The sequence below is a fragment of the Taudactylus pleione genome, unplaced genomic scaffold (genome assembly GCF_031769625.1).
Source record: "Taudactylus pleione unplaced genomic scaffold, aTauple2 ptg000169l, whole genome shotgun sequence".
In the NCBI taxonomy this organism is placed as follows: Eukaryota; Metazoa; Chordata; class Amphibia; order Anura; family Myobatrachidae; genus Taudactylus; species Taudactylus pleione.
In genome coordinates this window covers 4,128,884-4,273,062 of record NW_028284571.1, presented here as the reverse complement: position 1 = coordinate 4,273,062, position 144,179 = coordinate 4,128,884, and the positions used below count along the sequence as shown (strand labels likewise).

The 144,179-nt window shown below is 42.5% G+C and overlaps 1 protein-coding gene across 2 annotated transcripts; it reads right to left on the bottom strand.

Moving 5' to 3' along the window:
• Positions 1 to 41,750: 41,750 nt before the first annotated feature.
• PDGFRA (platelet derived growth factor receptor alpha) lies at positions 41,751 to 135,224 on the bottom strand. 2 transcript variants are annotated; one of them, XM_088475273.1, is made up of 23 exons: positions 135,120 to 135,224; positions 74,340 to 74,403; positions 73,487 to 73,807; positions 72,684 to 72,950; positions 71,988 to 72,118; positions 69,376 to 69,547; positions 67,782 to 67,971; positions 67,401 to 67,516; positions 67,065 to 67,191; positions 66,781 to 66,974; positions 57,230 to 57,324; positions 57,012 to 57,144; positions 51,171 to 51,275; positions 50,971 to 51,081; positions 49,461 to 49,614; positions 48,670 to 48,836; positions 47,660 to 47,769; positions 47,448 to 47,570; positions 47,021 to 47,132; positions 45,126 to 45,225; positions 44,886 to 44,991; positions 44,225 to 44,460; positions 41,751 to 43,267 (listed from the first exon to the last, which is right to left on the bottom strand). In XM_088475273.1, exons 1-23 carry the CDS (start codon positions 135,144 to 135,146, stop codon positions 43,120 to 43,122), a joined length of 3,309 nt encoding a protein of 1,102 aa, XP_088331399.1. In that variant the 5' UTR covers positions 135,147 to 135,224; the 3' UTR covers positions 41,751 to 43,119. The 2 variants fall into 2 exon arrangements, with proteins under 2 accessions (XP_088331399.1, XP_088331400.1); XM_088475274.1 differs by lacking the exon at positions 135,120 to 135,224 and adding an exon at positions 84,162 to 84,308.
• Positions 135,225 to 144,179: the final 8,955 nt, after the last annotated feature.

The following is a 144,179-nucleotide window of genomic DNA, read 5'->3' as shown; positions in this document are numbered from 1 at the left end:
AATTTCTATGATTTGGGGAGTTTTTTTTACAAACATAGGGAGCAAGTGTATGACTCCTCTGACTAGGATTCCATGTAAGCTTAATCCGGCTGTGTATGACTGTGAGCCTCTAATGGCACAGCAGACTCTGGAGTATATTTACTAAAGATCAGTTTTTCAAAGTCATAGATTCTCAGTGGCCTTGAGTGCTAGATTTAAAAGTAATGCATGCAAAACAAGTCTGGTGTGCATTACTATTCTAGTGCCCTTTTAAATTCTGCTTTCAAAGCCACTGGGAATTGGATCATTTGTATAACTGATCTTTATTAACTATATCCTAGAGTCTGACCCCTGGCCAAGAAACAATCAGAAGTCCAGCACATGACTTCAGGACTCATGACTGGCCAATGATCTCAGGCCCATAGTATTGGCAGCGTCATTGCCTGTCACTCATGATTTGCACTAAGGTGATATCTGGGCAAAAGGAATCGGGAGCCTGTAAATAATGTACAATGAGTACACCTATGCACATATTACCTCATATATTTAATAAAGAAAATAAAAATAATGGTTATATGAGATAAAATTATTTTCCTGTGTGCTGCACAGGTGAAAATACAGCTCCACTCTTTGTAAAATTGTATAAAGTGGACTTCATATCTATTAAGTAGTTGTTTGGTCATCCTACCCCATGACCCCCTTACTGTGTGCCGAAGAGACCCCATCACATCATTATGCTGATTCAGCAAGCTAATATAATAACATGTGATGTTCCCAGTGTCAATAGTAACTGTGCTGAGACTGATAATATCAGTACATCAGCCAGTGGAGGTGAAGTGTTGGCACTTTACCAAACATCATAAATCTGCACAGCACACAGGAAGGTCGTCACCCACACATTGGTAAGACCGTTTTATAAATTCTGATAGTAAAGTGTGATTGTTCTATAAGTGCTGAATCCTACAGTAAATAACCTGTCATGGGTGGCTCTGTCTGCTTCTTACATTAACTCACTTTCAAGAAGAAAGAAAGCTACTACACTGACTGTACACTTATACTATCATATTAGCGTGAACATTTAATTCACCCTTTTAATACAAATATTGAAATGTGGAGCTGTCTATCCTCCTTCCATTTCACTAAATTACATGTTGTTTTTCAAGGGGAGCTATAATAAAAATGTAGGTGTTGTTGGAATTTCTAGAAAGATAAGATGAAAAATGTTAAAGGAATAACTATCTCCTCACCCCGCACTCAGCAATCCTCATGCTTCTGCTAACATCTGAGCCAATGAGGGTGACAGTGAGAGGCCTTTATACTGTAGATGTAATGGAGACTGATCCTTGGCACGTTTTAGCTTGTGATGAGATTCTCTGATGTATCAATGACTCGCAAAACAAATGCTAATTCTGAATATTATACGTATTTGGAGCACGAGAAATACATACGTACAGTGAGGCAGAGGGGGATCTTTTACATAAGTCATCTTTTCTGAATGCTTGGTATTTTTAAAGGATAGCAACACTTTTATAGCTATAATTTATAATATAGTTATAACTAACGCAGCTTGGTTTAGTGTTTATCCCTACGATGGGTTCCCTTTTCTCAGTGTTCTGCTGTATACAGAAAATAATTGATAAGGAACTAATAAATATAATAACCTTTTAGTGCTGGAAATATATTATTAGTTGCAGCTGTCTGAGTAAACAATTTATAGCAGAGATAGGGGCCCATTTATTAATGATAGCATATGCAATGTAATCTGGGTGTGATAATAGCTCCCATGATCACATTGCAGGATGCGATCATAGCACCCGAATGTACTAAAGGGAACCCTCAGGGTCAGGGGCTCTGAAAGGAATCAGTCCCTGCGATGTGCTGGGAGCCAGCAGTCTCTTCACTCCTCTGCCGGGGATCCTGTGCATGCGCGGTCTACAGACCACACATGCACGGCGGCCATTGCAATATGGAACCCTCTCCCGGCTAGTTATGCGATATGTAACCCAAAGGCTAAAGTGGCTTACATTATCTTCAGATGGCGGAAGCTGCAGGAACCAAGTTCCAGAATGCTTTGCATTCTGGGACTTAGTAAACTGACAGCATCACATACCCCATAGAAACCTATGGGGGCTGCTGTGCTGGCGGAAATGGAGGGACTGCATCAGATATCTCCGATATCAGCTGTGATCCCTCCATAATACATCTGGGGGATACTTAATATTTGTGGGTATACCCCGAAAACGGGTGTCTAAAATATCAGATGCACTCAGTTATTAAAAAAATTCAGTCCAATTTACTAAAAAGAAGCAGAATAATAGAAACCACACATCAAGCAAGTAAAGGTAAATACATATCATTAACCATGGGTCAGATTCAGCACAGGATGGAATTGTGAAGCTGCACGCAAGCAACTTTGCAATTCCGTCCTTGCAATTATGGTAAGTCAGCAGGAGGCGTCATGCCACCTGTATGCAATAATGTTCCGAGCTGCATCCATGAACGCAGCATTAGAACATCTGTATTTCCCTCGCCCCCCCTGAGTGACCATCGGGACACACAGGTCATGCCGACAGAGATCCTGGCCTCTCCCCCCCGCCAATGGCAGCTTCAATCGCTGACAGTCTACTGCCACTCTGCGTGTACTGCACATACCATATTAATATTTGGTGGGCGCTTGGTTATAGATATATTTACCACACAACTGGATTAACTGGATTAAACTAAATATTTCACAGTCAGTCGGGACCTGTAGATATTGCCAAGTCCAGGAGGATAATTGTGATTTACCAAGATTACATGCCGTGCGTGGATGATTAAAAGTCCGTACTTGGGAGCAATGTTAAATGATTGTAATGTGCCCCAAGAGGTACAGGGTTTATTAAGCACCTTTGAAAAAAAAAAGTTGAACCATCTCATATTTTAAAAGACACCTCCAGCTCAAATAAATATTTAATATTGCTGAAAATATAAACTAGTTCAAATTGCAGTTTTGGCAAGTTTTGTTGTTGTTTTTAGATGTTTTGGATACATCGCTTTAAAATTTTGTAAAAATTTGATAAACAAATGCTCAGATATGCAAAAAAATAAATAAAAGAAAAAGGAATCAAAGCCTGATAGAAAGATTTTTGTTTTTGGTTTTTGTAACAGTTTTCATTTGGTTTTCATTGATCCATAATACATGGAACCAAAAACGAATTACATGTGCCTGCAGCATTTAGTTCCATAAATAACCCAGATTATATGTTTAATAAAAATAAGGTAATTTGCAGCAGAAAAAGAAAACAAGAACTTTTTATTCAAATTTCATCTATATTAAAATGATTTAGTGAAATATCACTATAGCGGTATTGCTTAAAAAAAAAAATCTGAAATGTTGGTTTTATTCCATTTATTACATTTCATTCTATGTGAATTGGATTAAATTTACAAAACAAAACTTGTTTAAAAAGAAAAAAAAAAGTAGTGTAATACTACCACCTGGTGGTTTATTTAAAAACTGCTTCCAGTGTGATATACTAACGGCAATAGGACAGATGCAGAATGGAGAGTATGACTCTTTGCGCAGCTTATCATCAGTGGCGTAACTAGGGTATTTGGAGCCCAGGGCAAATTTGAAAAGGAAGCCCCCCCCCATGTGCGCGCACGTCAAAATAAATGGGCGTGGTCTCTTAAAAATGGGGCGTGTCAACATGACACTCCCCTTTATTTTCACGCTGAAAATTCCTATCCTTATGCACCTTAACCCCAGTAGTGCCCCTTATACAATACCCCCAGTATGCAGTTGTGGTCCCTCTTATGCAGGCCCATAGTAGTGCCCGTTATACAGTATCCCCAGTAGTGGTCCCTCTTATACAGCCCCCAATAGTTCCCCTTACTCAGTACCCTCAGTAGTGGCCCCCCAAATGCAGTGCCCCATGTAGTGTTCCCCCTTATGCAGTGCCCCCAGTAGCAGTCCCCACAATGCAGTGCACCCAGTAGCGGTATCCCCTTATGCAGTGCCCTTTATATAGTGCCCCCAGTAGTAGTCCCCCCCTTCTGCAGTGCCCTTTATACAGTGCCCCAAGCAGTAGTCCTCCCCATGCAGTTTTCCCAGTAGTGGTCCCCCTTATGCAGGCACCCAGTAGTGATCCCCCCTATCCAGTGCCCCCTGTAGTGGCCCTTCCTATTATTGCCCCCAGTAGTGGTCCCCCCAGTGCAGTGCCTCTAGTAGTAGGCCCCTTTTATAATGACCCCAGTGGTTGTCCCCCCCAAGTAGTAGTCCCCAGTAGAGGTTCCCCCTCCCGATTAAGTGCCCCCAGTAGTAGCCCCCCCCAGTAGAGGTCCTCCCAATAATGATGCCCCCAGTAGTAGCCACCCCTCCCCCATTGTGCCCCCACCCCCAGTAGAGGTCCCCCCAGTAGTAGCCACCCCCCTCCCCCGTTGTGCCCCCAGTAGTGCAGACAGGTTTAAAAAAATATATATAAAAATATACTTACCTGAATCCACGCTGCTGCTCCGGACCGCGACACCGCTCCCGCCGCCGCCGCCCGCCAGTCCTTCCGGGCTGGCACGCTCAGCATTATGGGAGAGACGTCATGATGTCATGACGTCTGTCCCATTACCCACTGCAGGAGCCGGACGGAAGCCCGGCTCTTGCAGTGGGTGCTGCAGCAGTCAATGAGAGTCTATCTGACTCTCATTGGCTGCTGTTTAACACATGCATCGCCGCCAGCGCTGGCAGCAATGCGTGTGCTATGCACAGCCAGCTATGTAGCACAGGACCGGCGCTGGAAGCCTAGTGCTGGTCCTGTGTAAATGTGTAGCGCTGACCCCACTCACTGCGGTCGGCGCTACACTGGTGGCTAACTAGGGTGGGCTGGACCGTGGCCGGCGGTGCGCGGCCGGTCCCACGGCGCCCAGGGCATGATAACCCTGCACGACCCCACTGCTTATCATGTGTGTTTTTGTCCTCCAGAATTGAGCATTTTCATGCATGAGGGTTCTAGGTAAAATGGTCTCTACCTTCAAAAAGGTGGAGTTTCCCAAGTTCCATTCCAGAACCTTCCAATCTGAAACTCTGACCAAGTGGAACAGATGTCATCTTCAAATCAAGTCCCAGTTAAGATTATTGTCTGCAGAGACTCGTCACTCACTCCTCTGGTGGCTTCAGACCTCTCCCTTGAACGAGGTACGTCTATTCCTTATTCAGGAGTGGACTCTACTCACTACAAATGCCAGCCTCCAGGGCTAGAGAGCAGTCACTCTGGAGATAACTTTCCAGGACCATTAGATGGACCGGGAATCCCAACTTTCCATCAATAACTTGGAATTGTAGGCAATTTACATTGCCTTGTGTCAAGCAAGACATCTTCTCCAAGGTCGTCCGGTCAAAGTGCTCCATTCAGAAGTGCTCGCACGCTAGATGCGTATGCAATTCGGCAAGGCAGGCGATCGCACGGCAAGGCATTAGCACGCCCACTATGTCTTGGCGTGCGATCGCTCTGTGTATGCCGACGCCCGCGAACCAGTCATCTCCAGGAAGTTTATGCAACCATCGGTAACATCGAGTACCATCAGAAGCGTTCGCAGCACTTGTGGTCGACCATACCCTACCGCAAGCACTGCGAGTTCTTCAGTGTAAAATCCAGCCAAGTGACGTGTACAATGATGCTGCCTGTTAATTATGCACGTCTCTGAAACACCGTTGAGATGCTCAGGCATGCCTGCGTTCACACCACGATTGTCCCATTTTCATCGACCAACCCCTGTCACCACCCACAAACGGCTTCTCCTGTCACTTATTCACCCGAGCTGTCTATGTTCAGCGAGACAATGCTTCCTGATCGCTCGCACTGGTTCACACACGCACACTGCAAAGCGTATGCATGTGCACAATGCAAACATCGGCTGGCTGCGTGTGAACGCATCATAGCGAGCAGATCTGAATCAGGCCCAAAATCCGCTCAAAGCCAGGGCATAAATCATTAAAGAGACACAAGGAGCCTTCAAGTCATGCAAGAAGTGAGCAGAATCCACCAGTGGGCAGAACAATTTCTTCCAACTCTGTCAGCAGTCTACATCCCGACGTTCAAATATTGGGAAGCCAACTGTCTCAGCCATCAAGATGTACAACAGCTCGAGGCCCTGTAGGCCCACCCCTCCATGGACAGATTGGCCATAGAGCTCACCGGGCAGTTTCCCGGTGGGCCAGTGCATCTGTAAATTGTGATTTAATAATTTTTTTACATCTGGCACCAGGGCCGTAACTAGGGTGGTGCGACCTGTGCCGTGGCACAGGGCACTGCAGGGCAGGGGGCGCTGTTTGTGCCTGTCAATTTTCCTGTTTATTATAATTTTCTATTCTAGCTTCATCTTCTTTTACCCCCAGCATCTCCTGGCCTCCCCTATCTCTTGCCTGGCCCTTCCCCATGAGGCCATGACCCTTTTTCAGGCGCACTATCTTATGTCCCTGTTTAAAAAATGTCCTCACTGGCACAGGGCACCAAAAAGTCTAGTTACAGCTCTGTCTGGCACCACCCCCAGTAGTGTTGCACCTGTCATGAAGGTGGCAGGTCCATTATATAATAGGGACAAATGTAAAGCATCATTAATGTAGTGTAGGGTATAGAGGGGTCCATAAAGTAGTGTAGTGTAGGGTATAAAGGGCTCAGTAATTTAGTGTAGGGTATAGATGGGTCAGTAATGTAGTATAGGGTATAGAGGGGACATGTAGTGATGGATATTGAGGGGTCAGTAATGTAGTGTAGGAAATAGAGGGGTCAGTAATGTAGTGTAGCTTAACGAGTGGTCAGTAATGTAGTGTAGGGTATAAAAGGGTCAGTAATGTAGCACAGGGTATAGAGGGGTCAGTAATGTAGTGTAGGGTATAGAGGGCTCAGTAATGTAGTGTAGGGTATAGAGGGGTCAGTAATGTGTAGCTTATAAAGGGGTCAGTATTGTAGTGTAAGGTATAGAGGGGGTCATGTAGTGACGGATATAGAATTGTCAGTAATGTAGTGTAAGGTTTAGAGGGCTCATATAGCGTAGGGTATAGAGGGTTAAGGAATGTAGTGTATGGTATAGAGGGTTCAGGAATGTAGTGTAGGGTATAGAGGGTCAGTAATGTAGTGTAGGGTATAGAAGGGTCAGTAATGTAATGTAGGATATAGAGGGGTCAGTAATGTAGTGTAGGGTATAGAGGGTCAGGAATGTAGTGTAGGGTATAGAGGGTCAGTAATGTAGTGTAGGGTATAGAGGGATCAGTGATGTGATGTAGTGTAGGTTATAGAGGGGTCATGTAGTGGTGGGTATAGAAGGTTCAGTAATGTAGTATAGTTTATAGAGGGTTCAGTAATGTAGTGTAGCTTATAGAATGGTCAGTAATGTAAAGGGGTCAGTAATGTAGTGTAGGGTATAGAGGGTTCAGAAATGTAGTGTAGCATATACAGGGGTCAGTAATGTAATGAAGGGTATAGAGGGGTCAGTAATGTAGTGTAGCTTATACAGGGGTCAGTAATGTAGTGTACGGTATAGAGGGGTCAGTAATGTAGTGTAGGGTATAGAGGGGTCAGTAATGTAGTGTAGCATATACAAGACTCAGTAATGTAATGTAGGATATAGAGGGGTCAGTAATGTAGTGTAGCTTATAAAAGAGTCAGTAATGTAGTGTAGGTTACAGAGGGGTCAATAACACAGTTGTGGGTATAGAGGAGTCCGTAATGTAGTGGCGATTTTAGAGGGGTCAGTAGTGTAGTGTAGGGTATAGAGGGGTCATGTAGTGACGGATATAAAAGAGTCAGTAATGTAGTGTAAGGTTCAGAGGGCTTATGTAGTGGTGGGTATAGAGGGGTCAGGAATGTAGTGTAGGGTAGAGAGGGATCAGTAATGTGTAGCTTACAAAGGGGTCAGTATTGTAGTGTAAGGTTTAGAGGGCTAAGGAATGTAGTGTAGGGTATAGAGGGTCAGTAATGTGATTTAGTGTAGGTTATAGAGGGGTCATGTAGTGGTGGGTATAGAAGGTTCAGTAATGTAGTATAGGTTATAGATGGTTCAGTAATGTAGTGTAGCTTATAGAGTGGTCAGTAATGTAATGTAGGATATAGAGAGGTCAGTAATGTAGTGTAGGATATAGAGAGGTCAGTAATGTAGTGTAGGGTATAGAGGGGTCAGTAATGTAGTGTAGCTTATACAGGGGTCAGTAATGTAGTGCAGCTTATACAGGGGTCAGTAATGTAGTGTAGGATATAGAGGGGTCAGTAATGTAGTGTAGGGTATAGAGGGGTCAGTAATGTAGTGTAGCATATACAAGGGTCAGTAATGTAGTGTGGGGTATAGAGGGGTCAGTAATGTAGTGTAGGGTATAGAGCAGACAGTAATCTAGTGTAGCTTATACAGGGGTCAGTAATGTAGTTTAGGGTATAGAGGGGTCAATAATGTGGTGTAGCATATAGAGGGGTCAGTAATGTAGTGTAGGGTATAGAGGGGTCAGTAATGTAATTTAGGGTATAGAGGGGTCAATAATGTAGTGTAGCATATAGAGGGGTCAGTAATGTAGTGTAGGGTATAGAGGGGTCAGTAATGTCAGTAATGTAGTGTAGGGTATAGAGGGGTCAGTAATGTCAGTAATGTAGTGTAGGGTATAGAGGGGTCAGTAATGTAGTGTACCTTATAGAGTAGTCAGTAATGAAGGGTATAGAAGGGTCAGTAATGTAATGTAGCTTATAAAAGAGTCAGTAATGTAGTGTAATGTAGAGAGGGGTCAATAATACAGTTGTGGGTATAGATGGGTCTGTAATGTAGTAACGGTATAGAGGAGTCCGTAATGTAGTGGCGATTCTAGAGGGGTCAGTAGTGTAGCTTATAGAGGGATATAGAAAAGCTATTGTGAAGAACAAAAACTAAAGAAAAGACAAATATGTCTTTGTAGGTGCACTCTTTAGACAATATGTAAAGATAATAAGTAGAAAGTTATTAAAACTTAGCATTTAATGAATAAGTTTACTAAAAGGAATTCTCTTCAATATGAAATTTCACACTTGAATATTTTAGACAAATATCAGCATGTTGATACTATGATCAAAAAAATAAGACACAAATCAAGGTGATACATACTAATTGTATTTCATGCACAAAGAGCCAAAGGTTAACTATCAAGAAATTTGTCAGATTTGGACCGTATTCAAATCTAACACACACTAATCAGTGTGGGAAGAGGGAAGAAATGGTATACAATGTATAGAGAAATCATCTATTGTTATTAACCAGTGGGTATATGCATGATAAAGAAAATGGAGAGCATAAATACTTGAATTAAATGGATCTCTAAGGTCCTGTATATACTAATAAAGTCCACAATGGACACAGAGACACCACACACAGCAAACAAATACTCTGACTGACATGAGATAAATAAATTTCAAATGAGTAATATGTTGGAAATCAGTCAATTGGATAGATAATAATTCCAACTGCAGTTTAACTCTCCCAGTGCTGTTGAATATGTGACAGTATAAGGACACAGGTAAAATGTAACAAGCTCATTCCAGAACAAAGTCCTGTCTGTAGGGCAAACCAATGCGGAGTGTACCTCAATGGAAAATGTCTGGAAGGTAAATATATTAGTGTTCTGATGAAAAGAGCAAGGTCTGAGGTGAGAGATACGCACTGAGTCACTTCTACTGTTCCCAGTCAATCGAACTGGGAATGAGAGAGTGACAGCTGCGTTGCCTCAGAAGAAACAACAGTAAAGCACTTCTGCTTTCTGAGAAGTAGCTGCGTCTGAGCCCTGGTACCGGCTGGGCATTGCAGGGGGAGTCACAGACTAAGGACTCAGATGAGAGAGCGCATCTGAGCGATAGTGAAAGATACCTGTGTCAAAGTCGACTGTGCTGGGTTGCAGTGTGTGTGAGATCCGGAGCTGAATGCTGTCACAGGACGCGCGTTTCGCCGGGAAGGCTTGATCATCAATGATCAGGTGATTGGAATTGGAATTTATTTATCTCATGTCAGTCAGAGTATTTGTTTGCTGTGTGTGGTGTCTCTGTGTCCATTGTGGACTTTATTAGTATATACAGGACCTTAGAGATCCATTTAATTCAAGTATTTATGCTCTCCATTTTCTTTATCATGCATATACCCACTGGTTAATAACAATAGATGATTTCTCTATACATTGTATACCATTTCTTCCCTCTTCCCACACTGATTAGTGTGTGTTAGACTTTGAATACGGTCCAAATCTGACAAATTTCTTGATAGTTAACCTTTGGCTCTTTATGCATGAAATACAATTAGTATGTATCACCTTGATTTGTGTCTTATTTTTTTGATCATAGTATCAACATGCTGATATTTATCTAAAATATTCAAGTGTGAAATTTCATATTGAAGAGAATTCCTTTTAGTAAACTTATTCATTAACTGCTAAGTTTTAATAACTTTCTACTTATTATCTTTACATATTGTCTTAAGAGTGCGCCTACAAAGACATATTTGTCTTTTCTTTAGTTTTTGTTCTTCACAATAACTTTTCTAAATGTGTATTGCACACATTTTTGTAGGTGCACCACCAACCCGGTGTCATCCAGAATTTATTGTATGTGATATACCATTATGTTGGTATTTACTAATGTATTCTAAACCCTATATGTACTATTCTCAATTTACTTGTGTATTACTTGTGCAGACTTTTTTTGCTACACTTTAGCTTATAGAGGGGTCAGTAATGTAGTGTAGATATGAATGGGCCAGTCATGTAGTGTAGCTTAACGAGTGGTCAGTAAAGTAGTGTAGGGTATAGAGGGGTCATGTAGCGTAGGGTATAGAGGGTTCAGGAATGTAGTGTAGGGTATAGAGGGTCAGTAATGTAGTGTAAGGTTTAGAGGGCTCATGTAGCATAGGGTATAGAGGGTCAGTAATGTAGTGTAGGGTATAGAGGGTCACTAATGTAGTGTAGGGCATGGAGGGTTCAGTGATGTGATGAAGTGTAGGGTAAAAAAGGGGTCATGTAGTGGTGGGTATAGAGGGTTCAGTAATGTAGTATAGAGTAGAGAGGGATCAGTAATGTGTAGCTTATAAAGGGGTCAGTATTGTAGTATAAGGTATAGAGGGGTCATGTAGTGATGGATATAGAAGGGTCAGTAATGTATTGTAAGGTTTAGAGGGCTCATGAAGCATAGAGTAAGGAATTAAGGAATGTAGTGTATGGTATAGAGGGTTCAGGAATGTAGTGTAGGGTACAGAGGGTCAGTAATGTAGTGTAGGGTATAGAGGGATCAGTAATGTAGTGTAGTGTAGGGTACAGAGAGTCAGTAATGTAGTATAGGGTATAGAGGGATCAGTAATGTAGTGTAGGGTATAGAGGGGTCAGTAATGTAGTGTAAGACATAGAGGGGCCAGTAATGAAAAGTAGGATATAGAGGGGTCAGTAATATAATATAAGATATAGAGGGGTCAGTAATGTAGTGTAGGATATAGAGGGGTCAGTAATGTAGTGTGGGATATCGAGAGGTCAGTAATGTAATGTAGGATATAGAGGGGGCAGTAATGTAATGTAGGATATAGAGGGATCAGTAATGTAGTGTAGAATATAGAGGGCTCAGTAATGTAGTGTAAGATACAGCGGGGTCAGTCATGTAGTGTAGGAAAAAGAGGGGTCAGTAATGTAGTATAGGATATAGAGCGGTCAGTAAGCTAGTGTAGCTTCTAAATGCGTCAGTAATGAAGTTGTGGGTATAGAGAGGCCCTTAATCTAGTGACGGGTTTAGAGGGGTCAGCAATGTAGTGTAGTTATAGAGTAGTCAGCAATGTTGGGTATGATATACAGTAGGACAGACAGTAAAGTAGTGTAGCTTATAGAGGGGTCATTAATGTAATGCAGGATATAGAGGGGTCAGTAATGTAGTGTAGTATATAGAGGGGTCAGTAATGTAGTGTAGGCTATAGAGAGGTCAGTAATGTAATGTAGGATATAGACGGGTCAGTAATGTAATGTAGGATATAGAGGGAGCAGTAATGTAGTGTAGTATATAGAGTGGTCAGTAATGTAGTGTAGCTTATAGAGAGGTCAGTAATGTAGTGTAGGATATAGAGTGGTCAGTAATGTAATATAGGATATAGAGGAATCAGTAATGTAATGTAGGATATAGAGGGGTCAGTAATGTAATGTAGGATATAGAGGAATCAGTAATGTAATGTAGGATATAGAGGGGTCAGTAATGTAGTGCATGATGTAGAAGGGGCAGTAATGTAATGTAGGATATAGAGGGGTCAGTAATGAAATGTAGGATATAGATGGGTCAGTAATGTAATGTAAGATATAGAGGGGTCAGAAATGTAATGTAAGATATAGAGGGGTCAGTAATGTAGTGTAGGATATAGAGGGGTCAGTAATGTTGTGTAGGATATAGAGGGGTCAGTAATGTAATGTAGGATATAGATGGGTCAGTAATGTAATGTAAGATATAGAGGGGTCAGAAATGTAATGAAGGATATAGAGTGGTCAGTAATGTAATGTAGATGTAGAAGCGTCAATAATGTAGTGTAAGATATAAAGGGGTCAGTAATGTAATGTTGGATATAGAGGGGTCAGTAATGTAATGTAGGATATAGAGGGGTCAGAAATGTAATGTAAGATATAGAGGGGTCAGTAATGTTGTGTAGGATATAGAGGGGTCAGTAATGTAATATAGGATATAGAGGGGTCAGTAATGTAGTGTAGAATATAGAGGGCTCAGTAATGTAGTGTAAGATACAGCGGGGTCAGTCATGTAGTGTAGGAAAAAGAGGGGTCAGTAATGTAGTATAGGATATAGAGCGGTCAGTAAGCTAGTGTAGCTTCTAAATGCGTCAGTAATGGAGTTGTGGGTATAGAGAGGCCCTTAATCTAGTGACGGGTTTAGAGGGGTCAGCAATGTAGTGTAGTTATAGAGTAGTCAGCAATGTTGGGTATGATATACAGTAGGACGGACAGTAAAGTAGTGTAGCTTATAGAGGGGTCATTAATGTAATGCAGGATATAGAGGGGTCAGTAATGTAGTGTAGGATATAGAGAGGTCAGTAATGTAATGTAGGGTATAGACGGGTCAGTAATGTAATGTAGGATATAGAGTGGTCAGTAATGTAGTGTAGGGTATAGAGGGGTCAGTAATATAGTGTAGGATATAGAGGGGTCAGTAATCTAATATAGGATATAGAGAGGTCAGTAATGTAATGTAGGGTATAGACGGGTCAGTAATGTAATGTAGGATATAGAGGGGTCAGTAATGTAATGTAGGATATAGAGTGGTCAGTAATGTAGTGTAGGGTATAGAGGGGTCAGTAATATAGTGTAGGATATAGAGGGGTCAGTAATCTAATATAGGATATAGAGGGGTCAGTAATGTAATATAGGATATAGAGGGCTCAGTAATGTAGTGTATGATACAGAGGGGTCAGTAATGTAGTGTAGGATATAGAGGGGTCAGAAATGTAATGTAGGATATAGAGGGGTCAGTAATGTAGTGTAGGATACAGAGGGGTCAGTAATGTAGTGTAGGATAAAGAGGGGTCAGTAATGTAGTATAGGATATACAGCGGTCAGTAAGCTAGTGTAGCTTCTAAAAGCGTCAGTAATGGAGTTGTGGGTTTAGAAAGGCTCTTAATCTAGAGGCGGGTTTAGAGGGGTCAGCAATGTAGTGTAGTTATTGAGTAGTCAGCAATGTTGGGTATGACATACAGTAGGACGGACAGTAGTGTAGTGTAGCTTATAGAGGGGTCATTAATGTAATGCAGGATATAGAGAGGTCAGTAATGTAGGATATAGAGGGGTCAGTAATGTAATGTAGGATATAGAGGGGTCAGTAATGTAATATAAAATATAAAGGGGTCAGTAATGTAGTGTAGGATATAGAGGGGTCAGTAATGTAGTGTAGGATATAGTGGGGTCAGTAATGTAGTGTAGGATATAGAGGGGTCAGTCATGTCATGTAGGGTATAGAAGGGTCAGTAATGTCATGTAGGATATAGATTGGTCAGTAATGTAATGTAGGAGATAGAGGGGTCAGTAATGTACTGTAGGATATAGAGGGGTCAGTAATGTTATGTAGGATATAGAAGGGTCAGTAATGTCATGTAGGATATAGATTGGTCAGTAAAGTAATGTAGGATATAGAGGGGTCAGTAATGTAATGTAGGATATAGAAGGTCAGTAATGTAATGTAGGATACAGAGGGGTCAGTAATATAGAGTAGGATATAGAGGGGTCAGTAATGTAATGTAGGATATAGAGAGGTCAGTAATGTAATATAGGATATAGAGGGGTCAGTAATGTAGTTTAGAATATAGAGGGATCAGTGATGTAGTATAGGATATAGAGCGGTCAGTAAGCTAGTGTAGAATATAGAGGGCTCAGTAGTGTAGGATACAGAGAGGTCAGTAATCTAGTGTAGGATAAAGAGGGGTCAGTAATGTAGTATAGGATATAGAGCGGTAAGTAAGCTAGTGTAGCTTCTAAAAGCGTCAGTAATGGAGTTATGGGTATAGAGAGGCCCTTAATCTAGTTGCGGGTTTACAGTGGTCAGCAATGTTGGGTATGATATACAGTAGGACGGACAGTAAAGTAGTGTAGCTTATAGAGGAGTCATTAATGTAATGCAGGATATAGAGAGGTCAGTAATGTAATGTAGGATATAGAGGGGTCAGTATTGTAATGTAGGATATAGAGGGGTCAGTAATGTATTGTAGGATATAGAGGGGCCAGCAATGTAGTGTAGTATATAGAGTGGTCAGTAATGTAGTGTAGCTTATAGAGATGTCAGTAATGTAGCGAAGGATATAGAGGGGTCAGTAGTGTAATGTAGGATATAGAGGGGTCAGTAATTTAATGTAGGATATAGAGGGGTCAGTAATGTAGTGCAGCTTATACAGGTGTCAGTAATGTAAAACAGGATATAGAGGGGTCAATAATGTAATGTAGGATATAGAGGGTCAGATTTGTAATGTAGGATATAGAGCGGTCAGTAATGTAATGTAGGATATAGAGGGGTCAGTAATGTAATGTAGGGTGTAGAGGGGTCAGTAATGTAATGTAGGATGTAGAGGGGTCAGTAATGTAGTGTAGGCTATAGAGGATTCAGTAATGTAATGTAGGCTATAGAGGGGTCATTAATGTAATGTAGGCTATAGAGGGCTCAGTAATGTAATGTAGGATATAGAGTGGTCAGTAATGTAATGTAGGATCTAGAGGGGTCAGTAATATAGTGTAGGGTAGAGAGGGGTCAGTAATGTAATGTAGGATATAGAGGGGTCAGAAATGTAATGAAGGATATAGAGTGGTCAGTAATGTAATGTAGGATCTAGAGGGGTCAGTAATATAGTGTAACACATAGAGGGGTCAGGAATGTAATGTAGGATATAGAGGGGTCAGTAATGTAATATAAGATATAGAAGGGTCAGTAATGTAGTGTAAGATATAGAGGGGTCAGTAATGTAATGTAGGATCTAGAGGGGTCAGTAATGTAGTGTAAGACATAGAGGGGTCAGTAATGTAATGTAGGATATAGAGGGGTCAGTAATGTAATATAAGATATAGAGGGGTCAGTAATGTAGTGTAGGATATAGAGGGGTCAGTAATGTAATGTAGGATATAGAGGGGTCAGTAATGTAGTGTAGGATATAGAGAGGTCAGTAATGTAATGTAGTATATAGAGGGGTCAGTAATGTAATGTAGGATATAGAGGGGTCAGTAATGTAGTGCAGCTTATACAGGTGTCATTAATGTAATATAGGATATAGAGGGGTCAGTAATGTAATATAGGATATAGAGGGGTCAGTAATGTAGTGTAGGATATAGAGGGTCAGTAATGTAATATAGGATATAGAGGGGTCAGTAATGTAATGTAGGATATAAAGGGGTCAGTAATGTAGTGCAGCTTATACAGGGGTCAGTAATGTAATATAGGATATAGAGGGGGTCAGTAATGTAATGTAGGATATAGAGGGGTCAGTAATGTAGTGCAGCTTATACAGGGGTCAGTAATATAATATAGGATATAGAGGGGGTCAGTAATGTAATGTAGGATATAGAGGGATCAGTAATGTAATGTAGGATATAGAGGGGTCAGTAATGTAATATAGGATATAGAAGGGTCAGTAATGTAATGTAGATATAGAAGGGTCAGTAATGTAGTGTAAGATACAGAGGCGTCAGTAATGTAATGTAGGATCTAGAGGGGTCAGTAATGTAGTGTAAGACATAGAGGGGCCAGTAATGAAATGTAGGATATAGAGGGGTCAGTTATATAATATAAGATATAGAGGGGTCAGTAATGTAGTGTAGGATATAGAGGGGTCAGTAATGTAGTGTGGGATATCGAGAGGTCAGTAATGTAATGTAGGATATAGAGGGGTCAGTAATGTAATGTAGGATATAGAGGGTCAGTAATGTAATGTAGGATATAGAGGGGTCAGTAATGTAATATAGGATATATGTGGCGCCCCCAAAAATAGGGGAACCCACCAGTGGAGCATAAGAATGCTGATTAGAAGGGGTGGTCTAGTTAATTTTCAAACCCTGCTTGTATGTAAATGTTGATATGTGTAAGGAAAATAGGTTGGAGGACTGTCCCCTGAAATGAGGGGAGGACTTGGTTCTGTCCAGTGGAAAGCCTATTAAACTGTGGGGGAACACGAGGACGGGACACTACCAAGGGCAAGAATAGGGAGGAGAGTGCCCTGTTGCAGGAAAGGGGAGAGACAGCACGCGAGTAATGGCCCGTTGAGAGGAGCACGAGGGGGAAGAGACTGATATAAAAAGGGACATACACGCGACAAGTGCGCAGTTGTTCCGGAGTGCGGGGGAAAGCTGGCTGTTACGTGACTGAGCGGGTCTTACCTGTTCGACCGAGAGGTGTCCACCGGTTGTCGGAAGTCAGGGAGCAGCAGTAGCGACATCTCGGAAAGGTCCCAAGCCGGAAAAGAAGGTAGCCGGAAGTGAAGGGGTGTCTCACCAGGCGAAGGCGGGTCGGAAGGTGGAGACGTGGAGGCTGATAGTCGCGTCAGGCAGAGGCAGGTCCGGAGGCGGAGATTTGGAGGCCGACACCCCCCCGGAGGCGGAGCAAGACCCTGGGTGCGAAATATAAAAAGAGAGAACTGTGGTTTGACGGAGCGGGGTAAGAGACTGTTGGCCATATGCACACCCCAGCCTTCCCACACGCACTCACAATTAACCCCTAGTCTAAGCCTGTTAATTGCAGCCTTTGGTCCCTCTGATTAGGGTCTTACATTTTTTTCATAAATCCTTGTGCAGGGCAAAGTAAGGATGGAGTATAAAGGCACCCTACGGCCGCTATTGATTAATTGTTAGCAGCCACCTCATCCTTAGGACCCCTCCATAGACTAGCACAGCTAAAGAACTCTGTACCAAAGGAAAGAGACTGTGTTACAGTATTATGTCTCCATATAAGTAAACCTTCGTGGCAAGTTACAGTAGAGGCTCTTTTAAGGATAAAGAGGTCTAGGGAGAACGGAGCTAGCTCGTAGACTATTACAGCCAACGGAGCAGAGTAACAAAGTAACAGTCCCCTTTGTCGTTATAGCAACTCCCCCTCAGTGCAGTTTACCTTCGCAAAACAGACAGAGACTTTGTATCAATGCCTAGCAGTCAGCCAGGATTTAAAATAAAGGAGGAATCATTCGTAGCTAGGAACAATTTAGCTTCACATTGATTGCAAGTGGAACTTATTCTGTCAAGCAGGCTAAGGACAAATATACAACCATTATCCCGGGCAACGCGGGGTACACGCAGGTGGACTTGTCACGTTATTAATTGATTAATGTGTAGCTTCTGGCCAGAAAGCGTTAGGATAGTTAATGCACATTTTAAAGTAATTGAAGTGTTTGCCATTTCTGTTACTGTGTGATTATAGTGAATAAGATTAATTGTGTTTTATTGTGCTGCAAACAATAATTTTTGAACCCACAGGGACGACAGTTGCTGATCGTGGCCAGGAGGCCAAGTTCAAGTACAATAAAATCCAATTGACTGGTTGTTTGGTGAATAGACATAATAAATGTTATTGTTATTGTATATGCTGTTGTGAGTAGATCTGTGATTCGCTCTAAGAAAGAACACTAGTGGAAAATACTACAATACCTGTTGTGGAAATAAAAGATTGTAAACTTCTTTTCTGAAATCGTTGCATACTTACCTCTTCACCTCTCTGTACTAACAAAAAAGAATCTAGAAACCCCCGTCCTACGTATACAAAGAATTGAGGAGAAGGTCACATTTGGCGTCACTAAGTACAGGATCCAGAGTCCAAAGTGAAGAGTGTAGGTGAGAAGTCATTAGAAAAGTGTACAATGTCACAGGAACAAAGAGCAATGGGGGACTCGGCTGGAGCAAGTGGAAGTAGTATTCCGCAAATCAACCCCATAACCCTTCCTTATTACTTCGGTGCTCCCTGGCTGCCTACTTTTAGTGGAGATAGACATGGAGGTGAGGGAAGTAACCTAACGGAATTCCGAAATAAAATAAGATCGATGTTTAGACTATACCCGTTAAATGAACGTCAACAAGTGGAAATCCTTATTGGCCAGTTAAAAGGGGCGGCTCTACGAGAAGTGACATCATGGCCAACAGAGGAAAGACGTGATGTTGACCAAATCTTTCAGCGACTGGCCGCTACATTTGAAACCAGGACAGTATCAGAACTCAAGACGTTGTTCTATGGCCGTAAACAAATTCCAGGGGAGACACTAAGAGATTACGCTCTAAGTCTACAAGAGGCACTTCGGGATATCCGGACTATTGGAAACGAAGAAGTGGGAGATACGGATGAAGTACTCATAGCCCAATTCATCGAGGGCTCAAATGGGGAAGGCATTAAGTCCCAACTGAAATTGTTAAGAATGCAGATGCCGGAACATTCTTTTCTGGATTTTAAAGAAATGGCTATAAAAATAGTAGGTTCCCGAGTTAAGTTTTCCAGAGATGCCAGACTTCCAGGAGGGTAATAGTGGGACCAAGACAAGACATATGGGAGAAGGAAATCCTTTGACTAGAAAGGACCTTGTGAAACAAAGCACTCAGTTACCCTCTAATGATCCTCTTGAAACTGTAGAGAAGTAGCTGAAGGAATTAATGTTGGGAATGGCTGAAATTCGTCACGAAATGCGGACTTTGAAGAAAAACAAATCTACCAATTATCAAACCACACGGTGGAGGAATAATAGAGAACGGAATACGGAGGATTGGTGGGCCCCTCCGAGAAGAACGGGACGACGGGCGACCGACCAATTTGATGCCCAGGGGCGTCCTATTTGTCAACAATGCCAGAGACCAGGTCATATCGAAAGGAACTGTCCTCAAGTGGAGAGTTTAAACTCCCAGGCCCCGGGGAGAGAGAACGAACCTTGGGGGGAACAATAGTCACAGACCCTAGTATGGGGGAATGGTGGCCCCGTTATGTGGGAAAGTGTCCCATGCTCACCATTGATATTAATGGAATCAAAACCCCTGCAATGATTGACACTGGGTCGCAGATTACCACGATTCAATTCACTCTCTTTCAACAACATTGGGCCGCGGACCAAGTCATGCTACCCCCACCATCCTGGTTACAATTAATAGCCAGCAATGGGCTAGGCATCGATTGTCTTGGATACTGGGAAGCAAATATTAATATTGGCAACAGTTCCCTACCTAAACAAGGATGTCTGATTACGCATTCGGAAGATCCCAAGTCGATAGCCGTTATACTTGGCATGAATATTCTCCAAAAATGCCCTGATGAATGGATTACTGCTTTGCGGAAAGAACTATCGCAAGCCATGATGGTGGAACAACGGATTCTGAAGAAGACGATTAAGGTACTTCAGGGGCATCAACATCTGGTAAAGGCAAAAGGGGAAGTAGGATGGGTACGAATCGGGGATGGCAAACCTGTTAAAATCCCACCTAACTCGGAAGTTCTTCTATGGGGAAAAGGACCCTGTGGACCCCATGGGGAAAAATACGAAGCCATAGTAGAACCATGTATGATGCTGAACCGGGGGGAAGTGGCAGTGGCCCATGCTGTTGCTACTGTGGACCGAGGACGAGTACCTATTAGGGTACTGAACCCCCATAATAAGACGGTGAAACTATATCGACATCAACCAGTGGCCAAACTTATTTGGACATCGTTCCAGGATGTTCATAGTTTGGGAATGGAAACCAAAAAAATGGAGGAAAGGACGGAAGAGAACAATTCTGAGGGGCTGCCTTGGTGGGAAGAGTTACACATTGGCGGCGAGGAAACGACACCAGCTCAGAAGGAAGGAGTCCTGAGGGTGGTGAGAGAAAAAGGCGAAGCTTTTAGTAAGCATCCGGCTGATTTTGGGACGGTAACTCATATTCTACACCGTATTGTGACTGGGGTAGTGCCACCAATTAAAGAAAGACATCGTCCCTTAGCGCCAGCCTTATATCAACCCGTGCGCCGAATGTTGGAGGAAATGAAGGCTGCAGGAGTGATCCAAGAGAGCCATAGTCCTTGGGCGGCGCCCATTGTACTAGTGAAAAAGAAAAATGGTCAACTACGACTATGCGTTGATTATAGGAAACTCAACCACGTTACACATCGAGATGCCTATCCACTGCCCCGGATAGAAGAGTCACTGACGGCCTTAAAATCTGCACAGTATTTCTCTACATTGGACCTGACCAGTGAATACTGGCAAATACGAATGGCCCCGGAAGATCAGGAAAAGACCGCTTTTACCACCCCAATGGGCTTACATGAATTCTTGAGGATGTCGTTTGGACTATGCAATGCCCCCGCAACATTTCAAAGAGTTATGGAACATTGTTTGGGACATCTAAACTATGAGTTAGTACTCTTATATTTAGATGATATTATCATATTCTCCCGAACTTATGAAGAGCATCTCAACCATCTTCAGGAAGTGTTCCAACGCTTGATCAAATACGGACTCAAACTTAACCCGGCAAAGTATCATCTGTTAAAACCTGAGGTGAAATATCTGGGACACATAGTAAGTTCAAAAGGGGTGAAGCCCGATACAGATAAAATCCAAGTAATTCAGGAATGGCCCGTACCCCGAACCATTAAAGACGTGAGGCGTTTCTTGGGATTTGTCGGGTATTATAGAAGATTTATTAAGAACTTTGCCAAAGTTGCCTGTCCATTGCATGAACTACTTAGAGGAGTACCCAAATCAGGAAGAGAAGTGTCCAAGGAGTAGAGTGGAATGCTCGTCAGCAAGAGGCGTTTGAGCAACTGAGACAGGAATTAATGCAGGCGCCTATTCTGGCCTACCCCGACTACAGTCGCCCTTTCTCCCTGTACACGGATGCGAGCAAACAGGGGTTGGGGGCCGTGCTGGCACAGAAGCAAGATGGAGATGAGAGGGTTATAGTCTACGCTAGTAGAGGGTTAAGAAAGACAGAACGGAACGATTCCAACTACAGTGCCTTTAAATTAGAGTTCTTGGCTTTAGTGTGGGCTGTCACTGAGAAATTCAAAGACTATTTAACTATGGCAGTTTTCACAGCTTACACTGATTGTAATCCACTAGCCCACTTACAGACAGCGCAATTGGGAGCTCTAGAGCAACGCTGGTACTCCCGTCTAGCAAACTTCAGATTTACCATCGCCTATCGGACTGGTAAAAGTAATAGCAACGCGGATGCGCTATCCCGCTTACCAAGTCAGGAAGAACCAGAACACATAGACCAACGGGAAACTATAGAGATCCCCGCTTTCATCAAAAACTTCATACCAAAAAGGAAAGCGGTCTCCGCATGCAGTTCCATTAATTATGAAGTCATCGACTTGGGGTCTGCGGGGGAGTGGCAAAAGTGGCAACAGGAGTCCTTTATGTTTAAACAACTAAAAACCATGTTACAACAAGGGAAGAGGAAAAAGAAACAACAATTACCGGAGGAGTTAACTAAACTCTGGCGGCAAAGGGACCGATTGACTGTGCAGGAGGGCATCATCTTAAGACAAAGCATAAATCCAAAGACGCACCAGCCCCATAGTCAAATTCTAATTCCTAGGGAAAAGTCAGCTGAATTGTTGCAGGCATACCATGACCGGTCAGGACATTTCGGTTACAAAAAAATGGAAGCTAACCTAAGACAGCGGTTCTATTGGGTCGGTCTACGCTTGGATGTAGAGGAGTGGTGCCAGAAATGTATTAATTGTAGCTTGAGGAAACCATCATTGGGTACCCAAAAGGCCCCCCTACACCCCATCAACAGTACAAGTCCATTAGAATTGGTCACATTAGACCATGTGAAACTGGAAAGAAGCCGTACCGGATTCGAGTATGCACTTACTATTGTCGACAACTATACTAAGTTCGCAGTGGTACTACCGGTAAAAGACTTAACAGCAAAAACCACTGCTGAACTCTTCTGGAGAGCTTTCGTACGCCCTTACGGGTACCCAATGAAAATATTAACGGATCAAGGACCGGTTTACCGCGAAGCTGTTTAAAGAGTTGTGTGCCTTATATGGGTGTCAAAAGCTGCAAACAACTGCCTACCATCCTCAAGGAAATGGGTTGTGTGAACGGACCAACCAAACTCTAATCCATATGCTGAGAGCATTGTCCATGCAAGAAAGACAGGAATGGCCTATGTGGGTGGCTGAACTAATATATATATACAATAATACCACTCATGACTCAACAGGGCACACGCCATATTATTTGTTGTTCGGAAGATTAGGGCAGCTACCTGAGGATATTCGTCTTCAATTACCGTTCGCTCGACGGCAAGAACCTACTCCAACCTCTGACTGGGTGACAGAACATCAACAAAGACTTAAAGCCACTCAAGAGATTGTAAAACGGCACATGGACATTGCTCATGAGAGGCAAAAAGAGAATTATAATCTGTCTGCTTGGGCTGAGCCATTGAAAATAGGAGATAGAGTTTTAAGAAAGAACAATCAAAGGCATAGTAAAATTGACCCATGGTGGGAACCAACACCTTACCTTATATTGGAATCGGCACATCAAGAGAAAGATGTATATAAAATACAAAAAGAAGATGGAGATCGTGCCATAGTGGTCCACCGGAACCAACTGAAACTATGTCCTTATCAAACAGAGAATGTTCCGCAGAGAGAGGATTATACTAATAGCATGCCAAGGGAATCAGATATTCAGAATACTGATGAATGTATGAATATAGTGATGAGTACATACTGGCCAGTACTGTGGTCCTCCAAACTTTCCAAAACTGTGAGATTGGAGAAGAATGCGGCAGCCATTCCAATAGAAACAGAAGAGAAAGAGTGTCAGTTAAGACGCTCCGAGAGAAGCACAAAAGGACTATTACCACTTAGATATCGTGAATAAGAGTTAATTGTTGTAACTATCATTTATTGATCAAATTATACAGTAGGATGTTCTAAAGTAATGATAAGAATTAAATTGTTGCACCTGTCATTGAATGATCAAATTATACGTTGGAATGTTATAAAGTAAGGTTTGCTTAATTTGTGGAAATGGTGAAATGCATGAGAACACACATGATTCAAGTGGGGAGGAATGTGGCGCCCCCAAAAATAGGGGAACCCACCAGTGGAGCATAAGAATGCTGATTAGAAGGGGTGGTCTAGTTAATTTTCAAACCCTGCTTGTATGTAAATGTTGATATGTGTAAGGAAAATAGGTTGGAGGACTGTCCCCTGAAATGAGGGGAGGACTTGGTTCTGTCCAGTGGAAAGCCTATTAAACTGTGGGGGAACACGAGGACGGGACACTACCAAGGGCAAGAATAGGGAGGAGAGTGCCCTGTTGCAGGAAAGGGGAGAGACAGCACGCGAGTAATGGCCCGTTGAGAGGAGCACGAGGGGGAAGAGACTGATATAAAAAGGGACATACACGCGACAAGTGCGCAGTTGTTCCGGAGTGCGGGGGAAAGCTGGCTGTTACGTGACTGAGCGGGTCTTACCTGTTCGACCGAGAGGTGTCCACCGGTTGTCGGAAGTCAGGGAGCAGCAGTAGCGACATCTCGGAAAGGTCCCAAGCCGGAAAAGAAGGTAGCCGGAAGTGAAGGGGTGTCTCACCAGGCGAAGGCGGGTCGGAAGGTGGAGACGTGGAGGCTGATAGTCGCGTCAGGCAGAGGCAGGTCCGGAGGCGGAGATTTGGAGGCCGACACCCCCCCGGAGGCGGAGCAAGACCCTGGGTGCGAAATATAAAAAGAGAGAACTGTGGTTTGACGGAGCGGGGTAAGAGACTGTTGGCCATATGCACACCCCAGCCTTCCCACACGCACTCACAATTAACCCCTAGTCTAAGCCTGTTAATTGCAGCCTTTGGTCCCTCTGATTAGGGTCTTACATTTTTTTCATAAATCCTTGTGCAGGGCAAAGTAAGGATGGAGTATAAAGGCACCCTACGGCCGCTATTGATTAATTGTTAGCAGCCACCTCATCCTTAGGACCCCTCCATAGACTAGCACAGCTAAAGAACTCTGTACCAAAGGAAAGAGACTGTGTTACAGTATTATGTCTCCATATAAGTAAACCTTCGTAGCAAGTTACAGTAGAGGCTCTTTTAAGGATAAAGAGGTCTAGGGAGAATGGAGCTAGCTCGTAGACTATTACAGCCAACGGAGCAGAGTAACAAAGTAACAGTCCCCTTTGTCGTTATAGCAACTCCCCCTCAGTGCAGTTTACCTTCACAAAAAAGACAGAGACTTTGTATCAATGCCTAGCAGTCAGCCAGGATTTAAAATAAAGGAGGAATCATTCGTAGCTAGGAACAATTTAGCTTCACATTGATTGCAAGTGGAACTTATTCTGTCAAGCAGGCTAAGGACAAATATACAACCATTATCCCGGGCAACGCGGGGTACACGCAGGTGGACTTGTCACGTTATTAATTGATTAATGTGTAGCTTCTGGCCAGAAAGCGTTAGGATAGTTAATGCACATTTTAAAGTAATTGAAGTGTTTGCCATTTCTGTTACTGTGTGATTTTAGTGAATAAGATTAATTGTGTTTTATTGTGCTGCAAACAATAATTTTTGAACTCACAGGGACGACAGTTGCTGATCGTGGCCAGGAGGCCAAGTTCAAGTACAATAAAATCCAATTGACTGGTTGTTTGGTGAATAGACATAATAAATGTTATTGTTATTGTATATGCTGTTGTGAGTAGATCTGTGATTCGCTCTAAGAAAGAACACATACTTACCTCTTCACCTCTCTGTACTAACAAAAAAGAATCTAGAAACCCCCGTCCTACGTATACAAAGAATTGAGGAGTAGCTCACATATAGAGGGGTCTGTAATGTAGTGTTGGATATAGAGGGGTCAGTAATGTAATGTAGGATATAGAGGGGTCAGTAATGTAATATAGGATATAGAGGGGTCTGTAATGTATTGTAGGATATAGAGGGGTCTGTAATGTAATGTAGGATATAGAGGGGTCAGTAATGTAGTGCAGCTTATACAGGGGTCAGTAATATAATATAGGATATAGAGGGGGTCAGTAATGTAATGTAGGATATAGAGGGGTCAGTAATGTAATATAGGATATAGAGGGGTCAGTAATGTAATGTAGATATAGAAGGGTCAGTAATGTAGTGTAAGATACAGAGGCGTCAGTAATGTAATGTAGGATCTAGAGGGGTCAGTAATGTAGTGTAAGACATAGAGGGGCCAGTAATAAAATGGAGGATATAGAGGGGTCAGTAAAATAATATAAGATATAGAGGGGTCAGTAAGGTAGTGTAGGATATAGAGGGGTCAGTAATGTAGTGTAGGATATAGAGGGGTCAGTAATGTAGTGTGGGATATAGAGAGGTCAGTAATGTAATGTAGGATATAGAGGGGTCAGTAATGTAATGTAGGATATAGAGGGGTCAGTAATGTAATGTAGGATATAGAGGGGTCAGTAATGTAGTGCAGCTTATACAGGTGTCAGTAATGTAATGTAGGATATAGAGGGGTCAGTAATGTAGTGCAGCTTATACAGGTGTCAGTAATGTAATATAGGATATAGAGGGGTCAGTAATGTAATGTAGGATATAGAGGGTCAGTAATGTAATGTAGGATATAGAGGGGTCAGTAACGTAGTGTAGGATTTAGAGGGGTCAGTAATGTTGTGTAGGATATAGAAGGTCAGTAATGTAGTGTAGTATATAGAGGGGTCAGTAATGTAATATAGGATATAGAGGGGTCAGTAATGTAATGTAGGATATAGAGGGGTCAGTAATGTAGTGCAGCTTATACAGGGGTCAGTATTGTAATATATGATATAGAGGGGTCAGTAATGTAGGATATAGAGGGGTCAGTAATGTAATATAGGATATAGAGGGCTCAGTAATGTAGTGTATGACACAGAGGGGTCAGTAATGTAGTCTAGGATAAAGAGGGTTCAGTAATGTAGAATAGGATATACAGCGGTAAGTAAGCTAGTGTAGCTTCTAAAAGCGTCAGTAATGGAGTTGTGGGTTTGGAGAGGCGCTTAATCTAGTGGCGGGTTTAGAGGGGTCAGCAACGTAGTGTAGTTATAGAGTAGTCAGCAATGTTGGGTATGATTTACAGTAGGACGGACAGTAAAGTAGTGTAGCTTATAGAGGGGTCATTAATGTAATGCAGGATATAGAGAGGTCAGTAATGTAGGATATAGAGGGGTCAGTAATGTAAAGTAGGCTATAGAGGGGTCAGTAATGTAATATAAGATATAGAGGGGTCAGTAATGTAGTGTAGGTTATAGAGGGGTCAGTAGTGTAATGTAGGATATAGAGGGGTCAGTAATTTAATGTAGGATATAGAGGGGTCAGTAATGTAGTGCAGCTTATACAGGTTTCAGTAATGTAATATAGGATATAGAGTGGTCAATAATATAATATAGGATAAAGAGGGGTCAGTAATGTAATGTAGGATATAGAGGGGTCAATAATGTAATGTAGGATATAGAGGGTCAGTAATGTAATGTAGGATATAGAGGGGTCGGTAATGTAGTGTAGGCTATAGTGGGGTCAGTAATGTAGTGTAGGATATAGAGGGGTCAGTAATGTCGTGTAGGATATAGAAGGGTCAGTAATGTCATGTATTATATAGATTGGTCAGTAATGTAATGTAGGATATAGAGAGGTCAGTAATGTAGTGTAGGATATAGAGGGGTCAGTAATGTTAAGTAGGATATAGAAGGGTCAGTAATGTCATGTAGGATATAGATTGGTCAGTAATGTAATGTAGGATATAGAGGGGTCAGTAATGTATTATGGGATATACAGCAGTCAGTAAGCTAGTGTAGCTTCTAAAAGCGTCAGTAATGGAGTTGTGGGTATAGAGAGGCCCTTAATCTAGTGGCGGGTTTAGAGGGGCCAGCAACGTAGAGTAGTTATAGACTGGTCAGCAATGTTAGGTATGATATATAGTAGGACGGACAGTAAAGTAGTGTAGCTTATAGAGGGGTCATTAATGTAATGCAGGATATAGAGAGGTCAGTAATGTAGGATATAGAGGTGTCAGTAATGTAGTATAGGATATAGAGGGGTCAGTAAGCTAGTGTAGCTTCTAAAAGCATCAGTAATGGAGTTGTGGGTATAGAGAGGCCCTCAATCTAGTGGCAGGTTTAGAGGGGCCAGCAACATAGTGTAGTTAAAGAGTGATCAGCAATGTTAGGTATGATATATAGTAGGACGGACAGTAAAGTAGTGTAGCTTATAGAGGGGTCATGAATGTAATGCAGGATATAGAGAGGTCAGTAATGTAATGTAGGATATAGAGGGGTCAGTAATGTAATGCAGGATATAGAGGGGTCAGTAAGGTAATGTAGGATATAGAGGGGTCAGTAATGTAGTGTAGGATATAGAGGGGTCAGTAATGTAGTGTAGGATATAGAGGGGTCAGTAATGTAATGTAGGATATAGAGGGGTCAGTAATGTAATGTAGGATGTAGAGGGGTCAGTAATGTAGTGTAGGATATAGAGAGTTCAGTAATTTAGTGTAGGATATAGAGGGGTCAGTAATGTAGTGTAGGATATAGAGGGGTCAGTAATGTAATGTAGTATATAGAGTGGTTAGTAATGTAGTGTAGCTTATAGAGTGGTCAGTAATGTATTGTAGGTTAAAGAGGGATCAGTAATGTTGGATACAGAGGAATCAGTAATGTAGTGTAGGATATAGAGGGGTCAGTAATGTAATTTAGGATATAGAGAGGTCAGTAATGTAGGATATAGAGGGGTCAGTAATGTAATGTAGGCTATAGAGGGGTCAGTAATGTAATAAAAGATATAGAGGGGTCAGTAATGTAGTGTAGGTTATAGATGGGTCAGTAGTTTAATGTAGGATATAGAGGGGTCAATAATGTAATATAGGATAAAGAGGGGTCAGTAATGTAATGTAGGATATAGAGGGGTCAATAATGTAATGAAGTATATAGAGGGTCAGTAATATGATGTAGGATATAGAGGGGTCAGTAATGTAGTGTAGGATATAGTGGGGTCAGTAATGTAGTGTAGGATATAGAGGTGTCAATAATGTTATATAGGATATAGAAGGGTCAGTAATGTCATGTAGGATATAGATTGGTCAGTAATGTAATGTAGGATATAGTGGGGTCAGTAATGTAGTGAAGGATATAGAGGGGTCAGTAATGTTATGTAGGATATAGAAGGGTCAGTAATGTCATGTAGGATATATATTGGTTAGTAATGTAATGTAGGATATAGAGGGGTCAGTAATGTAGTATAGGATACACAGCAGTCAGTAAGCTAGTGTAGCTTCTAAAAGCTTCAGTAATGGAGTTGTGGGTATAGAGAGGCCCTTAATCTAGTGGCGGGTTTAGAGGGGCCAGCAACGTAGTGTAGTTATAGAGTGGTCAGCAATGTTAGGTATGATATATAGCAGGATATAGAGAGGTCATTAATATAATGTAGGATATAGAGGGGTCAGTAATGTAATGCAGGATATAGAGGGGTCAGTAATGTAATGTAGGATATAGAGGGGTCAGTAATGTAGTGTAGGATATAGAGGGGTCAGTAATGTAGTGTAGGATATAGAGGGGTCAGTAATGTAATGTAGGATATAGAGGGGTCAGTAATGTAATGTAGGATGTAGAGGGGTCAGTAATGTAGTGTAGGAAATAGAGAGTTCAGTAATTTAGTGTAGGATATAGAGGGGTCAGTAATGTAGTGTTGGATATAGAGGGGTCAGAAATGTAGTGTAGGATATAGAGGGGTCAGTAATGTAGTGTATGATATAGAGGGGTCAGTAAAGTAATTGTGGATATAGAGGGGTCAGTAATGTAGTGTATGATATAGAGGGGTTAGTAAAGTAATGTAGGATATAGAGGGGTCAGTAATGTAGTGTAGTTAATAGAAGGGTCAGTAATGTAATGTAGGATATAGAGGTGTCAGTAATGTAATGTAGGCTATAGAGGGGTCAGTAATGTAATGTAAGATATAGAGGGGTCAGTAATGTAATGTAGGATATAGAGGGGTCAGTAATACGGTGTCGGATATGGAGGGGTCAGTAATATGGTGTCGGATATAGAGGGGTCAGTAATGTAATGTAGGATATAGTGGGGTCAGTAATGTAGTGTAGGATATAGAGGGGTCAGTAATGTAATGTAAAATATAGAGGGGTCAGTGATGTTGTGTATGATATAGTGGGGTCAGTAATGTAGTATAAGATATAGAGGGGTCAGTAATGTTGTGTATGATATAGAGGGGTCAGTAATGTAATGTAGGATATAGAGGGGTCAGTAATATGGTGTCGGATATGGAGGGGTCAGTAATATGGTGTCGGATATAGAGGGGTCAGTAATGTAATGTAGGATATAGTGAGGTCAGTAATGTAGTGTAGGATATAGAGGGGTCAGTAATGTAATGTAAAATATAGAGGGGTCAGTGATGTTGTGTATGATATAGTGGGGTCAGTAATGTAGTATAAGATATAGAGGGATCAGTAATGTTGTGTATGATATAGAGGGGTCAACAATGTATTTTATCTTTTAGAGGGGTCACTGATGTTGTGTATGATATAGAGGGGTCAGTAATGTAGTATAAGATATAGAGGGGTCAGTAATTTTGTGTATTATATAGAGGGGTCAGCAATGTAGTTTAGCTTTTAGAGGGGTCAGTAATGTTGTGTATGATATAGAGCAGTGATTTTCAACCTTTTTAACTGGCGGCACACTACACAAGATTTTAAAATTGCCAAGGCACACTATCCGGCGATGCGGTGTGCGCGGACTATGAAAGAATACACTACATTAGTTCCCACAGGAACAAAACACACTACATTGGCCCCCACAAGAATAAAAAACACACTACATTGGCCCCCACAAGAATAAAACAATCCCATTGGCCCCCACAAGAATAAAACAATCCCATTGGCTGGCCTAACAGAAAAAAAAAACCACATTGCTCCCCACAAAAAAAACAACCATACCACATTGCGCCCCACATAATTGCTCCCCACAGAAAAAGAAACCTATGGCTGGCCCCACAGAAACAAAACACAAAACAAAACACATTGTTCCCCACTAAATAGGCAAATATATGGCTGGATAACATATGGCTGGTTCTCACTAAAAAAAATGACATGACTGGTTCCCACGAAAAAATAAACTATGGCTGGTACCCACGAAGAAGAAAAAAATGTCCGGTCCCCACAAAACCCACATTTCTTCCCCCCTTGTCACTCACACTGCAGCAGGATCGCGTGCGGGCGGGCGGGCTTCCAGGCAGGCTGCAGAGCCTGCCTGGACAAGCGCGGGCTGGCTGATTGGTGCAGGGCGTTGGCTGGCAGAGCGGGTTGGAGGGCAGTGGACAACGCGGCGTGCGCGACCTGTGATGTCACGCTGCCGCATCTTTGCAGGTCACTACCCGGTCGCGCCTGAGTCTCCCAGACGAGCTCAGCGGCCCAGGATGCTGAAGTACAGTAAAATGTGCCCGGTGGCTCTGACAGCCCCGCGGCATACTTCATAACCGGCCACGGCACACTAGTGTGCCGCGGCACACCGGTTGAATACCGCTGCTATAGAGGGTTCAGTAATGTAGTGTAGGATATAAAGGGGTCAGTAATGTAATGTGGGATATAGAGGGGTCAATAATGTAATGTAGGATATAGAGGGGTCAATAATGTAGTGTAGGATATAGAGGGATCAGTAATGTAGTCTAGGATATAGAGGGGTCAGTAATGTAGTGTAGGAAATAGAGGGGTCAGTAATGTAATATAGGATATAGAGGGGTTAATAATGTAGTGTAGGATATAGAGGGGTCAGTAATGTAATGTATGACATAGAGGGGTCAGTAAAGTAATGCAAGATATAGAGGGGTCAGTAATGTAATGTAGGATATAGAAGGGTCAGTAATGTAATGTAGGATATAGAGGGGTCAGTAATGTTATGTAGGATATAGAGGGGTCAGTAATGTAATGTAGGATATAGAGGGGTCAGTAAAGTAATGTAGGATATAGAGGGGTCAATAATGTAGTGTAGGATATAGAGGGGTCAGTAATGTAATGTAGGATATAGAGGTTTCAGTAATGTAATGTAGGATATAGAGGGGTCAGTAATGTAGTGTAGGATATAGAGGGGTCAGTAATGTAATATAGGATATAGAGGGGTCAGTAATGTAATGTAGGATATAGAGGGGTCAGTAATGTAATGTAAGATATAGAGGGGTCAGTAATGTAATGTAGGATATGGAGGGGTCAGTAATATGGTGTCGGATATAGAGGGGTCAGTAATGTAATGTAGGATATAGACGGGTCAGTAATGTAATGTAGGATATAGAGGGGTCAGTAATGTAGTGTAGGATATAGAGGGGTCAGTAATGTAGTGTAGGATATAGAGGGGTCAGTAATGTAGTGTAGGATATAGAGGGGTCAGTGATTTTGTGTATGATATAGAGGGGTCAGTAATGTAGTGTAGGATATAGAGGGGTCAGTAATGTTGTGTATGATATAGAGGGGTCAGTAATGTAGTGTAGCTTTTAGAGAGGTCAGTAATGTAATTTAGGTTATAGAGGGGTCAGTAATGTAATGTAAGATATAGAGGGGTCAGTAATGTTGTGTATGATATAGAGGGTTCTGTAATGTAGTGTAGGATATACTGGTGTCAGTGATGTAATATAAGATATAGGGGGGGTCAGTAATGTAATGTAGGATATAGAAGGGTCAGTAATGTAATGTAGGATATAGAGGGGTCAGTAATGTAATGTAGGATATAGAGGGGTCAGTAATGTAATGTAAGATACAGAGGGGTCAGTAATGTTGTGTATGATATAGAGGGTTCTGTAATGTAGTGTAGGATATACAGGTGTCAGTGATGTAAAATAAGATATAGGCGGGTCAGTAATGTAATGTAGGATATAAAGGGGTCAGTAATGTAGTGTAGGATATAGTGTGGACAGTAATGTAATGTAGGATATAGAGGGGTCAATAATGTAGTGTAGGATATAGAGGGATCAGTAATGTAGTGTATGATATAGAGGGGTCAGTAAAGTAATGTAGGACATAGAGGGGTCAGTAATGTAGTCTAGGATATAGAGGGGTCAGTAATGTAGTGTAGGATATAGAAGGATCAGTAATGTAATGTAGGATATAGAGGGGTCAGTAATGTAATGTAGGATATAGAGCAGTCACAAATGTAATGTAGGATATAGAGGGGACAGTAATGTAATGTATGACATAGAGGGGTCAGTAAAGTAATGCAGGATATAGAGGGGTCAGTAATGTAATGTAGGATATAGAAGGGTCAGTAATGTAATGTAGGATATAGAGGGGTCAGTAAAGTAATGTAAGATATAGAGGGGTCAGTAATGTAATGTAGGATATAGAGAGGTCACTAATGTAATGTAGGATATAGAAGGGTCAGGAATGTAATGTAGGATATAGAGCGGTCAGAAATGTAATGTAGGATATAGAGGGGTCAGTAATGTAGTATAGGATATAGAGGGGTCAGTAATGTAATGTAGGATATAGAGGGGTCAGTAATGTAGTGTAGGATATAGAGGAGTCACTAATGTAATGTAGGCAGAGGTGTAGCTAGGAGCCATGCCATGATCAACAGAGATTTGTCTGGCACTCACTTGCCCTCCTTTGGTGCAGTAAGAACTTGGCTTAGTGTAGGAAATGCAAACAGAATTCAGTCGGCACTCAGGGATAAATTGAAAATCGCAATGAATGACAATATGGATACCGATGTTCCAATACCCTTATTGTACCCTGTTGAAATATAATAAAGGTATTGAAACATTATTATCCATATTGGCATTCTCCACAACTTTCATTTTATCCCTGAATGCCGTCTTAATTTTTTCTATACATATATATATATATATATACAATTCCACAGCATATATAAAAAGAATACTAGCACACAACGTTTCGATCAGCATTGATTTTTGTCAGGAAGTATAAACAACCAACAAGAAAACAACCTTACCTTATACCCCCAGACCCAGCGTGTGTAACAGCGTCCTGTCGGAGCCCCGAACCGGCACGTCGAATTGACGTCATGGCGTATCAGCGCGATGCATGTCAGTGTATAAAATCACCTTAACAGCAGGTAAGGGGAAACACAATAACACATAAAAACATGGCAGTATTAAGCCAAATATGCCTAAAAAACAACGTATATACAAAACAGTCATGGCTTCAATATATACACCAATATACAGAAATAACAGGCAAGTAATCAATTGGAAGTAGATAATGATATACAAGGATACAGACTCATCTTATGACAAACAATCCCTAGTAATATTGTAATACACTACATTACATAATATCTTTATATACTAAGATACAAAATCCATATAAATAATCCTTAATTAAAGAAACATGTCAGTGGTTGAACTTCATTTAACCCTCTAGGGGAAATTACATTTAAGAAGTGTATCCAGAACGCTTCGCGTTGGAGCAAAAGCTTATTACGGTCACCCCCTCTCCTAAGTGGGGGGATATAAACGATCATCCGATAGCGGAGACTCGCTAGATTGTGACCAGCCTCAACAAAATGGCGAGCCACCCACTGATCACTGCTCCCATTCAACAAAGCAGCTCGTATGGAGGAACGATGTGCCCCCATCCTCTCTTTACATTTCCTGGATGTCTTACCAATGTATGTATAACCACATGGGCACAAAATCTGATACACTACGAAAGAGGATTCACAAGTCAGATGGTACCTGATATGTAATTTTTTTGCCCGAGTGTGAATGGAAAAAAACGTCTCCTGTAAGGACTGGAGATACCTACAGGTGACACATGTACACTTATAAACAACCAGGTTTCTTAGCAAGGAAGTTATGTGCAACAGGTACTTTACCGCAGCCTGAAACATCAGTATTAACCAATATATCATGCAGGTTGCTAGATCTAGAATAACATGACATCAGGGCACAATCAGATAACCCAAGATCCTTATCCATCTGTACTAAGGGCTCGATTCAGACCCGCTCGCTAGATGCGTTTGCACGCAGCCAGCGTATGCAGATCCCGTGATCGAAAGGCTTAGTACGCCCACTATGTCTTAGGTTGAGATCGTGATGTGTAACTAGACGTCCATTAGCCTGTCATAAGATGCCCACTAATGCACGTCATCCCCAGGAAGTGTATGCAACTATCGGTAACATCGAGTACCATCGGATGCATAGCCAGCACTTGTGGCTGACCATACCCTACCGCAAGCACTGAGAGCGCTTCAGTGTGTAAAACAACCAAGTGACATGTACTATGACACTGCATCTTAATTATGCATGCCTCTGAAACGGAGTCGAGACGCTCAGGCGTGCTTGCGTTCGCACACCACTCCCTCATTTTCAGCGACCAACCCTTGTCACCACCCACAAATGGCTCGTCCTGTCACTTATTCTAGCGAGGTGGCTTTGCGAAGCGAGCAAGCCCTTCGCGATTACATGGACTGGTTCACGCACGCACAATGCGATGCGTACGCATGCACAGATTGGAAATATCGACAGGCTGCATGCGAACGCATCCTAGCGAGCGGGTCTGAATCAGGCCCTAATTTCCAAAGCTTTTCAGAAACCTTATATCTAGGGGGCGAAGCCACATTATACTGAGTCACCCATGGAAACTTACTGGTAACCTCCGTTTGCTGTATTTTTACAGAATAGTTCTTTTTGGTCAGACTGCAGCACTTTTTGTTTTAACCCATTTAACCCGTAGCAACAAATCGGTCAATCAGAATATCAATCTGTGCCTTAGATGGATCATAATTGATACGCCTGACTCTTATCATCTGTGAGTAGGGGATACCGAGTTTCATACTCTTAGGGTGACAACTGGACGCATGTAAACAGGTATTTTGATCAGTTTGCTTATTGTACACAGTAGTATTAATCCAAGAATTTTTCAAATTAATCTGCACATCCAAAAACTCAATTTCACTTTGATGCATTTTATACGTAAACTTAACTGGACAATCAGTAGAATTATGATTTTTTAAAAAAAAATCTAATTACTCCTTAATACCACACCAAATAATAAACAAATCATATACAAATCTCTTATAGAACATGATCTTACTGGATATATAAGAATCCTCAAAAAATATCATGTCCTCAATATCAAGCATATAAATATTGGCTTAAGTCGGTGCCACAGAAGAGCCCATGGCACAGCCTTTAGTTGTGTAAAAAGTATTCACTATCAAAGAGAAAAAAAATTTTGGTCAAAATTAATTCTAATAATATCAGTAATATGTCAACATGTGCAGCATCAAAAAAGCAACAATTTCTTAACTGATACCAGACCCTCCGAATGAGGGATATGACTATAGAGACTTGTGACGTCCGCCGTCACAAGCCAAACATCCTCTGGAAGATTGTCCAAATTCTTGAGCTCATTGAGTAACATGGTAGTGTCCAGAAGAAAATGTGGATGTTCACAAATCAGAGGTTGCAGAATAGAGCCCAAATAAATCTCTGTTGATTGGAACAAAGATCCACAGGCCGAGATTATAGACCTCCCAGGGGCAGGGGAAATCCCCTTGTGGATCTTTGGAAGAGTGTATAACAATGGTGTGATGGGAAAATCCTGGAGTAAGATAGTAAATACTTTATTAATAAGCAAAGCATTTTAGCAAGACAAAGTATCTCCTTAAGTTCTCTGTTAAAAGTAGCAGTTGGATCACCCCTAAGTTTAGAGTAAACTCCTAGTTCCATTAATTGGCGGTTCATTTCTGCACAGAAATCAGAGGGATCTTGGAGCACGATGGCTCTCCCTGATGAGTTGGTCATTATATTTCAAATGACGAAGAGCCCTCATTTCATCTACAGATAGATTAGGATGTGTAGATTTTTGACTTCCTGAGAAACATCTTGATCCAAAACCCTTAGAAAAGCCTTAATTGAGGAGTTATAGGATAAAGCAAAAATGGGGAACCTCAGGCCCTGGAGCTGTATAAAGGCCCCCGGAATCAATGGTCTGGCCCTCTGAGCTTTCTTCTGCTAGCCTCAACTAGCTAGCAGGTTGCCTAGAATGGCACCCTGCAGCCAGAATCTATGCAGCAGTGCTGCCTGGAGCATCCTTAGGATACTTCAGATGGTCACACCGCTGCCCTTACAGCTCCCCGAAGCATCCTCAGGATGCTCTGGGCATTGTTGTAACCACTGGCAATTGTGGCCACGCCCCTTGTGACATCACACAGAGGGGGCAGGGCCTGCACCAGGCCCGCAATAATGATATATATATATCAAAATGGCCCTCAAAATAAAAAAGGTTCCCCACCCCTGGGATAAAGGATCGAATGTAGATGGTTTTTTTAAAAATTTTAATTTAGCTGGAATACCATCAGTAGACTGATTTACCCCAGTTTCATTCTTGGCAAAGAATTCTTTTAATTTGAGTTTACGATGGAGCTGATGTTTTTCACTTTGCCATCTTAAATCATTAAAGCTGTTAGACGGGCCAAAAGACAGGCCTTTAGAAAGAACCCTTTGCTCATATTCAGACAGCGTATATGAAGAGAGATTGAAGATTACCTCTTCTTGGGCTATGCGGGTGACTTCCTTCAACAACCATTGTCGCCTATTTTGCCCACCCCTCCTGTTGTTAGGTCACTTTTTAGGGCTCCTTTGGTATGTGTAGTCACCCCTAAAGGGATAGTCGGGCCCCTACGTCGTCTATTAAATCACTCCGTATCGCTGGTATTACTATTGCTGTCAACAGATGTATCTGTATCCAGGGCTGTCCTGGGATAATTGCGTTTACGAAAAAAGGACGTTTGATGTCAGCAATAAACCTGGTGTTGTTCATAGTCTGCATCAACTTTAGCAAGTTTGTCCCTCCTGAATTTAATAAGATCTCTTTTATAATTTGTTAACTGGGAATTCAATTTACCTATCCAATCCTCCTCAGTATTATGGTGGACTTCCTATAGGTATCAATTAATAGCAAAAGTATTGGACAGATTTTCTACTCTGTATTCATTTTTCATTTCTTATTGGCAGTATTAGACAGAGTTTCTCTTCCCTGTAAAGCAACCTTATTGATACAATGTTGCGTTTTAAATTGTTACAACATATAGTTGCTTGTTAAGCTAACACACAAAGCTCATATTCAGAGATAACAGGGCTTATCCTCCTCTGGCTGCTTATATGAGCGACATTTAAATTCAAACTATTAAATGATATGAAATAAATATAATTCATATATAGGGTCCATTAAATGTAGCTATTTTGGCTGTGTTACTGTATTCTTCAATAGGACAGATGGTAAGTGTCACTAGGTAGTCGTAATAATCATAAATAAATCAGCTGTAGTGTGCAGTGTTTCCACATTACATTGGTTTAAGGGCTGAATCCCTCTTAATTTCAAGAGGTAATTATCCACAGTAACTGCCCATTCACACCACTCAAATATGCGGCTCTCTTTATTTACATCAAACCTCACTGTTAGTCAGAATATTATGACCACTGTGGATCAATGACACAATTTCACATGTCACACAGGCATCCGCATCTGACCTCCAGCGCTTACTCAATCACTGCCCGGCTGATAGCTTTACAGCAGCCGTTACAATCATAAGCAGCGGTAAGGGTCGTTGAAGCCCTTAATACACAGTTCCTCCAATGTGCATTTCGCCTATCGCTTTCTCATGGAGTCAACCCGATGGGCGGGTCTATTGGGTTTAAATACCCTTACCTATCTTATTCCTATTGACGGTATCCAATCACTTTCACATTGACGGAAACTCTGATTTCCAGGAATACTAGATGATTGCCAATTAGGTTCCCCAACTGACGTAATAGATTACAGCTAGGTCGATCTCGTATTTCTAGTCATACACTGTCATTAATAGTTATATGGATTTTTTTTTACCTTGATGTATGTATATATTTATAGGTATATTTTTTATTTTTATTAGACTATAAATAATGATACCACTTTCTAAGAAAAAAACACTAGTTTCCTGTAAATATATTCTAGATTATGAATAAATGATATCACTATCCAAGGAAGAACATTATAATCTTTATGTATGGAGAGATCTTAATCCATATATCCATATAAAATGGGAAAAAATTGTTTAACAATAGGGAAATAGGTTCAGGGCTATTCTGCAAGTATGCGGCAGATGTTTTCTAGAATAGATTTATAGCGGCAGGTGCACAAATGCAGAATTTTTAAAAACTTACTTTAGGGACATCAAAATATGCTAGTACCCATTTTCATGTACCCCAAATTTGATGGGACCACTTAAAAAAATGAAAAAAGTGCTCTTCTGCAACACTTCTTCAATGTCGGGAAAAAACACCTGCTGCGGCTATTTAAATCCCCGACTTTCATTTACAGGCTAAAACGGGGGTACCCATAGTGATCCCCCATGTTTTTACAACTTTAGGGGGATCCTACAATTTTTTTAGGGAAAATTTTGTAACTTTACACAAATCCCACTTCGCCAGGTCCCGTTTTCGTTAGTTTCATATTGAATACGGGGATAAGCGGGCACGCGCCCGATACTTTATCCCAGGTAAAAGCTCCGATATGAAACGTGAACTTCGACAGCGATGGACCCTATATATAAATTATATTTACATTTAATGGACCCTATATATAAATTATATTTATTTCATATCATTTAATAGTTTGGCATTAAATGTCCCTCATACAGGGGCGTATCTAGAGAGGAGGCGGCCCGTGTGCAGTCTCTGACATGGGCCCCCTCCTCTCCACCCAGCGGCCAGCAGCGCACTGAGCTGTGCGCGGCCAGCGTCGGAGTTATAGACTCTGGGCACTAGAGTGTGCCCATAGTCTATAGTGTATGCACAAGTCACCGGGAAAATGGCCGCGGCGGCCTTTTTCCCTGTACTGCGCATGCGCAAACGACGGGAAATTGGCCGCCGTGGCCATTTTCCAGTTGTTTTACAGCGCCAGACACCTGCGCCGACGTGGGGCTCCGGAGAGGTAAGATTATGGGTGCAGGGGATGGGGTGCAGGGACCCCCCGGACCCAGGGGCCCGTGTTCCCCGCACACCCTGCACCCATTATAGATACGCCCCTGCCCTCATATAAGCAGCCAGAGGAGGATAATCCCTGTTATCTCTGAATATGAGATTTGTGTGTTTCCTTAACAAGCAACTATATGTTGTAACAACTTAAAATGCAACATTGTATCAATAAGGTTGCTTTATAGGGAAGAGAAACTTTGTCTAATACTGCCAATAAGAAATGAAAAATGAATACAGAGTAGAAAATCTGTCCAATACTTTTGCTATTAGTTGATACCTATAGGAAGTCCACCATAATATGGGTGAGACCCTTAGTGCATTCTTTTAATACAATTTAATTTTCTTATTATTATTTAACACTATATTAATATTTCACCAATTTATGTATTTTGTTCAAGGGGATATATTTTAATGAATACCTAATAAAGATTAATTTTTAATATTAACTTTATCTTGATCTGTGCACTGCAATACTGCCTCTCTTTCTTTTTCCTTTTTAGTCTGCTCAATTGGCAGCAGGTTGCACACTCCCTATAAAATGTGAGAATTATATTCCAAATACAGGGGGTTCATCGAGATCAACCAGTGCGGTAGTCTTTTGTTGTTTAGGATACAATCCTCCTCAGTGTCAGAAACTAAATTAGGTAAATGCATGCTCTCAAATTTAGATATTTTATCCTTGAGAATTTCAATTTCTTTATTGGATTGCTCAATGACCAGTAGCATGAGATCAAGTGAGCATTTATGAAGTATCGCTATCCACTTGCGACAAAATTGCAGATCAAATCTACCAATTGTGGGGCAGTTGCGAACTCTGAACCCCCTTGGGATTTTTTTAGAGCGATAGTAATCGCTAATAAGATGGCATGATACTTGTAATCGATTTCTTTCTTCTTAAGTCGAACTAAATCCCTATATAATGATTCAGTAGAGAGAGCTTCAACTTGTTTAAACAACTCATCCTAAATAACTGAATGATTCATCAACATCCAGTGCAAACTGCTGGACCTAGAAACATGAAATTCCGGGATCTTTTCAAAATTCGACTGCTAAGGGGGTGAAAAGAGTTTCTTCTCGATCAAAGTGATTAGTTGACAAAGCAACATGTCTCAAGTGCTGCGGGATTGCCAAGCTCATTGTCTGGGATGAGTGGCAGCTCATGAGAGCACTGCAACCCCAGAGCGGTGAGGTTGCAGCGCAGTCCAAAATTCAAATAGGGGAGCCACACCAACTGCCAGTGAGTCCTGGTCCGCAATGTTTGGCTGCATTTGGTGTTTACATTTGGGGTGGCAGTTGGTGTGGCTTTCCTACTTGAATTTGTGCTGCGCTGCAACCCCACCTCTGGAGCCACCACTGGTAATAACCACTCTCAATAACACCAAGACAATATATAAAACTCATATAAAGAACACATTAACTATAATTAATATGTATTGACATTTACACAGAGAACTTTACATACAGTCAACCATTCAATCATAGAAACACATAGGTTTTTATTATTCTAAAATATAATTTTTGACATTTAAAAGTGCAACAGTTAACGCATCTGTGGAGTACATCATAGTCAAAAAACATATATAAACAAAGGCAGTGATACAGCTTGACATAATTGTTTTGGCAGTATTTAAGGACTATATTGTAATAAAATATACAAATTGATGTATAACATCATCTTAGTTTACGTCCTTCAATAGAAAGCAGGACTATTTAACACGAAATCCATTTAATTAAGTATCTATCCATGTTCTAGAACAGACCAGTCTTGTCTGGAGATATGAGATTGCATTTTAAAGATGACCGAAGAATATATCAGAACTTTTTCTATTAAGAAAGAATCTATAATTGTGGTCTGGAGGGAGAAACCACAATGCCAAACCTTGAAAAATATAATAAACAAAAAAAAATTACATTTGGTCCATTTGATTGGTTCTTTGAACCATTTTCCAGTTTATATTGTATATAATTTGGATTATGTTACAATTACCAGTTTTTGTATGAGGTTAATTATTAGAAATAACAAATGATTAACTTTTATCTAGGTAACGATCTGCAACAAAACGATCCGCCATACAAATTTCAAGGCAATCAAATGTGCATCATATTATCCAACACATATGCATAAGTGGGTGCCCCATTGCTCCCAATATGGCCATTTTAAATGTGACTTTAAAATATTGGGCCTCATTTACTAACAAGTTTTATCACCAAAATGAGTGATGAATTTCACTGTGTATGATAAATGGTGCTCCAGCCAATCAGCTCCCAACTGTTAACTGTTAGAAAAATGACAGTTGGGAGCTGATTGGCTGGAGCCGCATTTATCATACACAGTGAAATGTATCACTTATTTTGGTGATAAAACTCGTTAGTAAATGGGGGCCTTTGTCTCTTATGGCCTATATCAGGAACTACGAGTATAAATGCACTAATACTGATAGCAGTATAATTCATTGGATTTGTGAATTATAACGTGTATTCATTAAGAACCAAAATAGAATTTCTAGCAATCTCCTCACATACTGTATGTACCTGTCAAACCATATCATACAATTCAGAATGTTGGCCTTCCACCAATAGGACCTATTGAGACAGGGACTCTCAACCATGCGAAGGATGCTATTTTATGGACACCACAAGGATTGTTGATGGATATAACTCCGGGAATGGTAGAAGTGATCATAAGTATTAGTGTAATGAAATACAGTTAAAATGCTAATTATTAGTTGCATTTATATAGTAAGGTTTTTTGTTTTTTTTTAAAAGAAAGAAAAAACATTCTACTATAGTAGATTACTATCTGTTTTAGTAACATTCTGCTTTTTCAATGCAAACTGTAGTGGTCACTAGTTTTCTCCTAAATCACACGTCAGTTGTATTGTATATTAGCCTCTTTGTGCTTTAAGCATTATTTTATCTGTATTAATAATACACAGCACAAAAATACCCTAATGCTTCATGTTAGGTTATTTAGTCCTTCGAGTCCGTTGGCTTGTTAAAAACATAATACTTTCAATTAATTACCATGATTTATCAAAAATATGTCTAGTATTAATGCTAATACATTAATTATTAATGCTAATACATTATTATTTGCACAAAACAACATTTATGATAGCAACAATGGCTGTAGGGCCCTAGACCCAAAATTCTGTTTGCCAAATGCTTAAAAATTGCATTTTTGAAGAAATGTTTTTTTTTTGCGTTTTCTTCAGTCCCTTAAAGTGGTTTGAAATATTTTTGACCCTGGTGTAACAGCAGCCCCTGATAAGAAATATAGCGCACATAATTCTTGAGTGGTGTCTTTTTGTTAGTTCAAATAATATGTTCATTTATTCCTTATTTACATAATTACATTGATGAAATTCAGCTGTAGTTTGCTGTCAGGAATGCCCTTGAAGCTACCATTTTCATGTCCTTCCACAAATATAAAAAAATATAAGAAGTATATACTGAGATGCTACGATGTACCGTTTGATAAAATGCACTGGGAAGAGCTTAGTAAGTTGGCCTCCGTAACAGTCATTAATTCCAGTTGGTACCTGTTGGTGCACTTAAAAAAGTTAGGAGTACCGTGTGGTCAGCAAGGCAAATTGTTCATTGTCATGTTGTCCATTGCAATAAAGTGGTTTTCTGCGTAAAAAAATAGAAATCCCTGGACTTCACAGCCTTTCTCTTATAATTTCATGGTATGGTGAGCAAAATCTGAGACACGTATTTTAAAGGAAACTGTCCTCGACGAGATCCGATGAATCTATTCCAATGTCATCCATCATTTCAATGTCTTCAATGGTCTCATCCTCTCTCTTGACAAATGTGGAACTGCTGGAACCTGTTTCGATTGCACTTTCATCAGATGTTTGAGAACTGAAATGAAAAGATTATATTAATGTTTCACCGGTCTAGATTATATTGACCATTGTTAATACTCTTTGGAAAGACTGATGTGTATGACATGTATGTAATGGGATGAAAGTGTAAGATTCAGCATCTTTTATGTTTATTGCTCTGTCCTTAATGTAGTTGTTTAAATAAAAATGACAGTGAAAGTGTTGGCTCCATGTGACATCACACAAGTCTCTTTGCTTCTCTGAGTTATGGAGCAGACACACGCTTCAGATCTGAACGATAACGATTTAAAAAATCATTCAATCTTTCAATCGTTCATATCTGAAGGAAAATCTGACATATCTGATATATCTGTCAGATCTGTCAGATGAACGATTTGAACGATGCGCGTTCCCGATGGTCAGATAACGATATCTGACATCTGATGTGTTTGCAGTCAGACTTGGACGATTCCATTCATTTTAATGCAGTCAAAAATCGTTCAAATCGTTCAAATCTTTGGTAAAATCGTTCAAATCGTTTATCTGACAGATCTGAAAAATCTGTGTGTATGCTCCATTACAAAATCAGTTGCACACCTCCCGACTTTTGCTGTTTTGGAATCTAGTCAAGCACATGCATGGTGCTGGAGGTATGATGCCGCGCTGGATTTCCCCATCTGATTGCTGCTCAAAGCCCACTAAAGAACCAATCGGAACAGAGCTGCCCCATTCGGGACAGAGCCCCTGAATCAAGACTCTCCCACCTATATCATAATTGTAAGGTATAAAATTGCAAGTTTGCAAAGATGCTTGGAAATATCTGTATGTAATTTTATATGGACTAGATAAAAAAGTAAATGATAACAGTAAATGACATCTATTACCATGGGTATGACTGCATGTTTACAATACAACAAGTACTGTACGTCTATATTCACTTGAAATCAATCAACAGGTATAATTGTTTTAAAAAAAAACATGATGCTGTGATTACCTGTGTCTGTTTCTCTTGCCCGATTCATCCTCTGAAACTGGGTCAATGTCGGGGAGAGGAATGATGTAGCCACTGTCAGCACTTAGTCTCTGTTCATCGAATCCGCTCTCTCTGTCCTTCATTTTGTTCTCATTCTTGTAGGTCACACCGATATAGGAATTGTCACTATCACTTCTCATGCGAGTGACAGCGGGATGGTCACTTTTTAAGAAGTCATGAAGAATTTTCTCATAACACTGCAAAGAGTAAAACATACACAGGTTACATCATACCTACTCCAATATCTAACAACGTTCTCATTCAATGCATCTGAAAACATCTGGCCACACCCCCGACTTGTTGATGTTCATGACCTACCCAACCGATTCATCTATAAGCCATGACCTTGTGCCCACTGAGAAAACTGGACTGTCCATAAATAAAGTGGAATGTGGAGGTTTTCCTACTTCTAGTTTGTGTCTCTATAACAATAACAAAGGCATGCTATCATGTCAAAGTACTGCACAAGCCATACGGACATTCAGGCCCAGCGGGAGAAGACACTACTTAAGCAAGAAGGAGTAACTATTTTAAAAGCACAAACATGTAATTGTTTTTGTCTGTTTATTGGCTGGGTAAAGTACGGCACACAAAACAATGTCACCATAGAATATCTATATACCTTTTTGTATTCACCAGGTAGGAGGCTCTCAACTATTTCACTTAATTGATAGAAAGAGGGTCTCTTCTCAGGCTCACTGTTCCAGCACTTCACCATGAGGTCATACCTGTAGACAGGCAACAACAGAGTTGTAGTCTTCACAAAATGAGGCTGATGTGAATGAGTACTATTTCTCTGTAAAGGGCTTCATCATATATAGGTGCTATAAAAATAACTTAATGTGCAACAAAATGAACTTACACTTCATGGGTGGCATGATCTGGTTTTGCCATCCGGTAGCCACTTTTTATCTTGTTATAGAATGTAGAATCCACAACCATCCCCGGGTACGGCGTTCCACCTTGAAACACAATGAGCAAAATTGATAAGGGTCACGTTAATTTACTGCAGAAGACTATACTAAAAAACGTATTGGTGAATTCTGAACAGAAGTACTCAATATGCATATGCCAGGAGCAATGTCAGATTTTACCTAGGGGCAGAAAGACTGCAGCCACTCCCCCTCCCCTAAATTCTGCCACTTGCAATGAGCCAGTCACAGCTTTACTTCCAGTGGCTTCCCATTGGAAGTGCTATCTGCTAATCATATGATGGACATGAGCAAAAAAAACGGTTTCTAGGGATTGCATCGGCAGCAGCACCTAGAAGCCAGGTAGGGCTTCAGAAAGGAAGAGTTTCCCATTGGTATTGCTGTTTGCTATTATATAAAAGAAGGCTTTTTGATAATAAACACACAGCATAAACATTAGTATTGTAATAGAGATTAGCGTGGACTCCCGTGTTTTAGTTTGGCAAAACCACCTTAAAATGTTTTTGTTTTGGCAAAACCACGCTCAAGCATTTTGGTTCGGTTTCGGTATTGAATATCTTTAAAGATTGATAAAAACAGCTAATATCATGTCACTTGGACCTGAATTTCATCCTATAGTATTATTAACATCAATAACATTCATTTCCAGAGTTCTGATACATGCAGCCGCACAGTCAGTGCTTCTGCACAGTGCGTCTCCCGAGTCCCCACATCATGTCCGTGATGCTAATGAGGGGACTAGGGAGCAGCCTTGGCAGGACTCAGGTCAGGTGAGTAATCAGCTGCGGGGATGGAGCAGTAGGTTCTGTGTGGCTTAGGGGAAGGGGGGAAAGGATGGGGGTAGGCTCCGTGTTGCTTGTGAGGGCCCCCCCAACTTAGTTGCCCTGGGGCCCCCACAAGCCTTAATCCGGCCCTGAACACCTGTGGATTTTTTAAAATGTATCAGTCAGTAATAAATACACCTGTGCACCAATTAGAAGATCAGTAAAACATGCACTATTAGAGGTCCCTTAAGGACTGTAGTTGGGAAGCACTGATCTATACACTGAAGGCCAGGCCTGTAACAGGGTGCCGCAGCACCCTGTGCTGTACCCGCCGCTTGAGAGGCGCACAAGGCGTCATATCTGAGTACCCTAATTTGCCCCATCTCCAGAGCACTAGCCTGCTGCTCCGAGCATCCTACAGACATTCCTAGCAGTAGTACACATAATGCCACTCCCCACACAGAGCAGGAGCCATGAGCCAAAGCAGGGTGCGGGTTGCAGAGGAGGGCGTGCCCGGCTGGTACCACCCCCAGGGCATCCCGCCCTGCCGACGGCACCAGCCGCACCACTTTCCTTACAGCCCTGCTGAAGGCATTTCAAATGACGTTGTTCAGGATAAAAAAATAGCAGCAATATATAGCTTGTTTGCATGTATGCTGTAATTTCTGCATTCTTTGCATACTTTGTTAATTGACAGTGTCCTTGTAGCACATGGTATTATATAGAGGGAGGCCAATGTTATTTTATGGATACAAATATGGTACTGTATCTAACGCACCTGACCTTATTTGTTCATCTGCACTGATTACAGCGATTACTGTATATCAGCACGTAGGATACCTTTATTAAGGCTTGTATATCCCTATATGTGTACATATTTCTGCAATTGAAGGAGAGTCTTTTAGCCCTTAAACATCTGCTTCTTTTAAGATGTTACCCTGTTTGTCTGCTCTGAATAAAAATATTTTTAAAAGAACAAAGACTTTAAATATATACTAATTGTATACGTTTCATTGTAAATATATTTTTAAATCTGTTATCTCATAATAATCTATACATACCAAGAGAAAATATTTCCCAAAGCAGGATGCCAAATGACCACACATCACTCAGAGTTGTGTAGAGATTATCAAAGATACTTTCTGGTGCCATCCATTTTACTGGGAGGAATGTCTGTAACACAAGAACCATCAATAATGGTCAACCTAAGTATACAACACAGATGTCTAGTAAACTATATGCTGCACCAATATGTACATTTTAAGACTAAATCTGCTGTACTTGTTCATCATACAGCATAGCTGGACTTTGGGAGTGGCTCTGCTTAGGGCTCTGAACGCAGTTAGTGATTTAAGGGTTTGGAATGGAACATAAATGACATGTAATTTACTTTGAACTGCATGTTCACCAAGTACCATTGCTCTAAAATCAAGTGTGGTTTTGGTAATTATAATCTTCCATCTATGTTAATTTAGATTTAATACGTACGCTGCCCTTTGAAACATAATTGGAGTCATGCATTATGTCTCTGGCCAGACCAAAGTCACATATCTTCACGATTTTCCCTTGTGCCAGTAGGACATTGCGAGCTGCCAAGTCTCGGTGCACACACTGCCAGGGGAGAAACAAAACACAGTGACATTAGGGTGCTTGCAAGGCATGTGGAATGCAGCAGAAGTCACTCAGTGTACTGGACGTACATTCTTAGATGCTAAGAACTCCATGCCACGGGCAACCTGGTATGTAAAGCTGAGTAAGTCTAGCAGGGTCAGTCCTTCAAAGCCATCATCCGAAAGCAGGTTTTTCACTTCTGTTAAAAAAAAAAAGAACATTTATTATTGTTTTCTATTTTTGTCATAGAAACAACCTAGAATCTAATCTAATCTATCTATCTAATATAGGCTAAGCCTTGGAGAGAGATATATAGCGGACAGAGGTAAAGGACCTCATTCAGAGTCGCCACCGATGTTCGCTAGACTGCGCATGCGTAAAATTCGCAATCCGCGTGCGCAAACTAGCTATTATGAGCAGAAATTGCTCTCTCCTTGAACCAGGTCGTTAGTTTGAGTGACAGGATGAGGCGTTTGTGGGTGGTAACAGGTGAAGGTGCTTGTGTACGGGGGAGTGGAGATCCGAACGCAGGCGTGCCTGACTATGCAAAGAGCGTTTTATGGGAGTGCATAATTAACTAAGTAGTGTCATGGCACATGTGACATGGGAGGTTTTTACACTGACTTGATCGTAGTGCTTAAGAGAGGGTATGGTCAACCTTAAGCTCTACGACCAGCTCCGATGGTTCCCGATGGTCTCGATTAATCCTTATAAGCACGGAGATGACGTGTAATGCAAACGAGAAGGGGGCGTATTATTAGTCTTACGGCCGCATCCCCCCCTCGCTCGTCCAGCTAACGATCCCATCTTAACGACGCAACTTGCGAGCGCTTCATTTGCATATCCGGCCCCTTTTACCTTACGACCGAGCGGCCGCAACGACCGACTCTGAATGAGGTCCAAAGTACCAACCAATCAGCTCCTTTCTGTCACTTTACAGTGTTTGAAAAATGACAGTTAGGAGCCGATTGGCTGATACTTTATCTCCGTCAAATTTATCTCAATCCAAGACTTAGTAAATAGACCCCTTCATCTCCGTCCACTGTATCGCTCTTCAAGGCTTAGTACATAGACCCCTTAGTACCTTAATCCTATTTACCTGCGATAGGCTTCTTCTTGTAAGATGCGGGACGGTCATACAAAGACCTCTGAATATCAGAATACTTGGATGCCTCATTCATCTCTAGCATTGGCACATACTGCGTGGTGTCCGCCTGTTTCATGTCCATATAGTCACCATTATTTTCAAAGGATAAAATGACATAGCTGAAATATAAGTAGAAACATTCTATTGCATGGAGGGAGGATACATTTACTGCAGCACAGACATGCATTGCATAAAAGATATATAGTAATAGAGCGCAGCCAAAGTACTACTGACAGTTGAGGGAAACATTAACTAATAGAAAACACGTACAAAAGTGACCACATGTGGATATATCCCATTTTTAACTTAAGCATAGATAAGATATACTATGTCCAACTCCAATCAAAACCTAATAAATCAGATTTTAGCCATGTGTGACTAAAAATATGATTCATCAACCGGCCACTTTATACTGATTGGACATCAAAATAGTTGCAATTTAATCCACCATGTGCATTGTCAGATTGGAGAAACGCAGATGGGAGGGTTTGGAGATGCTGATGATTTTGTCTGGCTAATTTAAGACTTCTTGGAAGTATATAAAACACAATTTAGATCTCTAGTAATCTACTAATGAAAAGATTTTCTTGAAAGAGGGCAAATATATTATACATTAATCAACTCATATGAGTTCCAGCTGAACTTACATTTGTATTCACCAAAGAGTTGAATGACATTAGGTAACTAACAAAAACGTACTTTGATGAATGGGAAAGATCAAGATCACGCGGATAACCTCATACCTTCTAGTGCTCTCATCAACTGGGTTAAGACTAAAAATATCAAGATCTTTCTTTGGCTTCTCTGGATGTCGACTCTGAAAGTTATCCCGGTTCTTGTGCAGATAATTCACCAGGTCCCCATAAAAGCAGTATTCTGTAATAATGTAAATGGGTCCTGGAAGACAACAAACAATGTACATGCTGAGATAGTATAAGAAGTCTGGAATGGATATATGGATTTAAAAAGTACACTACAGATTGAGTTTCCTATATCCAAATATTCCAAAATTCAGAATTTTTGTTACAATGACTGAGATGGTGAAACCTTTGTTTTATGATGGTACAATGGGCTCAATTCAGACCCGCTCGCAAGATGCGTTTGAACGCAGCGAAAGTATGTAAATCCGTGATCGCACGACAAGGCAATAGCACGCCCACCATGTCTTAGCGTGCGATCGTGGTGTGTATGCAGGCGCCCACCAGCCTGTCTTAAGACGCCCACTTATGCACGTCATCTCCAGGATGTGTATGCAGCCATCGGTAACATCGAGTACCATCGGAAGCGAACGCAGCACTTGTGGTTGACCATACCCTACCTGCGAGTGCTGCAGTGTGTAATTCAACCATGTGAAGTGTACTATGACGCTGCGTCTTAATTATGCACGCCTCTGAAATGGTGTTAAGACAAATGAATTGCTCTGGCAGCTGCGGCGAGTTAGGATGTTAATTATCGGGGTCCGTTCGGATCCTGATAATTAACATGATAAATAGACCCCTATGTCTTACGTTTTGCACATACCACTTTGTTATAAAGACTTTGGGAGAGATGTATCAAGCCTTCTAAGAGAACCAATCTAATCATGTTAAGCAGTGAGATCTACAGATTAAGGGCCTGATTCAGACCCGGTTGCGAGCGCTGAGCGCTCACAACTGGGTCGATGGTGGCCCACAGCGCATGCGCACGATGGAGCCGGCTCCGTCATGTGTATGTGCGAGACCCGGCTAGTGACGGGCACTCCGTCACTCCGGGTCTCGCACCAAAGGGGGCGAGCTGTCGATGTTGAGTGACAGCTCGCCCCCTTTGGTGGGTGGGCCAGGGGGGTGGCTGCCCAAACGGAGACATTCCCATGAGAACGCCTGCCATTTGGGGGCGGCCCCACTGACATCACAAATGATGTCAGTGGAGAACTTCCGGCTCTGTTAGAGCCGAAAGCTCTCTGGGGCTTGCGATGAATGAGACCCTACCACAATGGTCTCGTCGCAAGCCCGATGGTCGCTATGGTCTTGACCATCGCGACCATCATCATGGCCGCTTGCTATAGCTGTGGGTGGTCACCCACAGCTATGCGAGTGCCCGAGAGGCCGCTCCAAAAAAAAAAAAGCCCGGCCCTGATTCAGAGCGAGCGCTCTGTCACAGCGAGCGGCTCTGAATCAGGCGCTAAATCTTTCTTGTGTCTTCAGGAAGTCGGTAAGTGTGGGAGGTCGGGTATACGTTGCAGTAGCTTGTCTAAGCAAACCACTGAGTACATACCTGATTTGGTGCATGCTCCCAATAAGTTGACTATGTTTAGATGAGCTCCGAGATGTGTCATTATCTTTAGCTCAGACATCAGAGCCTGCTTCTCACTAGTTCTGGCTGTGGCTATGACAGGGATATGAATAAATATTTTCAGACGGGCTCCGCTAAGATCACATATATAGCATGTAAGTATACTTCTTATAGATACTTACGTTTAAGCATTTTGACAGCTACTTTCATCACAGATTGGGAGCGACTTAGCCCATATGCGGTGCCTTCCACTACTTTCCCAAAGGCACCAGATCCAAGGATTCGACCTGAGCGTTACAGTATAAAATTATTACTTTCTTTTCTGCTAAAGCTTATCAAATAAAGTTACATATTCCAACATTCCCATAGCATAAGAAAAGAATTACATAGCACAGCAAGTACTCATTTTACAGGTACAAAACATTACAAAAAACATTATCTTACATCACAATTTTATAGATTTTTGATAGATTGGGGATAGTGGACCTCATTCAGAGGCGGTCGCAAGAATCGATAGCTCTCTCTGAATGAGGGCGGGCGCTGCTTATTTTTTGGTGCGGCCTCCTGGTCGCAGGCTAAGCTGTGGGTTACCACCCACGGCTTAGCTAGCGACCAGGGTGATGGTCGCGATGGTGATCACCATCGCGACCATCGGGGCTTGCGACAAGACCCTAAGTGGGTCTGGGCACTCGCAAGCCCCAGGGAGCTTTCTGCTCTGGAGCAGGAAGCTCCCCACTGACATCACGCCCACAAAACAGTAGGAGTTCCTTAAGGAACGCCTCCATTTTGGAAACCAACCCCCCCCGGCCCGCCTACAAAAAGGGGCGAGCTGTCGATCAACATCGACAGCCGCCCCTTTTGTAGTGAGCTCCGGAGCAAGAGTTTCTCTCTCCCTCCGGGGCTTACACACGCGCGTGTGCGCAGGTCTACCCATCGACCCGGTTGCGAGCACATCGGAGCTTGCGACCGGGTGTGAATGACCCCCAGTGTCTTTTTTGAGGCAACTTTTGGTTTTGTCAGCGCAGTGACATTTATTATAATTATTTATACAAACATAAAAAACTTAATAAACATGAACATTCATTTGAATAGTAGATAGCGCCTATATCCTATTCAACTCACTTTGATGCTGATAATCCAAAAATGTATTTAAGTTAATTGGCCTGTAAGCAATTACATTTCATGAGAATTACTACTTAGAACAAAATAAAGGAGTTTCATGTTTATTATGTGCTTAATGCAGTATGCTTATTGAGAACATGGGGGGAGACGTATCAAGCAGTCTAAAGAGTGTATAAGTGTGCCAGTAAAGTAGTTGCTCATAGTAACCAAATGCTTCTACCTGTCATTATATAGAATGTACCTGATAAATGAAACCTGATTGGTTGCTATGGGCAAATGCTCCAATGATCCACTTCTTCACTCTTTACATTGCTTGATATATCTCCCCCATAGTACACAACGCTTATTAAGTACACAGTACTCGATGCTTATTAAGAACATCGGGCCTGATTCAGCAAGGAACGCACGCACTCGCCCGATGTTTTTGCACTGCGCATGCGTATGCATCACACTGCGCGTGTGCAAACTAGGCAGTGTTATTGTGTTAGGGTGCGCAGATTACATGCAGTGTGTACGCAGACCCCTCCGGTATTGTTTGACAGGTAGCTGCCATTTGTGGGTGGTGACGGGGGGTGGTCAGGCGAACGCAGGCATAATAACACCGTTATAAGGGCATGCATTATTTAGGCAGTGTGGCGCCATACACAGCCATACCGTAAGCTGTATACAGGAAGCGCCCAAAATCAGGTCAGGTCATCCACTATTATGCTAATGAGTCTGATGGTTCTCGATGTTACCGATATTTAAGCTAGCTTGCGTGCTGATCAGGCTGTGAGTAAATGGAGATGGGCAGCATAGTATGGGGCTGGGGGTCTGCATCTTGTGCTGCGGTCTACGTGCTTATGCATTGATTAGCCTATTCTCGGAGCAAACAGGTGCGTGCATCTGCATCCCTGTGTTCTTTGCTAAATCAGGCCCATAGTATATGACGCTAATTAAGTACACAGTACTCTATGCTTATTAAGAATCTAGGGCTTGATTCAGAGCCACTCGCTGCTGGCGAGCGCTCGCACTGAATCAGGGCGGGGATTTTTTTTTTTCTTCAGGCCGCTTGCTAAGCTGTGGGTGACCACCCACAGCTTTTGCGAGCGGCCTGGAGATGGTCGCGATTCTTGCGAGGAGACCCTGTTGTAGGGTCTTGGCTCCCGCAAGCCCGGGTTGACTAGTGATGTCAGTAGGGCTGCCCACAAATGCCAGGCGTTCCTTTGGGAACTCCTGCGTTTGCTCAACCACCCCCCCTACCCGCCTACAAAACGGGGCGAGCTGTCAATCAACATCGACAGCCGCCCCATCTTGTAGCAAGCCCCGGAGCGACTGAACTTCAGTCGCTCACTGGGGCTCACACATGCGCATGCCAGACGCGGCGCATGCACAGGGGGCAAACATCGACCCGCTTGCGAGTGGGTCTGAATCAGGCCCCTAGTACACAATGGGGCATATTCAATTAGAAGCGAAAAGTCCCGTACTTTTCACATGCCGGACTTTTCGCCGACATCGCTGATTTTGAATGCGAAAAAGTATCGCGCGCGTCCCCGCTTAATCTCGTCTTCAATTCCAAAGGACGCAAAAACGCGTCCCGGCGAAACTCAAATAGGCGAAAAGTGCTGGCAGATATGGGGAAATCAGTCTGACACCCCCCAAAAGATGCACTGACATGGGGGATCGCTATGGATACCCCCGAAAAGCCCTGCTGGAGGTATTTGGGGTGTTTAAATGCTCTCAATTGGTGCTATTTTGCCTCTTTGCACAAGTGGTGAAGAATAGCATTTTGCTTTTTTTGGCAAAAATAAGTAGTCCCAGCAAATTTGGGGGACATGAAAATGGGTGCAAGCATGGTTAAAAATTTCTAAAGTGAGGTCTTAAAAAGCATTATAAATGCACCTTCAGCAAGTACCTGCACTCAAAAAAGCACCTCCCCCATACTTGCAGACCCCCCCAAAGTTTATTTAGCTAGTTTTTAAGTTTTTACCCCAACGTTGAACTTTTTTGCCCCCTTTTTCAAAGTCATTTTTTGAGGTGTTCTTTAAATCATTTTTTGACTTTTTTGACGCAGTTTACCTTTGGGGACCTGTCCTAAGAGTGCAGGGTGGTTTCCCCACCTGTGCACCCCAAAACTGCAATTCTGCACTTTTTTCCGCCAGCTATTCATAGGCAAAACTTTTCCGCCGGGTACATTGCATTGCGTTTTTGCACCGGCGAAAAGTCGCAACAATACGGGGATAAGTTTCCGCTGGTGAAATGACATCACCGGCGAAACTTTTTTGCAAAAAACGGGTTTTCGCCGCTAATTGAATACAATGTGTATTAAGTACACAGTACTCTATTCGTATTAAATACACAGTACACAATGCTAATTAAGTACATAATACACTATGCTTGTTAAGAACATTGGCCCTCATTCAGAGCCGTACGCTCTGAGCAGAGCGCACGCTCTCAATGAGGGCCGGGCTCCATTTTCATGGAGCGTCCTCCTGGACGCTCGTATAGCTGTGGGTCACCACCCACAGGCTATACGAGCGTGCATTTTGATGGCCGCGATGGTCGTGACCATCGCAACCATCGAAATTGCGAGCCGGAGCCTGCGGTTGAGGTTTTCAACCGCAAGCTCCGGAGTGATTTTGGCTCTATCAGAGCCAAAATCACTCCCACTGACATCACTAGTGATGTCAGTGGGCCGGCTTCTGACGGGAGGCGTTCCCGTGGGAACGCCCCCATCAGGGAGGCACGCCCCCGGCACGCCCACCAAAGGGGGCGTGCTGTCAATCAACATTGACAGCACGCCCCCTTTGATCGGACACAACGAGCGAAGGAAAGTCCTTCGCTCGTCGTGTCTGGCGCATGCGCACGACGGAGCTCCCTCCATCGTGCGCATGCTCAGTGCAGACCATCGACCCACTTGCGAGCGGACAGCCGCTCGCGAGTGGGTCTGAATCAGGCCCATAGGGCCTAATCCACTTCGGATCGCAATGCTGCATACGCACGCAGTTCAACTGCGATAGCAATGCACTCCACTGTGATCGCAATGCAAACTCAGCACTACACGAGGACGCCCACATTACCATACACACATCCGTAATATTTAACAGAATACCAAAACCATCGGTACAATCAAGTACCATCGGACCCATACGCACATTTGCACAAGCCCTGACCTTACTCAGAAATTGCTAACGGCCACGCACGCTATGAGACCTCAAACTGCGTATGGCTTCGCAGTGGTTAATTTATGCACGCCCCTGAAACGGTGTGCGAACGCACTGGCACGACTGTGTTTCTCAGACTACCCCGTATCACCACCCACAAATGGCACTTCCTGTCAATCACTCTGCGATGGGTCTGCGTAGCCTCTGCGATCGCTGTCACGATCGCAGTGACCGGTTCGTGCATGCGCACTGCGGACTCATGTGCAGAACCCAACAATCATCCAACTGCATGCGTATTAGCAACTGTGATCCAAGCTGAATCAGGCCCATAGCACACTATGCTTATTAAGTACATGGTATTCTCTTCTTATTAAGAAAATTGGGCGTGATTCAGACTCGCTCGCAGGCTCATAGCACTCGCAAGCGGGTCGATGGTGGCCCAGTGCGGGCGCGTGAGCCCCGGAGCGAGCGCACAAAGCACTCGCTCTGGCGCTCGCATCCAAAAGGGGTGGCTGTCGATGTTGATCGACAGCTCGCCCCGTTTGGAAGGCGGGGGGGTGGCTGGGCAAACGGAGGCGTTCCTGCAGGAACGCCTGCTGTTTGTGGGCGGCCCTACTGACATCACTCGTGATGTCAGTAGGTGGACTTCCTGCTCTATTAGAGCAGGAAGTCCACTGGGGCTTGCGGCCACGAGACCCTACTGCAAGGGTCTCGTCGCAAGCCCGATGGTCGCGATGGTCTTGACCATCGCGACCATCACCTGGCCACTCGCATAAGCTGTGGGTGGTAACCCATAGCTATGTGAGCGGCCAAAAGGCCGCAACTAAAAAAACCTGCGCCCGCCCTGATTCAGAGCGAGCGCTCGCTTTTTGCAGTACACTATACTAATTCAAAAAACTAAACACTATGCTTATTAAGAACACAGGGCCTGATTCAGAGTTGGGAATAGAGAGAGATATCTCGCTCAACTGATCATCTTGGTGACACCATGCTGCACTGCAGGTGGGGCAGATTTAAAATGTGCAGAGAGATTTAAGCTGCATACACACGTAAAGATTTTCTGTCCAACCATCCAACTAGTTGTTTGGTTGGAATGAAAATCTGGTAACGTATGGGAGTAACTGATGATCAGAAATTTGCTCCTAAATGCCAGAAAAGAGATGAAAATGGTCGTTCAGACAAGTTTGTTAAATGTTTGATCTAAACAATTTGTTCAAACAACAGTTTTTGTCCATTTTCCAGCATCTGGGAGCAACTTGCTGATTGTCATTTGCTTTCATCCCTTACCAGATTTTCATTCCAACCAATCAATTAGTTGGAGGTTGGACAGAAAATCTTTACGTGTGTACCCAGATTTAGATTTGGGAGGGAGGTGTCCAAACTGACATCTAAATTGTAGAGTAATAATAAAGCTGTGCAGTACTTGTGTGCTACATGCAAAAGCAGCCAGTATTTACCCCACATGCAAACAAATGTATGTATTTACACCCCTTGCATTGCAATATGGTTTGTTCAGGTACACAGTTAAGTGCTATGTCTCTCTCTATTCCCAGTCTGAATCAGGCCCACAGTACACTATGCTACGGCAAAGCGTTAAGAAACATATGTTCTGTTAAATGTGACTACAAAGCCTAATGTCTTCTCTGTGCTGGTAATTGGTGCTATTTTAAACCTCCATGAATATGAGTTCAAAGGACCCTAATAATAAGCAAAATATGTCCGGTCTTTGATTTCTAGTAGTGTAACTGTTTCCCTTACCAAGGACAAGCCCGTCTCTTTGAAATTCCCATCGTGAATCATAGGGCAGTTGCATTGGGTCTACATAGATATACTCGTGTCCATCAGGACTTATGGACTCTATGACCCGCCATCTTATTTCATATCTTGGTTTCTGGAAAGGAAACAGAGCTACTGTAATGACCCTGTGTAAATGGGACATTGTCAGCATCAGGCTGGTTGTGAGGATTATTTCCTACCTGTTTCCATATGATGACGAGAACAATAAGGGATATGATGACTATCACCAGCAGAACCAGCACTGCAGCCGCCACTGTTAGTTCCGAGCGTAGAGCTGTGGAGAATAAATAAATGATTAAACTACAATTTCATCCATTTTTTGGGGGTTAGATGGGAACATACTGGACCTCATTCTGCGTTGGACACATCTGCTTTCAGCAGTGGCAGCCTACCTACTACCGTATGCTAATGCATGTAACCACCTATCTATGCCAAGTAGTCCTCACTCGGAAGGCAGGGTCGCCCAGTGTTTTTTTCTGCCTGTACTGCAGCCGTCATCATTAGTTTTGGGACTCACACACCCCGTGCTCGGTGCAATAGATCGGTCAGAAACAGATCTCTTCTTTCTCCACACATTACAAACAAGCACAGACACTGGCCTACATGCCCAGGGCACTCACATAACACTCCCACCAGACAGATCTGTCACCCAGTATTAGAAATTTAAAGTGACACTAGCGCTAGAGGTGATCTGATAATAAATAGTTTAATGATAACATAGATATCCAACAAAATCTGGGAATACAGTAGAAGCAAAGTAGAATAAAATAGAAAAAAATCCAATACAATGATAAAATCCAAATAGAAATAAAGTGCGTATAGTGTAGCAGCAAAATTATCACTGATTAAAGTGCATAGGAGTAGGGGGCAGCAATCTGCATAAGTTGATAGATACAGTGACTAAAACATTCGATAACTGAAGTGCATCTATTTAGGCAGCAATACAAGCACTGATACATCCATAGAATAAAAACAATACATCATGGGACTCCAGTGCCATGAAAAAGAATATAAAATGTCCTGATTGTTAGGATGTATAAAACATACCATGAGTAGTGGGTGAGTGTCTGAGGGATCCTGCCTGCTTTTCCCGGACACTAGCCTCTAACTTAAGCTAGCCTGAAGTTAGAGACTAGTGTCCGGGAAAAGCACGCAGGATCCCTCACACAGGGATCACAGGGTACCAGGCTCAGCTGCAGGTTCCTACAGCTCAAAATGCGTTGGTGCTGGTGTGCAGGACATCATCAATTTAAGCCTGTGAGTGTCTGGACCAGGGTGCTGTCTGGAACCCCTGCCTCCTTACCCAAAGAGACACTCACCCACTACTCATGGTATGTTGTATACATCCTAACAATCAGGACATTTTATACACTTTTTCATGGCATTGGAGTCGCATGATTTATTGTTTTTATTTTATAGATGTATCAGTGCTTGTATTGCTGCCTAAATAGATGCACCTTAGTTATCGAATGGTTTAATCACTGTATCTATCAACTTATGCAGATTGCAGCCCCCTACTCCTATGCACTTTAATCAGTGATAATTTTGCTGCTACACTATACGCACTTTATTTCTATTTGGATTTTATCATTGTACTGGAATTTTTTCTATTTTATTCTACTTAGCTTCTACTGTATTCCCAGATTTTGTGGGATATCTATGTTATCATTAAACTATTTATTATCAGATCACCTCTAGCGCTAGTGTCACTTTAAATTTCTAATACTGTATCTTCTACCACTGGGGAAAGAGATTACCCCTTTTTATAGTGACAAAGCTGCTTGAGGCAGGGGCAGAACTATGGGAGATAATGGAGGCGCCTGCCGCCGGGCACCAACTCTGAAGGGGCACCTCCTCCATTGTCCACAACATATTCACCCCACTTAGGGCTGTAACTATGTACCCGGAGTGTACCGTCACAGCCGCCCAAAACATGGCAAACCTTCCCGGCACCTGAGAAGCCGCCATACACTAGTGGAGAACTCCATGTCAGACCATCAGCTGCTGCCTTCGTCTATCTATAGCCTGTCTGCATGTGAATTGCTGCATTACAGTGTCAGCGGCTGTGACGGGGGGGGGGTTACCAAATTATAACTTGCCTCCGGGCATCTGGGATAAACTTACGCCACTGGCTTGAGGCTGTGCGCTAAGAGACCCACCACCTTACTTCACTATTAGATCTGTCACCCAGTTGCCATCCAGAAATGCACATTTGACAGAAAGAGTGATCAGTAAATGGATGGATCAGACCTTCTGCACTTTTAGTCTCCCCCCGTGTGCATATGCATGGTCTGGCGCATCCGCAGTCTGTGACTGCTTTATTTAGTGCATGCACAGTTTGCAGATAACTGTGTGATCCATCTGCATTTAGACTTGCGTCCAACTCAGAATCAGCCGCCACTGTACCCAAAAAGATCCATTTAATCTGGTTCTCTTAGTGCATCAGAATTATACATTCTCTAAAAATAAAGATTCAGCATTACATATGTCTAATAGGGACAAAGGTTCTACTTGTGAAAATGAGATGCCTGAGAACACTAGTCACTAGTCGTGAAAATAAGATCACTGAGAACACTAGTTACTAGTCATGAAAATTAGATGACTGAGGACACAATTCACTAGTTGTGAAAATGAGATGCCTGAGAACAAAATTCACTAGTCGTGAAAATGAGATGCCTGAGAACACTAGTCACTAGTCGTGAAAATTAGATGACTGAGGACACAATTCACTAGCTGTGAAAATTAGATGCCTGAGAACACTAGCCACTAGTCGTGAAAATTAGATGCCTGAAAATAATAGTCACTATTTGGGATAATTAGATGTCTAAGATCTCTAGTCGCTAGTTGTGAAAATTAGATGCCTGAGAATACTAGTCACTAGTTGGGAAAATAATATGACTGAGAACACTGGTCAATAGTTGGGAAAACAAGATGACTGAAAATACTAGTCACTAGTAGGGAAAATTAAATGACTGGGAATACTAGTCACTAGTCATGAAAATGAGATGCCTGAGAACACTAGTCACTAGTCATGAAAATGAGATGCCTGAGAACACTAGTCACTAGACGGGAATATGAGATGCCTGAAACACCAGTCACTTGTTGGGAAAATGAGATGCCTGAGAACACTAGTCACTAGTTGGGAAAATGAGATCCCTGAGAACACTAGTCACTAGTTGGGAAAATGAGATGCCTTAGAACACTAGTCACAAGTTGGGAAAATGAGATGACTGAGAATACTAGCCACAAGTTGCGAAAATTAAATGACTGAGAATACTAGTCACTAGTCATGAAAATGAGATGCCTGAGAACACTAGTCACTAGTCACAAAAATGAGATGCCTGAGAACACTAGTCACTAGTCATGAAAATGAGATGCCTGAGAACACTATTCACTAGTCATGAAAATGAGATTCCTAAGAACACTAGTCAATATACAGGAAAATGAGATGCCTGAGAACACTAGTCACTAGCTGGGAAAATTAGATGACTGAGAATACTAGTCACTAGTTGGGAAAATTAAATGACTGAGAATACAAGTCACTAGTCATGAAAATGAGATGCCTGAGAACACTAGTCACTAGTCATGAAAATGAGATGCCTGAGAACACTAGTCACTAGACGGGAATATGAGATGCCTGAGAACACTAGTCACTAGACGGGAATATGAGATGCCTGAGAACACTAGTCACTAGTTGGGAAAATGAGATGCCTGAGAACACTAGCCACTAGTTGGGAAAATGAGATGCCTGAGAACACTAGTCGCAAGTTAGAAAAATGAGATGACTGAGAATACTAGCCACTAGTTGACAAAATTAAATGACTGAGAACACTAGTCACTAGACATGAAAATGAGATGCCTGAGAACACTAGTCACTAGTCGTGAAAATAAGATGACTGAGAACACTAGTCACTAGTCATGAAAATTAGATGACTGTGGACACAATTCACTAGTTGTGAAAATGAGATGTCTGAGAACAAAATTCACTAGTCGTGAAAATGAGATGCCTGAGAACACTAGTCACTAGTCGTGAAAATTAGATGACTGAGGACACAATTCACTAGCTGTGAAAATTAGATGCCTGAGATCACTAGCCACTAGTCGAGAAAATTAGATGCCTGAAAATAATAGTCACTATTTGGGATAATTAGATGTCTAAGATCTCTAGTCGCAAGTTGTGAAAATTAGATCCCTGAGAATACTAGTCACTAGTTGGGAAAATAATATGACTGAGAACACTAGTCACTAGTTGGGAAAATGGGATGACTGAGAACACTAGTCAATAGTTGGGAAAACAAGATGACTGAAAATACTAGTCACTAGTAGGGAAAATTAAATGACTGGGAATACTAGTCACTAGTCATGAAAAAGAGATGCCTGAGAACACTAGTCACTAGTCATGAAAATGAGATGCCTGAGAACACTAGTCACTAGACGGGAATATGAGATGCCTGAAACACTAGTCACTTGTTGGGAAAATGAGATGCCTGAGAACACTAGTCACTTGTTGGGAAAATGAGATGCCTGAGAACACTAGTCAATAGTTGGGAAAACAAGATGACTGAAAATACTAGTCACTAGTAGGGAAAATAAAATGACTGGGAATACTAGTCACTAGTCATGAAAATGAGATGCCTGAGAACACTAGTCACTAGTCATGAAAATGAGATGCCTGAGAACACTAGTCACTAGACGGGAATATGAGATGCCTGAAACACTAGTCACTTGTTGGGAAAATGAGATGCCTGAGAACACTAGTCACTTGTTGGGAAAATGAGATGCCTGAGAACACTAGACACTAGTTGGGAAAATGAGATGCCTTAGAACACTAGTCCCAAGTTGGGAAAATGAGATGACTGAGAATACTAGCCACTAGTTGCGAAAATTAAATGACTGAGAATACTAGTCACTAGTCATGAAAATGAGATGCCTGAGAACACTAGTCACTAGTCACGAAAATGAGATGCCTGAGAACACTAGTCACTAGTCATGAAAATGAGATTCCTAAGAACACTAGTCACTATACAGGAAAATTAGATGCCTGAGAACACTAGTCACTAGTTGGGAAAATTAGATGCCTGAGAACACTAGTCACAAGTTGGGAAAATGAGATGACTGAGAATACTAGTCACTAGTTGGGAAAATTAAATGGCTGAGAATACTAGTCACTAGTCATGAAAATGAGATGCCTGAGAACACTAGTCACTAGTCATGAAAATGAGATGCCTGAGAACACTAGTCACTAGACGGGAATATGAGATGCCTGAGAATACTAGTCACTAGATGGGAATATGAGATGCCTGAGAACACTAGTCACTAGTTGGGAAAATGAGATGGCTGAGAACACTAGTCACTAGTTGGGAAAATGAGTTGCCTGAGAACACTAGTCACTAGTTGGGAAAATGAGATGCCTGAGAACACTAGTCACAAGTTAGAAAAATGAGATGACTGAGAATACTAGCCACTAGTTGAGAAAATTAAATGACTGAGAACACAAGTCAATAGTCATGAAAATGAGATGCCTGAGAACACTAGTCACTAGTCGTGAAAATAAGATGACTGAGAACACTAGTCACTAGTCATGAAAATTAGATGACTGTGGACACAATTCACTAGTTGTGAAAATGAGATGCCTGAGAACAAAATTCACTAGTCGTGAAAATGAGATGCCTGAAAACACTAGTCACTAGTCGTGAAAATTAGATGACTGAGGACACAATTCACTAGCTGTGAAAATTAGATGCCTGAGATCACTAGCCACTAGTCGTGAAAATTAGATGCCTGAAAATAATAGTCACTATTTGGGATAATTAGATGTCTAAGATCTCTAGTCGCTAGTTGTGAAAATTAGATGCCTGAGAATACTAGTCACTAGTTGGGAAAATAATATGACTGAGAACACTAGTCACTAGTTGGGAAAATGAGATGTCTGAGAACACTAGTCAATAGTTGGGAAAACAAGATGACTGAAAATACTAGTCACAAGTAGGGAAAATTAAATGACTGGGAATACTAGTCACTAGTCATGAAAATGAGATGCCTGAGAACACTAGTCACTAGTCATGAAAATGAGATGCCTGAGAACACTAGTCACTAGACGGGAATATGAGATGCCTGAAACACTAGTCACTAGTTGGGAAAATGAGATGCCTGAGAACACACTAGTCACTAGTTGGGAAAATGAGATGCCTGAGAACACTAGTCAATAGTTGGGAAAACAAGATGACTGAAAATACTAGTCACTAGTAGGGAAAATTAAATGACTGGGAATACTAGTCACTAGTAATGAAAATGAGATGCCTGAGAACACTAGTCACTAGTCATGAAAATGAGATGCCTGAGAACACTAGTCGCTAGACGGGAATATTAGATGCCTGAAACACTAGTCACTTGTTGGGAAAATGAGATGCCTGAGAACACTAGTCACTTGTTGGGAAAATGAGATGCCTGAGAACACTAGTCACTAGTTGGGAAAATGAGATGCCTGAGAACACTGGTCACTTGTTGGGAAAATGAGATCCCTGAGAACACTAGTCACTAGTTGGGAAAATGAGATGCCTTAGAACACTAGTCACAAGTTGGGAAAATGAGATGACTGAGAATACTAGCCACTAGTTGCGAAAATTAAATGACTGAGAATACTAGTCACTAGTCATGAAAATGAGATGCCTGAGAACACTAGTCACTAGTCACGAAAATGAGATGCCTGAGAACACTAGTCACTAGTCATGAAAATGAGATGCCTGAGAACACTAGTCACTAGTCATGAAAATGAGATTCCTAAGAACACTAGTCACTATACAAGAAAATGAGATGCTTGAGAACACTAGTCACTAGCTGCGAAAATTAGATGCCTGAGAACACTAGTCACAAGTTGGGAAAATGAGATGACTGAGAATACTAGTCACTAGTTGGGAAAATTAAATGACTGAGAATACTAGTCACTAGTCATGAAAATGAGATGCCTGAGAACACTAGTCACTAGTCATGAAAATGAGATGCCTGAGAACACTAGTCACTAGACGGGAATATGAGATGCCTGAGAACACTAGTCACTAGACGGGAATATGAGATGCCTCAGAACACTAGTCACTAGTTGGGAAAATGAGATGCCTGAGAACACTAGTCACTAGTTGGGGAAAATGAGTTGCCTGAGAACACTAGTCACTAGTTGGGAAAATGAGATGCCTGAGAACACTAGTCACACGTTAGAAAAATTAGATGACTGAGAATACTAGCCACTAGTTGAGAAAATTAAATGACTGAGAACACTAGTCACTAGTCATGAAAATGAGATGCCTGAGAACACTAGTCACTAGTTCTGAAAATAAGATGACTGAGAACACTAGTCACTAGTCATGAAAATTAGATGACTGTGGACACAATTCACTAGTTGTGAAAATGAGATGCCAGAGAACAAAATTCACTAGTCGTGAAAATGACATGTCTGAGAACACTAGTCACTAGTCGTGAAAATTAGATGACTGAGGAAACAATTCACTAGCTGTGAAAATTAGATGCCTGAGATCACTAGCCACTAGTCATGAGAATTAGATGCCTGAAAATAATAGTCACTATTTGGGATAATTAGATGTCTAAGATCTCTAGTCGCTAGTTGTGAAAATTAGATGCCTGAGAATACTAGTCACTAGTTGGGAAAATGAGATGACTGAGAACACTAGTCAATAGTTGGGAAAACAAGATGACTGAAAATACTAGTCACTAGTAGGGAAAATTAAATGACTGGGAATACTAGTCACTAGTCATGAAAATGAGATGCCTGAGAACACTAGTCACTAGTCATGAAAATGAGATGCCTGAGAACACTAGTCACTAGACGGGAATAGGAGATGCCTGAAACAATAGTCACTTGTTGGGAAAATGAGATGCCTGAGAACACTAGTCACTTGTTGGGAAAATGAGATGCCTCAGAACACTAGTCAATAGTTGGGAAAACAAGATGACTGAAAATACTAGTCACTAGTAGGGAAAATTAAATGACTGGGAATACTAGTCACTAGTCATGAAAATGAGATGCCTGAGAACACTAGTCACTAGTCATGAAAATGAGATGCCTGAGAACACTAGTCAATAGACGGGAATATGAGATGCCTGAAACACTAGTCACTTGTTGGGAAAATGAGATGCCTGAGAACACTAGTCACTAGTTGGGAAAATGAGATGCCTGAGAACACTAGTCACTAGTTGGGAAAATGAGATGCCTTAGAACACTGGTCACTAGTTGGGAAAATGAGATGACTGAGAATACTAGCCACTAGTTGCGAAAATTAAATGACTGAGAATACTAGTCACTAGTCATGAAAATGAGATGCCTGAGAACACTAGTCACTAGTCATGAAAATGAGATGCCTGAGAACACTAGTCACTAGTCATGAAAATGAGATTCCTAAGAACACTAGTCACTATTCAGGAAAATGAGATGCCTGAGAACACTAGTCACTAGTTGGGAAAATGAGATGCCTGAGAACACTAGTCACAAGTTGGGAAAATGAGATGACTGAGAATACTAGTCACTAGTTGGGAAAATTAAATGACTGAGAATACTAGTCAGTCACTAGTCATGAAAATGAGATGCCTGAGAACACTAGTCACTAGTCATGAAAATGAGATGCCTGAGAACACTAGTGACTAGACGGGAATAGGAGATGCCTGAGAACACTAGTCACTAGACCGGAATATGAGATGCCTGAGAACACTGGTCACTAGTTGGGAAAATGAGATGCCTGAGAACACTAGTCACTAGTTGGGAAAATGAGTTGCCTGAGAACACTAGTCACTAGTTGGGAAAATGAGATGCCTGAGAACACTAGTCACAAGTTAGAAAAATGAGATGACTGAGAATACTAGCCACTAGTTGAGAAAATTAAATGACTGAGAACACTAGTCACTAGTCATGAAAATGAGATGCCTGAGAACACAAGTCACTAATCATGAAAAATGAGATGCCTGAGAACACTAGTCACTAGTTGGGAAAATAATATGGCTGAGAACACTAGTCCCTAGTTGGGAAAATGAGATGACTGAGAACACTAGTCAATAGTTGGGAAATCAAGATGACTGAAAATAATAGTCACAAGTTGGGAAAATTAAATGACTGGGAATACTAGTCAGTAGTCATGAAAATGAGATGCCTGAGAACACTAGTCACTAGTCATGAAAATGAGACGCCTGAGAACACTAGTCACTAGATGGGAATATGAGATGCCTGAAACACTAGTCACTAGTTGGGAAAATGAGATGCATGAGAACACTAGTCACTAGTTGGGAAAATGAGATGCCTGAGAACACTAGTCACTAGTCATGGAAAATGAGATGCCTGAGAATACTAGTCACTAGACGGGAATATGAGATTTCTGAGAACACTAGTCACTAGTTGGGAAAATGAGATGACTGAAAATACTAGTCACTAGTTGACAAAATTAGATGACTGAGATTACTAGTCACTAGTCATGAAAATGAGATGCCTGAGAACACTAGTCACTATTTGAGAAAATGAGATGCCTGAGAATACTAGTCACTAGTTGGGAAAATGAGATGCCTGAGAACACTAGTCACTATTTGGGAAAATGAGATGACTGAGAATACTCGTTACTAGATGGGAAAATGCGATGCTTGAGAACACTAGTCACTAGTTGGGAAAAGTTAAATGCATTGGTACACTGGTACATTAGCAAAGACTTTAGGAATTAAGTATTACTAAATTACATACTAGGTGCGACCAATTTCAGCTCCCTTGCAACAACCCCGAGGTCATTCTTCGCTATGCAGCGGATTGCCACTGTCTCCTCCACTTTCTTGAAGGTCACCTGACTCTCCACTCTGTTGTCATTGTCCTGATGAGTCTCCATGCTGATTTCAGAACCATTGGTTATCAAAATGGACCATGAGGTATCATTATTACACCTGATAAGAAAACACATTAATTATCAAGAACTAACTCAACTATCTGACATTCCACACAAATGGCATAAAGCATAAAAGTTGAATGTTTACCTTTTTATATCTTTGCAAACCAACCATTCCACTTCGGGAACAGGCATCCCTTTAGCTAGGCATTCTACTGTTTGCTGACCAGACGAGCCATGGTGATCATCCACCAATTGTAATATCAAAGCAGGAACTACAGACAATTTTGAAAAAGTAATTTACTTGTTTATATGACATAATTAAAACATTATTAAGACAAAAAAAAAATTTAAGTGATAGGTGTTTTGGAAGCGAACATGACATTATAACCTAACATCACAATAAGCGGAAAATATAAAGTAAAGAACATGTGTGTATCTAAGCTTAAACTTCTAAACAAATGTGATACAGTTTTACATTTACCTTTAATTTGCAACTCAAATGAGTATGTTTTAATTTCAGCATCGTTTTGAACTACAAATGTGTAAATCCCGCCATCCTCCTCCTTGACACGAATGAGCTTCAATGTGCTTACGTACCTGTTAGAAACACAATACAAATAGTAATATTGGATTCAAATGAAAGCTGATTTCATATGTGTACATACTGTAATATAAGCATCATACTGTATATTGGCATTCCAAACACTACATTCTAGTAATACTCTAAATTCATGAACCTGTTATTTGTCAGTGGTTTTATATTTGATATATAAATTCTGATCATCTTCAATGCAGTACTTTATATAGGTAGCTAACTAGTGTTTGAGACACCTTGTCCTAATACTATCTAAGTAGAACTCACTTAGCTTCCCGAGTCCTGACTGTGCTGGTGGTGATTTCGGTCATACTGTCATTCAGTGTTACGTTGTCTTTCAACCAGTAAACTTTTGGCTGCGGATAACCATGCACATCCACGGAAAAACTTTTCACTTCATGGAGTTTTGCAAATTCTAACAATCCAAAGTTGGGGTTGAGATTTATAAACCCTTTATCTGGAGATTTGAAATTAAAATAAAACATTAAAACTGTTAAATGATTCTTTTCATTAAAATTACATAATAAACTAATTTCCATAACTAATTTTTCATTTTTTTTCAACAAAATAAAATATGAACATATTCCAGGCTCTTTTTCAAAGCCTTCTTCTCTCAATATCTGCCCATGTCCTACAAATGCCTGCACCTGCCCATACTACACGCACTGCTTTTCTCATGCTTATAGAAGCATCATAGTTAGACATCAGGTAGTTTTGGCAGTCTCTTGACGTACAGTATATCAGAGGCTGACATCCATGACAGGCTGCCTGTGCATCTTTACTGAGATTGATGTCCAGACCTGCAATAAAAGCTTCAGTAACTCTGGTAGCTACCAACGCCAACAATCAGTGTTGAACTGGATCATGAAGGGCCCACGGGGGAAGGCAGTGGTAGGGGCACATGCTAAATGAGTGTGGCCAGCCACCACAGAGGCTTGCCCAACTATTATAGACCCTATAGCCTGCAGACAACATGGATGCCACAGTGCATTGTCTGTTCATCCATGTGTCCGCTCTAAAAGGCAACTCACTCTGTAATAGAGTAACATGTAAAATTTGAGTGCACAGTCTGAAACCTGACATTAGAAGATTAGGTGGGGCCCTCAGGTAGTGGGGTCCACCGGGGATTTACCCTATACCCCTGTTGGCCAGTCCAATCCTGCCAACGATAGCCCAAAACATTACTACATGCACATATTTGTTTGTGTACAGAGTTGTACACCTTTCTGCGCCCGGAGCACCTCTACCCATATGCTTGGTTTGATACCCGTCATCATCAAAAGACATCTAAAAGATAACTAATTTAACAATGCCTGCAGCATAAGTTAGTTTCAGGTTCCTTGACAGCTACGCAATAATGATCTAATATATATATATATATATATATATATATATATATATATATATATATACATATATATAGCATTCCCGCTAGGAGGGCAAAAAGCACCCTACCCTCACAGCCTGCGGTTGCCGTCTTCACCTGCGGGTCGCAGTGTCCCACGGGTGGAGAATTGTGTGGTGACCCGGTCACAGCCGGAGAATAGACGCATGCGCCCGGCATCTATTCGCACTGTCTGCAGCGCTTGGGGGCTGCCCGATGTGTCCATAAGTGCCAGACGCGCCCCCAAGAATGACGAAAAGGGGACGCGTCTTATAGACACGCCCCCTTTTCATGGCCATGCCCCTTTTTCGGCCGCGCGCACAAAGTTGCCCTCTTCAGCTCCGGCGCCCTGCCTGCCGCTGGAGCTAGAGTGAACACTATATATATATATATATATATATATATGCACAGTCTCCTTTCCTAAGAGATCAGACCAAACCCTTTATCTGTCTATGGATGTCATTACCTCATACTTACCATGGACAGTTATGTTTATCTTCTTTACTTCTTCGCCATCCCCTATAGCGTGTATGACTGCGCACTCGTATTCCCCGGAATCCATCACGGTGACATTTGGTAGGGTCAGTTTATATTCTAACCTCTGTTGAGGCTTCTTGGTTTCTTCGACTTTTAGGATGGCGCTTCTTCTCTGCAAGTACCATAAATATCAGGATACAAAATATGTTGTGTTTATTTCAAGTGAATAAACCTTCAATGAATATGTTTTTTTAAAATAACTATTCATACAGGTACATTCAATCTAAATACTTCTGAACACTAAACCTTTGTCCAGCAGATTCTGCCCAACTAGAACGGACTATTAAAAGTGATAATGCTGCTTCCTGCACACTGATGTCACTGGGATATCCAGCAATGTGTACAGTAAGTGTTCTCCTTCAGTTCAAGTGGTTACATTTATTAAATGACGGTCTTACCATAGGTTTGTTATTGCTGCACATTGTTGGAGGGTTTGATCTCCAAACAACTGGATTTATTATTAAGCGGTTTGGACAGTCATTCTCAAACCACTGGTGATGCCTGACGGTTTTGCCAGCAATTTGGTCAAAACTCCTGGGAACAACTGCCACAAAACCACCAGATCTATCTGGCCAATCAGAAGGTGAGGAATCACAATATACTTATAATAAGGGCGATCCTTATGTATTGAGTGGTGGCAAAACACAGAAAATTATGTGGGCAATATTATTTTATTGATAAATTAATAGTTACATTTGTTGTCCACATTTGGACAACCCCCCACCATTATAACCTACTGCTCGCATGTACAAGAGAGAGTAGTCCCTCCCAAAGGACACCCCATGTGTTATACGGGGTTGGGGAGAGGGGAAATGGGGCAGGCAGGGTCGTAACTAGGGTGGTGCCTCCTGTGTCATAGCACAGGGCACCGCAGGGCAGGGGGCGCCATTTGGGCCTGTTAATTTTCCTGTTTATTATCATTCTCACTTGTAGCTTCCACTTCTTTTATCCCCAACATCTCCTGGCCTCCCCTATCTCTTCCCTGGCCCTTCCCCATGAGGCCATTGCCCTTTTTCAGGTGCACTATCTTCTGTCCCTATTTAAAGAATGGGGGGGACAATGCTCTTTCTGGCACAGGGCACCAAAAAGTCTAGTTATGGCTCTGGGGGGCAGGTAACAGTAGATGTGAAAAATGACATTAATTAAAGATCGGAGATTATATTATTATATGTTACTTAGCCTTGAAGAGAGATAAAGTGGATGGAGATAAAGGCCCTGATTCAGACCCACTCGCAAGTGGCTGTCCGCTCGCAAGTGGGTCCATGTTGTGCACTGCGCATGCGCACGACGGAGGGAGCTCCGTCGTGCGCATGCGCCAGACACGACGAGCGAAGGAAAGTCCTTCGCTCGTTGTGTCTGATCAAAGGGGGCATGCTGTCGATGTTGATTGACAGCACGCCCCCTTTGGTGGGCGTGCCGGGGGCGTGCCTCCCTGACGGGGGCGTTCCCAAGGGGACGCCTCCCGTCAGAAGCCGGCCCACTGACATCACTAGTGAAAACCTCAACCGCAGGCTCCGGCTCGCAGTTTCGATGGTCGCGATGGTCACGACCATCGCGGCCATCAAACTGCACGCTCGTGTAGGCTGTGGGTGGTGACCCACAGCTATACGAGCGTCCAGGGGGACGCTCCATAGTTATGGAGGACGGCTCTCATTCAGAGCGTGCACTCTGATGTCAGTTGGGAGCTGATTGGTTGGTACTTTATCTCTCTCCAAGGCTTAGTACATAAGTATTTGCCAAATCCACAAACAAATCTTGGAATCACTTAAAATAATAAAGCATTTATTTTATGTTCATATTAATTTGTGCTAATGTGCTTTGCACAATGATTTACAAAGTAGAGTATAGCATTGCATCATTTGGCTAATAAAAGGCCTGACTATTAAAATAAATACATAAGATGCACCAAAACCACATAGCAAACCCATAAGATATCTTTGTGGACAGCAACATTCTAATAATGATCAAAGTCAAATTATTCTCCAGTGACAAAAATTACTTCATGGCCAAAAGTTACCGAAAAATTAACAAATGTATTACACCACCCCAATGAAAGAAAAATAAAACAAGCAAGTAAAGTAAATCCAATGGTTCTAAAAGATTAAACAAGTAGTGAAAGCTTATGTTAATGTAAATAAATGTTATCATAGCTTCAATTCACAGTGAACAATAAAACAGAAAAGTAAAATCATAATAAGATATATAGCTGGCTGCTTACACTACATTTGCAAAACTAGATAGATAGATAGATAGATAGATAGATAGATAGATAGATAGATAGATAGATAGATAGATAGATAGATAGATAGATAGATAGTTAAGTAGCTGCTGGGTGACCCTTGGTAATATTTGGTGCTGTAGAATAATTGAGTAAAATCATGATAATGAATCAATATGAGACAGGTACACAAGAGTGATCTCTAGGTGTGTCAAGCAAGGTTGATGACCAAGCTTCAATCTATGAAAATACCCAAACGATCCATTCAAAGTCTAGTTTTATGATTAGTTATGTATCCTCCTTTCTGCTAAGCTATACTTTGGCAATGATTTACCTGCTCTCCAGGATAAGTCCACCGCAAATCAACCACCTCGTTCTCTAGGACAACACAGGAAATAGTGATGGTTTCTCCTGATCTGAAAACTGTTTTTGGAGCCTCCATCTCCAGGTTGATGTTACTACTCACTACAAGGAAAACAAGAAGAACTCTTCAACACAGAAATTGGAGAATCAAATGAAAAGAACATCTTTAGGATTTAGATCAACCACATTGAGATTAGCAAAGAGCCAGGTGGTGAACATTTTTCGATATCTCTTACACTTTTTTATTAAGTCAAAATGGCATGCAACATAAAAATAATTTAATTTATTTTTTATTTTAAAAATGAGGCCTCTATAATTCATTCATGATATTAACATAATCAATGTTACTATAGCTGTTTAGGAATTTCATAATCCCTTGTTATAAGAAAGAATTTTAAATTGAACAAAACTTAGTTAAAAGTTAAAACTTAGTTAAAGGTTATGTTTAAAAATGTTGAGTGATATTTAGGAAAAAGTTTGTTGTCCCACATTTCCCCCAACACTCCAATGCATTATCTGGGCATAAATGTCATGACTGTCATGTCGGACAATCTGGGTAAATCTGACAACACTAATAATATTCCTCAATTCAGCCATCAACCTTATATGAGTGTGTTTCTTGTGATGTTGTAGCACTAGTGAATTCATCTGGAGACGTTAAATGTACCTTTCCATGTTTGTAGGATGAAATCAGCTGTCTTGAAGAGCACGCTGTTGACCATTGTTTCACAAATGTAGACACCTGATTGAAAGTTTGCAACAAAGCCTTGCTTGCTGTCATAGAAAGCATTTACTGTCTTGTTCTGCTCTCTGGTCCTCAAAGTCACTTGGCTGGTGGGATCCGTGGTGCGGCATGGAATGATGGAAGATTCATCTTCTACCGCCACAATGAAATGGTCAAGCATAAAAGAAGGGACAAAGGGCACCGTAGGATCTAAAGGAAGTAGGAAATTAAAATTAAACACATATACAGTACATTGTAATTTCTTCTCTGGGCTCATATTAAGAACTTGGTGAACAGTACATTATCTATATAATAGAATCAAATGCTGAAAAAAATGATGTCATCATGTTGTAGTGGAATGTCAGTTGGACTAACCCCTGACTCCTCCCACCAGTGTCAGTGATGCACAGGAGATAGATAGTTAGAAGATAGATAGATAGATAGATAGATAGATAGATAGATAGATAGATAGATAGATAGATGATAGAGAGACACTATAGGGAAGGGAGAAGGAAATGTGGGGAGAAAGTGTTGGGGTGGGGATGAAAAACAAAGATGAGGGAGAAGTGTCAAGGGAAGAGAGAGGGAGGGAGGGGAGAAATGCAGAGATAGGGAGAGAGTGGGGTTATGGAAACAACTAACAAATTAAAAAAAGATGGGCAACCCTGGGCATTACAAGTAGTAGATTACATAATGATAAGTGAGTTAGAACCATTCTTGTTCTTCATCATTGGAAAGAGACAAACCTGGAACATAAATATAGATGTCTGTGCCTTCGATCTCCTCAGCCTGGGTGTGATTGTAATAGCAGGTGTAGATACCGGTATGATAGGCAGAAGAGTTTGTTACTTCTAATACCGACACAAAGAAGCCGCTATTATTTTCTTCACTGTGAATGCCAACATTGTAATCGCCATCCTCTTCATTTTCGAAAGTGGGGTAGTGCCAGTTCAGCTCACTTTCGCCTGTGCACCTTATCGAAAAGTCGTCATTCAACCGTACCACCATTTCCTCCATTTCTGGGGAAATTACTGGTAAAGGAAGCTCACCATAAATTAGCCATGGCCCTGCAAAATAACACATGAAATGACAAACTAATCTATCAGTTTTGTTCATCTCATAGTTCTGATTAAATTCAAAGTATTTTACTAACTGCAACATGACATGACTATGATATTTGTCAGATGGGCAATGCAGCCCCCTTAATAGCCCCCTTTGTGTAATGCTATTGTCAGGTCTAATAGTCACATTTGTTTTATGAGGTGTGATAATCCAATGTTCCATGTATCTTCAGTAAATATATATATTTTTTTATTTTAAATGTTATGTTATAGTTTTACCTTTATTTTTTATTTTATTTTTACTGAAGTATGACAATGTGTCAATAATGCACCGGTGGCAATCACAGTAGTGGCAGACCAAAAGATTACCAATAGTAATGTTTGACTCAAGCATGTAGACATGTAGATTATAGAGACACAATAGCACACACGCACACACACTTTTTTTTATACATTCCTTTATTATATGTCACTGCTGTATATCTCATTTGTGTATATAAATTATATATAATACAACATACAAGTCCTGTACACTTACCAATTATTAGGACACATCCCAAAATGAGGGATGTCCTTGAGACATACGCCATTATTCCTGGAAACTGCAAAAAAAGGAGAGAAAATGATGATAAATGCAAGTATTGAGATGAAAGCTAAATTCAGGGCACATCGCTTCATGTACAAATCAGCAACTGATTAGATCCTAAGATGATATATATATACACACACACACATATACATGTATAAATACAAGGTTTTAGTAAACTGTGACTCACCGGCACCTCCCACCATCCTGCGCTATTCTGGGATTTGCAATATCCTTGCAAATTCCAAAAATGCCAAAATGAGATAGACCTATGTAATGTAATGTCAGCTCTGTGTAAGCCAGCAAATAATATGTTTTCTACCATAAATTGTATGAGTAAATTCTAAACCTGTAACGTATTATGGCTTGTCATTATTATTATTTCTTCTTGTTCAACAAAGATATGACTAGGTGAGGATCACAGTAAATCTTTCAGGGTATTGGCGTTATTGGGAATACCTTACCATGTCAAAACACTTTATCTATTTAACCTGGACATAAAATGACATACTCTGGCATAAACAACAGAAAAAATAGCCGCACAGACCCTACATAATACAATAATCCTTCACCATCTATAATTCACAACCAAATTCACAAGAAAATTTGTCATTTAAAGAGAGGTGCTCCCAGGAACAAAATAGAATATACAAAAAACAAAAGAGCAAAGTGTTCCAATTATGGGGCACTCACGGACTGATATCAATTGTTAACAAAACATTTAGTGACCCATAGTAAATTTAAATTAAAATATAACCTTTATTGCATCGTTCAAAATGGGATTAGCAAAATATTGTTATTACCTTTATTCCTAATATATATATTTGTATTTTTTTTTTAACCTTTTTTATTTTTCAAAAACTGTGTATATGTGAGCATTGTTTCACAGATGTAGGAACAAGTGTTCTCCACCATTTAATTCCTCATCAAAGTCATATCAGCCGATCAAAAGGCCATTCTGAAAGATTATCTGTCAGTGTATCCGAGATGGATTAACAACAGGACAGCTGGGGTGGTCGCCAGGGGCCCCCACACATAGCTACATCACCAGTGTAGGGTTAAGTGGTATAATATGAACTGGGGTTTCCGTGCGGCATAATGTGATCAACTGGTGGCATTACAGTGTGTTGAGCACATTTGCAGTGCTGAAAGTATTTACACATTATGCTTTTTAATAATGTTGCCATTATATCATTTTGACAATTTTATTGGTAGAGGCCTGACTGGCTATCTGATACTTTTGGCAAATGCTAGAAGGGCAGATGGCCTAATGGCACAGGTCTGGCCCAAAAGCCATGCTGAGCAACTCTGTCTCGAATATTAGGACCTTAGATTCTTCTGCACAAAAAAAATTCTAAATGTTCAAAAGAGGAATTACATGTAGCTAAATTTAGTATCAGTATGAAAGGTGAAAACCTCGGTAAAACTGTATTCTTGTGCCCACTTATAAAACAAAACCACCATTTGCACACAGAATTACAATGCATGGGACAAAAACCTCAATGATATGAGCCCTGGGGGAATTAATTGTAACCCCATGTTTGAGTTTGTCTGTGTTTTATCCCGTTTTGCCCTTTTAGGGGTTATGTGAGTCACAAATGAACTGATCTTTATCAAAGATAACTAAGTCAACTATATAAGGAAGGACTATGCGCCATGGCCTTGATAAAAATAATAATAATAAAAATAATAATAATAACAATAATTTATGATATGTAATAGTAGTACTTCTTTGAAACTGGAAAATAGACCACTTCAAAATTTTGTATTTACAATTTAAAAAAGGTTCACAATATGACACAATTGTTCAAAAGTAAACATGAGTGTATGCTATATAAATAAATGTTTATGTATATATATATATATATATATATATATAAAATTTTATTTCCACTCCAATAGAGAATATAGCCATGTTGCACTTTATAATTAATCAAAACCATATCACACAATAAGTCACTGATGACTTATTAATCATCTGAAACATTGGAAGCACAGATTCCCTCAGATTGTCATTGTTCTGAAGTCCAGTGAGTGCCTTTTGGTGGGGCTTATTCTTACTCACTTGATTTTACCTTCTGAAGGTTATTAAACACTTTCACGGATGCAAAGGAAAGTGGGTACCACATATTACATTTTATTAACAACCTAATCTTGACCAATTGGGCCATTTACAAAGAAATTGCCAAATGTTATATTGTGCGTGCTGTGCTAACTTGTGATTTGCTTTCCATGCATTTCAACCATGTACTAATATCATCAGACAGTTTCTTAGTTCTGGATGCCCTGGCTGGGACACAACAAGGAGCAGCAAAAATAAACAACTTTGTCTGATGATACAAATAAGTGTTGAAATGAATGCACAGAAGAAAGCTGCTAATATAGAGCAATATAATTAGTAAAAGTTGAAGAAAGCTTTGCACAAGCCAATGTATTAAAGTAATCTGAAGGCATAATAGTCATTTATTACTGTTTATTAAATGTTGCCCAGGTGTATTTTAATAGATAAAAGGGCATCCATATCATAATCACCTCAATTTATCCTTTGCATAATGTATATAGTGGAATCTTTAGAGATATCTGCTGTAGTTCCCCTGTTTCTGATCGCAATAGCAGCTCCATTATGTTTCTATGGGTCTACTATATTATTCCATTTACCAAGCTTGGCCATGTTAGCCAGGGCCGTAGCTAGGGTAGTGCGGCCGGTGCCATCGCATAGGGCACCACAGGTCAGGGGGCACTGTTTGGGCCTGTCAAATTTCTGTTTATTATCATTCTTGCTTGTAGCTTCCTCTTATTCCATCCCCAGCATCTCCTGGCCTCTCCTATCTCTTCCCTGGCCCTTCCCCATGAAGCCATGGCCCTTTTTTGGGTGCATTATGTCCCTTTGAAAAATGAGGGGGGCGCCAATGCTCTTTCTGGCACAGGGCACCAAAAAGTCTACTTAGGGCTCAGATGTTAGCCAATGGCATCTTAAGCCATTGAAGCCTAGAGGCTACATATTGCATAATTTACCAGGAGTTGGATCTTCCAGATCCCTCCCCAGTAATAGCCATTCCCTCAAGCACTGTCTGATGACTGTACATGCGCATTAGGTCCTGAAGCAAAAAGTTAAGTGATTACGGATGCAATCACTTTACTTTACACATCGCAGGGACAGAAACCTATTAAAACCCCTGCCCCTGGATGTGATACAGAATATCGTATGGCCGCAGATAGCGGCATAATACATTCTAATTATCAAGTATTAAACCCGATAATTGATAAATTGGCCCCATAGTAAGAAAAGCAAGAATGTTGAGATCACTCTATATAATATATGTTCAAAGGCTTTAAAATTCTATACAGGGTACCTAATAGGCAGTATGCAATATCTCGAATGATCCACTAGAGGTCACTGTCGCACTATAAATATTGATTTCCTGTTCTAAACCAACAGCCAGCCCCTGGTTTTCCAATCGTGTGGAACCACACATCCCAGCATGTCTTGCATGGCTGAGACACTTGTTGCTAACTTCTGTAATTTATCTAGAACAGTTAATGTTTTATTTTAAATGCATACAATTAATCAATTTGCTTTACACACTATCCGGATCATTAAACAAGCGGTCATGGAATGATTTATAGGTATAAATAAGACACAGTGTTGCTTGTATATAAGATAATTTAATGTGCTAATGCAGAGAAGGTAATACATAATTTATCACTGCATTATAAATTAAAAGGTATTATTAAAATGTAAATGAATGCATTATTCTGGGGGTAACTAGCGTTTTATTGATCTAGATCTGTGTATTGATTCTTAAAATGAAGTAAAATAAATAGACAAAAATTATTTAATTTGATGGATGGTGCATTCCAAACAGTGTGCAGAAGGCAGGTGTCCCGTGTTTAGTAAATGTTACATGGCTGTACAGCGGGATCCTGCTATGACAGGAGCACACACCTATATTGACAGGAGCACACACCTATATTTTATATAAACAAGTAGTCTTTGTATAGCTTATTATCATTTGTCCGTTTATGTTAAGTTCCCAGAGAGGATACAACAAATATTTGCTTGTTTGTATTATTATTTAGCAAAAAAGTCACTTTCCCGTATTGATTTATTTAAACTGATTAGTATTACCTGGTGTTACTGATTAGTATTACTTCTCTGGTGTTACTGATTAGTATAATTCCTCTTTTCCACCAAAAACCCAGGTCCGACCTGGGTTTTTGGACATGGTTCCAACCCTGGTCAGACCCAGGTCAGACCCATTTACACTGCACCTTTGATCTGGGTTACTCCCAGGTCAGCCCTGTTCACACTGAACTCAGGTCTGCCCTGCTAAACCTGTGAGGTCATAAAAAGTGGGAGGTGAATGCTCCACAACCACCAATCCACTCATTTTAGGCATGATCCAGGTCAGATTACCCGGGTTGCCCCGTTTACACTGCACCATTACCTGGGTCCAACCCTGGTAGCTACCTGGGTTGGATTGCAGGGTCACTTGACCCAGGTTATTTTTCAGGGACCCTTTTACACTGAGCTGCGACCCGGGTAGACCCAGCAAAAACACAGGTTTTTGCTCTGGTGTAAAAGGGGTATTACTTAAGTGGTGTTAGAGCAATAACATCGACACTGGCCAGAACATTACATTTCCTTAAGCATATTCTGCATATATTTGTTTATTATTCACATTTAGCAACATTTAAAAAGAAACAGATTACACGGAAGTTTCTATTATTCTAAAGACAATGCAAACTGGGAGAAAGAAAAGAAAAGAAAAGAAAGAAAGAAAGAAAGAAAGAAAGAAAGAAAGAAAGAAAGAAAGAAAGAAAGAAAGAAAGAAAGAAAGAAAGAAAGAAAGAAAGAAAGAAAGAGGGTGTTGAGAGAGAGAGAGAGAGAGAGTTGGAGGGAGGGATGGAGAGAGAGAGAGATCGAGGGGAGAAAGAGTGATAGAGAGAGTGAGAGAGGGGTAAAGAGAGAGAGAGAGAAAGGGGGGGAGAGAATGAAGGGACACTAATTAAACTTAAAATATGGGAACATTAAATATTGCAGTGACAATGGAGTAAGAGGCAACTTTATATGGAGGCTATGGAAGGTCTGTCTGATCCCAAATCAGAAGCCTAAATAGTCACCAGGGAGCTGACAGGTTTGGAGACATTGCAGAATAAATGGATTAAGCAGAATGTCAGAGAAACTGGACCATTTTCTAGGTGATGTCTCTCTTTCATCTGCAGAAACTCGTCCGGTTACAATTTATTTTCCAGCTGCTTTACCAGTAGCCCAGAATGGCCTCAGGCTAATGGCTACAGATCTATGGGCAAGAAGAAAATACTATCTGGTGTCATTACTATTCCCAACATATATATGGCAACACTGTTATTCCCTATGAAATAAGGCACTTTCCAGACAAAAAAGATGAATTTTAGCTAATTCAATTTACTCCGAAAGATAATGGAGAGAGAGAGAGAGAGAGAGAGAGAGAGAGAGAGAGAGAGAGAGAGAGAGAGAGAGAGACACAGAGAGAGAGAGAGAGAGAGAGAGAGAGAGAGAGAGAGAGAGAGAGAGAGCTTTCGATTAAATTAATAGCAAATTGCGCATCAAATACCTAAATAGTGTTGTTTTAAATAATTTTGGTCATTTATATTTAATAATGTTTATATCTAAAGTTTTGATGTGAACTAACATAAGCCAGCCAGTGGCATCCAATGATGTCCTGTCATCGCCATTACCGCACTATGATCTCATGTTCAGACATTCAGTATAAGAAATATAGAATTTTATTTATGGGGAAAAAAAAGTGTCACGTCTAAATACAAGATAAAATACAGGTAATAATACGTGTAATCTATTTAAATAAAATGTTGATTAAGTAAAACTTTCTTTCAGGTTAAATAAAAGTTTTATTTATCTTACTTCCTAAGATAAACATATCAGATGATAGATGCATTTTTTATCCTTTCAAATTGCATTGCATTACTAGAAAGTGCTGCAATATATACCGCTATCACCTTTACATAATGAACATTTATAGAGTCGTAATTCTTAAAAGACATCATACAATTTGCAACTTCTCTCATACTTATGTGAAATTGATATCATTGTCCTGGAAAAGTAAACGAATTATAAACAAAACAAAAAACACTCATTTTCCCACTATTTGGCAGCAAATCCTCTCCGGCCAACCCATGGGGATTACAAATTTGCGCAAAATTCTCTCTAGGGAACTTTCTATGCTCTGGCTCCAGCGTTATCCAGCACATCCGCCAGGCACCACCCAAACTACTCTGCCCCTCTTTATCATTCTGTGGTGCTGCCCACACAACTGCTGGGTCATTTGTTTTCTTTATATATTTATACATTTTATTTTTTTTATCAAGAACTATTGTATATCTCAACCGGTGCCAAACCGTCTATACCAATTCCATTCATACTCTATTGTTCTTTAATGTGCGTAAGAAAAAAAAACTATAACAACGTTTAAAAAAAAAAAAGGTTACAAAAGTATAACAGATAGGTGGAAAAACGTCAACATTTATATAACATCCAAAATCATACTGGTTGGTGCCAAGGATCAAGATAAAAATTGGTGCATGGACTGATGTGAATTACCAATATTTTCTGTAAAACGAAGCATAATATATATGTGCTATATAAATAACTATTAATGAAATAAATATAACAGAGTGCATAGTAAAATCTACAAATGTATAACAAAAAGGTATATATACTTTTTTTCCCCACAAGAGTTAGCGTCGATAACTGCAAACTTTGCAAATAAAATCATTTGAAGACACTTTATTACCACCTAGTCATTGACTTGCTGAGAACAAAATAGCATCCAACACCTAGTAATATAAATAGAATGAACCCACAACCCCTCTTCAGTCCCCACAACTAACAAGACCAGAGAGGTGAGCAAAGCCCAAGCCCCCTCTCTCCCTGGGCACATCTGGAAGAGGGAGGGAGTTGTACCCTCACCATATAATGTCTTCCATCCCAGGGATCTGGCGGCTCATGCTATATCAGTCTGTTGCAATCTCCAGAGCCAACCTTCATACCATCAATTTGTTCCATCTGCGCCTACACAGCCCCCTGAGTCTTCTCTGTATGGTGAGCCTATATAGATGGCTAGCTCCTGGGTAACAGTACACAACCACTCCGCTGCCATAGGGGAAGTAAGGGGCCATGTAATCTGTACAGAGTGGCTACAGAGGTGGCTATTGTACTCACTGTGCAAAACCCCAGAGGCTTCATTCAAACCAAAGTTTTGCATATATACACTTATTACATACAACACAATAAACAATGATATCAGCTGCATTGTATCCACTGCAGGATTAGATTAATAAGAAGAAACATTGTGCGTACTATTTATCAACATCATATACACACACACACATTATATATATATATGTATATATATATATATATATATATATATATATATACAGTTACATAGGGAAATAAGTACACGGTCTTTATAATTACATTGCCCTTGCAGATAAGGGTCATTCTGCATCTGATAAAACATACCCGCACTACCTAATACATTTAATTTTTCTTCCGACTTATGTTGGATATTTATCAATCCATTTTCTGCACCTAGGTCCTATCCTATCAAATAACTTCTGCTTATCCTATTTTTTCCCATTTTCTTTTGGTTGTCCCATCTCATCCGCATATTATGCTAATCCCATGTTATCATGCCTTGTCTTTGCAAGCAAATGGTGCCTATCTCCAGGTCTGTGTTACCTAAATAACTGATGCTTATCCAATCTCCCCCATTGCCTGCACACAAACACACACACAGCCATGTAAATAGAGTCTCCCCATGACTGTGAATGCACATAATAAAGTCAGGGGCACAGGCTGGAGTGAGAGGTGTGACTGGCTACACTATCCAGCAATGTGCCATGTACACGCCTCAGATAGGACTAATTCCAGTAACAGATGTTCTGTGTCCTGCTAAAGCCTCAGACAGACCTAGAAACGCTCTTAGCTTACTCCTTATCTTATCTACTCCTCTTCTCCCTGTGTAATGTATAGGCAGGATGGCACTATGTTAGCCTGGGAATAGATGCAGGTGATAGGAGCCACCAAAGTGATGCAAACATGCCATCTGGAGCCAGGTTATCTCCCAGAGAAAGTGTGGTGCATTATTTACTATTATCACTTGCAGTAAGTTACGATAACTGAGCATAAAACACCATTTATCTGTACATTTACATTTCAATTTTCTTGTTCCCACTTTCCCGGAGATTACTGCAATTGGGATCGTCACAAAATAAAAAAAAAACATTGCAAGCAAAAAACTTTCTATCTATCCAAAAATGTTCAACACAGCTCAGGAGAGCCAAACAGTCTGGCCCGTTCCTGCGGGTTCCCTGCCAAGCGGAGCATAAACCTGGAAGTTTGGGCTATTGGTAAAACTTCCAACAGAAGAATTCTGTGATCCCTCATTCTTATAATCTCAGCTCAATGATGAGCTCCAGAGCCACAGACAAATCCCGACCCATGTCTCTTTACCAGAGCAAAGTTCTAAAGGGGGCACTAGGGAGGTGGAGTGGGGTCTGTAGCCATTTTACTGCTCTGTGTCTCAGTTGGGGTCCTGGAAAAGCCAGATGTAGCCCTTTTAGCTCTTCTGACTTCCATTAATTGTTAGAAAACAATTGACATGGCGATAGGATGCTAACATATGGCAAAGGAGGACGTTGAATGACACAACAGAACATCATAAAGAACATGTACAAGGACAGCTCTCAAAGAAGGTCCATGTATGCAGGTTATAGAAGCCCAGGAGGGAAAGTCACAAAGCCACCAGCAGCGAAAAAGGTAAAGAGTTAATCAAATCCAAACAACCACAAACTGTACTAACAATACACAAATTAATGTTATTCCGCAACATAATCCAGAGACTGCACTTACCTTTCCTTCCTGGTAATACTCAATGTACACCCAAGAACCCCAAATATGATGAATTGCTGACTTATCCCGTGATAACTGGTTCCTTTCCCGATGTATGATTCATGTGAGATCATACAATTTGGAAAAGGATTGTGTTGCAGTTGGAGAACAATCCCAACATCCTGAGGGAGACCCCGAATCCAGCTCTGAATTCCAGAAATCCACGTTCCAAAAACTGTAGAGGGAGCAGAGGGAGCCTTCCCCTCCGCAATGTGGTTGTCATTAGTACAAATCGCTGGTGCCCCAAAGAAGAAAGGGCATGCAAGCCTTACAGACAAACCATCCAGAGAAGCCTCAGGCAGCTTCAGTCCTTCCTGAGACCTTCACCAGCATGAAATCATCTGCTCAGCTCCAGCAATGGCAATCCCTCTTTGTACATCCACAGCGTACAGGACCAGGGTGATGGAGTTTGCACAGTAGACTCCAAGGAGACCTCACCAACAGCATCATCATCACCATCTCCACCAGCATCACCTAACATCCATCTCATGCAAGGAGATCCAAGGTCGAGCTTCCAGAATAGTCCTAAGTGTAGCTGTCTTCATCATTTAACCTGAGTGGGATGTGTGGTCTACAAACTACCTTACGTGAAGCCACCAAAGAATCTTATTATTGCCATTCATTGCCCTTCTCAGCCAAATAAATAACACAACCCAAAATGCAAAATAACAGCAACCCATAGGCGTATTAAGAGGGAGAATGCAAAGTCCCCACAATATTTGGCAACCAAATTTTTGTATAAATGGCATAAAACAACTTTACTACACACAGTATAGTTATAGTATATGTATGCACGCATATAGTAGGCTGTACCTTACCTTTTCAGTATATATTAAGTGTCAGTATGAAACCTATTGTGCAAATAATAACAGTGTATTCCAGAGTGTCCTGCTGGTCACCCTTCTTCTAGGTCCAACTGCAATAGTCTGATGCCCAGAGCCTTGTAATTGATTCAGTGCTATAGACCATCCTTCCAAAATAACCTAATCATCCCCAGGGATGTCAGGAAAGCAAGTCCCCCCCCCCCACCACCTTCTTCTCCCCACACAATGAGAGACTGATTTTGGGTGAAAGCCCTCCCCCTCCAGTCTAGCTGACTTTTACATACACAAACACGTCCAGCCCTGGTATAAAGTATAAACAAGCTGCTCTTCTCAGTGTTGTGTGTATTGAGGGGATTTACTATAAACATTGGCGGTGGCATTCACGGTGATCAACAGTTCAAGAACTAAAAGGAATAATCTTGTTACTTTTGTAAACTGGAACAATTTACTTTCTCAGCAGTATAAAATAAGAAGGTTAAATAAATTAAATCACTTATTCTAGTTTATATTACATGCAATAAATTAGTTTAATTACTATGTAATAAATAAGGAACATGTTTTTTATGACGAATTTCTTATTGGTACCAAACCAGTTTTCTAAACGCCCAAATCTATACGTTTCCAAAAGTTGGAGAAAAAAAAAAACAACAGTTATTGGTCCTATGACTGGCAGGGGGCGCTGTTGCATCAAAAGTATGAAACGAACCACTGGAGAATTTGTATAATTATAACCATATGTGTCAAAAAAATACACCTAAACTTGGACAAAAGTCTCTTTTTTTTAATTCATACTTTTGACTATAACCTGTACCACATAATAGAGTTTTGAATATACCTTGTGAACTTTATGTAGCTTTAGCATGGAAATTTATTGCAGAACTGATGTGTCTAGATTTTATTAATAGAAAATAGTTTGGTTATGAAATTTCATCAGTTTGAGTGTGAATTAGGAATCTAACATATTAATGTCTACTTACATTGTAGCGATAGTGCAGAGTGCAATATATAAATAAATAAATATATATATATATATATATATATATATATATATATATACACATATATATGCCTCATAGCAGTATACATGTTGCCAATTGATAGTTGGCATATAGCATTGTAGCCCGCAGCTTTTTTGCTTATTCTCCACTAATATGTCTTCAGCTTGGGTGACTGCAGAGCCACACTATTGCTTCCATATGCTTTTTCAGGAAATCATTGGAGGCTAATGTATGTGCAGATCTGACTTAGGAATGCTAACAGGATACCGTACTGCTCCTAAAGAATGTGCAGGAACATGACAACTTGCAGTCTTTACAAGTTTTCAAAAGTTGGCAAATTGTGTTTTCCAGACTCTGGACAAATCCTTTCAACGGTTGCAAAGTACAAAACTCTTTCTCTTCCTCCCTCTCAAAATATATATACCACAGAGACTCTGCACTCACCATATTGAAGCATGGAGATTTAAGCTTGCAGACCCACCTCATGAGGTCACCGTGACGTAGTAGGTGGGCAAACATCTTTGGCCAAACATGTACTAAGAACCTCAATAGAAAACCATGTTAATTGATAGTTTAATATATATATATTTGATATCTAGTATTCTTATTGCTTAGAGTGGGCATCTGAATCCCCCCCCCCCCTTTTCCTGTCAAGGGCCCCCAAATATATATATATATATATATATATATATATATATACACATACAGTATGTGTGTGTGTGTGTGTATATATATATTGCAAATAGGTTTGGCACTCCCCGTATTTCAAATAAATGTCCTGTGTGCCCTTGTAAAGATTGGTAGACGATCATGGAAATGCCAAGTCCCGGCAAAACACACACAGCACTGCAGTTTATAGAATGAGTAGTTTACGTCAACGTTTTGAGGCTTAAGGCCCCCATACATCAGCAATCTGAAAACCACAATTGAACAATTTGAAGATTTATTGCCCGATCTTCGGATTTCCCAATCTAGCAATCTGCGCCCATACACTACAGATCTTTTTCAGTGATTTGCAGATCGATTGCAGCAAACGCAGATCTGGCAATCATGAAAGGCCCATCATTTTGCTGGAAACGGTCTGCAAATCTGCTGATCATGTCCATACACTAGCAATCTGCAGCCCCAATCGATCTGTGAAATCCAACATGTTGGACAATCTGATTAAACAATTCCAATCACTTTTTTTTGCAATCTACGATCTGTGAAGCCCATACATTGCAGATTTTTATACACAATCGATTGCAAATTGCACGATTGCTGCAATCCATCTCTGATGTATGGGGGCCTTTACACGCCTCGTCCTCAGGAAGATTCAATTAAGGGAAATGTTGGTAGAGCACACTTTACTGGTGATTATGGGAGGGAAAATCTCACTCGAATTTGCTTCCACCTCTAAGGGGTGCAGGCAAGAGTAGGTAAAGTGTCCTTCTTGTAATTACCTGGATTGTGTGCAGCCATTTATATGGTGAGGTTCTGACAGAACCTCGCACTTAATTGAATCTTCTCCCCTTAAGAATGACTTTTGTAAAATAGTCACCCCCTTAAACTTCATTGTTTAAATACAATTTTAATTGTATGATTACAAAATAAAACAGTTAACAGTGAAGCTCTACATTGCTAGTTAGTATATTGAATTCACTGATGGGCTCAAATGTAGTAATAATAATAATATTTATATAGCACTTTTCAAGCAAGACGGCTCAAAGTACTTTACATTTGCATTTAAAAAACAGCACAACATAGAAATAAATAGCCTGAGGTTTGCGGGCACCGGTGCAGAACTGGCAAGATAGCCGCTCAATTTAAAGTGGCAATTTGTTTTAAGGCAAAACCAACCTGGTTTTGTCTTAAAGTAAATGCCACATTAAATCAATCTTTAGTACACAAAGACGCTACAACGCAATGGTATTCTCTTGGATAGTAATAAATTGCTGCATTATTAGTAATGTATAGTAAGTATTGTAGTCATCAGCAATTTGTTGAAGAAATATTTACAAGCATGAACTGAAGACTTCTTGCTAATCACAACAATGTTACACAACAGAGACACACTGACACATGCCTCCAGTCTCAAATATACTATACAAGTGGCAAATATACTATACTAGTCATAAATATACTATACTAGTAGTAAATATATTATATAAGTGGTACATATACAATACTAGTAGCAAATATACTATACAAGTGGCTTTATGAGAGCAACTAATAACCTTTACAATTATGTGCAAACATTTGTAGGTGATCTGCAGACTACAGTTATGTGTGAAAAATATTGTTTTTCACTGCGCACCTTTGTAATCTAAAGCAGGGTATTGTAGTTAGCCTGTCCGAGCCTAACATGGCTAACAACCGTGAATAATACCTTTAATTTCACACCAAAGACAGTTTTCAAACAATATAAAATGTCTTAATATCAGTTTGTATAGTGGCAGTTTTGGATTCATATTTGTGTATATCGCAGATCCTTTTGCATATAGTACCAGTCTGTGTGTTATGTTCAAAGCCCCTTTAACCCTGATAGTAATAGGACCTCCAGTCTGGTCCACACTCTCATCTCTACAGAACGTAATCTCTGCCTCTCACATACACACCCGTTATTACAATTCCTCTATGTGACTGGATAAACTCTATCTTCTTGCTCCCTCCTTGTGGGCTCTGTATATAAATAAAGCCCCATCAATGCTCCCTTTTGCTATATGGTGAGAGAGATAGTATTTAAGCATCTTCTCCAAGACAATGCTTGGAGGGATTCAATTAAACCCTGCATCTAATTACCTGTGCTGTGTAGGGGGTAAAGTCCACTAATTGAATCTACAGGTGTGGGAAAGTAGCCACATGGTAAATCCTGCAGCTAATTGGATTCCCTGTTACAATCCTGTCATCTGCCATTTTTTAAACACAATGGGGGAGATGTATCAAGCCTTGGAAAGAGGTAACGTAGAGAAGGCTGACGCATATGTCACCAAAAATGTGCAAAATAGAGATGATGTTATCCTATCGGGGCCAAGCTCTAAATCTGGCAGCACTGCAGCTCCCATAGAGCGCTATGGGGCTGCGTTTGCGGGCGAAAAGGGAGGGACCACGGCAGATAAGGGAGATATCTGCTGTGATCCCTCTATAATACATCTGGGTGATCCTTAATATTTGCACAACCCCCCCTTCTCTCCCTGAATACGGCTGTTTTTGAAAGAACAAGGGGTAAATTTACTAAAGTGAGAGTTTTTAGAAGTGAGTTTTAAAAGTGATGTTGCCTATAGCAACCAATCAGATTCTAGCTATTATTTTCTAGAAGGTGCTAGTTAAATGTTAAGTAGAATCTAATTGGTTGCTATGGGCAATATCACTTTTAAAACTCTCTTCTAAAAACTCTCACTTTAGTAAATTTACCCCCAAAAGTCCATCACTTTCACAGTGATGGGAATCAGGGCCAGAGTAAGGTTTGTGGGGGCCCCAGGGCAACTAACTTGTGGGGGCCACTACCAATAAAACGGTTAAAATGATATACTCGCAGTGTTACTAAAAAGTATAAAGTGTACCTACTCTCAGTGCTACAAATGTGTTATACACACTCTAGTGCTCCTAGTCCACATTATGCCACACAGCCCCCACGCTGGTGATATAACTATGTGTGGGAGTCCCTACATTTGTGGGGGCTAATGGGCAACTACCCCAGCTGCCCTTCTGAAACTCCGGCACTGCTGGGAATTACAAAAATTGTTGTTGAATTACATAATAATAATAATAATAATAATAATAATAATAATAATAATAAAAAAAACGGTCTCATTGAACATCAGTTACTTAATTTAAATGAATCAAACCATTGAAATTGATATGAAACAAACTCAAGTACCAGCCCTTTATCGAGTGGCTCCAGCTGCTCTTTACTTCTAACATCGACCATGATCTCAGCTGTGGTCAAGAAACATTTTCTTGCAAAGTTTTAAGGCATTGGTGATGCTCGCATACTAATACATCAGATATACTGCTACCTACCACTCATATCAAAATGGGTGCTCTTGTATATCAGCATTGGGAACTTGGCACTCTTACGCTGTGTTTTCCTGAACATAGCAGGCAGCATAGATGCTATATTCCTGGTGTCAGGTCACTAGGTTTTGTTGCCATGGGTCAGGAACCTTAGGGCTGGCCTCTGTATTAGGATAATAAATGAAGCAAGGCGACAGGTTGAAGCTCCTCCTCATGCAGATAGATAGTAGAGATGAGCAGTTTGGTTTTGCTGAAAACCAAACACACCTGAACTTTGTGGTTTCAGAGTTGAACCAAGTCCCAACTTGGATCAATTTTGGGTTTCCGAGTAGAACTATGTCTCGGCCTGGGTTCTCCCGCAATTTCGATCTCAGATCTAAAACCATCTTGCATGTTTTTGATTGCATGTAAGTCTCTCTCTCGTGATTTCAGGTGCCAAAACTGGTCAAAATTGACTGGAATTTACTGATTTTATCTGTTTTTATAAATTTTTTAAAGGAAATCCAAAACCCAAAACCGAATTAAAACACTTGAAGATGGTTTTGCCAAAACCAAAAGCATACAATTTTTAAGATTGGTTTTGACAATACCAAAAAATGGGGTCTGCGCACATCTCTAGTAGATAGTAGTGCAGATGAGAGGCAGAATGTGGAGCAGGCTGGTGGAATGCTGAGACCAAACGGAACAGTACTATAGATATATGAAGCAGATAGCACAGACTGGATCAGGCTGATAATGCAGCAGGCATTAGGACACCAGTAGGCAGGCGGATGAGACTTAGCAAATATAATACACAGCTGTGATTGGTGAGAGATGGTTGGATCTTGCGCACAGCCTGAAGTAGATGAATGTGGACTGAAGCAAATGCAGAAAGCACTGATAAATGCAGGTAGCTGAAGGCTGGGTCAGGTGCAGCAGAACATTGTGATTACTGTATACTGGGAATGGATCAGCTGCTGGTTGCACTAGTTAATGCAGATTATAGTCAATAGGAGAGTGCACTAGTGAATGCAAATAAAAGGAGAGAAGTTTTTCTGGCAATGTTAATAGTGCAAGTCCAGATTTAAATAGGGTGCTCTGAAAGGATGAATAGAGCAGGTGTTTTATTAAATGCACATTATACCAGTAGTTGTATTTTCAAAAATGATCCCCTAATTTTTGTGCATGAGTCTCAAAATCTGCATTCCTCATACAATTACATCTAATTCAATCCATTTGACTTTTGGGTATGTTATTAATCCATGGACGATGATGTCCACTATTATAATGCAAATACGAGCAGCAGTCTACAGGTTTAGTGTATGCAGTCGATATAATCTTATTGTCCTCCACAGAGAGGACGATATCCAGAAAATCAATCGATTTGTGACTAAAGTGTGAAGTGAAGTGTAAGTTCATGTCATTGTGATTCAAATACTTAGTGAATTCAGCTGCAAATAAGTGGTCCCCATTGCAAATAAAAAACAAATCATCTATTTAACGGCCACAGTACACCAGGCTCACCCCAGCAGGCCCACTCCAAATGTGGTCATCTTTAAATGACCCGTATATAGAGGTTGGCATAGCTGGGAGCAAGCCTGGTGCCCATGGCCGTTCCATGCACCTGCAAATAGTGGGTGGAGTCAAATAAAAAATAATCATGTGTTAAAATAAAATAGCTTCAAGAAGAAAACTATGTTGTCCATCAGAGAGATCCACATCTGATGTCAATGTCTTTTTAATAGCTCGTAGACCCATCTCATGCGGGATATTAGTATAGAGAACCTGTACATCCACGATGAAAGAGCCATAACCTGGATGCCAGGAAATCTCTGCCACTTCTTGTAAGTGCATGGTGTCATGTATATGTGATCTCTGATGGACAACATAGCTTTGCAAAAAGTGATCAACATAAAAAGATAAATTTGAGGTGTGACCCAATCCCTGAAATAATAGTTCTCCCCGGTAGTGTGCTCAGTGATTTGTGAATTTTCTGTAAATAAAAAAAAACTGGTGTAATACGGTGACTAGGAAATAAAAAGGGAAGTTCATCTATATTAATCATCCCCTCTGTGAAGGCCAAGTCTAAGAGTGCTCTCACCTCCCCCTGAAATATTACCGTCAGATCTTTTGATAAAGTACAGTAATAATGTGAATCACATACTGTAGCTGTCTTGATGCTTCTTTTACATAGTCCATTTTATCCAGGATGACTACTCCACCCCCCTTGTCTGCAGGTTTTATAATGATGGAGTCGTCATCCTGGAGACTTTTCTTGTTAAACAAGGACACTAAATACTTACAGAGATTCGCAAACATGTGTGCTCCCAGCATCTAAGTATTGGGTCATATTAAAACACTATACTGGAGTCACCTTCCACTACTTATTTATTACCTCAAGCCACAAAATAACTTCATATAAGACTTTCACTTATTTTTACAACTTAAATATTTTTTCATCCTTATGAAATTACAACTACTGGTATAGAAGGTTGGACTTTAAGCATTTAATACAGGTTGAGTCTCCCATATCCAAATATTCCGAAATACGGAATATTCCGAAATACAGAATTTTTTTGGCATGACTGAGATAATGAAACCTTTGATTTTTGATGGTTCATTGTACACAAACTTTGTCTAAGGCTCAAATTATTAAAAATATTGTATAAAATTACCTTCAGGCTGTGTGTATAAGGTGTATATGAAACATAAATTAATTTTATTTCTGTAAACAAACTTTGTTTGAACCACAAAATTATTGAATATATTGTATAAAATTACCTGCAGGTTGTGTGTATAAGGTGTATATAACACATAAATGCATTCTATGTGTATATTTGGGTCCTGTTCCCTACATATTTCATTATGATATGCAATTATTCCAAAATACGGAATATTCCATTATCCAAAATACCCCTGGTCCCAAGCATTTTGGATATGGGAGACTCAACCTGTAATACATCCAAGCTATTTTGCTATTCACAACCACGAAAAATGGCTTCTGTCTCAAATGGTTCTTATTATTATTTCATAATCATTCAAGCTCAATGGCTTCTTTATTAGTGTGAAATTATCAGTATGACCATCCCTTTTTTTAAGGTAAATAAACTTTCACTTACAGTGAGACACTTCACAGTTTAAAGTATCTAATGCTAGTGGGTTCTATTGGAGACACAGTAAGGTTACATAAGTATCAAGTATACTAATTTGTTCAATACAATGATTCAGTGTTTGAGGTACTAAAAGAGGACAAATAAAGAACGTAACATTCTGAAACATTGTATTGAATGAATTAGTATACTTGATACTTATGTAACCTTACTGTGTCTCCATTAGAAACCACTAGCATTTTCTTGTATTTATTTTAATATACACTGTTTTCTTGTCTATACCACACACATTATGATTTTATTATTTCACCGCATATATGATATCAAGAAGATATAATTTTAATGAATAATTTAATTAATTTATTCTTTTAAGCAATCATTGGTCTTTGTGCACCCTGGAAACTGCTCTTCTTTTTTCTTTTTTTTGTGTTGATTCTTGGTAGGGGATGTAGTCATGTGACTGGTGGCCGCAAGGCCTCCAGTCACAATCCTGACATCAGAATGCCGGCTAGCGATTTATGATAGGTATCGAAATACCAACGCCTATCATAATCCTGGCACCAGTGCGCCCAGGATGCCAACCCAAATGAAGGTAAGTCCGGGGCGCCCTTAGCGTTAGCCATGGGGGGGTAGGGTCAGGATTAGGGGGTCTAGTGGGGTTAGGGTTATGTTATTGGGGAGATGAGGGTTAAGCACCCCTAGGGGGGATGGCTAGGTTTAGGCACCCCCCCAAGGAGGGTTAGGTTTAGGGAGCAGTTAGGGTTTGGGGGGGAGATTAGGGTTCGTCACCCCTAGGGGGGAGGTTTAGGCACCCCTGGGTGTAGGTTAGGGTTAGGCACTAGGGGGAAGTTAGGATTAGACACCACTAAGGAAGGGTTAGGATTAAGGAGGACAGGGGAGGGTTAGGGTACTTACCCCAGTCGGGATCTTGATCCTGTCTGGCATCCGCATTTTATGCCATTTTTTAGATCTTAACATAACCGAGTAAAACCGAACCACTGATCTCTTCTTCTGACTGTTAGATCTTGCTTGACTTTGGCTTCTGAATATCCTGAGGTTCACCGAATGCAATTTTTGTAAATTCTTCATTATATTTCTTAGGTGGTCTGCTGATATTTGATGTTGCAGAAGATCTTTTCTGTGGTTGAACTTCCACGCTGGTAGTTTCTGGTTCAGATACATCTCCAGCTGTTGGCATGTCCAATAACACATACTCATTTTGCATATCAACTTCCAGCTCTTCTACAACTTGTGTTGCCTCTTTGAATATAACATCTCTTGATTTGATAAGCTTTTTGGTACTTGGATTTCATAATCTGTAGCATTTGCTTTCATAATAATAGCCAAGCATGATGCACGTTACTTATTTTGAATCCAGCTTGCATCTGCTTTCCTTTGGTACGTGTACACAAGCAGTACTTCCAAAAGCTTTGAGATGTCTTACACTTGGTTTTCTCTTTGACCAGGCTTCGATATGTGTTATGTACTTTAGGGTAACTGTGGGAGAACAACTTTTGAGATAAACAACTGTGGACATGGCTTCCACCCAAAACTGTTTGCCTAGGCCTGCATCCTTCACCATACTTGTTCTCTCTGCTAGTGTAGTTTGTTTGTTCACTTATACCAATTTGCTCAGGAGTATAGACAATGGTCACCAGATTTTCATAGAAAAGATTCCTCCTCTTTGTTTAGGTATTCTCCACCATTATCAGATCTCAGTGTCTTGAGTCTGTGACTGGTTTGATTTTCTAGAAGTCTTTTGTAGCCTGAAATTTTCTTTGTCACTTCAGATTTCTCTCTAATGTAGTATACATGTGTCATCCACTAACTGTCTTTACTTTCATTGGACCACATACATCTGAATGTACTATCTCATGTAGTTTTGTAGCACTACTTTCTGATTAGAGAAATGGCTGACAACTTTGTTCCCATTTCTGGTACAAAAATCACCAATCTCAGATTTCTGTGACTTTAATTCTTGTCCCAACTTTCAAGTGGGCTTTAATTGTTCCAACTTTTGTAGTTGTAACCACTTGATTGCAAATCCATTTGATTGTAATATGGCCACATTTAGTTAACATGGTGAACAATTCCTCATTGCAGCTGAAATGCCCTGTTGCACCTGAATCATTATAAAAACAATCTTTTCTGCAGTTATCTGTAACACTAAGGACTGATTCATCCTTATTATTGCATTTCTTGCTTTGATTAATATTCACATTCTTTTGCTTGCATTCATATGCCTTGAGACCTATCTTATGACAAATATAAAATTTGAACTTTAATTTTCTAAATGTTTCACTTTTTTTGTGCAATGCAGTGGTCTCAGCATTGGAATCACAGGACACACAATCTTGGAACTGTTATAACTTTGCTCTGACTGTGTCTGTGGTTAACTTTGTTGTGTTTGTCCCAACGCCACAACCAGGAAGTCAAACTCATGCATTAAATTATGTAACAGTGCTGTAGCTATCTCTTCATTGTCTACTTGCACTCCAACAGATGTTAACTGCTAAGAACGTGACAACATTTTGTCAATAAAGTCACCCATACTGCTCCATTCACATAACATTGTTTTGTACAATACACATCTTAAATTTATTCTTCTCATGAGAAATCTTGGTACACTGTCTACAAAGCTGTCTACATGTCTTTTGTTGAAGTCTTCCCAAGTATAAAATAATACATGTATAGCTGTATACTTAAGCCTATGGTACCCATGACTATCTCTATGTTGTCTGGGCTTGGATATGCACCTAGTTCTACTGTGACCTTCCACAACCTTTATTGCTTCAATTCTATTTCCATAGCAAACTTCCAGGTTGTATAATTCTCATTTGTATAATGCACCTTTCAACTTTATAAACCCCATCATGGGTGTAGCTCCTGCTTGTATATTTCTTGCACCCATATTTATGCAGCTTCTGTGCATTGATCAGTCTTTTTACTGACACACTGTGCTGGAAACACTCTGTGCTGTCCTTACTCTTTGTTCTGTAGCAGTGTGTGTCTTGCATGTGACTAAAATGGCACCTGTGTGGTGTTGTGGGCCCCTGTACACATCAGCGAATGTACACACCAGCGGATGCCTTATCACTACAGACAGCCCAGTTGCGTAAACAGTAGGATGATTTATTGAAAGATATGTTATGTACAGCAGTACTCACTGTGATACACTGGTTATAATGGAGTGGAACTTATTTTATTTAAAAAATATATATATTTTTTTTTTAATAAAGCGTGTTTTAAAAACTCATTTATTTTTTATATTTTTCAGATTTTTTTTACTTTTCTAATATTTTATACTTTATGTGTGTGTGTTGAGGTCTGAGGGGCATGTGGAGTGCATCAGAATTGTTTAGGGGCATCATAGTACTTCTTTCTTTGGAAGTCTCAGCATCAGGCTACATCTCTCTTTCCACTGGGTCAGTGGAGGGTTGGGGGCTGAGGCGGGGGAGCCCAGCCTGTTTGGTTTCTTCTGGGCCTCACAATTTCTACCAGTAGCCCTGCAAATCAGTGTTCATGTGTCAGAAACTTAGAGCTTCAGCTGCCTCCTATTTGCCAAAAAAACAATATAGTTCAACATTGTCCAGGCTAGTAAACATGACTTCTACAGAGCATTATGGTGTGGAGGTGTATGCATGATAAGTCGCCTTTAAAACATTGAATTGAAGCCACTTTATCCTAGTAATTCCATAATCTGTGATATCAAATATGGTGAACTTTAGCTTTCTAATCGGCTTTAGCTGTGTGTTATAAATATTTAAAAATTCCAGAAAATGAATACTATTATTATAAAAATGATGATGATAATAATAATAATAAATTTATATAATGCCTTGACTCAAAGACCTATATATTATTGCAAAATGGAGGCAGTATGACCATCTACACTTTATTGAAATAAGGGGAGGAAAATAGGCTATATTTTGGGACCATCATTTAGATTGTGACATATTACACTATTGGTGTACCTCTTTTTCTTCTCGTCCCCTTTTTTTGAGGCGTACTGGATAAAAACTACACCTTTCCAAGAAAGAAATAAAGATTTCTATATGGACAGATTTTAAACTCCCTATCAGCATATGATAGAACTTGGATCTGATAAGACTAGAGACTTTACATACATTGGTTCGGACAATCCATCACGTGGTATCATTACATTGTTTTGTATTAAATTGTTGTATAACATAAGTATTATTTATGAATGATCGTAGAAATATGACCATATCTTTATAGGCAGTGCGCAGTAGTGGGTTGTGCTGACACATCTTTATTCATTACCAATGTAAATGCTTGTTATGGTAAATATTTACCATGTATTACAGTACAGGTTTTAAGGATGTCTATGCTTGAGTCCAGATGGTTAATTAAATTGACTGAGATATTATGTCACCTATGCTCAAGCATGAATATACTTAAAACTGGACTGTTGGGGCGAAGTTTGGGAAACTGCCGTAGTGTGTTAATTTATACTAAATATCCAAATATCTAAATATACTGTGTCCATTAATATGTATAAAATGTATTCAAACTACCCCAAAACCTTGTAATCTTGTCAAATATGTATGTGGTAACCATTGGGATACTTGTACCGTAACACAGACTGAGCAGAGCCAGATTAACAATGGGGTGGATGGAGCTCCAGATTCACAAAAATAGGCCCATCATCATGGCAACATGATCATGACCATCTGCCTAGCTGGCCACATAGACATAAATCCTAATCACTACAATTTTAATTCTAGTTTTCTCACATCATGACGCACTTTTCTATTTTTATGTATTTAAGGAGACAGTGCGACATGGATAGTGTAGTGGGTATACACAAGCACGTGGCTCTGGTCACTTCCACAGCACTGGCCACAGCTCCTCCCCTTTTCAGAATAGACCCTCAGTGGCAAACACAGGGGGGTTCTGAGTACCTAGGACCGAGGGACATGCGGTGAGGTCAATGGATGGGGAGGCACTAGCTAGTGTCAGAGCCAGATTTGCACACACATACACGAAACTGCCCCACTTGTGCAGATCTCCCCCCTCACACAGGTCAGAGTAATGGACAGGCACCCCCCGCCCCATATTTTCGGAATAATTATACTCAGTACTTATTTAATATAAAAAAATGATAGATATAATAACCACCCCCAGCCCCGTTTATGTTTCATCAGTCAGCTCCCTTTCTGTCTCCCCAGCTCCAGCCCCTCACGTGTAGCCCCTGGCCCCCCGCATCCAGCCCCCACACCCCAGAGACTTACATCTCTTCAATCTTCTGACTGCAGCTGTGGCCGGCTGCTCAGTGCAGCGATGAGGCATGCGTGACGTCATGATGTAATGCGTACCTTGTCTCATAAAATAAAGCTTTATTCATTGCACCAGGCAGCCGCCGGCAAGCGCAAGCAGCTGCCTGGCTCTAAACATTTGCATTGAATAGTAGAGAGGGGTGGGCCCGGGAATCCAGTCCTGGCAGTCTCGTCCTTATTCAGTGCAAATGTTTAGGGCCAGGCAGCTGCCAAACAGTGCTCCCCCTCGACCAGCGCCAATGGTGAATGCCATCCTGGCAAGGGGGAGATACACTCTTGCCCCTTAAACAAAAGATTTCCCCCACACAAACACAGATCTCCCCCTAGCAGTGGACCCTCTTCACCTTTTTTCCTTTGTCTGCTTATTCCAATTTCCTTCAACCTCAGTGCTGCTGCTGAGCTCCGATGCCTGAGCACTTCCTTGATTGGTCACCTGATCATAAGAGGTGTCCATCAGAGCTCAAGGCATGCAATGCCTCCATTATCTCTTTTTCTCTGTGTTTTATTGGCTGCTTTGTGGCTCAGCCCCCAGCTCCAGGCAGTGTCTGAGCTATCAGAGGTAAGGCTGAGCTCTTACTACCTCATTCTCTCGTCTCTCCCTGTATTTCCAGGGAGTTCTGCAAGTTTGGTGAGTTTTGCCTATAAAACAATTAGAATCATACAAAGTAGATATTTATAAGTTATAATTATCTTCATTTTTATAGTCAAAAGTCTGCAGTCTGACAGGGAGCCCCACCGCCTTGCGGAGTAATGCTGTGAATCGCAGGTGTCATTTTTTGCTGTACCCCCTCCCATGCACCCATGACCGCAGCATTATGCCATGATGGACGGGCCATAATGACACAATTACCTGACCACTGCCCCAACAAGAACTGCTGCATTGCAACTTTCCACTAAAGACAAGTGTAAAGGTGCATACACATGTAACGATTTTGTAACCAACGATTTTCTGTCAGATTTTCTGACAGATTTTCTGACAGATTTTCCCTTGAAAAAGTGAACGATTTTCTGAAGTGTAATGAATGATTTTTTGAACGATGAATGAATAATGTTCCTTCCCTTAATGAAAATCGTCATGTTGGACAGTCTGAAATAGACGATGAACAATAACTACAAACTACAAACGGGACTGCGCTTTTGTGATTATCGTACATCGTTATAACTCATAAACTAAACGTTTTTTTTAACGATTTAACGATAACAACGTCGTTATCAACAAATCGTTCAAAATAGTTACGTTTATGCACCTTTAGTGTGATACACACACACGCACACACATATATATATATATATATATATAGAAACTCCCTTTGCAAATCCTGTGTTTGCCCCTGACCCTTGAACATTTTCAGCCCCAGGCTCATGTGGCCCTTAATCCATATCCGTGACTGAGAACTTAGGTGGTAGATTATGGTAGATTATGTACAATTAAATTGCAAATTAAATTAAAAAATAAAATAAAAACTTTTTTTTTTAGCAGTGAGCTGGTCAACATCACAAATATTAGTTCTATCTGAGACACAATTACAACTGGAGCCCAAACCAAAGGTAAGTAAGATCCCTGTAGCAGGAAATGCCTGAGCGGTTTAATAGAACGCCCTATCACTGCCGGCTAATTATGTGTAATAGATGTTACCTGGAAGGAGTAGTTTAAATTAGCATATCTTGCACTGAAATCCGTCTTTAATGTGACATTTGCACCCCTGCCTGTGCATCACACCAGGAGAGAGGAGCCTTATGGGCAGATGTACAGACATTTACCAAATAAAACACTCTTATCTTGGAGGAAAACATGGCAGCAGCCTCTTCTGTTAGTAATTACCTGATTACTATAAAGTCATTTTTCAGCTGCCCTAGCAAGTTTTTACTCGAAAATAAAGCTGAAAAAATACTAGGTCTTTTTGTGGACATTTCTTGGTCAATAATAACAGCAAGACTGGGTACAGATGAAAAAAACATTGCCTGTACAGTCTCACATTTCAGATTGATACTCCATGTATACAGAATTGTAAATGGAGTGTGACTCAATATACTTAAACAAACAAGTTGGGGGCTGGTGGAGAGGGGCAGGCAGTGCTATGGCAGCTCTGTTTGTTTGTATAAGGTAGACAAGGGCTAAGGTGACAGAACGCACATTATATATAATGTGTAATGCTGCCAGATGGGAATTGTAATGTAGGACACTTGCAAAAAAATGAAGCTTTACACTGATTTAAATGGCAAAATTGTGTTTTGCTCAACTACCATTGCGCAGGTTTATCTGTCTGGGTAGTAACAAATAAACATACTTTATATTTATATTCCAATATTTAATTTGTCAACAAGTGGCATGTGAAGGGCCTCAGCAGTGGTTTTGCCTCCGGTGACACATATTTTTATAATCATCTAATGATGTAAAACAGGCTTTCTGTGTCTTGCCAGCTGGTTCCTACCAGGAAAGGGGGAGCAATGAACTGTAGCTCAGATTGCTGCCACTGGTGGCAGTGCTGAGCACAAAAAAAGTGACTTTAAATTTGTTATAGCTTATACTTAAGTCACTAAAGAATGTATTCACTCTCCACAGGTCTTTCTCTCCTTCATTTCAGTCTTACTAGATAAGAGATGTTTATGGTCCTATAGCCCACTGCATGGCTGCCCGGTTAAATTAAACATGAAAAAAAAATGTAATTTAAAAATAAACAAAATCCGGATGAAGAATTTAGCATAACAAGATGCCAGCAGCCTAATTATGAGATTAGGCAAGGGATTGAATTATAAATACCAGAAAGCCTCTTTTTGCCATGGAGATGTCAACAAATAATGTCAAATATTCTAATATGCTGTACACAGAAAGCAAGTCCCTGGCACATACATGACTCTGGAATGTCACATCTAATCCTTACATCTGAGTACATTCATTTGCAGCACTCATAGGAGGATTTGGCAATGATGAAGGTTGTAGTACAGAGACAGTAGAAGAAATAGGATGCAGTGACAGTGAGGTATGGCACTTCATAGGGCTGACCCTTTGCAATGGGTGGAAAGGTTAAATGAGAGAAAACTCTTGTTCATGTTGGTGTTGATTGAACCACTACTGTCAAGCAGAACCTTAAAACTGTGTGGTCGCCTCCCTGCCTCTTGCGTACAAGGCGGCACATTTATATCAGTTGTCATATGTAGCTCTTATCTGTCCATCTGCCTGACATGGCCCAGTGGATATGTGCACCACATGTGCCCTCGAGTGCATGGGTACACTCTTCTCTGAGTAACACACCTCCCCAGGCCATTTGCTGTAATAAGCATCCCACTGAGTGTGATCTCCCTGCCCCCTTCGTCAGGTCAGGAGTACCACATGAATGGCTTCATTCTATTGCATTGACATAGGACTCTGCTAGGTACAGAGAATTAATTAACTGATCAGTGACTGACTGCCTAAGTGTTATAATGACATGTAATAAGTATGCTCAGTTATGTGGTCAATAACACATTGAACACTGTAATGTAGACAACCTGTATCTCTCCAGCAACTGATGAACTAAAAGTCTCAGCATGCTCCGTTGTTCCCCAGAATCTGTAACTTAAAATATTTCTGATATAATGATATACTGATAACTTTGGAAGTGAAATGGTTATTATGTTTTTATTATTATTATTATTATTATTATTAATTTATTATTATTAATAATAATAATAATAATAATAACAATGTTATTTATATAGCGCTTTTCTCCCAATAGGACTTAAAGTGGGGAATTCAATAGTTGTTTGGGTGCCCAACTGAGCTATTCAATTGTTGCTCCGATTGGGCATGAGTGCCACAAACGCCCAGCTTTCTGCTCTCAACCTCCTGAAGTTGCAAGCAGAAATCTGCAAAAAGTCAGTTTTGGGCACGCAAACCAGGACTTTGCATGGGCTTAGCCGCTTTACGTGGCTAAACATGTTGCATTTGGGTGCGGCAAGTGCGGTAAGTAATGCACTCATGCCAGATCGGCTAAACTATTGAATTGCTCCGTCGGGAGCCCATTACTTATTGCCACCCAAAAACTATTGAATCTCCTCATGTGCTTTACATCTGCATTTAAAAAAAACACAAGATAGAAAATAAGCTTAACAGAAAAGAGAAGTAAGCATTTGGGTTGTATTGTTTTAGGAACTTAAGGCCAGCCATGTCACCAAATAGGTCCTACTCATGGGCATAACTACTATAGGGGTAAGGGGTGCAGCTGCTATGGGGACCAGAGCTGAGGGGGGGGCATCTTCCTCATCAAAGTTACATGTGTTATATACATTTTTTTACCATTGGGCGGTATATAGGAGACTTTACAAACTTTTGCTATGGGGCCTTCAAATACATAGTTACTCCCCTGGTCCTACTCATTACCCAATGAAGGAAATTGTTCATACACTACCAGTTGAAAGCTTTACAACACCCCAATTTTTCCGGTTTTTATTGAAATTTAAGCAATTCAAGTACAGTTAATAACCTGAAATGGTGTAAAGGTAAGCAGTAAACTCAGAGAAGGTAAAAAACAAACAAACAAAGTCTAGGTTAGCAAAAACTGACCAATAACATCAATTTCAAAGTTATAAAAGAATCCTTTTTTAGAGAACAAGTAATAGGTAAAAACTTACGGCTGTTCTGCAGCAATGAGAAAGAGGCTTGTCTGGGCCATGAAGCACCACAGGTGGTCTACTGAAGACTGGATGAAGGTCTTATATACAGATTAATCAAAATGTGAAATCTTTAGTTAATCATACAGGCTTTTGGTACGTCATTGAGTAGGCAAAATATCCTTTTGCCTACTCAATGACGTACAAAAGTGTCAGGGGTTTATTTGCTAAGTAGCATGTTTAAGCCCAAAATTTAAATGGAAAATCCTTTAATAGCAAAGCAGCCCTTGTTTTGCTATTGAAAGCATTTTACTTTTAAAAACACCTGGAAGTACTGTAACTAATCACCTGTGACACCAACTATCAAACATGGATTAGGAAGGGTGATGGTCTGGGTCTTTTTTGCTGGATCCCGAGATGGCGACTTGCACAGTGACTGGCGCCCTGAACCAAAAGGGCTACAATACCCTCTGGTCTACACCTAGTTATCCTACTGCAAGATAATGGCCCAAAACATACCTCCAGGTTAAGTCAGAACTACCTTTGAGGAAAATAACTAGGCGGTAGGCTTTATACCATGGAATGGGCAACACAGTTTCCAGACCTAAACCCAACCAAGCTAATTTGGGATAAACTGGACAGGGTGAAAGCAAAGTAACCTACAAAAACAAGACATTTGTGGGAATGTCTGCAACAGTGTTGGGAGAACTTCCAGAAGAATATTTCATTTCCATTGTAGAAAGACTTCCAGAAGAGTGCTCAGTGGCTATATCTGCAAAAGGTGGCTTCTTTATAGAGTGAACAATTTAGCTAAAATGTTGTGAAACAAAATGATTCTATGATTTCTTTTTAATCTCTGTTATTTCAGACTGCACTGAGACATTAAACCAGTTAATTTTCACATTTCTGAGGCTATAGACTAAATTCATCTTAATGGAGCCAGGCCCACTTGTCATTTATATATACAAAGCCAATACAGGAGCCGATGGAGTCACTGAACCTTCTCCTCTAACATCAGGGGCTAAAAAAAAATCAGAGCCATCAGTTGTTTTCTATTACAGAATGCGCCCCAGGCCTTCAGTCTCTCCAACAGTAGATAGAGAATTCTAATCAATAAAACATTTCAGACAAAATGTTGCGTTATTAATATTAACCTTTACTTATAAACTACAAGCATATTCCGCAGCATCGTCCACTAGGAATGAATTAGATAATGAAATGTAACATTTCTCAGCTGCAGTTACTGTGCGTTTTCAAACCAGTCTAGACACATAATAACTAACGAGAGTAAATTAGAACTCAATTATTCTGTGCAGCACCCTTTTCCTGCCACGGCCATCAGACTGATGTCAGTTGTGATACAGAAATAGTTCTCTGTAGTAATAGATTGTTTTGCAGGCGTGTGGGTCACATTATCCTCAGTTGTATTCAGCGTACAGTCCAGCGTCACCTGGACAAAGGGTTGATGTTTTATATTGGCCGTAATAAAGCTAAGGACAATGGAAAGGAAACCGTCTGCTGGAGAATTTGGGAAGTCACACTCCATTCTGCTGATTATGTGTCCATGACTTACAACACACGTGGCATTATAAAGTGCTGCTTGTTTATATACTGTATTTATTTTATTATTCAAAGTCACAGTTACATTTTGAAATGTCTGCACCCTTTACCGTTACTTTACTTGCTGTCGCTCATTTGTTAAACGTGACAAATATTATTGTCTTTTTGTCATACACTGAAGTGCCAAAAGTCATGGGATAGGTGCCTAGTTTTGTGTAGGACCCCCTTTAACCTGGGGAAGTTCAGCAACTCGAGGTGGCATCGATTCCACAAGTGGGCAAAAACCTCTAGAGAGATGTTGACCCATGCCGCCTGGATAGTTCTCCACAGCTTCCTGATATTTGTAGGTGCAGGATCTTGAGTGCGAATGGACTAAATGCTCGCTTGGATTCATTTGGCGCAAACGTGGTGGCCACACCATACGTTGGAGCTCTCCAGAATGCTCCTCGAACCAATTCTGGATAACTTGAGACTGATAACAAGGTGATTTATCTTTCTTGTAATATTTAATCATTGTGGGGGTTGACAACAGGGGTCCATGGCCTCATTGGGTCTGCACCACACCAGAACCCTATCATCAGGACAAAATAACTGGAACCATGACTCATGGGACCACGACACATGTGGCCAGTCCTCCAGGGTCCAATTAGTGACATCACAAGCCCAGTTGAGAAAACACCTCCCCTAAAACTGCCTATCTGGCTGTGAACAGCAGGGAGTGCTTCGAATAGGAAGTCCTTGCCACTGCTAGGCAGTCCCTGAAGGTGGCAGATTTTACTGAGGGGGCTGCAATCCCGCAGCCCAGGCTCAGACTGGGTGTCATGCTGGGAGGCGGTTTTCTGGAAGCTGAGGCCTGAGGCTGCGGGAGGAAACGGAGGTGAGGGGCCTGAATGTACGACCTCCACATCCACCGGTCTTGGTCATTGGCAAGACCTAGTAAAAGGTGCGGAATCTAACCCACGAGATAGTGTTCGCCAGTGACCCCACCAATCGGGATATGGGCTTGAGCTGCACCTCGTAAGCAGGTCGCGGTCCTTTGACTAGGTGACCAAAGCCTGCGGGAAAAAGGAGAGATGAACACTCGTGGCCCAAAGGGTCGGTGCCAGTAAGGGGCACGTAGGGACACTGTACTTGAGGTACAAGGAAGTGTGCACTGCGGACACACTCTACCGGGTTGCCGGTCAGAAAGAGTGCACCACGGTGCAATACTGTAACACGTAGGTAGGGACCAAAGAGTCCAGTAACGAGGTGGGTAGTAGTACTGGAGCCAGCCAGAGATTATAACGCTGGAGATTTTGGTACGTATAACTACACTCAGGCTGTGATGGTAAAGCACTGGTGAAATGGATAGTATACTGCACACAGGCGGCGGTGGTAACGCACTGGTGGAATGGAGGTATCCTGCACACAGGCAAGGTGGTAACGCACTGATGAGATGAATGATATAGCTGCACACAGGCTGGGGTGGTAAAGCACTGGTGAGATGAATGATATAGCTGCACACAGGCTGAGGTGGTAAAGCACTGATGATATAGCTGCACACAGGCTGAGGTGGTTAAGCACTGGTGAGATAAACGATATAGCTGCACACAGGAATAGATCACTGGAAGCAAGGGAACCTGGAACGAGAGACCACTAGTAACACTAGCAGCGACAATGGTTGTTCAGGCAACTACCTGATACACAGGAGCTGGATATATACCCCTGGAAGCCCACTGATTGGTCCACAGCGTCAGCTGACTGGCCAGACTGTCAGGGAAGGAAGGATAGTCAGAAAGGAAGTGTCATGGTGGTGCCCATGAGAGGGACTCCGATCCCCGTGCACCAGGCCGCCCGAGACACCAGCATCAGGGAGAATGCTCAGCACCTCCCACGTCGCCGCACCAGCTGCCCGACTGCCCGGGAGGTCAGAGGAAGCCGGCAGGACGGTAAGGGATGGCCGATCCCTGGCTGAACTCTTTCAGGGTGGACACCGGACACCCACCAGGTTTACCAGGAAATCTAATATGGAAGGCTCGAACCATTTGAGGCGCGTGAACGTCTGTGGCTCTGATCCATGCCCTTTCTTCCGGACCGTACCCTTTCCAGTCAATGAGATATTGGAGGTTGTTAGATTTGGTAAATCGAGAGTCCAAAATCCTCCCTACCTCGAACTCTGTACCTTGAGAAGTTTGCACTTGAGGTAACTTGGGAGCAGAAGTTTGAAAACGATTCAGCACTAGAGGACGCAGCAAAGAAATATGAAAGGTATTGGATATTCTTAGTTGAGGAGGGAGTTCCAACTTATACGCGACTGGGTTGATGACCTTGCGAACACGGTAAGGACCAATGAAGCGTGGGGCTAGCTTCATACTGGGTACTTTCAATCGGATGTTCCTGGAGGATACCCAGACTTTATCTCCAACTCTCAGCAGTGGAACAGCAACACGTCGTCTATCCGCAAATTTTTTTTAGTTCTTAGACGACTGCTTCAGAGAAGAATGAACCCTCTTCCAAATGGTTGCGAAAGACTCCACCAATTTAGAAACTGCAGGGACCTCTACTGTAGGTAAATTTTGAAAATCTGGGACTCGAGGATGTCTCCCAAACACCGTAAAAAAAGGAGTGGCTTTGGAGGAAGTGTGATATTTGAAGTTGTGTGAAAATTCTGCCCAAGGTAATAGATCCAGCCAGTTATCTTGTGAGGAGGAAACGAAGAGTCTTATGAAAGTCTCCAGCTCTTGGTTAACTCTTTCGGTTTGCCCATTAGTTTGTGGATGGTAGGCTGAAGAAAATTTTAATTTGGTTCCACAAGTGCTACATAAGGCTCTCCAAAATTTAGCTATGAATTGAACTCCGCGGTCGGAAATGATCTCTTTAGGAAATCCATGCAACCTGAATATTTCCTTAACAAAGACTCTTGCCAACTGAGGAGCAGAAGGGAGACCCATCAATGGAATAAAGTGTGCCATCTTAGAAAAGCGATCCACCACTACCCATATGGTATTGTATCCTTGGGAGCATGGTAGTTCAGAGATGAAATCCATGGATATATGGGTCCAAGGAGTATTAGGAATGGACCGGAGTCGCAGGAGACCTGCTGCCTTCTTGCGGGGAGTCTTATGCTGAGCGCATTTTACACATGAAAGAATAAATTCTCGAATATCCCCTTTCATTGTGGGCCACCAATAGGAACACTGAAGGAACTTGTAAGTCTTGAGGATACCAGAATGGCCAGCAAACAAAGAGCTATGAGCCCAAGTTAGTAATTTTCCCCGTAGTTCTGGGGTAACAAAAATGTTCCCTGGGGGAGGAGTCAAAATTTGAGTACAGGCGAAGACTACAGGATCTAAAATTGGTCGGGAACGTTGATGATCCTCTTCCTGAATGCTGGACAATAAAGACGGTGATAGGGCATCAGCTTTTCTGTTTAGACTGCCAGGACGAAATTGAAGTTTTAAATTAAATCTTGAAAAGAACAAGGACCAACGGGCCTGTCTAGCATTTAGACGGTGAGCCGTTTGGAGGTAGATTAAGTTTTTATGATCCGTGATCACGGTAACTGGAAAGTTGGCTCCTTCCAACAAATGCCGCCATTCCATTAAAGCTAACCGCATTGCTAGTAGTTCCTGGTCACCAATTCCGTAGTTCTTTTCGGCAATGGGAAACTTATGAGAAAAATACCCACAGGGATGGCACTTTCCATCACTTGAGATTTGAGACAGTACTGCCCCCACCCCTACTGAAGAAGCATCTACCTCAACTGTGAACGGTTTGTCCAATTGGGGTTGGCACAGGATAGGTGCACTGGAGAAGGCTTCTTTTAATTTTTGGAAGGCTTGGATGGCAGTATCTGGCTAGCGAATGGGATTGGCACCCTTCTTTGTGAGATTTGTGATAGGTGACACCAATGTGGAAAAATTTGGTATAAACCTCCGGTAATAATTTGAAAAACCCAAGAAGCGTTGAGTAGCCTTCAAGGATTTTGGTAACGGCCAGTCAGAAATGGCTTTTAACTTCTCCGGATCCATCCGGACGGTCTTTCCAGAAATTATGTGCCCTAGGAAGGGTACCGAGGTTTGTTCGAAAAGGCACTTGGATATTTTTCCATAAAGATGATGCTTCCGGAGGCGTGACAAGACTTCGCGGACATGCTGGCGATGATCTTGCAAATTTTTGGAAAAAATTAGAATATCATCCAGATAGACTATAACAAAACTGTAGAGGACATCCCGGAAAATCTTGTTCACATAACCCTGAAATATCGCTGGGGCGTTGCAGAGTCCGAAGGGCATTACGAGATATTCGAAGTGGCCGTCTCTGGTGTTAAAAGCGGTCTTCCACTCATCTCCAGCTTTAATACGCATTAAATTATACGCACCCCGCAGATCAAGTTTGGTGAACAAAGAGGCCCCGCGAACTTTATCAAAAAGAGGCAGAGGATATCGATTCTTTACAGTAATCTGGTTGAGACCACAGTAGTCAATACAAGGCCGAAGCCCGCCGTCCTTCTTGCTAACAAAAAAACCCCTGCCCCTGCTGGAGAAGTGGAGGGCCGGATAAACCCCTTAGCTAGATTTTCTTTTATATATGCCACCATAGCGGCTGTTTCAGGAACTGATAATGGGTAGGTTCGACCCAGAGGAGGGTTCTTCCCTGGCAGGAGCTCAATACCACAGTCCCAGGAACGATGAGGTGGAAGTTTATCCGCAGCCTGTTCGCAAACTACATCAGCAAAATCTTGATAAGCTGCTGGTAGACCGGGAACAGAGGAACACTTGGGTTTGTCAGACGGGGGGAAGCTTATATTTCCACTGGAGGACACCGCGTTAGTGCGGACAGGGAGTACTTGGATGAGACATCCATGGAAACAACTTGGACCCCACGATAAAATGTGCATACTGGACCACTCAAACGTAGGATTGTGCTTTTGTAGCCAGGGGAGGCCTAGAACTAGTTCATAGGCTGAGTCGGGAAGAACAAAAAATTCAATTGTCTCCTGGTGCAGACATCCAATCTGGAGGAACACTGGCAGGGTTTTTGAGGAAATAGATCTCCCTAGCAAGGTCTTGCCATCTACACCAGAGAGCAGTAATCTGTTTGGCAATGGAACCACCGGAATGCCTAGGGTCTGAACGAGTGACTTAGAAATAAAACTGCCAGCAGCCCCAGAATCCACAAGGGCTTTAACCATCCTTGTCCTGGACCGGTAGGAGAGTGACACAGGCAATAAACTGTCATTTATTTGGGAGGAGTCAGAAATAACCCCCAATTGCATGCTCCCAACATCAATTAGGGTTTCGCGTTTCCCGCCAATACAGGACAATTCCTTAAGATGTGCTCCGGAGCAGCACAATACAAGCACAATTTATTTTGAAAACGCTGGTTCCGTTCGGCGGTACTTAACCGGGATCTGTTCATTTGCATCGGCTCCTCACTGCTAGAGAAGGAAGGAGAGGAATGACCTCCCAAGGATGGGTGATCCCGAGGACGATCTCCACGCCCCCTATTTCCCCACCGCTCTCTATGGCGAAGGTCAATTTTAATACAGAGGGATATAACATCCGAGAAGGTGGGAGGTAAATCCCTAGATGCCAATTCATCCTTCATCCTCTCAGATAAGCCATGTAGGAAGGCTGCCTTAAGTGCTTCCTCGTTCCATTTTAGTTCGGACGCCAGGGTTTGAAATTGTACTACATATTGCCCGACGGACCGGGTACCCTGACGGACACGAAGCAAATCTGAAGAAGCAGAGACAGATCTCCTGGGTTCATCGAAGATCCTTTTGAAAGCTGCCACGAACTCTTCATATCTAGATACGAGTGGATCTGCTCGTTCCCACAAGGGGGAGACCCAATCCAGAGCTACCCCGGTTAGTAATGAAATTACATAGGCCACCTTAGACCGGGAGATAGGGAAATTCTGGGGTAGGCATTCGAACTGGATCTCACACTGGTTTATGAAACCACAACATCGTTGAGGAGTACCATCGAACCTCTCGGGAGTAGCCAAATGCAAACGGGATTTTTGAGGAACGATCCCCGAAGGTAATACAGAAGAAACCGTAGGAGCGACAGAAGGTGGAGCATGAGACATAGCTGCCAGAGTGTTCTGAATAGACAGGAGCTGACCAGATAATTCCTGTAGGTACTGGGCCACATGTTGCTGTGCCGCCTCTTGGTTATCCATGCGAGCCGTTAGCTCCTGGAGATTCCCAGTACCTGGGGAGCCTGTAGCTTCCATTGGGCGTGAACAAACTGTCACGCTGGGAGGCGGTTTTCTGGAAGCTGAGGCCTGAGACTGCGGGAGGAAATGGAGGCGAGGGGCCTGAATGTACAACCTCCACATCCACGGGTCTTGGTCGTTCGCGAGACCTAGTAAAAGGTGCGGAATCTAACCCACGAGATGGTGTTCGTCAGTGACCCCACCAATCGGGATATGGGCTTGAGCTGCACCTCGTAAGCGGTCCTTTGACTAGGTGACCAAAGCCTGCGGGAAAAAGGAGAGACGAACACTCGTGGCCCAAAGGGTTGGTGCCAGTAAGGGGCACGTAGGGACACTGTACTTGAGGTACAAGGAAGTGTGCACTGCGGACACACTCTACCGGGTTGCCGGTCAGAAAGAGTGCACCACGGGGCAATACTGTAACAAGTAGGTAGGGACCACAGAGTCCAGTAACGAGGTGGAGCCAGCCAGAGATTATAATGCTGGAGATTTTGGTACGTATAACTACACTCAGGCTGTGATGGTAAAGCACTGGTGAAATGGATAGTATACTGCACACAGGCAGCGGTGGTAACGCACTGGTGGAATGGAGGTATCCTGCACACAGGCAAGGTGATAACGCACTGATGAGATGAATGATATAGCTGCACACAGGCTGGGGTGTTAAAGCACTGGTGAGATGAATGATATAGCTGCACACAGGCTGAGGTGGTAAAGCACTGATGATATAGCTGCACACAGGCTGAGGTGGTTAAGCACTGATGATATAGCTGCACACAGGCTGAGGTGGTTAAGCACTGGTGAAATGGACAATATAGCTGCACACAGGCTGAGGTGGTAAAGCACTAGGGAGATGGACGATATAGCTGCACACAGGCTGAGGTGGTAAAGCACTGGTGAGATAAACTATATAACTGCACACAGGCTGAGGTGGTAAAGCACTGGTGAGATAAACGATATAGCTGCACACAGGCTGAGGTGGTAAAGCACTGGTGAGATGAATGATATAGCTGCACACAGGCTGAGGTGGTAAAGCACTGGTGAGATAAACGATATAACTGCACACAGGCTGAGGTGGTAAAGCACTGGTGAGATAAACGATATAGCTGCACACAGGCTGAGGTGGTAAAGCACTGGTGAGATAAACGATATAGCTGCACACAGGAATAGATCACTGGAAGCAAGGGAACCTGGAACGAGAGACCACTAGTAACACTAGCAGCGACAATGGTTGTTCAGGCAACTACCTGATACACAGGAGCTGGATATATACCCCCTGGAAGCCCACTGATTGGTCCACAGCGTCAGCTGACCGGCCAGACTGTCAGGGAAGGAAGGATAGTCATAAAAGGAAGTGTCATGGTGGCGCCCATGACAGGGACTCCGATCCCCGCGCACCAGGCCGCCCGAGACACCAGCATCAGGGAGAATGCTCAGCACCTCCCACGTCGCCGCACCAGCCGCCCGGGAAGTCAGAGGAAGCCAGCGGGACAGTAAGGGACGGCCGATCCCCGGCTGAACTCTGACACTGCGCTGCCGGAGATTAGGGGGATTCCCCGGTGGGACCTCTGCTTCATTGCCACGCCCTCTATTGATGTAGGGCGTGGCCTAGCTCTGGCTGCTATAGTGACACACTGTGAAGTTGTGGACAGCAGGAGGCGCATGAGTGCGTGCAGTGGACGGCAGTCTCTCTGGTACTATGTGCACCACTGATTCCATTCTTTGGAATCAGCGGTGCTGGTGATGTCAAAAGCCGTGGGGGGTGGAGTCTGGAGCAGCAGAGCCTGGGAAGCAGGCTGCGCTGATTAAGTTAAAGCTGCTGCAGGGATGGGGGAAGTGGTGAATCGCCCAGGCTGCTTCAGGGAGGAGGTATGAACACGAAATGCACAGATACACAGAGACCATGTGACATTGAGGCCAGACTACTCCCCCTCCTCTCCATGGACTGCAGTCCTTTCCTTCCCATGCACATGTGCCTGCTATGTGTGAGTGAGAGCATGGCGGAAGGCTGCTGTGTATCATGCAGCATGCCTTATTTCTCTTTCCAGGAAATGGCTCCAGTCACCTGCCCTGATCATGGCTGCAGGTAACAAAAGAGAATAAAAAACAATGTGTGACCCAAACCTCCCCCCACATGTTCCTGTATGTGTATATGTAAATGTATGTATACTATGTGTGTAGTACTATGTACATGTGTATGTGTACACTATGTATATGTATGTATGCTCTGTATATGTAGTGTATACTATGTATATGTAAACTATATATGTATGTATAGGTATGTATACTAATATGTACACTTGTATATGTATGCCAGCGGCATATTTTAGTGGGTGCAGGGCGTGCCGTGCACACAGGCCCCTGGGGCCATGGGAGTCCACACCACACACCCTGCACCCATAGTTATTTATACTTACATATCCTCAAACTCCGATGTGCTGCTCCACAGCATCGGACCGGCGCTGCAAAGCAGCAAAAAAATCACAGGGAAAATGTCAGCAGCCATTTTCCCAGTGACTTGCACGTGTGCAGAGAAGATGTCACTGGGAATAAAGCATGGGCTTTTTCCCGGAGACCCGTGCATGCGCAGTCTATTCTGGCACTGACAGAGAGGAGGGGGCCCACGGCTCCCTCCTCTCTTAAAACCAGGGCTGGCGCTATGTGTCTCTGCACCAAGCACCATCCCGTGCTTCCCTTCTGCCTGCTCTTTCCCTGCATCCTCCCCCTGACCATAAAATAATACGTGCAGCAGGTGTGTGGAGGGCGGGGATTTTCTTCAGCCAGACCCGGCACCCCTGTGCGGCCGCACTGATGTATGTCGCTGCCATTGGGGGGAGTGAAAAGGCCAGGATCTCCGTCGGCTGCTGGAGGTTTTCTGGCTTCTTTGTTGTTACTGCGGTGGCCGGCTTGCGTGACCCCATGGATCACTTAGCCGGCCGATGTTATCACAGATTATCCGATGCAGCTCGGATAAGTATTGCATGCAGGAGACATGACACCTCCTGCTGCATTACCGTAATTGCAAGGACGGAGTTGCAAAGCTGCTTGCGTGCGTCCTGTGCTGAATTAGTCCCTATGTGTATTATTGCTAACCTAAAGAGGTCACCGATTATTGATATTAAAGAGGGTATGGATTATTGCTAATTTAATAAAAGGTAACAGATTTTTAAAATTATAATAATGGGGATGACCACACCCCTCCCAATTAATGGCCACACCTACCAAAGGCTGGTCACCCCCCTTCACTGGGCCCCTGTCATTGCATTCCCCTGTGGGCCCCAGTCCAACACTGCTGCAGCCCCTAGGTAAAATCTGCCGCCACCCTCCAGACGGGTGGATTTACGTCTAGGCATCACAGACGGCTGCTTAGGGCCTAGCAGGTCCCAGGGGGCCCGCTGACAGGGCTATCTAATGGAGGCTTGTATTATAAATTACCAGCCCTGTCAGACTGTCAGCACATTGGACAGCAGCCGGATGTCGCCCTGGTGACTCACTCTTCTCTCCGAGTCCCCTGCACTGTGTGCTGCATGTGATGTTTTACGCACAGAGATAGAGGAGAGGAGCCGAAAAGAAGAAGCTAGAAGAAGGCAAGGTGCATGTCCAGAGAGGGTACATTGCGAAAATAGAAGGTAAGTCCTGTGCAAGACAGAGTCCTGTGTCATCGCCACCGCCCCTCGCGGCCAACATCACCCCGCGGGTGGTGGGGGCTTGCCCGCGAGGGTGGACAGCTCTTTCTTTCCTTTAATTACTTTCCCTGACTGTAACCTCAAATGCTCTGTCCCTCACATCCTAGCCTACACTAACTGGAACTATCCTCTGGCATATATATCCCTCTTTGATGCGCTTTCTAACCCAGCTCCGTTACCAGGTTGTTGGTGTAACCTCATTTGAAGACCTCACACACTTCCTATGTTACTTCTTCCACATCAAACACCACGTACTGTACTTTTTAATGATTAAACAGGGGGGTCAGTCGCGAGGGGGGGCAGGTATTAAAATAAGATAGCAAGTGTAGGGGAAGTGTGTGAGCGGGGAGTGGGAACATGATTAGGGATAGTGTAGTGTGTGGAGGAAGGGGGAGTAGGGTTATGGGTAGTGTGTGAGCGGGAAGCGGAAGCATGGTTAGGGGTAGTGTAGTGTGTGGATGGAGTGAGAGTAGGGTTAGGGGTAGTGTAGTGTGTGCCTGGAGCTGGACAAGGGTAAGGGTAGTGTATGTGCAGGGAGCAGGGTTAGGGGTAGTGTAGTGTGTGGAGGGAGTGAGAGTAGGGTTAGGGGTAGTGTAGTGTGTGCATGGAGCTGGACGAGGGTAAGGGTAGTGTAGTGTGTGCAGGGAGTGGAAGCAGGGTTAGTGGTAGCGTAAAGTGTGCCTGGAGCTGGAAGAGGGTAAGGGTAGTGTAGTGTGTGCAGGGAGCAGGAGCAGGGTTAGGGGTAGTGTAGTGTGCGTGGGAAGCGGGAGCAGGGTTAGGGGTAGCGTAGTATGTGGAGGGAGTGGGAGTAGGGTTAAGGGTAGTGTAGTGTGTGGAGGGAGTGAGAGTAGGGTTAGGGGCAGTGTAGTGTGTGTCTGGAGCTGGAGGAGGGTAAGGGTAGTGTAGTGTGTGCAGGGAGCAGGGTTAAGGGTAGTGTAGTGTGAGTGGGAAGCGGGAGCAGGGTTAGGGGTAGTGTAGTGTGTGGAGGGAGTGAGAGTAGGGTTAGGGGTAGTGTAGTGTGTGGAGGGAGTGAGAGTAGGGTTAGGAGTAGTTTAGTGTGTGCCTGGAGCTGGACGAGGGTAAGGGTAGAGTAGTGTGTGGAGGGAGAGGGAGTAGGGTTAGGGGCAGGGCCGGCTTAGGCATGTTCGACCATTGCGGTCGAACAAGGGCGCCACCACATAGAGGGTGCACCCCTCCCAACCATCCTGATTTCAGCGGGACAGTCCCAATGGCAATCGCAATAAACTTTGTTTGGCTCTGTGCCATCGATGGTGGTGAACCATTGGATTACCGCCATCAATGGCAAAAACCATCGACCATCGGTAGTTAACCATCAGTGGGCCTGATTCAGCTTTGGGAATAGAGTAAGATATAGCACGTAACTGATCATCTTGGAAAAACCATGCTGCACTGCAGGTGAGGCAGATTTAAAATGTGCAGAGAGATTTAGATTTGGGAGGAAGGTGTACAAACTGACATCTAAATTGCAGTGTAAAAATAAAGCTGTGCAGCATTTGTTGGCTACATGCAAGAGCAGCCAGTATTTACCCTACATGCAAAATAAAATGTATGTATTTGCACCCATTGCATTGCAACATGGTTTGTTCTGGTTCACAGTTACTTGCTATATCTTACTCTATTCCCAAAGCTGAATCAGGCCCAGTGTTTGTTAATCATCGATGGTCGATGGGCGTCCTTACACTTAGCATGGCGGAGTGGGACAGAGCGGAGGTCGGAGGAGCTAGTAGAGTGGGGACATGTGGTACAGAGCTGGTGGCCACGGGGGAGCTGAGCAGCGGACAAAGGGGGGCACGGTGGAATGAAGCAGCGGACAGACTAAGGGGTCCCTTTGCTAATTATCTTAATAATCACAATTAGCAAAAGTGATGTAGCAGCAAGGTATCTGCTGGTGCTAAAGGGTGGAGGGGGAGCTGGCCCACAGGGAAGGAAATGAAAAGGAGGGAAGAGAGAGTGAGAATCAAGTGTGGAGAAAGGGAAGGAGTAAAATACATTTTCATTCTTCCAGGCCCCCTACCAGGGTTTCAGATGGCATGCTACCTGGGTTAGTTCCTGGTAACTCACAGGACCAGATTAGAAAATATGCCACTCTGACCAAGGCCAAGCCGGCCTCTGTTTGCTATGCCGTCTTTTAAGGGGCCTATCCATTACACGCCTTTTAGAACGATTTGACCAAAACCAGGAGGTTTTGGTCGCATTGTCCGCAAAGTCGTGTAATTGGATAGCCGGCAAGGATGCGCGTGCATGCTGGGTCCTTGCCGACCCCGACTATCTATGGAACATGCCTGTCAACCTGACGACACTCGTCAGGTTCGGTATGTTCAGAGATAGGAGGTCGGACTCCTGCACTGAATGACGTTCAGTGTATGCCGTTCAGTGCGGGCACCGCACCTCGGCGACCTGAAGGTCTGAACGCTAGTCGCTCAGTCTTTCAGGTCGCCTAGTGGATAGGCTCCTTTAGTCATCTTGTTACTCAGTGTTTACGTTTTAATCCATAGACTTAACTTCCTTTATTTTTGTTTTCAAATTAACTCTATTATACAGTGCTTAAAAAAATACCATGAATGGAAAGTTAGGAAATTCCATAAAATACTGATATTAAAACATGATTAGTAATATGTTATACAGTATGTTTGCCAAGTAGGGGCTCATCCTAAATGACATGGCAATCAAAGTATTTGATCAAGATCCACAGCTTAAAAAATCCCTGTCCTGTAGTATTCTGTGGTATGCGAGTACTAAAATACAGGATAGCTCTATGAGCATTAACCTTCATCTAAGTATGTAACACACACTTTGTAGCGCTGTGATTTCTAGCCTCTGCCACAAACCTGCATTCCTGCATATTAATTACAGCTTCATTTATACTATTTATGTTTTTTTTTGTATGAGTGCACATTTGCTGGAAATGGTTCCCTGTTACTGAAAAAATACAAATATTCAATCATCATTGCCCAGTTCCTCCTATGAAACTATACACCGACGTCAGCAGCACTGTTTCAATTACACTCAGCCTGGTGCACACATTCCAACTTACAGGCTTTGAAAAATCTGTTCTGTTTGATTTCAGCCTGGACAAACTATTTCATGCTGGCCTGTGCGTTCTGATATATACTCTTCATGTCTATGTGTTTTCTGCAGTACTGGAGCTTGAAGCATTTTCCATCTTTCATTGTGACATCAACAAGGTTTTTCTCAATATTTTTCCAATAAAGAAGCAGCAGTTAAACTCCACGTTTGGAATTAAACAATTATTTCCACAGTGGTAGCCTTCTGTTGTGTGTCCCCAACTCAAAGAATTCTCTGCTACGCAACATATATTCAGCAAATGTCTGGGCATGCACCAAACCTGAACACAAATCTACCAATGTATGTTGTCTCTAGTCTGTTACTATCCTCCTGTAGGAATTTTCTAGAACTGTATAGAATATCATTCATGTTGCATTATTCCCACAAAAATTTTCCTAACACTGAATTGATGACATCAGAACTCAATGTTCAAAGCAATGACCCCAGAACTCTATATGGCTATTTATCAAAGCTTGGGGAGAGACTAAATTGTGAGAGATAAAGTATTAACCAATCAGCTTCTAACTTACATTTTGCAGGTGTTTGAAAAATGACAGCTAAGAGCTAATTGGTTGGTGTTATATGTCTTACAATTTTATCCAGGGTTGCCAACATTGAGACTGCCCTCTCCAACTTGGCAGCAAGGCTGGCATAGCCAGAGGACTGTGGCACGGACAGATGGGTGCATGGCCGTGGTAATTACCTGGCATTAGGGGGGCAAAGCAGAGGCGTGATGACATGATTCGCACTATGCTGTGGGGTGTGGGTGCGTGGGGTCCGAGGGTAGATGGCCGGCCAGGGACTTGCCTGCTTTTCCGGGCGGCCAGTAGTGTAACCCGATTTACAGGAGCCTCCCTGCCATTCCAGGAGAGTAGGCAAGTATGATTTTATCTTAAAGCTTTGATAAATACCCCATAGGCTCCACTCCAAAAGATCCTGATGGAAAAGTTGTACTAGGCATGCACAATTTCCGTCTCGCACAAGAGCAGTATGAATGAAAGTTAAAGTATTCACTGGTTCTGGTCAACCTTATTAGCCCATGCATGTCCAATGAGGAGTCATCTGTGACAGTTATTTGCCCATGTGCGAGATCTCTTTAGTACTTAGACCCCACAGTCCCGTATTAGAGGAGAGCTCTACCAAGGGTTTCTTAGAAGTTTGCCAGGGGATCAGGATACGGCAGAACATCAGGAAACACCACAATTAAGTAATATTTTTGACCGACTCCTCAATTTAGAGCAACATATGGTAATTACCACTAATCACTGAAAAATCTGGATAGAGCCTATATTATTGACATGAGTTATGAAAATATTAGCATCTGATCACCTGTGTATTATATTTATATACAAAATGTATAACAATACATTGCATTCTCTGGTTGGATACACAATTCTCATGTACCCAGTGCAGACTAGTTTCCCATAAACTGTCAACCTACTTGTAAAGCAGAGGGAGAGAGCCAGCCATCAGCTCTATTAAAGTTGACAAGATTAGGCAGTTCCTTTGAGGATGTACAAGCCAATGCTACTCACTGCTTCAGCTAGGACTAATCTGTTTGTTCAAGTGAATTTGGTTTTGAATAGTGCTGATCCCATAACACAGATATGACAGAGATTAGGAAAAATAAGGTAACGGTTATTGTCTGCTAAGTACACACAATTCATTGTTCCACAATCCGGGCTCACTGTGTAAGTTGTCAACCCTCATTGGCCTGATGTTTTCTGCAATGACCATCAGGGAACCATGTATTGTGTCATTTAGTACAACGGAAAGCTTTCTTATCCCATCTCAGCTACGTTAAATACATGCAGAGATAATTCTCTAAATTAAATATACTTTTGACCTCATTTATTTTAAGGAGAGTTCAGCAACCTCCAAATCAGTTAAAGAAGTTCATGACACCTGGTATTAAGCAAATGGTGTAAATAACCCTATCCTACCTTCTATATAATTCTATAATTCTTTGTAGTAATTGGATTTGTAGGTCTACACACATTATCATGTCATTTCCATGCACTTTGCATGTTTAAAGGGATATTACACTGAAAATAATTATTAGTGCTCTAGCAAAGCTCTGGACAAAAAACTATTGCTTAGTAAGGCCAAGCATAGACCACTTTTGTGCAATATTTTATTTTATCTATGATAATAAATGAACGTACAAACAGAAAGTGGTTTCTATGTGACAAATGGTTCATTTCTATGTGTTTTATGTATTAAAGAAAAAGCAAAACAAACAGTAGTTAGAAATTGGGTCACTCTTTAAAATTAAATTGCCATCTGCAATTAGGGACAGCAGCCATTTTGTGAGCTGAACCAAACATGTGAATATTGCTTATCAATTTACTGGGAATCACTTGTGTGACAGACAGACCTATTGCACATAATGCCATGTGAAGTGTTCATTGAATGATGCATAGATAAGTGGAGCATGGGGGTTTCATCATTTTTTAAAGGCAGAAAGATAATTTTAGTAGCCCTTCTCTGAATTGTCTTATTAGTGTCCTATAATGTACTATAGTAAAACCTCTTCCAATATAACCAAGTATTCCACTGTCAGACTACACAGATTGTTTACCTTCATATGACATGAAATTTCAACTCTAAGGTCCCATTCCCCTGTTGTGGACAAGCGCATGGGGTTTATTGTTATGTGGGGACTGGAATTGGGGGGGGTTCAAATTATATGAGGACTAGTGTGGGAAGATTAAGCTTATATGGACACTGCTGAAGGGGTTCATATTATATTGGGCGGGTTGCAGCAACGTGAGAACTGTGGTTAAAAACCCTGAAAATGCAGGTTTGACCGTATTTCTCATATGTACCATGCATTCCAGGGCTTGGATGCGGTGGGTAACCCCATCTTCAGGTGGCGTTACCCTATAAAAGCCTATGGACTTCTATTTTAGGAGTGCCCTGAGAGGAATCCACTCAGATCCCTCCCAGCAGCCCCAGCGGCGCGTGTGTCATTCTGCACATGCAGAACCGCATGCAGACCTGAAAGTGTCTAATTCACAAAGGGCAGGGGGCACCGAGAGGGGGGGGAGAGCGGGTACTAATTACCTGGGCCCGGGCTATCTATAGGGGCTTGGCGGAGGCCCGGGTCCGGCGCAGCTTCCCCTCCATTTTATCTCACAGCAGTCCAGCACACACTGGTGTGTGCTGGGCTACAGTGGGAGACTGCTTCTGGCTGCTGAGCAGCAGCCACAGCAGTCTCCTATGCCTGTGGAGGGGATCTATCATACTGATTGCGCCCCCCCTGGTTTTGTGCCGGGCTGAGGGGCTTACAGCGCCCACCTCCCCAAAGCAAATTTTTCCCATTTTTTTTAAGCCTAAGGGGGCGTTTCCATGCCTCCGCGATTAGGACACGCCCCCTTCCCCTGGGCCCGGCTCTTGACGCCCCTGCAAAGGACAGCTTTTACAGAGAGAGCTGTCCTTTGCAGGGGTGTATCTAGGGATCCGAGCGCCCCTGGCAAGGTAATGGACTTGCTCCCCCCTCCCCCCATAATTTCAGGAAGTGCACCCCAGTAGTAGTCCCCTCTATGCAGTGCCCCCAGTAGTAGTCCCCTCTATGCAGTGCCCCCAGTAGTAGTCCCCTCTATGCAGTGCCCCCAGTAATAGTCCCCCTTATGCAGTGCCCCCAGTAGTAGTCCCCCTATGCAGTGCCCCCAGTAGCAGTCCACCCTACGCAGTGCCCCCAGTAGTAGTCCCCCTATACAGTGCCCCCAGTAGTAGTCCCCCCCTATACAGTGTCCCAAGTAACGGCCATCTCCCCCCCATAACATGCCCCCAGTAGCATCTATCCCCCTCACCCATAATGTGCCCCCAGTAGCGGCCCCACAATACAGTGCCCCCAGTAGCAGCCACCCCCTATACAGAGCCCCCTAGTAGCCACACTCTCCCACTGTGCTGTGTCAGAAAAAAAAAAAAACTTACCAGATCCCCGCTCCTGCCGAGCCGATGACCGACACTGATGCTGTCCACTCCTCCGGGCCCACTCTTGCTCTGCATTATGGGATGGGAGAGACGTCATGACGTCTCTCCCATCACCCGCTGCGGGGGGGAGCCGGAAGGCTTAGCTCATGAGTGAGCTCCAACCGGCTCCCTCCGTGGACGCAGCAGCCAATGAGAGTCTGTCTGACTCTCATTGGTTGGCTGTTATAACAAGCAGACAGCCACCGCTGGCGGCTCTGTGTTTGTAAGCTGTGTAGGGCAGACCGCTCTCACTGCAGTCTGCCCTAGGGCCCGGGGGACTAGCGGGGTAGTTCACCCATTGGCTGCTGGTGGCACTGCCAGATGGCGCCCCCCCTTTGGCCGGCACCCCTGGCGAGTGCCATCCTGGCCAATGGGTAGATACGCCCCTGGTCCTTTGTGATTTTGTTTATGCATACCGGAGTAACTAATGCAAGAGTGGCTGGATGCATTGCATACCAAATGTGGTGCGTTATGCATCCTGGCCATTGGGAGAACCTGTTTAATTACAATAGGTGTCAGCGGAATTTGAAATGGATGTTATTCACACCAAGGTCCTTAACCAGTCTGGAGGGTTTATTTAATAACAGCGGTGTACACAGACTTAACAATGGTGACAGTGGTAGTAGTAGTAGGCACAGCAGGGGCAAAACTATGGGAGATAATGGAGGCGCCTGCCGCCGGGCTCCAGCACTAAAGGGGCACCTCCTCCATTGCCCACAATATATTCACCACACTTAGGGCTGTAACTATGTACATGGAGTGTACCGTTATGGGTGCCCAATACATGGCACTTCTTCCTGGCACCTGAGAAGTCACTATAAACTAGTGGAGAGCTCATAGTCAGACCATCAGCTGCCACCTCCGTCTATCTATAGTCTGTCCCTACTCATTGGTGTTGATGCTCCTCAGCAGCTTCTTTTGTCAGTGTGACACGTCCGGCGCCCCCTCACCCACAACTCAGTCTCACTCCTCCATGGCATGCCTATATTCTTTGGAAAACTGTGGGTGTATCCTCTTGCAAAATGCTGCATTTACAGTATCAGCAGCTGTGACAAGGGGGTAAATGTGATTTCTTAGTTTGTTTTATTTTTAATTAAATTTGGAAAAATCTCAAAAAAACTTTTTACATGTTATCATTATGGGGTATTTTTTGTAGAATTTTGAGGAGAAAAATGAATGTATTCCATTTTGGAATAAGGCTGTAACATAACAAAATGTGGAAAAAGTGACGTGCTGTGAATACTTTCCAGATGCACTGTAATTCAAACAAAGCAGCACATCAGGAGTAATGTTCTGCAGTAGACATCAGATAAATTCTGATTACCTGTTGAAGACAGAGATAGGAGGGGTCACTTCAATCAATATCAGCTGAGGATATAACCAATAACGCAGATGTAATACCGACATTTTTGCTAAAATGTATTTTGCACTTGTGAAATCTGCACTTATGAAGCTGCTAACTACAGCCAAGGCCTACAGCCTAGTAATGGATAAAGTGATTTCTAATAGCAATGCGTTTGGACGTCCATGGTGCTTGGTGCCATAGGACAAGTCAATTACAACCTTATTGTCACACTATTTAATAGTTTTAAATCTTGACTAAGAAGACTCAACTCACACAAAGGGGTAAATTTAAGATTCGAGCTTGGTCGAGTTTTCTAGTTTTTAAACTCATTTTGGTTCACCAAAACTCGGGTGAGTTTTCCCTTATCAAACTCGCAAATTTACTAAGAAGTGAGTTTAGCTGAAAGTTAATTTTTCGATGGTGAAGCAGATCATGTTTTTTCTTTGAAATTGCGAGTTTAGAGGAGAGTTTAGAGGTGAGTTTAAGGAGAGTTTAGGTGAGATTACTCACCCGAGAGTGCAGTGTTTTCTCTCTTCCAAATCCAAACTCACCAGAGCAAGCAGCCTGCACATATCAGTGAGATATGTGTAAGCTGCTTGTGTGTTAAGACCTGTAAAAAATAATTTATAAAAAAAAATGACATAAGGTCATCCCCCTAAAGCTTAACCAGCCCTGGACTTGCCAGCCTGTCCTTGTACCTAAAATTACGAGGAACAAAACGAGTAGGGTTCCACCGTAAATTAGGTACCAGCACCAGACTGCAGGGCCAGTCCTGGTTTTAATTATAGGGGTAAAAAATTTGCATAGGGATACCCCTAAAATTAAAACCAGCACTGGACCCTTTCTAGCGGGGGGCTGATGCCACAGCCAGGGGTGCCCTTACACCGGGCCTCCCAGCCGCATCAGCCCTGACAGCTAGTAAGCCCAGTCCAGGGGAGTTGGGGACCCCTCCAATAAAGGGGACCTCCTCTCCAGGGCACCCCTGGCCTAGGCTGATAGCCTGGGACTATCCCTGCCACCCATGGGTGGTGGATTGATAGTGTAGATGTAGCGGTCGCTCATTGGCTGGGACCCACATGGAGGAGCCTCTCATTGGCTAAGCCCACGTGGGTCCCAGCCAATGAGTGGCCGCTAATGGAAGCCGCCGCTGATTGGCTGGTGCCCCAGCACTAATGATAGCTCAAGCCCGGAGCTGTCATTAGCGATACTGTAACAATATGCTGTAGCGTCTTGTTACAGTGCCTCCGGGGCCCTCTTTGGATTACTGTGGAGAACATCGTGGGACAAAAGGTGAGTATTGGATCTTTTTTTACAGGTACAACCATTGGATACTTTCGTTGAGAAGGGGACGTGAACATCTGGGAGCAGGTGAGTATGTATGTGTATGTATGCATGTAATAAAACTTTATTTTCATGGTGTGTGTGTGTCTTGTTTTTTTTTACACATTTATTTACAGGTGAACTACATGTACCATTGAGCCCTTAATGCCCCACATGCTGGTACTCTCCAAATACCAGCATGCGGGGGATGCTTGCTGGGACCTGTAGTTCCACTATAATGACAATGTGAATTATTCTAATTTTTACACACTACACCTACACTATCAACCCACCACCCAGGAGTGGCGGGGATAGCCCCAGGCTATTAGCTTCAGCCATGGGTGCCCTGGAGAGGAGGACCCCTTTACTGGAGGGGCCCCCAACTCCCCAGGGATCCCTGGCCTGGGCTGACTAGCGGTCAGGGCTGATGCTGCAGCTGGGGGCCGGTGAAAGGGCTCCACTGGCTGTGGAATCAGTCCCCCACTAGAAAGGGTCGGGAGCTGGTTTTAAAAATAGGTGGAAACTCGCGCCATTTTTTTTCAACCAATTTTTAAAACCAGGTCTGGCCCTGCTGCCTGGTGCTGGTTCTTAAATTACGGTGGAACCCTATTCATTTTATTCCCCATAAGTTTAGGAACCAGGACTGGCTGGCAAGTCTGGGGCTGGTTATGCTTTTGGGGGGGGCACTATGCCATTTTTTTAAATTAAAAATACTTTATATTACATATACAGCCAGAAACATACACAAATCACACTGATCTGTGTATGTTTCTGCCAAACTCGCAGCTCAGGAGGTGGTCTATTTGAAACTTCTATATCACAGTGAGTTTGCTACAAACTCACACGAGATTGGAAACTCGAATCTTAGTAAATTTGCGAGTTGCCTCTTTTTCATCTAAAGTACTTCCTATTTTGGCCGATGGTGAGTTTTTTCGAGTTTGCAAACTCACATTAGTTTTAACAGTGAAAAAAGAAAACTCACTTCAAACTCACTTGAGTTTGTCTTTAGTAAATTTGTGAGATGAAAAAACTGCCTAAACTCACATGAGTTTGCAAACTCACACAAACTCGACCCTTAGTAAATATACCCCAAAGTCTCTTTTAACCATAAGGCTTCCTTATAGGGCAGCAGTGGGTTGCTTTCTGCTTGTTCAGCTTCCGGCTGCACATACATACTAATAGAAACTAGGGGTGTGCACCGGCCACTTTTCGTGTTTTGTGTTTTGGTTTTGGATCTGGATCTTTCTTCGTGTTTTGGATCTGGATTGGTTTTGCCAAAACCACCCTTCCGTGTTTTGGGTTCTGGGTTTTGTGTTTTGGATCTGTATTTTTTTGAAAAAAAGCATAAAAACAGCTAAAATCACAGAATTTGTAGGTTTTTCTGCCCCTATGCTATTATTAACCTCAATAACTGTAATTTCCACTCATTTACAGTCTATTCTGAACACCTCACACCTCACAATAGTGTTTTTATGTCCTAAAGGTTGCACCGAGGTAGCTGGATGACTATGCACAAACACGTGACCCATCTAGGCGTGATACTGCAGTGGCAGACAGGATGGCAGTTTGAAAAACTAGGCCCCAAACTGTACATAGTGCAAAGAAAAAAAAGAGGTGCAAGATGGAATTGTCCTTGGGCCCTCCCACCCACCCTTATGTTGTATAAACAGGACATGCACACTTTAAAAAACCAATCATTTCAGCACCAGGGTCTGCCACACAACTGTGGCTGAAATGATTGGTTCGTTTGGGCCAACACAAAACAAGCTGGCAATTAATCTGTCCCTGCACAAACTGGCTCTACGGAGGCAAGATGTCATCCTCATCCTCCTCATCCACCGATTCCTCACCCTCTTCAGTGTGTACATCCTCATCCTCACAAAGTATTAACTCGTCCCCACTTGAATCCACCACCATAGGTCCCTCTGTACGTTCTGGAGGCTGGTCTCCCTGGAAGAGCTGATAATTCATTTTGATGAACATCATCTTCTCCACATTCTGTGGAAGCAACCTCCTACGCCTTTCGCTGACAAGGTTCCCGGCTGCACTAAACACTCTTTCGGAGTACACACTGGAGGGGGGGCAACTCAGGTAAAATAGAGCCAGTTTGTACAGGGGCCTCCAAATTGCCTCTTTTTCCTGCCAGTACAGGTATGGACTGTCTGACATGCCTACTTGGATGCTGTCACCGATGTAATCCTCCACCATTCTGTCAATGGTGACAGTATCATATGCAGTGACAGTAGACATGTCAGAAATTGTTGCCAGGTCCTTCAGTCCGGACCAGATGTCCAAACTTGGTCCTGCCTGCCCTGCATCACCGCCAGCGGGTTGCTTAGGATACCTAAGTTTTTTCCTGGCAGCCCCAGTTGCGGGAGAAAATGAAGAAGGAGCTGTTGACGTGTCACGTTCCGCTTCAGCTGACAGTGTGTTCACCAGCAGGTCTTTGCACCTCTGCAGGCTTGTGTCGGCCGGAAAGAGAGACACCACATAGGCTTTAAACCTAGGATCGAGCACGGTGGCCAAAATGTAGTGGTCTGATTTCAACAGATTGACCACCCTGGAATCCTGGCAAAGCGAATGAAGGGCTTCATCCACAAGTCCCACATGCCGAGCGGAATCGCTCCGTCTTAGCTCCTCCTTCACTTTCTCCAGCTGCTTCTGCAAAAGCCTGATGAGGGGAATGACCTGACTCAAGCTGGCAGTGTCTGAACTGACTTCACGTGTGGCAAGTTCGAAGGGCTGGAGAACCTTGCACAACACGGAAATCATTCTCCACTGCGCTTGAGTCAGGTGCATACCCCCTCCTTTGCCATAGGTGGATGTATAGGCTTGAATGGCCTTTTGCTGCTCCTCCATCCTCTGAAGCATATAGAGGGTTGAGTTCCACCGCGTCACAACCTCTTGCTTCAGGTGATGGCGGGGCAGGTTCAAGAGTGTTTGCTGGCGCTCCAGTCTTCGGCACGCAGTCGCTGAATGGCGAAAGTGGCCTGAAATTTTTCGGGCCACCCAAAGCGTCTCCTGCACGCCCCTGTTGCTTTTCAGAAAATTCTGCACCACCAAGTTTATTGTGTGAGCAAAACATGGGACGTGCTGGAATTTGCCCAGATGTAATGCCCGCACAATATTGGTGGCGTTGTCAGATATCACAAATCCCCAGGAGAGTCTAAGTGGGGTAAGCCACTGGGCGATGATTTCCCTCAGTTTCTCTAAGAGGTTGTCGGCGGTGTGCCTCTTACTGAAACCGGTGATACACAGCGTAGCCTGCCTTGGAACGAGCTGGTGTTTCTGAGATGCTGCGACTGGTGACGCTGCTGCTGTTGCTGCGTAAGGTGATACATCTACCCAGTGGGCTGTCACAGTCATATAGTCCTTAGTCTGCCCTGTTCCACTTGTCCACATGTCCGTGGTTAAGTGGACATTGGGTACAACGGCATTTTTCAGGACACTGAGGACACTTTTTCTGACGTTTCTGTACAGTCTCGGTATCGCCTGCCTAGTGAAGTGGAATGTAGACGGGATTTGGAACCGGGGACACACTACCTCCAGCAATTGTCTACATCCCACTGCACCAATGGCGGATACCGGACGCACGTCTAACACCAACATAGCAGTCAAGGCCTCAGTTATACGTTTTGCTTCAGGATGACTGCTGTCGTACTTCATCCTCCTCGCTAAGGACTGTTGGAGGGTCAATTGTTTAGTAAAAGTAGTGGTGTTCCTACTTCCTCTCTGGGATGATGAACGACTCCCAGCAGCAGCAACAGCAGCAGTGGCAGCAGGAGGCGTAGCAATGCAGGATCCTCCGGAGGAATCCGGGATAGGAGAGTCAGTCATGCCAGTGACATGGCCTGCAGGACTACTTCCGATCCTGACTAAGGAGGAAATTGACGAGGAGGGAGTTGACGGTGTGGTTTGCAGGCACTTGGATACAACAGGACAACGGGATTTAGGTGTCCCTGGACTGCTTATTGTCTTAGCCAAAGTTTCTGAACTTGACAGTAACTTATTATGAACGCGCTGCAGGTGCCGTATAAGGGAGGATGTTCCTAGGTGGTTAACGTCCCTACCCCTACTTATTCCACCTTTACATAAGGTACATATGGCAAGACAGTTGTTGTCCGGATTTGGATAGAAATATTGCCAGACCAAAGAGGTGGAATGTTTGGTCTTCTGCCCAGGCATGACCGTGATGGGCTTTTTCATCCCACGGACAACAACTGTCTCCCCCGGAGCCTGATTTAAACAAACCACATCACCATCAGAATCCTCCTCGCCAACTTCCTCCTCAGCGCCAGCTACACCAGTATCCTCATCCTGTTGTACTTCAACAATGACATCTTCAATTTGCATATCAGCAAGTGGACTGTGGGTGCTCCTTTCAGCACTTGCAGGGGGCGTGCAAATGGTAGAAAGAGCCACCTCTTCCCGTCCAGTGCTGGGAAGGTCAGGCATCGCAACCACCACCACACTTGGACTCTCCTTGGGGATTTGTGATATCTTCTTAGAAAGCACAGTTCTTCGCTGTGCTTTTGCCAGCTTAACTCTTTTGATTTTTTTAGTGGGAGGAGGGCTTCCATCGTCATGTGAAGCTGAACCACTAGTCATGAACATACTAGGGATCGACCTTAGCCGTTCCTTGCCACTCCGTGTCGTAAATGGCATATTGGCAAGTTTACGTTTCTCTTCAGCTGATTTAAATGTTTTTTTCAAGGTCATTTTCCTGAACTTTGTCATTTGGGATTGTATGTGCCCTCTATTATGACATTGGGCATCGGCCTTGGCAGACGACGTTGATGGCATGTTATCGTCTATGTCATGACTAGTGGCAGCAGCTTCAGCACTAGGAGGAAGTGGTTCTTGATCTTTCTCTATTTTATTTTTATCGGAGAAAGTTTGGTCTTCCATTTATGTTATATCGATTTGATATATACGTGCGGCTAAACACAGAAAATATTTTTTTATTTTTGCTGGAGAGTAGTGCACTTTGTGGGTTACACCAGCCTTTAAGAAATGAGCCAGCCGGCTCTTTACTTATGGGACACAGGCGCACGCTTGGCGCTGCTCCTTTGTTGATGCACGTGTGGCTACTGCGCACACAATTCACAAACACAGAAAATATATATTTTTTTGGTTTGGACTGGAGTGTACCCTTTAACGGTCAAGCCAGCCGGCCCTTTACTTATGACACAGGCGCACGCTTGGCACTACTTTGTTGATGCACGTGCGGCTACTGCGCACACAATTCACAAACACAGAAAATATATATTTTTTTGGTTTGGACTGGAGTGTACCCTTTAACGGTCAAGCCAGCCGGCCCTTTACTTATGACACAGGCGCACGCTTGGCACTACTTTGTTGATGCACGTGCGGCTACTGCGCACACAATTCACAAACACAGAAAATATATATTTTTTTGGTTTGGACTGGAGTGTACCCTTTAACGGTCAAGCCAGCCGGCCCTTTACTTATGACACAGGCGCACGCTTGGCACTACTTTGTTGATGCACGTGCGGCTACTGCGCACACAATTCACAAACACAGAAAATATTATTTTTTTTGGTTTGGACTGGAGTGTACTTTGGGGGTTACAGCACCCTTTAACGGTCAAGCCAGCCGGCCCTTTACTTATGACACAGGCGCACGCTTGGCACTACTTTGTTGATGCACGTGCGGCTACTGCGCACACAATTCACAAACACAGAAAATATTTTTTTTTTGGTTTGGACTGGAGTCTACTTTGGGGGTTACAGCACCCTTTAACGGTCAAGCCAGCCGGCCCTTTACTTATGACACAGGCGCACGCTTGGCACTACTTTGTTGATGCACGTGCGGCTACTGCGCACACAATTCACAAACACAGAAAATATTATTTTTTTTGGTTTGGACTGGAGTGTACTTTGGGGGTTACAGCACCCTTTAACGGTCAAGCCAGCCGGCCCTTTACTTATGACACAGGCCTCAGAAAGATTTCAAGACAGAATTTATAGTCTTTGAAAACTCTCATTTTAAGAAACTTGAACCCTTTTAGTACCCTAGTATTCTTTTACTGCAGTCCATTGTTGTTTCCCTGGGATAATTTAGAATTGGCTCACCCAGCTCGCAGCATGTGTGAGTCCCAATGCTTGCATACAATAAACTTCCAATAACACTCTGATAAGAAACTTTCTTCATGTGCTCTTTCTATGTCTCACTTGTTGGTGACATGGCTTTTATTATTTTTGTGCCATTGTCAATGGGAGCACTGACTGGTAAGTATTGTCTCAATATATATCCCTACTGATTGATTAGCACTCAAGTTTTGCAAGATTCTCAAGCCTAACAGGTGATGTGCAGGCCCTAGGTCTCCTAACCTGAATTTGGTCTAACAGATGCTTGACACTGGCTATGTTTTTCTCCTGACCTGCTAACAGATCATCAACATATACAACTATAATTAACAAATTTAGCTCTGTTGTCTTTTTGGTATAGACAGTAATCAGTCACTGAATGCACAATGCATATCTGTAAATGTACAGCATCTAGCTTAGTGCACCAACAACAAATATGACAGACTTATTTTTCTTTCTTGGAACATGTAATTCTTAGGAGGTTCCATATAAATTTCGTCAACTAGTTCTCCATTTAAGAAAGCTGAGTCAAAGTCCATCTGGTACAGCAGTATATCATGCATGGCGGTTATGGCAATGAATACATATAGTATACTGTAACTTGCAACAGGCAAGAAGATTTCCCCATAGTAAATTTTTGTGTATATCCTTTAGCGACAAGGCAGACTTTATAATGGGCAATAGTTTCATTTGTATTTAGCTTTTGAAAAAAGACCCACCTATTTTTGATTGTCTTGCAGTGGCTCGACTTGTGCTACTGCTCTCATTCCACCCTCACATTAGGTGGCACTGCTTCATGTCACTGGATGTTATTAGATTTTTGTTTGTAATTTCCCATAATCTGTAACCTTAACTTTCTTGGCAGTATCCAAGCATGATACACTAGACTGAATTTGGATCCAGTTTAAGTATCTTCTCCTTTGGATGTGTGTATATGCTCTGGACTCAAAATGATTGACGCTTGGCAGACCACACCTAGTTGTGTTTTGCCTTTCACAACTAGCGTTGGCACACAGTGTTTCAGATATACTGTGGCACTTCTGCCCAAAAACTTTTTTCTAGGTCTGTATCACTCAGCATGGTTAGCTGTCTCTCCATAATTGTGTGGTTGGCCGGCTTGCTGACACCATTCAGCTCTGGCATGTATGCAGTGGTAAGCTGGTGCTGTATGTCATATTTCTTCAAGAAAATGGGTTCACTTTTGTTCTCATATTTCCTGCCATTGTCAGATCTCAGAATCTTCCATTTCTAATCCATTTAGTCTCCAATAAATTCTTGTAACTTTTAGCTTTAATTAAGTAAACGTGTCATTCCCGTGAAGTAATTGATGCATGTCAGGAAATTGCTATATCCACTTATTGATTCCACTTCCATCGGACCACACATGTCTGTATGCATCAATGCCAGAGGTGCCTCAGTTCTGGTTGCTGGCTTAAGAAAGGGACAACGAGTTTGCTTACCCTTTACACTATCTCTCACATGAAGGTCTCCTTGAATTGTTCATGGCTATCCCTGTCACCATCCCATCAAGGGAGTTTCTGAACATTATCATAGCCCAGTTGCCCTAGTCACCTATGCCACAACTCCATAGACTGTCTCAAATCAGAGGCCACAGTAGCATAACACTCCTCCGTGTCTAGGATGTATAGTTGCTGGCACCGGGTTAAAGTTGCTATTACTGTCCTTCTTTTAGTCTGCCAAACACACTTACCATCTCCGAACATGACCTTGAAACAAACCTTTGTCTTCTAGGACACTTATGGCGATAAGGTTGGTCCTCAAATCTGATATGAATAACATATCATGGATGTCAGTGACAATGGTTCACCCTTAATTCTCAGGTATACCGTGATTGTCCCGACTTTCGTGGCTGTAAGGACTTTGTCTCTGAACCCTCTGACTGATATGGGGGGTCACACATGTTGCAACTATGTAAACCATTTTTGATAGCAGCTGAATGCCTAATGGCTCCTGACTCCATGTACCAGTAATCTTCCCTGCGATTGTCTATGACAAGAGAACTGATTTCTTTCAGGCTTCTTTTGTGTGTCACTTCAGTCTCTCAGGGGGCGATTCAAATGTTGTGTGGGTAGCTTAAATTAATCAGCGCCCAGTTTTGCAATTCAATTGTTCTGGGTGCTCATTATTATCACACTCTTCTAGCCCTGTTAGACCTGATTTAGCCATGTAAAAACAGATAAATCCATCTAAAGTTCTGGTTACGGTGCCCTAACCATGGGTTTCTCGAACATTTCCTAAAGCAGAAATACAGGTGCCCGTGGCTATCGTGCTCAGTTGGACAACAGTTGAAAAAAATAGCCACCGGTAAAAAAATTGAATCGCCCCTATTCATTCAGAGACTTTATGTCCCACTTTGTGAGATTTGAAACACTTGTACTTAGGCCTTTTGGGCTTAGTGTCCTTTGTGAGTAAAGCAGAATGCTTAGCATTTGTCTCTACCAGCATGCATTCTTGAAACTGCAGTAGCTTAGCCCTTACAATCTCAGTTGATATATTGTTTGCACAGGATTCCAAATCAACTACAAAGAAAATAAATTCAATTGTCAGATTTTGCAGCATCGCCATTGTAACCTCCTCGTCATCCATCTGGACTCCCACAGATGTCATTTGCTGAGATATGGATAACATCTTGTCAAGGTACATGCAGGGTCAATGCACTCTGTAACAGTACTGTATGCTGCAGGTTTATCCTCCTCATCAGACCTCTATATTTATATATTCCATGCAGGGCTATCCACTTGTCATGTGCTGACACTTTCCCATGAATTATGGAATACATGTGCTGTTCTACAGCAAAGTCAATGATTCCCATGGCCTTATCCACTTCATGAGGATTTGGTTTGTTACCTGGATCATTTGTGATCTATCACAACTTTTCTCTCTTTAGCTGCATCTCCATAGTGAATTTCCATGTGGCATAATCCTCTGAGCCTCACAGTTTTACAAAACTCCTATTGGCTACTGTACTGTGAATTTGTTTGTCTTGATCCAAATAAAGGACTTTTCTTCTTCACATTCGGGGTACTGGGTCTATAACCTATTGGTAAAACCTGTCTGGTTACAATAGGTGTCAGCGAAATGTGAAACTGATGTTTGTCCACACAGATCTCCTTAACCAGACTGGATGGTTTATTTGGTTAGTGGTATGCACATTGTTAACAGCGGTGACAGCAGTAATAGCAGTAGGCACAGAGTAAACAGTTAATAGCTGTGATAGCAATAACAACAGCAGATCTTTGCAGAGGTGCTAAGTACTGCATATCCGTGCAGTACTGCGGCACTCTACACAGTGGTGCAAACAGTGGGCCTGATTCAGAGCCGGACGCTCTGACAAGAGCGCTCGCTCTGAATCAGGGCCCTCCTACCTAAAATTGGAGCGGCCTCCTGGCCGCTTGCATAGCTGTGGGTGACCACCCACAGCTTATGCGAGCGGCCAAAAAGATGGTCGCTATGGTCAAGACCATCGCGACCATCGGGCTTGCGACGAGACCCTGCGGTAGGGTCTCGCTGCCACAAGCCCAGGAGTGCTTTTGGCTCTATCAGAGCCAAAAGCACTCCCACTGACATCACTAGTGATGTCAGTGGGGCCGGACCCAGACGGTAGGCGTTCCCATGGGAGTGCCTCCGTCTGGGCAGCAACGCCCCCAGCACGCCCACCATAGGGAGCATGCTGTCACTCATCATCGACAGCACGCCCCCTTTGGTGCGAGACCCATAGCAACGTATGCGCACTAGGGCACCATTGACCCGCTTGTGAGCGCTCAGCGCTCGCGAGCGGGTCTGAATCTGGCCCAGTGTGTGTACATGCGCACTAACACGGCAGTGATATCATCCTACTGGCTCATCACTGTACAGGAGGAAACAGCGCAAGAGCGCACTCCTGTCCAACAAATGTTATGTGGGGACTGGTAGGAGGCAGTAAAATTATTTTAAGACCTATAACATGCATGTACAGTGGGGGTCATTCAGACCCGCTCGCGAGCACAGGACGCTCACAAGCGGGTCGATGTTCCCCCACTGCGCATGCGCACAACGGAGGGAGCTCCGTCGTGCGCATGCGCAAGACCCGGATAGCGACGGGCTCTCCATCGCTCCGGGTCTCGCACCGAAGGGGGCGTGCTGTCGATGTTGATTGACAGCACGCCCCCTTTGGTGGTCGAGCCGGGGGCGTGCCTGCCAGAAGGAGGCATTCCCATGGGAACGCCTACCGTCTGAAGCCGGCCCCACTGACATCACTAGTGATGTCAGTGGGAGTGATTTTAGCTCTGATAGAGCCAAAATCACTCCAGGGCTTGCGGCAGCGAGACCCTACCACAGGGTCTCCGTCGCAAGCCTGATGGTCGTGATGGTCAAGACCATCGCGACCATCATCATCGACGCTCGCATATGCTGTGGGTGGTCACCCACAGCTATGCGAGCGGCCAGGAGGCCGTTCCAAGTTGAGGGAGGAGGACCCTGATTCAGAGCGAGCGCTCTGGTCAGAGCGTTCGGCTCTGAATCAGGCCCAGTATTTGTAATCCTTACTTGGTAATAGCAATAAGGTTAGCATCTAATGCTGTTCTTTCCCTATTCCAAGGAGTGATAGCTTTGGCTTTCGAATGATAAGACACAATAGACACAGTTCCACTTGCAATATATCACAATTATTCTCAGCACTGCACAGTAGCAATATCTCAGGACCTGATTCAGGTTGGCTCACAAGGCTGCGTTCTCATGCACCCCGCTCGCTGTGAAAATATGCTAATGAATGCAATCATACGGCAACCGCAGCACTATACTGAGACGCCCATCACTGTATAAAGCCTGCCCACTACCCATGACATGCATCCGCAAGTCAGTGAAAAGATCGGTACCATCGAGTAACATCGGAACCATCTGCACAGTTGTGGCTGACCTGACCCTACCGCAGAAACTACTAAACTTCCTGTCACCATCTAGACTTCTTCCAGCGTATGCTATCGCAGGGACTTAATTATGCACGCCCCTGTAAAGGAGTTTAAACGGCCAGGCATGCCTGCATTTCTCTGACCACTCCCCGTCAAACAGTCACTTCCTGTCAATCACTGTGTGAAGACTCTGCGGGCTCACTGCGATTGCTTCCCGATCGATGTGACCGGTTCGCGCACGCAAACTGCGTCTTATACGCATGTGCAGAATGCATACATCGGCTGGCTGCGTGCGAACACAGCCTTGCAAACCAACCTGAATCAGGCCCTCAGTCCCAAAGTGCTCTTTAACTCAGATTAGTATTCACATTCACACAAAAGTCTTCTGCTCTTTACACTGGTAAACCAAAGCACAAGTAGCTCAAGCAAAATGAATATCACATTGTTGAATCAAACTCAGACTCTTGCACAAGTCAGGATTATACTGTACATAAATATTGCAGATCTCGGTATCTCTTAGCAATTCTCAGTATCTGTCAGTAAAACTCAGTATCTTCCATACACTCTCACAATAGCTCTGTAACAGTTCTCAGTAGCTTTCAAATAATTTTCAATAGCTCCTTAACAATTCTCAGTAGGGACGTCACCCTTTTATAGCTCTTACAGCCTACATGGATCTCATCTGTGGCTCCCAAGGCTAACACAGTGTCTCCAGTTCTGTCTCAGCGCACCATCACCATGTTATCAGTGGCTTCTGTTACCTCACCACTGCAGTAGCTCACCCCGCTCTTCACTCCACTCCTCGTCATCTCTCCATTGCACACGTGCAACTGCAAACACTGAATTGTTGCTGACTTGTCTCAGTTTTGGTACATAACGGCTCCACCTAGTGGAAGTCTCCTATATTGCAACATCCACTGGCACCTGTCAGAACAAGGAGCATCACAGATGAAAGTGCCATTATCCCTCAAACAGAAAAAATTTTCATGTTTCCTTTATATTTGTTTTACATTCTCGAAAAACAGCCAAAGATGGTTATACTTCTATAGAACATATTAAAGAAATGTTGAGTGTTTAATGATGATTAAGACATTTATTAATAAAATATGACATGTTGAAAGATAAGACAAATGTAAAATAAACATACATTTGTTCAGTTGCCTTCTGTGCATCATATTCCTATATGGAATCCACTCAGCATCCTTATTACTATAAGTCGTTTAAGTACATTTTTATTTTGAATTGAAATTATTTCTGCATTTATAGTAAAGTAATCCAGTATATCAATTCAACTTAAAAAACTAAAACAAAAGAAGAAGGTAGTTGCTAATGTATTGTGTGTTTCAGTCCTGTCTGGCCAGTGTGATTAATGTATGTGCCCGACATCTGGGGAGTGGAGACATGAGATCTGGAGATGTATACCATTCTGTAAGCTATTATTACAGAGGGCAAAGTTCACAAATAACATTCTAGTGGACCCTGACTAACATTTCTACTTGAGGGTATTCACTGGTCTGAGAAGTGAGAGATCACAGAGCTGAGAAGACTTCAGTTGTCCACAACATATAACTTACTTAGGAAGTCCTATAACAGTTACAAAATGATAAAGTGATATAACACCATTACTGGCTGCAGCAGAACAAACTGTGACCCGGGTAGGCTTCTGAGATTGTTGGCTGATAGAAAATGCCCACTCTATCTTAATGTAAAACCAGTTGCTACCAATCCTTCTGCAGCTGTTCAACTTTTCACCTAAATAAATAACATATACACTAATACAGGGCTCGACAAATCCCGGGGGCCAGGTCGCCATGGCTACCAGATTTTGCTGCCTGGCTACTAGATTTTGGAGGGAGGAAGCAGATCCTCATCAGCTCCGGTGGAGATTTGTGCCTATAGTATTGCGGTGTTCATATCATGCACGGCCGTGCATGTGCTGAGTGTCGCCTGCAGTGACTGCTGTGCCTGTGTCCATCCCGGCCTGCACTGACGACTACTCTCCATCCTGGCCTGCTCTGATTCTTGCTGTCTGTCCCAGTCTATGCTGATCCTCCTGTACGTCCCGGCTGTCTACTGTCTCCTATCTCCGGCTCCATAGAGCTCTCCGGTAGTAGGGTTTATGCGTGGCCACTAATGGATAAGCTTTTCCTAGATTATTCCCTTTTAGTTGCATTCTAACGAAAAAATGCACATTAAAAATGTCAAGAAGCCACAAATAAGTTTAGTTATTAAATGAATGCAATTGCACAATCAGTGACAGTAAATGATCAATGATACTGCAATCAAAGGTATATGATAAGCCATCCGCCACTATAATGCTTCTGCTAATAGGTAGGGACGGCCATCGACCATCGATGATCCATAATCATCGATGGTTTCTGGCCGATGTCAAATGTATTTCCCATTGATGAGGGAGAACCAGATGGTTTCCCTCCATTGGTGGAAAAGCATAACCGAATATTTATTTTTTTTTTACATGGTGCCAAGAAACAGAGCATAGCCCAGCCCCCGATACCCATGAAGCCATGCCCCCCAGTTCTGATTCACCCACCGGCCAGTTAGTCATAGAACAGGGATGTCCATCGGTTGGTGAAACCATCGATTGTCATCCATTGCATAGTTGGTTATCAATGCTTTCTATTGATGCTCCATGCAGCTCTGTGGCGGCTCTCTAGGCTGCTAAATTCCATTCCAGGCACACTGCATAGGTGCCACTGCATAGGCACTGTGCTTTGAGCAGCAGCATCACTTACCTATACATAGTTCTGGCCCTAAACAGTGAGAGAACTCATATGGTGCATACACACGGTCAGATTTGTTGTCAAATATGAACCCTAACGATTTAAAAAAATTCTTCAATCATTCATATCTGAAAGAAAATCTGACATGTGGGCCTGCAGCGATGAACGATGCACGTTCCTGTTTGTAGTCAGATTTTGACGATTTCATTTATGTTAATACTGTCTGAAATTGTTCAATCATTCATCTGACAGATCTGACCGTGTGTATACACCAATACTGCAAAAGTTATAATAACATTTGAAATGTTTATAAGATTTCTGCCTTATATTTGTAAATGGGATTTTGTGTGCATCTTTTTTGCATAACCCTTCCCCTTAGAACAACTGTTGCTACTTATAACTTGATTGAGCAACTCCAATTTTGTGTATGCTGAATGTGACAACAAGAGGCTCATTCTTTCCCCAGACACTTGTCCTAATCACATATTAATTGCAAGCAAATTAAATGTTCTTGACCTTCTGTGATAGAATTGGGGCTGATCATTACTGGTGACCTTAAGTCAACTACACAGGTGTCAGATGCTCCACTACGAAAATGTAGCTAGATGGTGTATGCAAAGAACATAAACAATATCTGTAAAAGCCTTTCCTGAATTGTCCATTAATATAGAGGTGCATTTACTGTGAGTAGGATCTTAGACAATTCTGTATAGTTCTTTACAATTACCTTACATGGTATACCCTTAGACAGGCCCGGCGACAGGAAGGGGTCTAAGGGTACACCTGTACCAGGCCCCACAGTCCAGAGGGGCCCCAAGGTCCACAGTGCACAAAATGAGGCATCGGGCTCACTGCTCCAGTGGGTGCAGTGCAGCCGCCACCAGGACCCATACCGACCACCGCTCCGCAGTTCATCTCGCTTTTAGCCTGGCACGGGGGCCAGGCATCACTGGGAGCTCAGATGTGGGCTGAGTATGACCTTACAGTTGGCAACGCGGTGGCATGACATCATAGGTCAAGTCACCGGCACCGCACATCATCTGGTACAGCCGCAACTGTCACTGCAGGAACGTGTGTGCCTGCTGTATACACATGCTGACTTGGCAGGCTGTGGACGGAGCTGGGAGCTGGAGGCTGTGGAAGGTGATAGGAGCTGAGGAAGGTGTAAGGAGCTGAGGAAGGTGTTAGGTCCTGAGGATGTTGATGGGGGCTGACTGAAGATGGTGATGGGGGCTGGCTGAGGATGGTGATGGGGGCAGAGGTTGGTGATAGGTGCAGAGGAAGGGGATGGGGCTGAGGATGGTGATGGGGCTGTGGAAGGTTATAAGAGCAGAAGAAGGGGATGGAGACTGAGGATGGTAAATGAGAAGTTGGTTGGTGATGAGAGGCTGAGGTCTGACAAAGGTGATGGAACTGAAAGCTGACAAAGGTGATGAGGGGCTGAGGACTGAGGATGGCTGGATGCAGGCACCATCCCTCCTACCCCTGAGGCATCCACAGCACTGTCATCAAGAAGACCTTGGAAGAGACGGCAGACAAGAACTACCACCTGTATCATTAGTGACAGAGAGACAGTGTGGTAAGCCATAGTGTATTTTTACTTAATTTAAAGTCTGGCATATGCTTCAATCAACATTATCATGCTTCAATAACACACATGCAGGGGAGGGATGTGTGGGTGCGGGGTCAAAGGTGGTGGGGTTGGGAGTGGTGATGAGGAGGTGGGGACCCCAGAGAGATCAGTGTATGGGGCCCCAAGATTTCTGTTGCTGGCCCTGCCCTTAGATCACATATTGCAGCAGCATTTAGATGGTCATCAGTAACCAGAAGGCAACATCTACTGTTTGTACATTTAACTGATTTATTCATATTGTGCCCCATTTCTTATTCATTTTAACAGTCAGCGAGTCTCTCACCTAACCCCAAGCCCAATGTAGTCTGATTAACTTCTATGACTGCGTTCCTTTCGGCAGTGCAAAGTTATCATTCTGCCTGGGTACAGATTTAATGTATAGGGTATGATCAGTGCTGTCTAGATGGTATTCAGGCCTTGATGCAGCAGCTTATTGCTCCTCACCACTATACGCACAGCCTGGGGGGTGTTTGTCCCCATTTTCTGTCAAAATAATAATGCAGTTTTCTTTAGCTCATGGGTGTATATATAATTGGTGCAGAGTGTATGGTGCACACGGGTCTCTGGGCCCAGGGGGGACCAAACCGCACACCCTGCCCCCATTCAAAATACTAACCTCTCCATTGGCCTCGCATGTATCGCTGGCAACATAGTGCTAACACCATGTTTCCAGAGACTGCCACAGATATCACCAGGAACATGATGGGGCATCATGTTTCCAAAGATCTGTTACAGAATTCTTAGGAAAATGGAGCCCACGCCATTTTCCCACAGGTCGGCGCATTATTTATTATTATTATTATTACATTTTATTTATAGGGTGCCACAAGTGGTCCGCAGCGCTGTACATACAGTAAAGGGTGCACAGAACATTACATTACAATACAATAACCAAATTATAAATAGAATACAAGTAACAATTAGCAACACAATTCTACATACACAGTTCAGCTCTGAAGGTGAAGGCTGTCATAGAAATGCTAGAGAAGAAGGTTATGAGCCAGTGGGAGGACTCTGGGCCTGATTCAGTCCTGCTCGCAAGCGCTATGCGCTCGCGAGCGGGTCGATGTTTGGACACTGCGCATGCGTACGCCGGAGCCGGCTCCGACGTGCGCATGTGCGAGACCCGGCTAGCGATGGGCGCTCCGTTGCTACGGGTCTCGCACCAAAGCGGGGCAGCTGTCGATTTTGATTGACAGCTTGCCCCGTTTTGGAGGCGGGCAGGGGGGGTGGCTAGCCAAACGGAGGCGTTCCCGACGGAGCGCCTGCCGTTTGGGGGCGGCCCCACTGACATCATGAGTGATGTCAGTGGGTGAGCTTCCGGCTCTAATGGAGCCTAAAGCTCACTGGGGGAACGAGACCCTACCACACGGGTCTTGTCGCAAGCCCCGATGGTCGCCCACAGCTAAGCGAGCGGCCAGGAGGCCGCACAAAAAAAATAAAAAAACGCCCTGATTCAAAGCGAGCGCTCTTTCAGAGCTTCCAGCTCTGAATCAGGCCCTCTGATCCTAGGAGCTTACAATCTAGGGGCATGAAACCATTTATCCACAGTTGGGGCTGTTTCTTTCTGACTCTTTCTCTCTCAGCTGTTTCAAAACTTCTTTATAATAATGCTGGTTAACTATTGTGCCTTCTGGAACCCATTCTTGCAAAATTACACCCTTGATATCGAAAAAAACAATGAGCATTGCCTTGACGAGCTTTTTACATTCTTGGTGATGACGGCAGGAGCGTATCTTCCTATTGGCTTGGATGGCCTCTGCTCTTATCAGTGTCCTTCATTGATTATTAATGTGTATCAGGCTTCTTATATGTCCCTTTATATCAGGAACATTTAAAATTACAGAGACTAATTTTTTTTTATTTTTTCTTATAATATATCTCTTCTCCCACAATACCGACCACATACCAATCACCACTCACTAATTCCCATATGTCAACTTTGCAGGAAAAGAGTGCAAGCACATCAACCACAATGCTCTATTTGCAAGGTAATTTGAATATATGCAAATTATCTTGCCCACAATGCAACTTGTTTGTTATTGATGCCCTCCTGTGTTGTTGACATATAGAAATTAATAAACAGTGCTTGCATGTAGTAAGTGTTATAACTGAAAATATATATATATATTAAAAAAAAAGAATATAAATATATTGTCTCCCTATTTCTACAGGCGTGTAAGTTGAACTACCTCCAGTGTAAGAACTAATAAATTATTTTTTTCCTCATTATGGGGAATTGACCATGATCTTTATAGGTTGTGGATACTCAGGTGTCAGGATTAAGACATGATCCTTATGGACTGTTTTTAATATTTTGTGTGAGATTGCAATGGATCCATGTGGGTTGTTTTGCCAGTGATTTATATGGCAGAGTTAAAATGCATTATGGGTAAAATAATTTACATATATTCAGATTGGACTGTCCACACTGCATTATGCTCCTAGAAGATTGTGAAAACATTGGTACATCGACCATTATCGGATGTGAACGCAGTGCTTGTGGTAGCTTTTTTCGACCGCAAGCATTGCGAGGAAAACAGAGTAAAAAAATGGCTGGTGACGTGTACTATGACGCTGCCTGTTAATTATGCACGCCTCTAAAACGGCGTTGAAACACTCAGGCACGTCTGTGTTCGCACCTCCACTCCCGTTTTTACTGGACTGCCCCTGTTACCACCCACAAACGGCCTCTCCTGTCACTCACTCTGCTGGGCTGTCTTTGCTGTGCAAGCGAGGGATCTGCGAACGCACTGTGTAGTTTCCGCAGGCGCACTGCGATGCACACGTTTGCGCAGATTAGCAACCATCCATCGGCAATAGCGAGCGCACTGCTGATAGTCCGGGTCTGAATCAGGCCCTTAGTTCCCTGTAAAACGCTGTGATTGGCATGATTAGCTGTGTCATCTAATGGGGCACCATGCCCTTCATAGAAATATTGGGAAGGTCACAATAACAGTGACAGTAGAGCAATTATAACGAGATTCCTATTAGTGGTATTTTATTATAGAAAATGACACTGAAATTTTCAATTTCTTCAAAAGCAAAGACTGACTTTTTGCAAAACTGTTCTTTATATACCTATTGGTACAACAGTTAGAATACCATTATTGAAAATAAATGTATATTAAGCACGTGGTATGCTTAATGCACATGATATTCTATGTACGTGGTACGCTTAATGCACATGATATTCTATGTACGTGGTATGCTTAATGCACATGGTATTCTATGTACGTGGTATGCTTAATGCACATGATATTCTATGTACGTGGTGTGCTTAATGCACACAACGGGGGTCATTCAGACCCGCTTGCGAGCGGCAGGACGCTCGCAAGCGGGTCGATGTTCCCCACTGCGCATGCGCACGACGGAGGGAGCTCCGTCGTGCGCATGCACGAGACCCGGTGAGCGATGGGCTCGCCATCGCTCCGGGTCTCGCACCAAAAGGGGCGTGCTGTCGATGTTGATTGACAGCACGCCCGCTTTGGTGGGCGTGCCGGGGGCGTGCCTGCCAGACGGAGGCATTCCCATGGGACCGCCTACCGTCTCAAGCCGGCCCCACTGACATCACTAGTGATGTCAGTGGGAGTGATTTTGGCTCTAATAGAGCCAAAATCACTCCAGGGCTTGCGGCAGCGAGATCCTACCGCAGGGTCTCCGTTGCAAGCCCGATGGTCGCGATGGTCAAGACCATCGCGACCATCATCATGGACGCTCGCTATAGCTGTGGGTGGTAACCCACAGCTATGCGAGCGTCCATGAGGACGCACCAAAAAAAGGTAGGAGGGCCCGGATTCAGAGCGAGCGCTCTGGTAAGAGTGTTCAGCTCTGAATCAGGCCCAATATTCTATGTACGTGGGATGCTTAATGCACATGATATACTATGTATGTGGTATGCTTAATGCACATGATATTCTATGTACGTGGTGTGCTTAATGCACACGATATTCTATCTACGTGGTATGCTTATTGCACATGATATTCTATGTACATGGTATGCTTATTGCCCATGATATTCTATGTACGTGGTATGCTTATTGCACATGATATTCTATGTACGTGGTATGCTTATTACACATGATATTCTATGTACGTGGTACTCTTATTGCACATGATATTCTATGTACGTGGTACTCTTATTACACATGATATTCTATGTACGTGGTATGCTTATTGCACATGATAGTCTATGTACGTGGTATGCTTATTGCACATGATATTCTATGTACGTGGTGTGCTTATTGCACATGATATTCTATGTACGTGGTATGCTTATTACACATGATATTCTATGTACATGGTACTCTTATTGCACATGATATTCTATGTACATGGTATGCTTATTGCACATGATATTCTATGTACATGGTACTCTTATTGCACATGATATTCTATGTACGTGGTATGCTTATTGCACATGATATTCTATGTATGTGGTACTCTTATTGCACATGATATTATATGTATGTGTTACTCTTATTGCACATGATATTCTGTATAGGTCAAGAAGGAAATGCGCTCGATAGTGATCAATCTATATTTGTGTATCTAGATGTGGCAGTAATAATGGTAATGATGACTATGATTCGATGATCTAAAAGGTTTATCAATATATATTGAAAGAATTAGTAGATATTCATCAATCAGATGTAAAATCTGGCTCCCAGGCACATTTGAATAATGCTAATGATTTGTCTCTTTGTATATATATCAATGTGCAGTGTAGGTAAAGATAGTAAATCCAATATTCTGTAAGAGTAGTGATAGTGTATCCAATACTTTACCCCTGTGACTGTATCACCGCGGGGGGTCAGCTTCTCCTTGAGGGATTGTCTCTCCGTATGGTCTCTGCTTAATGCTTATACCATACGTTCCCCAGGAGACCGCTGTACAGTCATCAGTGAAGGACAGGTAAAAGCTGGATCATAGATAATCACCTTTAGTATCTCTATACACTGTGGGATATCAGCCTTTCCTTCAGGGATTGCCTCTCCGTATGATATGTGCTGGTATGCCTCTAATTGTACATCACCCTGGAGGCTGCTATGCACCTGCAATGAGAAAATACGTATATGGTGGGATGTAAGTATGTGAGCGGCGTCCCGCACGTGTACTCACCCACTTGTTCTATTATCCCTAAAGTAGTAGTTCCGTGGGTACCAGCTCCATGTTCGCGGCTCCTGGCTTTATCTCTCACACAGTAGTATCTTATAGAAACTGTATGAGTCACAGACTCATACAGTTTCTATCAGATACGTGGTATGCTTATTACACATGATATTCTATGTACGTGGTACTCTTATTACACATGATATTCTATGTACGTGGTACTCTTATTGCACATGATATTCTATGTACGTGGTACTCTTATTGCACATGATATTCTATGTACGTGGTACTATTATTACACATGATATTCTATGTACGTGGTACTCTTATTGCACATGATATTCTATGTACATGGT

Bases quoted from the DNA above. Each gene is read 5' to 3' on its own strand.
- PDGFRA (XM_088475273.1), bottom strand. From the start codon at position 135,146: ATGACGAGGAGTGGAGTGAAGAGCGGG. The intron at 57,145-57,229 runs GTAGGAAATAAT...TTTCCTTTCCAG, and splicing joins TCGTCATCATATGGAAACAG to AAACCAAGATATGAAATAAG. The intron at 47,133-47,447 runs GTACGTATTAAA...CTTGTGTTACAG, and splicing joins ATTATGTTTCAAAGGGCAGC to ACATTCCTCCCAGTAAAATG.